Genomic DNA, 142,348 nt, shown 5'->3' with positions numbered 1-142,348 from the left:
GTCGTGGTCGCGGTCGCGGTGACGGAGCGTGGCCCTGAAAGCCTGCGCGCTTCTGCGAGCCCCCACCTTCTCGTACCGTAGGCCTCTTCTCCCGCGCGTGATGCGATTCCGCTGCTGACTTGTGGGTTTTGGGGACCCGGTGTTGTGAGCCCCGAGCGCTGGGGTGGTGGACGCTTGTCATTCGTCGACCATCTTCTCGGTTGCGCCTTCACAATTGGGTTTCGTGGTTCTGGCCTTGCTCGCTCGGCTGGGCAGGTTGCTGCTGTGTTTGGAAAGCTGGCAGGCGTCGGAGCATGCGCGCAGGCTACATGTTGCCAGGGTGAGAGGAAGCAGGTGATGGCGGAGCCCAAGGTGGTGGGCAAGGTGAGCGATGCGGCTGCCCCCGCGAGTGCAGTGCAGGCTGTGGAGCAGGTGAAGGTGCGGGAGGCGGAGGCGGAGGTGAAGGTGAAGGAGGAAGAGGAGGAGGGGGAATGTAGCGTGGACGAGCTTCTGGATCAACACCAGGAGCTGCTGGATGGCATGCTGTCGGAGGTAACAATGGTTGGGTGGACATGTTGCAGTTTGGTAGTTTCTAGTCGTGGGAGGTTTGGGGACGCGGGCGAGGCGCGTTCGCTGCGATGCGTCGCGATCCGAGGTGGTGGTGGTGGTGGGATGGTTTAGGGTTGAGTGGTGATGGAGGGATGGTGGTGTGGGGGGGTTGGTGAGATCGGAGCAGAGAGGCACCGTGGGGCGTGGTGGGATCGATGCGGGGCTGAGTGGGTGGGCGGTCGGGGACGCATTGGCATTCGAGGGCGAGGTTTGACGGTGTGGTGGTGGTGGCGTGTGTGTGTGTGTGTGGCGAGCAGGGATATTTGGACGATCAGTTCAGCCAGCTGCAGATGTTGCAAGACGAGAGCAGTCCAGACTTCGTGGAGGAGGTGGTGACGTTGTTCTTCGACGACACGGAGAAGCTTCTGGAGAATCTGACGGAATCGCTGTACGTGGGGTCCGACCTTGGGTGTGGTGGTGAGGGTATTGGATGGTGAAGTATTGTGTTGTGTAGGGGATGGGATGACGACGTGTAGGTGGGGGTGGTGATCGGGGCGGGGAGATGGGGCAGTGGATGGGAGATTAGGGTTGCAGTGGAAAGCAGGGGGGAAGGGAAGCGAAGGGAAGGGTGATGGATGTGGAGGATCGGTGGTTGGCAGTGGTCGGGGAGATGGCGGGGGTACTAACGGGGGGTTGGGGAATCGGGGTTGCAGGAAGACGGATCCGGTAGACTTCAAGGTGGTGGACGGGCACGTGCATCAATTCAAGGGCAGTAGCTCCAGGTACGCAGCAGGTCGGCGAAGTGGTGGGTGAGCAGAGGAGAGGAGAGGAGAGCAGAGCAGAGCAGAGCGGAGGGTATGAGTGCCGGGAGCAGTGTGCGGAGCAGGGTCGAGGTCGGGTGCATGGAGGACGAAGCGGTGGAGAAGTGCGGGAGGCAGGGGTAGTGGATGGTGCGAGAAGAGGGAAAGGAAGTCGGGGATGATGGGGATTGTTGAGCAGTGTGGCATTGAGGAAGGGAACGGGGTTTGTGCGGGGGATGGGTGGCGATTTGTGGTGAGGCACGGTGTGGTGGGCAAGGGTGCGAGTGGAGCGGTGGGTGCAGAGTGGGTGTGGGAGATGGGTGGTTGGGGCGAGGTCGAGGATGATGGCGAGGTTTGGGGAGCAGCAGGGGATGTCGGGGTTGAGCATTGGCGCATTGTGGGGCGTGTGGTTTGTCGGAGGGTCCTGCGAGTGCAGATGAGAGGAGAAGAGGTGTCGGGGGAGGCATGCGACGTGGGTGGATGTGGTGTTGTGGAGGGGGTGGGGAAAGGAGGGAGAGGTTTGGGGACGGAGGTAGGATTGTGGGTGGCTGTTGAGCTAACCCGTGGGCGTGGGTGTGAACATGGTGGGTGTCAGCATTGGTGCGCAAAGGGTGAAGAATGTGTGCGTCGCTTTTCGGCATTGTTGCGATGCGGAGGACAAGAAAGGGTGAGTGATGGGGGTGAGGGTGGAGCATGGGATGGGGATGTTTGGTGCGCGAGAAGGGGGGGAGAGTTGGGTGGGGGTGGATGTGAGCGCGTGAATGGCGCGAGGTGGAAGGTGGTGGGGCATGGTGGTAGAGATGGGTGACGGGAGAGGAGGAGTGTCGGCATGGTTATGTGGCGCGAGAATGAGAACGTGGGTTGGGCGGTGCAGGTGCGTGGATCACCTGGCGAAGGTGAAGGAGGAGTTCAACGACGTCCGGAGCAAACTGCGGAAAATGCTGGAGGTACAGAGCTCGGAAGAGAAAAGTGTGGAGCGTGAGGGGAGTGAGGGGGCGTGGTTGGTTAGGAAGTGGTGCGAGAGGGCGTGTGTGGGGTGTGCAGGTGAGGCGGGTGATTGGGAGAAATGGTTTGGTGTGGGTTCTGAGCGTGGGGTGGTGGGTGCAGCTGGAGAAGAGGATCATGGCTGCGGGGGGCGTTCTTCCTTTCGTGGAGTGCTGACGCAGGTGGTGAGATGGTAGGGTAGTCGTTGTGTGCACACAGCCCGTATAGAGGGCAGGAGCACCCTGGAGGCATGGGGGTGTAGATTTTTTCCGCGTGCTTGGTTGGCGAGGGAGCAGACGGGCAGGGCGAGGGGGTGTGCAGAAGGGATGTTGCGGTGGCAGTGGCGGCGGAGGAGCAGGCGTGGAGCAGCAATACGGAGAAGGAGCGTGGACGGGGAAAGGGAGGCGGTGGTGTGGTAGCGAAGGAGTGGTGCATAAAGTGGTTGCACGGTGGGGCGGAGGAGTAGGTGGGTGTGTGGACTTGGGATGTAGGGGCATGGGCACAGGGAGATGGGTGTTAGGGCAGGGAAGGGAGGGCAGGGTGGAGGGTAGAGGGGAAGGTTTTCGAAAGGCCGTGCAGAAGGTTTCCGTGATCCGTGTATCTGTATTGGCAGGTGGTTGTCGTCCGAGGTACGAGAGAGGCGGGGAGGGGATGATTGCACCAGCAGTTGTTGGTTGTTTTTGTAGTTGTTGTTGTGGTGATCAGATCTGATGAAAGGATCTTGATGACATTAGCTCATTGGTGGTAATTTGATAGTTACTGTTTAAGTCAGCTTAGATATTCGCTCTCCCAACATAGTCGTGTGTGTTTTGTTTTTATTGCATGGTATGTTTGGTTGAAATCTGTATTAAATTAATTGCTTTCTTTTTTCTAGTTAATCATGAAGAGTCATTGTAGCAGTGATGAAGTTTTATAAGCACGCGGCGGTTATGTATGCATCGTTCATGCGATGTTTTGCAATGATTCTTATTAGTGTTGAAAGTTTTTTCGTCGAGAAGTCAGTAGGAAATATCCATGGTGTGATTCGATACGATGGTTGTCGAGGATGTACGTTCTAAATGATGGTTTTGGTGCATTTGACTTGGTCATTACTAGTTGCGAATTGTTAAAGAGAATGTTGAGCAGTCTGCCTTATTTGCTTACAATTTTAGATGCTGATTTTAGAAAGATTCAATATTTCGACTATTGATCATTTTCTCTTACTTTTAACAGTGCCTGAATCTTGGCGTTGTTTAGGAATTTGGAATTTATGATCGACTTCCAGCATATCCTTTTATTCATCTTGGAAAAAGTGATTCCAAAGTTTTTTACTATTTCTCTATTTTCTTACACAACTCCCCCTCAGTGCAAAATTCTTGTATGCAGAAGCAGGTGATCTTGTATTTCATGTCTATGATTTGAATGTGCTTCTTCTTGCTCCAGCTCTTGCCTGTCCTGTTATTATTTCAATATGAACTCTGTTGCAAATATGGTTGGATGGTTGTGATTATCTGAGCAGTCGATTCATCTTGCTAACAACGTTGAGAGGCTGCTCACCTTGATAGCAGTGTTGAGAGGTTGCTTACCTTGATAGCAGAGTTGAAAGGCTACTCACCTTGGCATTGCTGAACCTTGAGACCTCCATGATCTTGGACCATGTTTGATGTAGCACTTAAATGCGTTTGCAAATACTTGCTCGACGATTCGAAAATCAGGCAAAACCGCTTCACAAAGGTTTAGCAAGTGATGGAATGAATGAAGAAGATGTCCAAAATTTACCACAAATATCCAAGGAATAGAGTGTTGCTTCATGAATTTTCCTACCTTTTCTTCTGGAAAGAACAACGCTGTGGAGCCCATATTTGGCTAGCCATTGAAAGGTCTTGACAGAAGCTCATTGAAAGATTAAAATGGAGGTCCCCAAGGTATTAAATTGTAACCAGCAGCCGCAGTGAACCATTGCGAGAGCAACTCACCAGGTAACCAATCAGAGCGTCCTACTGTTGGCTGGTTGATGATGTACACACTGTAGCCATGGGGTAGGAAATACAAAGTCTAGCCCGGTTGTTAGTTTGTTGTGTTGAGCCAAATTCTTGTTGGAAGTCGTACACAATCTTTCGACATTTCATGTTAAAAAAAAGATGAAGACGACACATGACTTATCAAAAGAGGACGCATAGGCAGTGTGCTGAGCAACATGAGCAAACGGTTGCCACGGCAGAATTTACCATGTTATCCAAATTATTGAGCAAAATAACTCATCCCAGCCCACTATTTGGTCAAATTGTCTCCATCCACAACTGTGTGGACATGATTTGATTGCGCAAGCGACACAAATCCAAACTCAGGCAACAATTAACACCACATCACCATCCTCCGCAAACATTCACTCACATTTTACAGACGGCAAGGTCAACACGGAGAGTCAAATTCATACAACAAAGACTATTGAAAGCATCTCATCGGTTAAGGTCTTGACAATCACAATCAAAATCAAGAATTGAACAATCATGCAAAAGGTGAATTTCAACCTTGATTAGCAGTAAGCCATGCTTAAGACATGCTATGTCTGTAACATTGTTGCATTCTTTCAAATGATTTAGGAATATACTTACAAATCCAAGGTGTTTAAGCCAAAGAATTTCTCTTCAATCTTGGACACTATTGTTCATAATAATTATTAGCTGTTCATAGTAGAGCGGTTAGTGCTTATGGGCGCCTAGAGAATGCTGATAATCTAAGCTCAAGTAACAAACAAAAAAGAAACTACACCAATGAGAGCATGATGTAATCTCACCATTGCACAAGATTGTGCTTTGAGATTGTGTTTCTTGCATAAACTTTTGATACAATCAATGCACTAATAAAGAATGAGTAAAAAAAAAGTTGCTCAAGGTTAGTAGAAAACTTTTGATAAAAACAATGATAATTAAGTCTAAAGCCAATATGATATCTTTTTTTGAGGTAGAAGTAAATTATATGTGCTATTAAGGCCCTATGCATTTGTAAACTTGGTTTTATTAAGACCATGTGAATTGTTGCATAACTCAAATTTTGTTTTGCTTTTCATAAAAATAATGAAAGATGTAGCCAATCAAAGATCAAATTTGTATCCTATGGCTTATCCTATTGGTTCATTGTTCCTTAGATATTTTATATAATAAACAAAAGCATGTCAACATTAAAATATGTAAATTTACAAACATCTTATAATTTCTTGATTACGTTGTTGGAGAATCTTAATGGATGTAAAAAAACAAAGTTGGTAGATAATCATACATCACTCAATTGTGATTTATTAACAAATAAAAAAATATAAAATATTATACTATTTATTTAACAAATAAATAGATATTACTATAGTTGTAAATAGAAAGGTTGATACCTTTAAAAGTCTTGAATTAAGAATAAAGAATGTATAAAATATTACTAAATATAATTTATTTAAGTGGTTATTTTGAGATTCTTCTAAAATTTATTCAAAACTATCACAAATATTATACTTTTTTGTAGAAATTATAATGTTGGTATAATTAATAATACATTTTTGCTTAAAAAATACAAGTATTATAAATGTCCATATTTACAAAAAAATTAAATTAAATTAAATTAAATGCAGTATTGAATTTTTTTAGTTGAACTAATATTCTTATATTAGTGCTAGAATAATTTAATCATACAAATTTATTGGTTATTTATAATGATTTAATGACACTACTAAAGTTGTTTGGATCAAGAATGTGAATAACAATAAGTTAGTTTTGTATGTCAATAATTTTATTTTTTTAATCTCATTAGGCAAACTTATTAAGACATTTGTAATCAAAATTTTTTATGTTTTGATATTATAATTCACTATATTAAAAAATGGTGTGCATATTAATTATGTATGTATTTTTATAAGTTATATAAAATAATTTTTATATATATTTTAAAAATAATATATTCATTATATTTATAGTATTTATAAATACACCTATAAACACATATTAGTAAGTAATATCTATATATTATACAAATATCTTTCAAAAGACCATAGTCCTAGAAATAAAATTTATATTTATAGGTATTGTCATAGATACATTATATAGGAGATCAAACAAGAAGTTAAATGGAAGAGTTTTAACAAGAAAACTAATAAAAACTTAATTAAATCAAATAAGTATAAGATCAATATCAAGGAAGGTGAGCTCAAGCTCTAAAAGATATGTTGTTAAGATTGACAATCCCTTCAGCCTTAACTCCAATATATATACTTAGCTATTAAAAAGCTTTTCAAGAAATTTCCATATAGCTTGAAGATGAAGCAATCTTAAAAAGCTCCTTAGACAACTTCTTTAATCCTCTTAGAACTTTTTAAAATCTGTTAGAATATTCTAAAACCATCTAAAAACTTTTAGAATGTTTTAAGAATTTTTTTGAATCTTATAGAATCTTATAAAATCTAATAAAATATTTTAAAATATTCCTAAAATATTCTTATTGGTTATCTATAATATTTCCTTCGAACTACAAGTTTTATAACAAGTATGAGTTTCATATTTATTTTCTTTGTTACATACAATATCCTAGCAGTAGTTTCATAAAATAGTCATCTTAAAATAGGTTTTGGTTTTTGAAGATAGTATCAATGAAATTCCTATATCTTTTATGTTGCATTAATTAGATTTTTTACTACTTTTCACATATACTCATTGATATTGTAGCTGCACCAATGAATAAAATATTCTAATTTGTTTCTTCTTTGCTAAGAATTAAGGATCTTTTCTACTTCATATTCCACATGATTACTTATTTCAATGCAAGGTAGTAATGGTTATATTCTTCTTAGAATAATTGATTTTTAATAAGTCCTTAAGAAAGGAACATGAAACATTGGATGTACCTTCGTAGATATAGGTAATTCGAACCAATAAGCCATTAGATTGATTTGCTTTTGAATACAAAACGGCCTCAATCTTTGGTAGTCCAATTTATTGCAAGGCCAATTAGTCTTGATATTTTGTCAAAGAGGCCATATTTTATCTCCAACTTGAAAAGCAAGGAATTCATTTCTAAATTCATTTGAAGATGCTTTGAAAGAATCTTGAGCTACTTATAAATGAATCTTCAAAGTTGTTTGGAGCTGTGCCAATTTTTTTGTAAGATCTTCAACTGCTAGATTTTCATCTTTTGATGTACCTAAAAAATCAAGCTTTGGATGGTAACCATAATTGGAATATAATGGTGGTTGTTGAATCAAAGCACAAAAGATATTATTATAAGTAAATTCTACTAAAGATAAATACGAGGTCCATTCATGTTAATGGTACAATTTAAAACTATTCCAAAACTTAATTGATATTTTCTATTTAACCATCTATTTAAAGGTGGAAGGTAGAAAAAAGTTTGATATCCACCTTCAATATCTTAAAAAATGATTTCAAAAACTTTAAAATAAATTGAAGTATTTAATAAAAAATAATGTCATCAAATAAGCGATGATATCAATATATATTATAAAAAAGAGCCTTGTTTTTTCTTTTCTAAAAATTATTTTTTTACATAGGAAAAAATATACCATCTTTATAAGTTAATTCATAAAAATTTAGATAGCATTAAATATAACTGATGGTGGTAGATCAATGAAAAAATCTATTGATACTAAAGACCATATTTGTTTTAGAATTAGTAGTGGGTATAGAAATCTTTAAGAATAATGTTAGAAATTCTTGGATCTTGAACATATGTCACACAAGAAGACAAAATCATTCATAGTCTTTGATATTTGAGGTCACTTGAAATCTCAAAAGATAAAGTCCAATATTTTATTAAATCTAAAAATTCCTGTAAGTAGATAATCATGATGAGATTGAAGAACATAAAATCACATTAGTATCACGGATATGCATACATATTCTAATAAATACCTATATGATTAGATAGAAGTAAATAAAAATAAATTAAAATAAATTAATTTCACAATACCTTGTAAAAAAACTTTTTAGAAGCTTCATAAATACCGCTTTGACTTTACATATGTTTGTAGTTGATTAGTAGGTTAGAAACTTAATCAACAAGTTAACCACGTGTTGATAGCTTACAAAATAAGCCAACTATGTGATGCAAATATAAAAAACTTGTGTTTCAAGTTAAAATAAATATCTTGTAAAGTCAACATGTTTTAAAAGTCTAATATGATATTGCCACATAGCTCCTAGTTAAGAGTATATATAGAGGCAATAGTAAAGCCTTTTTCATTCTTGTCAATGCCTTTCTAATCCTTATTCTTCTTATTTTTGGCAATAGCCATTCTAATTCAATATTATATCACCTTTCAATGATTATCTAATCTTTTCAAGTAACATAAGAGTGTCTTGATCTTTTAGTTTTTTAAGATCCATGTCCTTGATAATTTGATAAAAGTATTATTTTAATATTTTTGTCCTATTTTAGAATTGAGTGGATTTTTTTACTTCTATTGTTATATTTTGAAGGTTGCAAATTATCCAATTTTAAACAAACAATCTTATTTTCTAACATTGATTTTTTTCTAAAAGAGAGTGGATTAATTATTTTTGTAGAAATTTTTATTTGACATTAGAGGTTATAAATTAACTTTCTCTAATTTTATTTTTGAATTTATTTGAATTGTCTATAGAAGAAAAAATTATAGATGCTACTCTCAATGAAAGTGAGAATAGATTTACAACTATTGCAGATCTTCATGAGCTTGTCAATACTTCAAGAGTAGAAATCTCACATATTTTCAATGTGAATCATGAAGGTACTATTTCTATGCCTATAGAAGAAGTTCAGAGTCTGTAACAAGAAGTTAAGCACTTGAAGAAAGCAAATAGATCGACTTCATAACCAAATCCAAAGAGTTTTGCTTCTATAAGTATGATAAGCACAAGGATTAGTATGCTTAAGAATTTTGATGGAATAAGATCAAAATTTTAAAGATTTATGTAAATAGTCAAGATCTATCTAAGATTATATTTCTTTTAATATAAAAATAGATTTATTCAAGTTAGATTCATAAGCTTACTTCTATCAAAAAGTACTTTCTCTTGATTTGCACCTTTGATGGAAAAAGATTCACATCTCTTTTATGATTTGAATTCATTCCTAGAAGTATTTACTGTCACATTTGGAGAAAGAGATCGAGAAAGAAAAATAGACACCAAACTCTTAACATTATAGTAAGGATCACGATCAATTACCATATATGCTACTAAATTTTAAAATATTGCTTGTAACATAGATTGGAATGAAAAAGCCCTTATCAATAAATTTTGATATAAGTTGAAGGATAATGTCAAAGATTTGTTATTGACAATATCAAAAGAAAAATTTTTAGAATAATTTATTGCTCAAGCCATTGCATGCGAAAATCAATTATTTAAAAGATGTCAAGAACAAAGATTTGATTAGAGAGGAACAAGTCAAATAATGATGGTAGCTCTCAAGTTTTTTGAAAACTTATTTATCAAGACCAAAATCAATCTAAATTGATATAATACATTTTAAATCCTTTACACAGCAAGAAAAGACTTGATTACATTAAAAAGATTTATGTTTATATTATGGAAAAATTAAACATACTACTCAACATTATCCAAAGAAACAACACAACTATAAAATGAGAAGCATGGTTGCTAAAGAAGACAATGTGTCAAAAAATGAGTTTCTCCAACTACAATAGAGACCATGTAATAGGAATCTGATGTAACTCCTAGTAAAGGTCTTATTTTCTCCTAAGATCCCTCACCTTGTTTTACAATAGAAGTTTATTTATGACCAAAAAAATCACAAAGTCTTAGCTTTGTTAGATTCAAGAGCCTCAATCTATTTTATAGATAAAGATTTTTTTAAAAAATAAGAAATATCATTAGTCAAAAAAACTATAGATGTACATATAAAAGTCATAGATGAATGTTTGCTATCTTTTGGAGATATCACGCAAGAGATTGTGCTTTTAGATGTAGAAAAAAAGAGATCATAATAGTATAATAATATTTATTATAATAAGATCTTCATCTAATTTAATTATTTTAGAATTATCATGATTAAAAAAGTATAATCTTTAGATAGATTGGATTTCTTATAATCTTAATTTTTCTAATAGTTTAATCAGAAATCTTGTTTGTCAAGTAAAAATACATAAGTCTATTACATCAAAATCCTTACTAGTAGGTACAAGAGCTTCTATACGTGCTGTAAAACAAAATTTTTCTTTTATTTTATATGACATGCCCATTTTTAATGGCAAAAAAATATTAAGTGGTGTTTGTAGCTAATATTAAGATTTTCAAGATATTTTTGAAAAGAAGAACACATATATTCTTCCAAAGCATTGTCCTTATGATTGTTCCATTATTATTTATAAAGGAGCTCAACTACCATTTGTACCAATCTATAGCCTATCATAAAACGAATTAGTTGCACTTAAAGAATACATTGATGAAAACTTAGCTAAAAATTTTATATGTCATTCTAAATCTCCAACCAAGGCTCCTATCTTACTTATGAAGAAAAAAGATGGATCTTTTTTAGATGTATGTAGACTATTGAGGATTCAACAAGATCACCATCAAGAATAGGTATCCTCTATCTTTGATTTTATGACTTCTTGATCAATTGAATTAAGCAAAGATCCATACAAAAATAGATCTACAAAGAGCATATAATTTGATACATATTAAAGAAGGAGATGAATCGAAAAATATATTTCAAACCAGGTGTGGGCATTTTGATTATAATGTCATGCCTTTTAGACTCACAAATGCACCAGTTATTTTTTTACATCTAATGAACAATGTCTTTTGTTATTTTTTTTGATGATTTTTTTGTTTGTTATTGAGATGACATCTTAATCTATTTTAAGAATATAAAAGAGCATAAAATTCATATTTTTTGTGTATTATAAAAACTTAAAGATGTAGAATTATATATAAAGTTAGAAAGTATGTATTCTACACTATTCAAGTTGACTTCCTAGAATACATCATTTCTAACAAAAGGCTAATGATGGATCCAAAGAAGGTCCAGACTATCATAAATTGAAAGATTTTAAGAACAATAAGAGATATGGAATGTATTTTGAGTTTTATCGATTACTATTAAATCTTTATTAAGAATTTTTCTCAAGTTGTAACTCTACTTATACATTTGACTTTTAAAGATAAACTTGAGTGAAGCAAAGAAGTAAAAGAATTATTTGATGCTTTAAAAAAAGAGTTTATTTTTACACCAATTTTATATCGTGTTGACTATTGATTTAATGATTCAATTAAGTATGTCTTCTGATCTTCTTGTCCATGATATCAAGAATGATTCTTTTAAGTCTCATAATACTTGTAAGTTCAAGTTCAAGAACAATCTATTCTATTTTAAGAGACAATTATATATTATAAAGATAGTGCATGATTACGTGTTCTTCAAACTCGCCATGACTTTCTAACAACTGAATATTTTGGATACAATGAGATTTTGAAGCTAATATTGAAATGTTTTTGGTGGCTTCAAGTATAGAAGGCACTCAAAGTCTTTGTACAATCATGAGATATTTTTACAAGATTCAAAACTCCTCGCCATTGATCTTATGGACTTCTTTAGTTATTACCTATTTTAAAACAACTATGGTCTTCTATTTCTATGGATTTTATTATGGATCTTTCAGTTTCACGTTTGTATGATTTTATATTCATAGTAGTAGATTGTTTTACCAAGATGGCATATTTTATATGATGTACAAAATCTATCATAAGTCAAAAAATAGTTAAGCTTTTTCTTAACAACATCTATTACTATCACAAATTATCTAAAGTCATTATATTAAATAGGAAGATTTAATTTATATCAAGATTTTAGAGAATATTTTTTAAGATTTTAAAGATAGATATAAAGCTTTCTTTGGCTTTTCATCTTCAAACTCATAGGCAAAGAGAATGGGCGAATCAAGTTTTGGAGCATTATTTGAAGTGTACAATCAATTATTATTAAGATAATTAGACAATTCTTTTATCATTGGCAAAGTTTGCATACAATAATTTGGTACATTCTTCTACTCAACAAACATCTTTTTTTTGCCAATTATTGTTATCATCCATGACTTTATACTTTTGATTTTTCAAAAATTGATAATCCTGCAATAAAAGATTTTGCAAAACTTTTGTCAAAGCTACATGCAACAATGAAGGCACAATTATTGGGACTTCAAGAACAACAAAAAATTAATGCAGATGCTTATTACAAGAAACAATCACAATTCAATATAGATGATAAAGTATGGTTATTTCATTGCAATACTAGGAATGAATCATCAAATTAACTCACTACTTGTTTTAGGACATAAGAATGTATGTAGAGTGAAAAAATTACAATTTTTAGGTAAAAATGTGCTTAAAAGATGTTAAATAAAGGAGAATAGTATTAATGGAGAAGAAATGGAATCTTAATAAGTCTTAGAGGCAATTATCTTACTTGGTTTAGTATTTTTTATTTATTATTGAGTATTGAGGAATATTTACTAAGGTAAATATTTATATTGGCCTTCTATATATACATATCATTTATAAAAAATAAAAACTATAAATGTTAGTTAGTAGTTAAAAGAAGCATGAGAAAGAACCTCATATCTTTTTAATTATTTATATAAAAAGTAGGATTTATAGTAGATATAAATTGATTTTATTACTATAAAAATCATCAAGATATGAAATTATATTCTTAAATTGATATTAGTATTATAGAACCATTATAGGAATTTTTAAAATAATTTCCAAAACTTTGATAAAAATAAGTTTTACCACCTTGGGAGCCGTTATGAAGAAATGAAGTAAGATTCAAAGGTCATACAAGGTTCTTAGGCTAATAGGATATTTTTAAATACCATGGTAAAGTTGAAATGCAAAAAAAATGAGTTTTACTAGTAGAAAATAGGAGGACCAACAGCTAGTCTAGTCCTTATAGGAAGAAAGGTATACAAATTCCATATGGATTGTAGCACCTTGGATATAGATAGGAAGATAAGACTAAGGCCTTACAGCTTCTTTAGACAACCTATATACATTACTTGTGAGCCTTGGTGAGGCTTGAAGTCTTGATTTCTTGAGCAAATTACCCTTGAGGTAAAATTATTTACTTAACTTTTCATTCATTTACTTGTTACTCATAATAATTCGGATTTATATATTTTTTATACCATTGGAAAGATAAAAAAAAAAAAAAAAAAAAAAAAAAAAAAAACTTTTAAAAATATATTTTTTACTTTTATTTTTTACTTTTTATCAAATAAAAACTCAGTGAACATACTATGATTGGTTTTGTATTGTACAATTGCTTGATTGATTTTGGTTCACTCATTTTTATATTTTACTTTTTTTGTTTTTATTCTTGCTATTTTTATTTCACATCACCTATTATAAACAACTCTTAATTGAGGCTAGCTTGTAATTGGGTTAAGGAGTAAATTTTACACTTACATGAAGACTACTTGTTCTTGTGACAAGTTGGACTATCTGTCATGGATATACATATGTATCCTAATAATTATCTAGATAATAAAAATATATAGAAGTAAGTCAAAGTAAATAAATATGATAATAACTTATGTCAAGCTTCTTAGAAGCTTTATAGACACTACTTTGCTTTTATACATGTCTATAGGTGATTGATAGGTTGAAAACTTGGCCAACAAGGAAGCCACATGTTGACATGCTGACCACTTGTAGTACAAGTTGGACATATGGCATACACCTAGCAAACTTGCCTTGCAAATTAGACATTTGTCTTATAAGTTGGATGCATATTAGAGGTCTTATAGCATGTCGCTACATATGTTTTAGTTAAGTAGTATATATAGAGGCAAGAGTGACGCCTTCGTCACTGTTGTCAACTCTTTTTTTGATTTTAGTCTAATTTTAAGAGTCTTATGTTTTCTAGTCTTTGATAATAGCCATTCCAGTTCTTCCTTGAATATACATACTTTCTTCTATTTTGTCACTTTTTTTTTTAGATAGATTCTATGAATTTATGCATCTTCTTTTAGTTTGTATCCTTGACATGAGCTAGAGCTCCATAAATAACAAATTGCATTTCTTTCTTTATTGTCTTCATAAAAATTCTTTCTTCTAAAAATAAAAGTTTGGTTATTGATGACTTCTTCATAGGTTTTGCTTCAAGGAATTTTACAGGAAATTCAATCTTATGAAATCTCCAATCTATAGATGAATTATATTTCTCTAACCACAAAAGTTGTAGAATGATAGGATTAAACAAGATTCTAATAATATTATTTTGCTACAATGGCCCTTAAATGATATTTCTAGAAATATGGTCTCATGAGTAATATTGCCTAAATATAAAATTCAACCATCTATTACTTCTACATGTATAAGTTTTGACTTTTGTACTAAAGAAATTTTATGAAGTTTGGAAAATTCTTCATCTAAAAAACAAGTAAATGCTCTTAAATCTAATAAGGCATTTGTTTGAAGTCTTTGTAGGCCAAAAAATAAAGATATAATAAAATAAGAAGCAAGTTGGGCAAAGAGAGAAGGACCTTGATGAATTTGAGGTGTTACAATGTCTAATTGTACAATCCTTGTTATGGCTAGGCCTCGTCGTTTTTATCAATGATCACACTTCTAATCCTACTTATATATTGTTTCTTTGAGGAGTTCCTAGATTTGTGGCCTTCTTGACTATAATATAAGCATAAGCCTTATTCAAATCGATACTTCTTCTCTTCTATTGTAAGAGGTTTGAACTATATTGCATCAATTTGTATATCCTTAACTTTAGAGTATGGAAGTAATATATCTAATGAAGCAACAGAGTACAAATTTTCAATGCATTGATTTGTCAAAGTCCATCAGCACTAATCTTGACAACATTGAAATAATCAATTATCACATTTAAAAACTTGATTGATAACTTTATTGAGTGTTTTAAGATCAAGTAATGATAATAATAGGTCTTTCACATCATTTCTTAATCTCTAATAGAATTGACTCATCTCAATTGATATCAAAAGCCAATTGCCTAAAATCAAATGTATAAATTGATGCAAAACGTGACTCTTAAAGTAATGAATAAGTCTTTGTTGTCGTCCATTGAGCCTTGTCATGTTCTCCAAATACCTTTGTAAATGCTTCTAAAAAAGCTTCAAAATTGCTTAAGATTAGAGATTTGTTCTCAAATAAAAGAACAAACCTAGATAATACTTGTCATGTGACTAAGATTTCAACTAAACCAAGTCATGACTCATTTGTTGGATAGCACTCAAGTTGTAAAAAAATTATCAATCAAATTTGGTTAACCTTCAAAACTTTGAGCATGTGCCATCAAACTTTTTTAGAAGACTTATTCAAGGCTCCTTATATTGTTGAATAGTTAAATTTTCTTGTTCATGTACATGTATCATTGCCTCCTTGGATGTAGAAGCTTGAAAAAGTGCTTGCATCACAAGCTAACATGCTCTAGGTCTTGCATTACTACAAAATCTTATAAAAAATCCGTCAATTTCAACAATTCTATAAGCTAAAGCATTGAGTGTATTCATAATAATATCTAACTTGGACTCAAGAGATTCAACTATACTATCTTCACTTTTAGTCATCTTGAAAGAGAAAAAATGAGTTTTTGAACAATACGAATTTAGAGGAGGGTACTTTGCAACCTCTAAAGCACTTAAATGCCTTCAACAAGAAGGATAATCTACTCAGTATCAAGAAGGATCAAATTCTAATATTGATAAGAAGGAAGTCTCGACAAACTGTCACAAATGTACTATATAAGAGACCAAATAAGAAGTTGAATGGAAGAGTTTTAATAAGAAAGCTGATATAAACTTATTTGAACTAAATGAATATAAGATCAACACTAAAAAAGGTGAATTAGAACTTCAAGAGATATATTGTCAAGACTTACAATGTATACTAGATATTAAGAAGCTTCTTAAGAAGTTTCCATGTTGCTTAAATATGAAGCAACTTTAAGAAGCTTTTCAAAGAACTTCTTTAATTCTCTTAGAACTTTTTAAAATCTATTAGAATATTCTAAAAATAATCTAAAATATTTAGAATATTCTAAAATCTTTTTAGAATCTTTTAGAACCTTCTAGAATCTAATAGAATATTCTTAAAATCTTCTTAAAATCTTCTTATTCAATGTCCATTATAAGTGTATTCTAAAAGTTTATTGCATGTATGAATGTAAAAATATAATTTACAAAATATACCTCAAGAAATGTTTTTATATTTTTATTTAAATAAAGAGCCAAAGAAAATTAGAAATAAATTTATTGTGTGTACATATAGTTATAACAATAAAATTAAAGCCATTTATTTTATGTGTTTTGATTTGCATATTTATAATTATTATTATAATCTAATAATATTTTTTTTTGTCCATTGATTTATAGTTTTTGAAATTTAATAATTATTCTAATATGAATTTTGCACTTGTTTGTTTGTTTGAAATACAATTAGCCAATCGTCTATTTTTTCCAAAGTTTATAAAGTGCTTCAGAATTCAAAATTTCTTTAAGTTTTTGAAAGGATTCTAATCAACATTTTTTTTTTCTAAACACAAATGTATGAATTGAAGCTAAAATAATATTTGTAATCATTAGTGACAATATGGAGAATTGATAATTTTTATCAGCAAATATATATCCTTCATTGCACTCTGCATTGGTTGTGTGAGATTTTACTTGCTAAAAATAAATGATGATTTCATTTCGATTCTGGAAAGGAGAAAATCATTACAATTTTTTTGAACAGTATATTCATTCTATATACAATTAACATTAAGAATACAACCGCTTAGCACTACAGATGAGCCCGAGATCTGCAATAAATCCTATTTAGGCATGAATAGTGCTACTTTGAACAAGTTTGAGAGTTTTGTGGCCTGCCATTTTCCCCATTGTGTGACTTGTGTTGACTAGACCTGGACATTTTACACATCATCTTACTACATCAGTCTGGCTTGCTACTTCAGCTCTATTGTAGAGTGCTTATATTGAGTGTTTAATGTTGGGCAGCAGCGAGAACTTTTAAAATAAGACATACATATATAGACTCACTCACGGAGTACTGAAAACAGACAGAAGAGATATTACGAAGTAGTGCATGATTTCACCAAGCAGCAAAAATAGATAGGCTATATCAAACCACCTACCTTCCAGACATTGACCACCAAAATCAAATATCAAACCTTCAAACGTTCAATCGAACAATGACCCCAGCCCTCCAAGCTTGCCATTTTCCATGAGAGATTATGCATACAAGAAAGCACAAGAGAGACAGAAACAGCATCTATTGTTACCAGAAGACCGCAAATTCTGTAGACGGATGATTCCGTATGTCATCTGATTACATTTGAAAAAACTGTATACATATCCTTCATTCTGTAGTGAGGGATAACGATCAATATTGTAATGTGTCCATGTCAATGACGTCTGAGACTCAACTCTCTGTAGTCACATAAGAGTCGCCGAGCTGGCTGACCATAACCCCCCTAGTGCATAATGTGCACCGAATCTTTAAAACTGAGCCATGATGCTCATGTATATCAAGGTGTTTGATTAAGAACTGGTTCATGTACCGTCAAAAGAATGCTTTCTGAATCTAAATGAAGTCCCCACATGAATCAGTAGAATACAGGATCAGGACGAAAAAAAACCTTTTGTAAAGCCCTAGAAAAAAAATCTACTAAAAAAGGGGATGGAATGAAGGAAAAAAAAGGGAAAAAAAGGGTTCTTAGGTTACAAGGATATAGCCGAGACAAGCTTCTTATCGTGCTGAAGCTGACTTTGCAGGCTCTTAGTCCGTTTGAGCTCTCGGCGACGCCTGCGAGCTTCTGTGGCCTTGGCCGCTGCTTCCGACTGGAAGGCTCCCACACGAGGGCCAAGGAAGCCTTTAACACCATTTCCAATAGTGGGGAAAAATTTCAAATTACCTGGCTTCCTCATCTGTTCCGTTCGCCCCGGATGATGTAATTGATGAGAACCCAGACCCAAAGACAATGTTATTGATGTACTAACCGTGCCGTCTCCAGCAACATGATACTGTGTCATGCCCGAGCCTGTTCTTTGCAATGAATGCGATGCAGGAGTTCGCAACCTTGCCACCTGATACTTCCCTCTAGATTGGTGAGAGCTGGGCATGCTCGGCAATCCTACTGATATTTTCCTACTCGTTTGGGGCGAAGATCCAGACAACGCGACGACTGGATCCGCGTTTGCAACACCCTTCATAGGTGAAGCAGAGACGTAATTCTTGGTCATAGGTGACATTCCCAAACCTTGGGATCTGTCAGTGCCACCAGACATTGAAGCAGAAGGCTTCTGTGGTAATTCCGGAGTACCTGCGGGCCTGGCTGCAGAATGAGCCAAGGATGGTTGCTGATCAGGTGCTGCGACAATTCCTGGGGCTTGTCCCTTGGACATATTCGCCACCAGGTTCATCCACATGTTCGGGTTCATTGCAGCTCCATTGTTGAACGCTGCTACAGTGGCAGCAAAAACTGCGTTGAAATCAGGTGGCATCACTGCACCCCCGGGCATCTGAGGCGTTCCAGAGGACTGAGTGGCTCCGACAGATTGGGCTAATGCAAATGCCCACCAGTAAGGTAGCATAGGTATTCCTCCCACTGGACCAGTTGCAGGGGCTGGTGATGCCGTCGCACTCCCTTTGGAAGACGAAACTGGTGCATCTAAACTTTCTGCCTGTAAGGGAATCTGCACATCAAAGAGCGGATCAATATCCGTATCGAAATCCATATGAAGAACCACATCCACATCAAAAAAATGTAAAACTTGAGCGATCATGTAACTATATCTGATGAATGACTACGTGTAAAATGAACCATACCTGTTCTTTCAAATGCCTATTGATTTCTTGATGTCTTTTTAATTCTTTGACTTTTTGCTCCAGGGTCTGCACACCATAAGTTTTCTTTAGTATTCCATGTTCCAAGACCAAAACACGAATTGTTTTTCAAAAGAATCACAAGATGCAGCCATAAGCAAAGGATTACACGGAAAACATTCTCCTACATGTGCTACTTGACATCGCAAAAATAATTCTTAACAGATATTACAACTCGTACAGATGTATTCAACAATGAATCACAGAACAAAAATATATATGCAGTAACCCTTACGATGAAACATACCAGCTTTAAATTATCCTTTTCGGCCTGGAGCTCCCTAGCCTTGCGAGCTAAATCCTCGCACAGAACCTGCTTTCTCCGGATGGTTTGACGAGCAGACTCACGATTGGCTTGAACACGACGAAGTCTACGAGCCTCCTTCTCAGCCTACAGTAGATCATCAAAGTACTATTCACATCAATACAGAGCTCATACCTAACAAAACAAATCTTTAAAGGACAATTATCGACCATCCTCCAACTAAGGAAACATTTTCCCCTCAAAATGACATATGGTTGAAAACATACGGGAGAAAGATTCCTATATCTCACTAAGAGACATACCTCACTCAGAGCACTCCTAAGTCTGCCTTGCGTGGACGAGCCCGTCTGATAAAGCTCTCTGCCCCCCAATTTCGCTCTTCCGATTTCTTCCTTGACTGATTCAAACAGATTCAAGGTAACAGGAACTTGGAACTTGTTTTCTTCAATAAATTCTTTCAGAACAATTCCGGAAGAAGCTAGGGGCACATCCAAGACATCTCCTTGTAACATCGGTGACTGCCCTTTAACGTTCGGAGCTCGTGGCTTCCGACGCTGCGCTTGCTTTAGTGCAAGCTTCACATCCTTCGACTCATCCACCTCAACGATGCAATTCTCCTCACCCTTGAGCTTCCAAAATATTGATGGCTTGGTCACAGGCCGCAGTGGGGGGTTTCTCTGGAACCCGAACTGCAACATGAGCTCCTCTTCCACCTTCGGAATAAGATCAGCTTCTGGCCTTAGCACGCGGAGAGGGGAGCTAGGACTCTCGGCTCGTGAGTCGAGAAGAGTAGACTCTACACTCGACTGCGATAGCAAGCGATGGCCTCTGTCAAAACCAAGACCGCATGGGCTCATGTCCGTGCTTTTGGCATCTGCGTCAGCCTCAGAGTCTTCTTCATGGTTCACAGTTTGGGCACCAGTCTGGGAGGCATGGGGATGGGATGCAACTACATGGTGATTATGTGAAGCAGAGGAGTCCAACACTTCGGGGATGTCGGTCACGGTAGCACTTGTGGTGGAACTCGAACTCAACTTGAAGGAGTCGTCTGGTCTTTTGCTGCTTCTGCTAGATCTATTCTTCTTCCCTGCCCATTTCACACCATCGGCCTTACCTTCACCAGATTTGCTGTCGGTAGCATCATTTTTAAAAGTTCCGGCACCGGCAAAAAGGTCGAAGAGCGCTTGGGCTGCATTCATAACATGCTCGGAGTCCATTTCTGGGTCTTCCTCAACCGTGGTCGACCTCTTTCGTTTCCCAGCGATACTGTTGACAGCACCAGCATCTTTGATGCACTTGGATTTGGATGGCGTTCGAGAGCTAGAATTCACCCCGCTCGCACCATGAGAGCGCTTGTGGCCCTGTTCAGATTCAGAGACTGCCCTCTTCCTCTTGACCGAACGCCCGGGTTCCTTGCCGGAAGCCAGCCGCGAAGGTATAGGCTCTTTAATCACCTCTCCCGAAGACTCCATGATCCTGTGACGGAAGTTACAAGGTTAGACTAGGAAACAGAGCAGACAGCCTTGTTCTCCAATCTTGGTAGCACATATTCCAGATCAGCAACCAATCAACGACCAACAAGTCCTTCAGAACCTCACCAAGCAGGCAAAATGCACATTGCCTAAAAGAGGAATTCATAATATACTGCCTTTGAGACTACACACAACTACGAACATACAAGATGAAAGAGTGAAGTCACTGAAGTCAGAGGAAAGCAGAAAGCCTCAAATGCGGCGTCAAAACATGGGCGACACGTCTTGCTGTCCACATGACAACACTGACCTACAGGTTCTAACAACAAAAGCAACTACACGAAAATGTAGAGAGCAAGCAAAGAGAAATTCACAATCCAGCACCTCGAAAGTGTGATAAGTCGTAGAGGAAGAGTGACGGAATACGATAACGATTAAAACGATAAGTCGTAGTACAGTGGACGCCTGGGAACAAAAACAAAGGCATGGTTGGACCACCGCTGGAAGAAGCAAAGAGAATTCTCAACTACACCCCGAATCGATTTTAAAAAAAACAGTCACGAAAACAATAACAAACCCCAAGGACAAGATCCACATAATGCTTCTAACCAGCCTACTCTACAATACTTAAATTTCACTAGAACGCAGTCCACTAATATCAAATCAACTCCACTGACACAAGCGTGTCGACCTCGAAGACAACGGTAACTCCTCTCCAATTTCACTGAGACCAAAATGTGACACCTGGGATGCAGACAAGTGGGAGGCACGCGGCAAGATCTCTCAAGGCTGCATTAAAAGAAGTTTAAGAAATAGGAGTCTTGCAGCACCTACCTTGAATCACTGCAATATCTCAGCGCATGAGTCATCTACTAGAAGATACCGTCGAAGCCTTCGTTTCAGATATATGCATTACAGAGGCAAGTGGAAGCAATTACACGCAGTACTCCGGAACTGTGACGACAAAGGTCAAAGGCGGCGCACTATGCACAACGGAAGATTCACCGCTCGAAAAAGTCTCAAAAGCAACCGCTGCAACGCATCTAACAAGAAGCGACTTTCGTTCGATCTAAGCAGTACTGAACACCAAACCGAATCCTCTCCTCGACCAACTCCACCGCCAACAGAGGAAAATGCAGATTGTGTATGAGAAACTAAGTAAAAAATATATATAAACACCGCGCGGCCTAGTTCACCGGCGGATAATGCTCCTCTTTCTCCACCAAATGCCTCTCTCCAATCCTCGCGTCCGCGCTCAGAAACTCCGCCGCTCTGGGCACGCTTTCCACCCGCCAACAATCAAAACTACAACAAACCACCGCCTCCCGGCACAAAACTCATCCAACAATGCTCCTCTAGTCGAATAAACATTGAATCAATCAACACCGCCACAAGCCTAACTCGTCTCACTAAAACCGCCAAGGCAAGCGCTTTCAACCGCCGACTAACGTCCTCTTCTTCTTCCACCCCCTCCTTACACCGCCTCTCTATCACACCGTTGCTCACGACGCCAACAAGTGAGTCAACAAATGAGCCAGCCAAGTAGGCCAAGCCACCATATACTTCCGAGGTAAGTAACAATCCTAACAAATGTAGTCTCCCAGCACTCAACTAAGAGCCGGTAATAGGCAAAGTAAGAGGATGCGAAGCGTGATCAGATCCGAATGAGTGACTAGTTGGCGGAACAGGGAAGCAACGCTGCAATAGAAGGCAAGACGAAGGATGTGCGGGACAACGCAAGGCCAGGCCAGGCAAGGGCGGGCGGAGGGAGGGAGAGACAGGGCGGGGGGCAACGAAGGAAATCACCAAGTGGGAGGCAAGTGGAAGGATCATTCTTTCGGGCTGGGCTGGGCTGGGCTGCTCTCTCCCCCTCCTCCTTCAACACCCCGCGCTGGGCAGCCTCACACCCTGCCCAACCCTTGCCCGCCCTGCCCGAGCGCGTCTGCGAGGGGAGGGCGGGCAGAGGAGGCCGGCTGCCCGGAGATGGCTCGTGTGGCGGGGCTGGCCTGGCAGCCAACGTGGCCGCCTTGCTGCACAGACACCGATCTGGCTTGGGATTGCTGATGAGGTCGCCGATATTTCACGAGTCCGTCGCCTCCGCTCTTAGCCTTTCACTTTTTCGCCTTCCTTCGGGAAATTACTGCCGGTGCCCTTTTTTTCGCCACATTCGCTGCTGTTAAAAATCAAGGTTAGGTGTTAACCCTAAGGCTCTGATCATAATTCGGAGCTGGTTTTACGGGCAGTTGAAGAACCACCCAAATAAATGAATAAATAAATAAATGCAAACACCATAAATCAGTTGTGTGATGGATATGGTGAAATTTGCACGTTTTCTGTTGCTATAATTGCTGAAGAAATGTGGGTTTACTTTAGTTATTTGGAACTTATCTCAAGTAAATGAATGGCTCGCAAAGAGCTTGATTGACGTGGTAAGCTTTACTATTATTAATATTTTATTATCATAGCTTCTTTAATTAATGAAGGAAAGTGAAGATATATTCTCATTATAAAGGATTAAAAGGGAGTTGGAATCCATTCTTGGATAACGTTGTGAAAATAATGATACACTTGTGTGAATATTTAATGATATTTTTGGAAAAGTGTCATGTTATTTTGATTGAAGAAATCAAAGAGTATTTAAGACCCAATTTTGGAAAAAAGGGAAAGCAAGTGCATTGCGTTATTTACGGAGCCAAATTGTGAACTGAAATATCCACTACAAATAACTAAAGTAAACCCATATGCATATGCACTGAATACATACATGTAATATTTACTGATGTTTTTGTTACAAAGTATCCATTTACTATCAAAGCCATCCAATTTGAAGCACCACCCACATACAGAAACAATCATTCAATATAAAAAATTATCAATCTGAACAAAAACTATAAAAAGAAAAAGAAAAGAAAAGAAAAAAACAAACAGTTAATTGTTGTGATGATGGCCAAATTATATCCACTGATCGTTTTGTCTTGAAACATCATATTAACAACCACAAAATCATGATCCCAATTCTCATTAAATGAGAACATTCGGAAAAATCAATAAAAAATGTTTCATAAAAAATTCAAAACAATGTTTTACCTTAACCATTCCTACAAAACAATACTGAGACTTGTATGGGTTTCTCTTTAGGAAACTAACTCCAACAAAGTTTCAAAGATGTTTATTGGAAAGTATTTCCAAGTTCCAGCAAAAATTGTGAAAGTAACGAGAATTGTTATGTAGTACTAAATTAATTGAACATGACCTTTAAAATTACGTGGAAAAATACCCCTACATTTTTCAATAGTACTTTAAATGGACTAAGTGGTACCGTAGTCCAACTCATGCAGATGATGATATTAACAATAAGATGTGATTTAAATAACAAATTGTTAACGATCATTTAAATAATAATCAGTGAAAAACACTTTACTACGCATTCATATCCTTTCAAAACAAAATGAAATCAGTACATTGTACAAGATTTGCAAAGAATGTATCATCATTCTTTGAATTCCTTCAATAGTAACTTATGCTTTGAACAGACGAAGGTGAGTAAAAAAATAAGATTTCTTGTTTTATCCTGGCATGAAAAGAGTATGATTCGTGTAACAAAACACATGGCACACATTGAACTGGAAAACATGTGAAAGTTGAATTTCAACATGAATAAAAAAAAATGAAGAAGAGTTTAGAGATATGATCTAATCTAAAAAGTTGTTTCTATATATATATATATATATATATATATAATGAAACTCACACACATGAGTATAAAAATATTTGTACTTTAAATCAATAATTGTCTTTTTATTTTCTTCGTCACAATTTTCCTTATCATAACAAGTTGAAAATTCATCTCACTTCAAGTTATAACATCACAACATTCAGGTAATATCTGAGCAGGAATTCATATCATTGCAAACCATCAAACATTATCAGCATTAGGTTAGAATCCAATTTGAGAGTAGTAACATTAAGTCGGTCTCACTTTTTCCTTAATCTTCTAACTTTAACTGAGCCTAATGCCAGAACTAACACAGACAAATGTGTAAAAATCTAGACAGAGAGTTACGTTTCTGTGAACAATTGAAGCCGAACAAACTTGAGGCCTACAAGTGGCTTGAGCCCAATTGGGGTGGATTATTAACTAAAACACAACAATAATGTCTCACAAAGTTGGTGCAATCGCATCCCCCAACCCCAGACCCTCAAGTAAAGCTTTGCCCTGACACAAAAAGGATTGTACACACTCAGAATTTTCAATGCAAAAAAACTGTACGAAGCAACCTCGAGATAAAATCTTGGGCAAATAATGTCTATAATCACCGGCGATCCCCGACCCAAACTTACCGTTGTCGAGCTCCACGCTCGAAGCTCTCTCCCCGCAAGTTGCATTGCTTCTGCAGCAGATCCAGACTTTTTATGGCTATAGACCCTTGTCCTACCTCGTCTGCACCCAACGCCACCTTCGCTATCCAGTCACACCGCAACTTGGTGAGCCCTTGCGACGGCCTCGATGCGTGCACGTTTCTGCCACAAAGCAAAGGCTAAGATCTCCGAACCTGGATCTGACTGTATGAACTCGTGTGTCTGTATGTCTATGTGTGTGAGTGCGTTTTTTTTTTTTTTATGTTTGTTTGTTTGTGTTGTTCTTACCTTCAGTTTAATCAGAGTGAGTGTCTGTCGCCGGCAAGGGTGAGGAATAAAAACTTGGAAGAGCTTTTTGCGGTAAGAGTGAGTGGAGGCGGGCTAGGGAACCGAATCCTCAGCGGTGACGACAGGGTCGGTCCTACGTAATTCCATCTGGAGCGAATGGGGCCCACCTGCGTAACACTCACGATGGGAGCGCGTCTTCGGCTTCTTCCCGTCTCGCGTTCAGCGTTGTCAGCCTCCACCTTTATTCCTCTGCGCGGGCTGACTTGGCAGCCTACGCTGCCTCCCTGGAACTTGCTTCAGTTCAGTTGCCCTGTGTGGGTGGCCTGAATGATAGGAGAGCGGTAGGGTTTCAATTGGCCGTGGATTCCCGGAATGGGTGGGGTTACAATTGGTTGAATATCGAGGCCACCTCCGTTTGCTTGGTCGTCCAGTTGTAGCAGGAAAAGTGCTTTGCTTTTGGATGAACCCCGAAGGATTGGCACCCAACTTGACTGACACAAAAGATTGAGGATTTCATCCCGCGTTGATTGAAGTCGATCAAACCCCCTCTGCGCCTTGACCAACTGCGTGTTTCGACTGTTGCTTTTTCTCACTTTTGGCCAATCTTTGTTTACGTTCTCGAACTTTTGTTCCCTGCACAATCCAAGTTTAATTTATTTCTTCTTCTACTCTAATGGCACTGTATTAGAACTTGAAAAAATGAAGAAAGCATGATAAAATAAGAAAAGTAATCCCATATTGATGAGAGGTGGGGGATGTTGAGAGTGCTTGCATCAACCCTAACACTCCCAGATTTGCACAAGCATGAATGAAGTCCCTCCCATTTCATAGTTGAGATTGCAGACAGACCATTTTTTATTGTTTATTTTATTGTATATTATGTGAGAACGATTATGTGAGAGCTTCTTTAGTTGGCAAACTCAAGTTGACCCAAGCGGATGATTCCTCGCATCCCACAGAGAATTAAATCGAGACTGTAACAGGAGAGGGGGTTTGAACTCCGGGAAGAGGGAAAATACGTGAGATGAACAAGGGAAGGGGAATGGAAGATGGAGTGTGGGGAATCAATCAACAGATTTAAAAAAAAAAAAAAAAACAAAACAAAAAAACAAAAACAAAGAAACAAACTGAAGAAGATGCCCAATCTCTCATAGGGTGGGGTCCCCCTGTTTTTTTGGCCACAAAGGGGCCAGAAAGAAAGAGGGGAAAGTGGAGGGGACAGCCTGCATACACACACAATACAGTTGGTGCCGTAATAGCAGCCAGTACCGCACTTGTAGGCAAAGTTGACCCAGGATGATGAAATGGAAACGGAGATGGGGATGAGACGAGATGCCAATGGGCCATGAGTAAGCTCGCCAACTGGACTGCTAAACTGAGGGAGGTGGGCTCTGCCACGTGGCGACCCATGAGAGATCCCTTCACACAGAGCCCTTCACCAATCCCACGTCCAGTTGGGCATCATCGCCCTTTGCTTGCTTGCTTTGCTTGCTTTCTGCGACGCTTTCGGGGCCCTCCTCCTCGCCCTGGTTTGGTTGGTTGGAACTGGTGTGAACAGGGCGAAATGAGCTCCCCCTGCACTCTCCATTTCCTTACTTTCTTAAATCTCAATTTCTGATTGAGATGCCGATGTTCCAGAGTGCATGGGCCAATCAAAGGGATGGAGGGAAGGGAGTCGAGCCTTCCTTATTTCAGCTAAAAGCACCCTCCATCCCCTGCTGCTGCTGATCCACTACCCCCCCCCCCCCCCCCCTGTAAGGCCCGCCTTTGTAAGGAGGGCGACCAAGGGGTTGGACTCAGTACTAGGTGTCTCACACTTAGGGAGTTCAGGTGCAAAGAGGGTCGCAACACAACGAGGTTGGCATACAACGTAGTGAGTTAATAGAAGTGCAACTCAGCACACCTAGGTTACAAGGGTGTGGAAAAGTTGAATGAACATACTAGCATAGTTACTAATGGTGCAGGGCCTCTTAGGCGAGTCAAGTGAGTATTCCATGAGTGCTCTTGAGTGACTTAATGTAGTTTTTAACCAAGAGTGAGCTAGTACTAACATACAATTCTGCCTTGTGCAAGTAAGTGATTGGAGACCCTTGAGAGTAATAAGACGTAAGAGTTAAGATTATTACATGTGGTATCAAAGCCACTCCTTAGTCAAGTGGTCAAGTTGTTCGAGAGGTAAAATAAGTGAGCAATAAGCCTAATTAAGTTACAAGATAAAAAAAAAATGTAAGGATACCAAGGGAGCTGAAGAATCTATTAGACTTGGGAAAAAGAGGTCATAGGTTAAGAAGAAGGACAAACTATGGAAAGACCAACATTTGAAATTATGACAAAAAAGTCCAAGAAGGAAAAATAGGGTGACAAGAAGAAAAGATCCACCTCCATCTAAGAACTATTGCCACCACCACCTTAAGAAAAGAAGGTAGAAGAAGAGGCAAAAGAAAACTAAAGAGATTAAAGTGTGGAAAAAGATGAAGATCAAACTATTCCTTATTGTTGTGCAAGAATACCTAATCTAAGCCTTGCTATCTTCAAACTCTCATTAGTCAAAGAAATGGTGGCTCAAAATAAATGATTAAAGGAGTAGATTGAGAATCAAATAAAGTAAATGCTCAAAAGGAAGAATAATTTTATGAAGAATATTTTCAAATCACTAGGGTGGAACCAAAAAGACAAATAAAACATAACATTTTTTTTGATAGAATACAAAACATATGGTAAAGCAAAAAACTATCTTGAAGATGGAATTCAAATGAATGGATTTGTAACTTTCTTACAAGATAGAGCATTTATGATCTTTAGTAATTGGAAGGTTTATAAAGTAGATAAAGAAGTTATTTAGAAAATACTCATGAAATGGATAATGGATATGTGAAGGAAATTGCATCAACATCTTATGGACATTATTGTCTTTAGATTAATGAGGTAGAAGGAAGAGAACTTGTCATAATACATAGATGAGTATAAGTCTAATTACCTCTAAAGTTGGTGTTACAAAAATCCCAACCTAAATATGATAGGAGCGTTTTTAGCAAGCTTGGATAAACAAACTCGCATGAAGATTTAAAAGAAAGAAATTCTTTCAAAGATAATGATAGAATTTTTTGATTTAATAATCCATCTTAGAGGTGCTCAAAAGTAACTAACAATAGAACTCATAAAAAATCCAAATTTGAAAATACTAAGTATGATGGTGATTGAAAACATGGAAATTTCAAACAAAAGTTCTAAGGTGGAAACAATAAAAAAGATAAGCAAAGGAGCAAACCTCCCTTCAAATCAAAGGTGATCATTAAAAAGAAAGCAGTCTATGAAGAAGCCAAAGTAAAAAATGCATCCTTTGGATGGAATGAAGAGAGATATGTGAGTCAAAACTACCCAAAGAAGATCAAGAAAAAAGTAATAGCCATATAGGTGGTGGCACTAACTAAGGTGCAACCACAATCTAAAAAAGAAGTAGTAAGTGTTTTTATTACTTTTGAATTGTGTAGAGCCCTAATCAATCTAAACTTGAGAGCCATGATGAGAAAAAATGGCTTTCATCTTGCCCTCACTACTATCAATTCTAGTAGCAAATTGGCCTATTTAGAGGTATAAATCAAAAGCACTTATATGACCATGTTACTTGATATAAGTACTACAAACACTTTTGTGACTTTTATAATAGAAAGTCAATTGAAACTAAAGAGCAAGGCCATTGCAATACCAATCAATGTAAGCTTTGTATAAGATGTGTGCCACTTGGCAAGCACAATAAAAGAAGTGTATTTTAAATTTGATAAAGTGTAGTTCAAAAAAGACTTTATAATGTGTAAATTCAATGAATTAGGTTTTATGTTGGATAAGACATTTCTAAATTTTTATAGAATTGAAATTAAAAGGTGGCAAGAACTTAATGTAGTGATATTTGTAAATGATAGGAAATCAAAATTCCTACCTCAGACTAAATTATTAGGAATTATTTATATAGAGATATATTTTTATAGATATAGTCTATTTGAGTATAAGTGTATTAACAAAAAAAACTTAGGTCATGTCAAGCAATTGATCAAATGCTTCTATAAAAAAGAAGCTACAAGGATCAGAGAGGCCAAAGTTGTAAAGAAAGATAAGACTAAGATGGCACCTCCATTTTCGATGAACTTGAAGAAATTGAAGCTCAAGAATTCAAAGAAGACAATGAATAATTGTTGTTGCTCAAAATTTCCAAAGCATAGCCAAAGAGACATAAAATTCAACACATTCATAGAATACATGAAAGATGATAAAGATATTACATTCTTAAGTAAGAAAAGATCATTTGAATTTTTTTTAAAAGTCTAAGCACTATCCAAGTGTGTTGGTGATGGCAAGAGAAAGTGGAGATTTATGGAATTATAAAATGTGAAACTTTAGAGATAGATGTTGCTAAGAGAATTCACAAAAGAGGTTACTTCTTATGAACTTATTTGTAGCAAGGAGAAGATCTAAGTATCTTAGTAATAGAGATATTCCTTCACAAGAAACAACTTGGAGTGATTAATCAATCATGCATGTAATTATCAAGCATGTGCCAATGGATGGACAAATAAAAGGGTAGAATAGACTGAAAATAAATTTTATTAATCAGATTTTTTAAATGTATAAAATTTATCATTGATAGGATGAAGTTGTAAAAAAAGTAGGATTATAGAACTCGGGATGGAATCACTAGTGAAGGAAGAAAGTATTCCTTCACTAAGAAAGATGAAGAGTTAATGAGAGCTCATTATTCTCAAGAATGTAGATTTGATTCTTTACTTAATTTGATAAAGATATCAAGTTTTGTAAGTGAGAGATGATATAATGCTCTCTTGAATAAGGATGGCGACTAAGGAATTGGGCATATGACTAGGTGATATTATGTCTTAGTTGCAAGAATGGAATGAATTCGATTGAGTGTGCTACTAAGACAAAGATACTTAATAGTTGGTAGGGTGTCTTACACCTATTGAGTTTGAATGCAAAGAAGGTCATGATGCAATAAGATTGGGGCGTGATACACTGAATTAACAAAAATATAATTTAGAGCATACCCAGATTACAAGGGTATAGAAAAGCCGCACCAACATACTAAGATATGCCTTATAGACAAGTGAAGTGAGTACTCCACAAGTGCTCTTAAGTGACTTAGTGTAGTTGCTAACCAAGGAAGAACTAGTACTAACTTGTGATTCTGCCTTGTGCAAATAAGTAATTAGGAGCCACTGAGAATAGTAGAATGTAAGGATTAAGACCTTTATACCCCCTTCTTCTTTGTCTTCTTCTTTTGATGCTTATTCACTCCGTCTCCTCTTGCTTCAGTTATATTCACTGCAATCTCTTTCCAACCTCACACCCCCACCACTCTCTTCTTTTTTTTGTTTCTTTTGCTATTCTTGGTTTTGGATTAATAGACGGATGAGTGGATGGATGGATTATGATTTTGATTTATTCTATTCTAAGAAGAGGGGAAAAAAAGAAAAATATTAAAATTTTTAGATATGGAAATAGACACTTATTTCATGTAATTGTTGAGAATTGTGTTAGATGATTGAGTTCTGCTCTATAACTTTTTCCAAGTGTTGTTTTTGGCACGGTTTGGAGGTTGAATGAGGCTCTGGGAATAGAATAAATAGAATGTATTGGTTTGGGTAGTTTTGGAGACTAAACATGAATGGAAAATTATTTGAAATTATTTTACTTCCCTAAATTAAGTAGGTTGTAACACATAGTCAAGTAAATAATGAACCATGTGATAGTATTGAAAGATAGCTGAGTGTGGATGAGCTCTTGTTTTTGTGAAATGTAGATTGCCATGCACATCTACAAAGAATAACATTATTGCATAATTTTAGTTTTTCAACATCGAAAATCTCATGAAGTTTAAAATCAATGCAATGGATTGGGGGTATTTCAATCTAGGTTTGAGAGTTAGGCTCCTCTTATGTATTACTCAAATAAAAATAATAAAAAAAAAGAAGGAGAAGTTAAATTCTCACCTACTTTGGTGATGTGTGAGAGGGGAAAAAAGGAAAGAAAGAAAGCAAGATAGCCTCATTCCTTTCTTTTGGTTTCATTACATGAAAAACCAGGAAATTACATGAGAATAACATGCAATGGCTATAATATCAACCCCATTGCACTATTGAACTGGCAATTTTGTTGCCATTCTGCAACTCCCCAATAAGAGGCATATTGTGTTTTTTGGCAGTTGCAAATAAGGTCAGAGGTCAATTTACTGCTTGTTCCATCAACTCCCCCTCTTGCTCCCTCCCACAGCGCCGAGTGGCACCACCCCAAAACCAGGACCACCGAGTTGAGAAATTGACCCACAACCTTGATTTTGATTGCCCCCAATATATGGTGTAAAGGTTGATGTGAGAGCCTCCAAGTTTTGAACACATTGCAACACACTCCTAGGATAAAGTGTGCTCATTTCTTAAAATCTCTTAAGAAAAAATGAACTAATAATAATAATAATAATCATAGGAAAATGAAGACAAGGTTTTTGTTTCCCTGTTTGATTTTGTTAAAACCCTAAAAAAGAGATTGAAAATGACAACACAACAAGATTCATCTTCTCTCTCTCTCTCTATGCGATGACTTCTGGTTATAAGTTGAGCAACAATACACCCTTTGGGCTTATCGTCAACATGAGTCTCAGCTTATCTCTGCAAAGACTTTTTCTCAGCCCTCAACTTCATTCTTACTCCATCTAAAACCCCCTATTTCCAGTGTCTTTTTGTTTGCTGCACCTTTTTACTTTCTTCCCCATTAATTTTCATATCTCATTTTCCCATTAATTTCCAAATGAAACTTTTTCTACTCTTTTTCACTAATGTCTTCTAGTTTTTTCTGTTGCTGAACCTTTACTGCTTGAATTTTTCCACTGATACTAGTGTTCCATATGTTATTTTAATTTATTTGTTCATTGCAAATACAGAATAGCAAGTGTAAAAACCTGTCTCACTGAGGGTGGGATATGCTAGAAAATAATCGGCTCACTGTGGGGGACAGGGGACAGCCACCCCCATAACTGTGTCAGCTCAAGCGGCCAGCTGTGACTCACGCAGCTCAATTTCAACAGCGAAACCGTGGTGGACGCATTAGGTCCATTCCAGTTAGACGGATTGTTTTTTTAATTTTGGTTTTTTGGGGTTTTTCTTTTATTTAAAAATACTGATATTAATTTTCATGGCCCATTTGTTTAATTGGAGTTGTCCCATCCGATGCCCCGCATTGTTAATGGCGACGGGTGATAGGACCTCGAGGTTTCAACAGGATGCCAGCCAATGGGGAAGCCACCGAGGTGACCGGCGCGACATTCCATCCGACTGGGAAGAAGAAGATGCAACAACCGAAGCAGCAGCAGAAAAGAAGAAGAAGCAGAAGAGAAAGAAGAAGAAGGAGGAGGGCCACTGGAAAGTACTGCAAAAGAAGAGAGAAAGACGGGAAAAGTGAAACAGCAGAGCTAGAAGAAAGGGATTTTCCTCTTCCTGTTATCCCAATTTCATCCGGTGTCCAGCAACAACATCTGCGACAACCGAGAGATTTGATTCCGCGCAGGCACATGCGCGACAAAGTTTGCCCCATCAACCACCTCTCACTCCCTTCCCGACTACCTTGTCACCTCACGCGATGCATTGTTGTTGTTGTTCGTTGCAGTTGCGTTGTGAAGAATTTTGCCAGTCAGGGGCCAAAGAGTTTGGGTGGCGTAAGCTCTGGGAGTGGAGTCGCGAATGCGCGATTCCACGCGTAGAGAATGTTCGCAACGGAGAAGAAATCGACCTCAGCTGGGCCCACGGTGAGGGTTATTAGATTCCGGCGGAGGGGGACGACATAAAAAATCACCCTGGAAAAAAGCATAGTGGTGGTCTGGCGATTGAAGTATGCTTGAAGGGGTGTGATTAGCCGCTTGCGGTTGTTTCGCGTGAAGCTAATTTCATAAGAATTGAATCATGAAAAAGAAAAAAGGATTAAATGGATGAAACAATAAACAAAACAAAATAGATAAATAAATAAATAAAAAGAAACGATGAGGAGGAGGAGGGACTCTAGCTTTCCTTCTTCCAGCTTTTTGCCAGTCCGCATTGTCACAAGGTGTCCAACAGGGACTTGGACAATCAGCACTTCGCTACTGTTGATTTCCTTCCATTGCACTGCATCTGGGTGCCGGTTGCAGGTCCTCCTGGCGAGGGACACAACGCACAGAACTTATCACACGATTGATACCCCTTGTCTTGTTGTTTCAACAGCCCTACCGCCTTGAATGGCATTGGGTTCGTTTGCTGCCTCCCGAATGAGGAATTTTCCGTCGTCCGGAGGCTGAGGACAAACACGTTCCTGCAATCGTGGTCACTCTTCGATCACTCCATCTTCGTGGCTCCCCGGTTTGCTCCGAGGGGTTTTCCAACCCTCCCTTTAGCCCCCGGTAACTTAATTGCACCCCCTGCATGGTAGGTGCATGCGTCGCCGCCCTAGGATGACGGACGCCACCGATGGCAGCATTGGCCTTTGTACACCAAACCACGCCATTCTTCATGTTTTAATTTTCGCCCCTCATGAGGATTGGTAGCTAGGGGGGGAGGGGGAGCGTTACGGTTATTCATTTCGCCAGCTAATTCTTTATTTAACTCTCTGCGTCGACTTCCCGTTTGACCTCTTCCGATGCCGGAACACATATTTTTCCGCCAGTGGTGCATGAGAGCACCCGAAAATATGCGTTCGCGCATCAGCAGTGCACATGAGCGCCAGTACACGTAATTCCCCTCTTGGCGTGGCATGAGGCCAAAGCTTATCCATAAGAATATGACTGCCGCAGAGATTCCCCGAGCCGATCAATGCAACACAGACTTCTCTCCGATCACGGAGCTTGAACCATGAAATCTTCTCCATTCCGCAACCATCGTTTCATGAAAACTGTTCGAAGTTATTTGTATTTCTTTTTCTTTCTAGATGAGTTTGTTTGGTTTTGTTTTACACCACCCTCGGTGGATTTCACTATGTTGTGACGTATCCATCGGAGACTAAAAGTAGGCACATAAATGTGAGACCACACGGATAGCACGAGCCCCCTCTGCCAGAAGACTGACCTTTGGAGTGTGGCTCCCTCAGCTTTTGGATAAGCTTGCGAATCTTCGAAGGACCTCATCAATGAACCATATACTTTGTCATGTATAAATTATCCAAGTAGTGGCAGTAGCGCCTCTGCGATAAGATTCTGAAATCTGGTTGGAATGGCTTCGGCGCCTAGCTATGGTTAACGCCCACGGGAAAAAATTGGGTATCTGGTGGGAAATGAATCTTCTATTTTATTCGAAAGTGCTGGGCTGGGAGATTGTGGGGAATCAAGCTTTTGGGGCAGTGCTGCTCAAAGCGGCTCCTTTCGCTTGTCTCTCTGTTTACTCCAGGTAGCTTCTTGTGGGGTGATTTTTCCCTGGTGCTATTTTGGGGCACGGCGGGACAATCCCTTCATGTGGAATGGAATCATCGAGACATGGTTCCGTTTCAGCATGTCTCTTTTTTGTGGCGTTTGAATTTTTCATTGCACACGTATATATTTGTAAATATCTACGTATCTGTACACACACATGTGTGCTTTAACTCATTCAAGTTACGAATTTTCAGAACGAATCTCGGAATATTTGAAAGCTTGTGGTGGATTTAGAAGGCTTCTACGTTGTTAAAGATTTCTGGAGCAGAGGAGTAAGACATAGGGGAAAATGAAAAAGCCCCAAAAGCTATTCCATTCTTAAATGGAAAATAGATCGAAGAGTTATATTGCAAAAAGAAATACAAAAAATAAAATATCGAAGAAACGAAGAAACGAAGACGGGACGGAAAGAGTAAACGATATACACATGAGCTGTTCTTCAATACACCGATTTTTGAAGGTTTGGCTTTTTCGTTCGATGTTTTCAATGCCGGTTCTTCTGTGGTCAACAAACGAAGGCTGTAGCTGTGTCTGCAAAACCCCTCTACAGCTAAATCTCGCGCTTAGAACAGGCAAACGCGGAGGGCGCCGGAGCAGCGGTGGAAAACGAAATTGAAGAGCCCTGACTGGCGACGAAAATGTGTGTGCTGCGTGACGTGGCCAGCAAAACTTCAGTGATGGATGGAGCTCTGTTGACGCAATGGGTGACTTGGTGGGGGGTCAACACGGGCCGCTTGCTGCGATGATCGGCTGGCAGCAGGCCCGTGGGGTCATAGGGGAGTTCGCAAGAATCCCGACACTATGCCTAACTGCCGATTCTCGCAGTCCCATGGAGATTCTCAGTTGATTCTCGTTTGAGTTCAACAAACGATGTCGCCGTTAGGTCTTGTGGATTTTTGCATTATCAGCAGATTTGGCAGCCATGGGAGAAGTCGAACAGATTTCGACCGTCCTGAGGGTGTTGATATGAGGAGGGAACCGGTTCGGTGGGTGCATTCATGAGCTTCCCTGGGTTGGTTGGCACTCTTAACTGATTTGAATTGTTTTGTAGCTTGTCGAAGAATGGCTTAACTCGGTAAGTACAGTGATGTTCGAATCAATAGTTTGACCTACTTCCTTCTCCATTCTTTTTCTTGTATTGATTTTTTTTTGGGTGATTTGGTGGTGGCATCAAGATGTGATGCTTTTTGAGTTAAGTCATTGACGAGGAGAGGGTCGGAGCTGGGGGAGCTTATTGGTGCGAGTTTCATGAAATCAAAATTTCAATTCTGTTTTACCAACTTTGTCCTTCACCAATTATTGCAGTATCTATCTCGTGTTGCAAATCTGATACAAGATAATCTGGATGCATAGCTTCTTGAGACCCAACCCAAAATCGGTGGCACCAATCTCTGAAGCAGGTTTTTTGATCACCAAGGATTAAAATTAACTTCGAACGGCAAGAAGTACTGGATCGTGTGCGTTAACAAATTTTCAGATATCCGCAACAACATTGACAAAGGGTTTTTGATCACCCTTCATTATATTTGATAATGTGGAACAGTACAAACTGCCCAAGTGGCTGCTGAATTTTGAATATGCTTCACCACGGAATTGCATTATCAAAGCCTTTGCTTCCGTTTTGTGTTAGTATGACACCATTCAACATCATTACAGCACATCTGTGATCCTCTAAGCTGTTGAGGTCTTTAATGTGGAAACTATTAAGAGCTTCTACTGTGGGAGGATTCTGAAAAGCTGAACAAATGTGATCGCAAAGAGTAAAAGTATTCAGGAGACGTGTGCCATGGGTTGTCAGACATACTTGAGTAGAATTTTTATCAATTCCGGATTACCGGCAAGTAGAATTCATTGTGATCTCAAAACACGCTTATTGAAGGACCCAAAATTTACGTAGGAACTCTGGTAGGGTTAGTGGTTGTCACAACCAAAGTGACACCGCAAGGACCCATTGAATGTAAGCCACAGTCGGTTGCACGACCCAATTCAGGGAATCCAGCTCCAAATCTTCTCAGTACCCATCGCGTCAACATGTAAATCCGTAATCTTGCAGTGTTTAAGCTTCAATCGAGAGTTTTTAGACTCCACATTGTCGTGTTTAGTGAAACAACCATTTCTATAAAGCATCACTCATCCCTTCGACAATGACTAACACGAAATTGTGAGCCCTTCTCTTCTGAATGATTTGTTCGAATGCTGAACACATGCGCGCTTTGAGATTCTCCAGTTAGACCATATTAGCTCACTGTAAGTGACATACTTGTGCACATTTCAACCATCTCCTAGTTTCACATGCAGACAAGCAATCGGCAGAACTAGCTAAAATCGTCACCGATGACTTCTCCCAGATGTGAACCGCTCCCCAGAAACTGCAGAATGTCATGAAGAGACGTTGGTAAATCTCCACAAAACAATTTCCGAAGTCACGCACCTGCAAGGTGTAGCCCATATGCAGTGGGCTCTTTCCATGCAGGAGAGCGGCACTTGATTCAGTATATTCATGACTCCTCCTCCTATTCTGCTGCCATGAAATCCTGCGCAAAAATCTAATTCTTGCCGTGGCGACCAGCGCCTGATTCTCTGCGACAGGACTCAGCAACGAATTCGTTGCAGTGTGCAATTACAACACATGGGTTCGCGCCATAGCTGTGAAGCTTATGTGCCGGGCTGTTGCTTCTGCATTCGCATTGCTCGTCAACCAGCGAGAAGAAGATGAAGGTGCATGGCTTGCCATCCTCTGTACATTGTAAGAAGTAGGGTTTTGCTTCGATGATCTCTCACTCTTTCATTGTGACGTTGCTTCTTGCATGCACAAGATTGCGCTGGCGTGCAGTCTTGTGATGGCTGTGCAGAAAAGTTCAATAAGTAGGTTGAATTATGTCTTATTGAGCTACCAAAAAGATAGATAATTTACCAAATTACTTATTATAGTTAAGTAGCATAATGATATAATGTGATAAATTATTTAAGTATTTGATTGTTGTTTTGAGATTTTGATAGGTTTTGACTTTGATTCATAATGTACCATCTTTGGATATCAATCTAAGATTTATAGAAGTAGTTTTTGCTGAAAGCTTCTATTTACTTCTATCTAAAGATGTCTATACTACTATGTTTTCTAATCAACATTCTTTTGCCTTGCTTATGGACCTACAAAGTAAATAGAAGCCATTTTTATAAAAAAAACAACATTAACACTAAATTATTTTTATTACCTCCTTAATATTTATCTAAAATCTAAGAATAACTTGCTATTGTATTATTAATCAAACTCTTCTAGAATATAATACTTTCCTCTTTCTTTTACCCAATAGTTGTATTAGAACATAACAACGTCAAATAGATGTAGTCTACTTTAATTTAAAGGATTTTCATCCATTTAGTATTTTATGTTAATTAACATTTTTAGTAGCAATTAGAGTTTGAAGATTTTAGATGGAGAGAGCACCTTGACTTGACATTCTTGTCAATTCAAATCTTGTAAGTATTTTTTTTTTAAAAAAACTCTTTATTATAGGATTTTGCTCAAATATGGTAATTTAGCTATCAAGTAAAGTTTTGGATTTTTTCTATACACTTGCACTTTTGGATTCTTTCTTTGTGGGGTGAGAGATAGCTTAACCTTTGTTGTATAGATATTTTATCTTTTACTTAACAAGTACCTCTCTTCTTTAACTTTTTTGAATTATTGTATAAAGATTTTGTATGCTTCTTGGTTACTATTTTGTTGCTATAGTTTTGTACTCTTTTAAGTTAGTATTTTTCTTATGGAATCACAAGTTAGTGTGGCATTGGAGATTGGTGCAATGTTTTTATCAAGGTGGTAGAGAAAGTCTATAATGCAACAAGATCTTTAATAACATAGTTTAGGCATCCACTGTAATTTTTTTGTTGTCAATTAAGTGAAACAAAGGTATAGATGTTGTAAGTGGGTCTTTAAACCTAACTAAAATAATAGCAAGAAACTAAAGTTTTTTTATTTTTTTATTTTTTTATTTTTTTATTTTTTCAACCAACTTTAAAAGATTTTTTTTAAAGTCGACATAATAGTCTAAACGTGGTAGACAAAGTAGACCAACAATCTAGTATTTGTTCAAAGATATGTACAATATTGTGTAAGAGAAGGAGTACAATAATTATTTTTATCTTTGATGTCCGACTTTCACATGCCTTCTTGAATATACATTTGCAAGAAAAGAAAATAATGTTTGTTTATATATTCAAAGAATTCATGGAAATCAAAGATAGAAACATATAAAAGACTATTTTTATTAAGTACCCTTATTATTACGGACATCTAAGAAGAAGTTTTTGTAAATATTTGTAGAATATTTTTTAGATTCTAAAAGATTCTATAAGATTCTAGCAAGATTTATATAATAATTTAAAAGATTTTAGATGGTTCTTAAAATATTCTACTAGATTTTTAAAAATTCTAAAAAGATTAAGGATGCTGTTTGAGAAACTTCTTAATACTTAGTATATATTGGAGTTGAGGCTGAGGGAATCCTCACTCTTAATAACACATCTTTTAAAATTTTAGTTTACTTTTCTTGGTATTGATCTTATATTTATATGATTAAATCAAGTTTTTATTAGTTTTCTTATTAAAATTCTTCCATTCAACTTTTTGTTTGATCTCTTGTATACTATATCCATGACAAGTTGTCAAGATTGCTCTCATATCAATATTAGCAATCTCGACAACTTGTCATGGATATAGTATATCTCATATCAATATTAGCAATCTCGACAACTTGTCATGGATATAGTATATCTCATACCAATATTAGCTTGATCTTTTTTTTATAGTGAGTAGATTATTCCTCTTCTTGAACGCATCTAAGTGCTTTAGAGGTTGCGGAGTACCTTCCTTTAAATTGGTATTGTTTAGAAATTCATATTTTTTCTTTTAAGATGGTTGGAGATGAAGATTTTAATATGGTTGAGTCTCCCAAGTCCAAGTTCAATGTTATTATGAATACAATAAATACTTTAGCATATAGAATTATTTAAATTGAGCGATTTTTTGCAAGATTTTCTAGTGATGCAAGACTTAGAGATGGTCAACCTGTAATGCAATCACTTTCTTAAGCTTCTACAACTGAGGAGGTGGTGGCATTTCTACTTCAATAAGAAAATTCACCTATTCAACAATGTAAGGAGCTTTGGATTAGTCTTCTAGAAAAGTTTGATAGTACATACTCAAAATTCTGAGGATTTATGAACCAAATTCAATTGATAACTTTTCTACAATTTGAGTATTATCCAAAAAAAGAATAGTAAGTTATTTTAATTGGAACCTTACTTACATGATAAGTCTTATCTTCATTTGTTCTTTTATTCGAAAAGAAATCTCTAATCTTGAGTAATTTTGAAGTTTTTTTTAGAAGCATTTGTAGAAGCATTTAAAGAATATGAGAAGGCTCAATAAGCAATAACAAAGATTTATCCATTACATTAAAAGTCATGCTTTATATCAATTTATGTATTTAGTTTTAGGCAATTGGCTTGTGACATCAATTCACATGAACAAGCTTTTATGAGCCAATTCTATTGAAAATTAATAGATGATGTAAAAGATTTATTATTATCATTACTTAATCTTCAAACAGTCAATAAAGTTATCAATCAAGGTATGAAGTGTAATAATTGATTATTTCAATGTTATTAAGATCAATGTTCGTAGACTTTAATAAAGCAACTCATTAAAAATTTGTACACTGTTGCTTTAACAAATATATTATTTCTACATTTCAGAACTAAAGATATATAAATTGATGGAATTTGGTTCAAACGTCTTGCAATAGAAAAAAAAAATATTGATTTGAACAAGGCTTATGCTTATATTGTAATAAAGAAGGCTACAAACTTAGAAATTGTCTAAAGAAATAACATACTACTAGAATTATGAGTGCAATCATGAGGAGGCCCAACTACAATAAGAATCATGCAGCTAGACATTTCAATACCTCAAATTCATCAAGGTCCCTCTTTCTATGCCTAATCTACTTGTTGTTATATTATATTTTTATTTCTTAGTCTAGAAAGACTTCAAAAAAATGCCTTATTAGATTCAAGAGCATTTATTTATTTTTTAGATGAAGACTTTTTTAAACTTCACAAAATTCTTTTAGTATAGAAGTCAAAACCTATATATATAGAAGTAATAGATAGTCGATCTTTATCTTTAGGTAATATTACTCATGACACTATATTACTAAAAATATCATTTAAGGACCATAGCAGCAAAATAATATTTAATATTATTAGAACCACATCCAATCCTATCATTCTACAACTTTTATGGTTAAAAAAATATAATCCATATATAGATTGGAAGTTTCATAAGATTAAATTTCCTATAAAATTCCTTCAAGCAAAACCTATGAAGAAGTTATCAATAATAAAATCCTTATTTATGAGAGCAAATACTTTTATAAAGATGGCTAAGAAGGAAATGCCATTTTTTTTATTTATGCAATTCTAGCTCATAAAGAAGTAAGCTTACTAGTAGCTATCTTAGAGTAGTATAAAGAATTTTAAGATGTCTTTGAAAAGAATAATGCTAAAAAATTGTTGGAGCATCCATTATATGATTGTGCCATTTATCCTTAAGAAGGGATTTAACCATCATTAGTCCCAATCTAGAATCTATTACAAAAAAAGCTTTTGATATTAAAAGATTATATTGATAAAAATCTTGAAAGAACTTTATTTGGTATTCTAAATTTCTAACAAGTGCACCAATATTTTTTGTGGAGAAAAAAGCTAGATCATTGTGAATATATGTTAATTATTGTGGCCTCAACATAATAATGGTAAAGAATTGTTATTCATTATCATTAATATCAAGGCTTTTGGAGCAATTTGGTCAAGCCAAGATCTATATCAAAATAGATTTCTATGGATGATATAATTTGGTGTAGATTAAAGAAAGAAATGAATAGAACATAGCATTTCAGATAGGGTATGGACATTTTGAATATAATATCATGTCTTTTGGATTAAAAAATGTTCTAGCTTTTTTTTAGCATTTGATGAATGATATTTTTGAGAATTCTTAAACAAGTTTGTTATCTACTATCATGATGATATCTTAATCTACTCTAAGACTCCTAAAGAACAAAAAGAACATGTGAGATTAGTCTTACAAAAGTTATAAGATTCAATATTATATGCCAAATTAAAGAAATGTGTATTCTATCAGACAAAAATATAATTTCTTTGATATATTATATTCAATCAATGCCTATTGATAGATCTAAAGAAAGTTCAAGTTGTAACAAAGTGGACAACTCCAAAGACAATATGAGATGTATAATTTTTTCTTGAATTTGTTCATTTCTATCAAATATTTATCAAAAATTATTCCTAAATTGATACTCTTTTCACTTAGTTGACATCCAAAGATAAATTAAAATATGAACTTTAAGCACAAAGGGCTTTATAAGATTTGAAGGCAACTTTTATTATAGCTCCAAACTTATTACATCTAGATTTTATAAAGACCTTCCATGTAAAAATAGATGCTTTTGACTTTGTATTAGGAGCTATATTATCACATATAGAAAAGGATGGAAAGTTCTACCTTATTACATTCTATTTTAAAAAGTTTTAAGCTCCAAAAATTAATTAAGAATTTCTTAATAAAAAACTTATTGCAATTGTAGATTCTTTTCAAGAATGACATTACTTGTTGGAAGGCACTATACATCCTATGATTATATATATAAATCACAAAAATTTAGAATATTTCATGTCAGCTTGGATTTTAAATTATTGTTAAGTTATTATGGATATATATAGATACTCTAATAAATACCTATATGATTAAGTGGAAATAGATAAAAGTAGATAAAAGTAGATTAATTTCATAATACCTTCTAGAAAAGCTTCCTAGAAGCTTCATAGATGCTACTTTGACTTTATATGTATTTGTAATTGATTGGTATGATAGAAACTTAGTCAATAAGTTAACCATGTGTAGGTAGTTTGCGGAACAAGTTAACTATGTGGTGCACATATAGAAAACTTCCTTTACATGTTAAGATATGTATCGTGCAAAGTCAATATGTTTTGGAGGTCCAATAGGACATTGCTATGTAGCTTTTGCTTAAGGATATATATCGAGGTAATAGTAAAGCCTTCTTCACTCTTGTCAATGCCTTTCTAGTCCTTAGTCTTGTTTCAAGACTTTCTAGTCTTCTTATTTTTGGTAATAGCCATTCTAGTTTAATATTATATCATCTTTGAGTAACTTTTTAGTTTTTTTTCAATGACACAAGAGTGTATTAAGGATTTCTTTCTTTGATATTCATGTATTTGTTACAAGCTCATTGAAATATGTCATTATTTTATTTTGATTTTGTGATTATATATTAACCAAGAAAGCAATAAAGACTATTAGATGCTTTATCAAGGAGATCATATCTTGCTCCAAAGGTCAAAGAAGTAGTATTTGATCAATAATATACCACTCATTTGAAGCTATTTTTTTGTTTGTATGCAAATCTATATATTATGTAACATTGAACATATTAATACATATTTATACATATAATAGATTATTTTATTATTATCATTATAATATTTTTTAAAATTTTAGTAATTCTTTTTTAGATTGAAATATTTATTTATTTTTATAGTTTTTAGAGATCAAATATTTCTATAATTTTGATATTATATTATAAGCATTATATGTATTAATATGTTAAATATTATATAATCTATTACATATACAAGAGTGACACCAAGAGTCACAATTCTTGGTATAATATCAACACTTAGTAGATAGTATTTTATACATGATACTAATATATTATATGGAAAAATTCTTCTAATACATATTTTAGAAAGTTGGCTATATGTGCTAAGACCATTTGGTATATAGATTGTAAGAAAAATCTTATTGTGAATCAAGATCTTGTAAGTATCACGTATGTAAGCTCGATCAATTGATCAATCCTATAGCAACATCTTATAAATAGAATAATAATTGGAGATTCTTGCATCAATTTCTATACTAGTATTATTTGATAATATGACTATATGGTGAAAAATAAAAATATGAATGTTATTATAAAAAAACCTAGTTAAAAGATGTAGTAGAAAAATAATGATAAATTATAGAAAGGTAATAAAAAGTTTAATCTTAATGTTATTTTTTATAGAAGAAACTTTTATTTACTTTTTAGAGGTATAAATAAGCCAAATCAAAGTAAATAAAATATAAAATTAATAGAGACATATTTAAAAGAGAATTAACAATAGGTTAAAGTAAAATTTATCTCATATTATTAAAAATTATTATCCAAAAAGGATCGGTTGTCAACTTGGATTGAAATCAAATTCCGAGGTACAATATTGCGTACCTAAAATGACTCTAGGATTCTTTAGCAAATTGAAGAGTATAATTAAGAGGCAAACTTAAGAAGAAAGTTTTGAGAGTTTTTTTTATGTCATTTGGATGAATATTGAAGTTTTGAGGGATTTTCAAAATTAATAATATACCCAATGGATTTAGATTTTGAGAAATAAAAATATATTTATAAATTTGAAAATTTCTTAAATTTCATAGCATATGTACAAGTAAAAATTAGATAATTTATTTTTTTGCTTGTTTTAAATATGTATAAAAAATTTGAAGTCAATCATGCAATTAGATTAAAGCATATAAGGATTTTTGTGGATTATGGTCTCAAAAATTTGATATTTTGGATCAAATCTACAATCTAGCAATATTGATAGTTGAATTGAAGCAAAATTTGGTGAGAGCAATTAAGACTTAAATATCTACATATAATCCAATTTTTAGAGAAATTGAATGATTTAGTAAAGAGAAACTGGTGTTGAAAGATCAAAATTCAAGTCGAAGAAGAAAGGTGGCCAACAATCAAGAGGTTTTGGAAGCTTTGCTTGCTATTAGTACGTACAATCTTCTTCAATTTTTTTATACTTGTTTCTTATTTAATTTTTGCAAGGTATGCAAATTTTGAGTCAAAATCAATGGTTCAATTATTAGTTATTAAATTTTTAATCTATTATAGGATTGTTAAGATATATTTAAGATTTAAGGATTGATTAAAGATTAATTAGAATTGATTTAGGATTTAAGATTTGATTAAGATTTTGTTAAAGCTTCATTGGGATTTAAAATTTTTCTAAGATTTGATTAGGATTTGATTACAATTTGATTATGATTTGACTAAGATTTGATTAGAATTTGTCTAGAGTTTTATAAAGATTTTATTAGGATTATCTTAGGATTTAGGATTTTACTAGGATTTGACCTAAGATTTTATTAAGGTTTATTAGGATTTTAATTAGGATTTATTTAAGATTTATTTTATATTTTTGTATTTTATATTTTTTTAAAGTTTCTTTATTTTAAATTTTTTTTTTAAGATTTTTTTAATATTTTTATTATTTCTTTAAAATTTTATTTTTATATTTCTTTAAGATTTCTTTGATATCTTGTTTTAGAATTATCTTTGACTTCTTTGTATTTCTTTTGTAACTTCTTTTAAATTTATTTTAGATTAGTTAAAATTTGATTAGGATCATTAAAGATTACTTAAAGTTTATTTAATACTCTATTAGACTTTATAGGATTATTATTGCTTTTCTACTTACCTTCTATAGTTAAGTATCTAATGTATTCTGAAGCAAGAGCATATGTAATATGATAGCAAAGGACATGAACAGAAATGAATCATACAAAACTATGTGTATGTATGTGTGTCAATATGTAAGTTTTCTAAATGACCATTTGGTGATTCTTAGTCACTCAAAACTCGTGGAAATTGTCACTAGACCCTGACTCATTAGAAATGTATCATCTTTCAAATGTCCAAAATATTCTATAAATATACCATTATTTCTATTTAAACACATTTTTAATTACTCACAAGTACTCTTATACTTCAAACACTCAACATTATAATTTTTGATGATCTTTCAAGTCTATATGCCTTAATATCTTTAAAATATTCAAAATTATATATCTTGTATTTTTTTGCATTAAATTTGAAGCTCATACAATTTGGTATCATTGTACATGAAATATATTCAAAAAATATTATCTATGAAAAATATATATATATATATATATATATATATATATATCTTGTTATAAGCTTCTTGTAGAGTTATTGATGTGAGTATATTTATAAGGCACTTTCTTTTTGTATACACTACATTTACCACAACTTCCATTTAAAATTTTGATCAAGAAGTATATTCCTTATCATCTTTATAATAGTTTGATTTTTTATTTCAAAAATTCCATTTTATTATAGAATATAAGAAGTTGAGGTTTGTCTTGGAAAATCTTCAATCTTAAAGAATTCATAAAAAAAATTTGATAAGTATTTACTTCTATTGTTTGTGCTCAACATCTTAATCTTCTACTCTCATTGTGTTTTTATAAATGCCTTAAAATCTTGAAATTTTAATAAATACTCATTCTTATCTTTAAGAATGAAAATCTACATCGTTCTTGAAAAATCATCAATTAATGTGAAAAAATATATTATTCTTCTGATTGATAGCATCTTCATAAGTCCATAAATATCCAAATACACAATCTCCAATAATTTGCTTATATGTATTGGAACTCCACTCAGAAATGAAATCATTTATTATTTTTCTTGAATATAATCTTTACAAGTACAAATCATGGCATTTTTTTATGATTGACTAAGACGCAAATCACTTACTATAGATTGGAGCTTCTTCATGCTTTAGACATTCAAATGACTAAAATGTTGATGCCAAATGCCAATCTTGTCTTGATTTTGTGGAAATTCAACAAATAATACTATTTCAATTCTATTGACCTTCTTAAAATTAATAAAATACATGTTGTTATTTTTAAAGTTGTTGGCAACATCATTTCTATCTAATATCTTTATAAAACATCTATTTATATCAAATTACATATTATAACCATATAAAACAAGTTTGTTCATCAAAAAAAGATTCTTCTTTTTATCTTAGGCATTTTCATGAAGAATCAAATCAATAGGATAAAATCTTTATTTTGATATTATTTATTTATTTATTAGTCACTTCATTAACAAGTCTTACTATAATATAGTACAATGTAAGTTTCTTAATAGATCTCAATGCTACAATTAAATAATTGTAGGATTTAAGAAGGCGCACAAGTAAGGTCATGACAATATCATATTCAGCTATCAAATTATCAACAATTGTTAATTGATTTGCAAGACCTTTTATCTTATTGATATGAGCCATGAAATCATCACCTTCTACCATCCTTACTATCAAGAACTTTCTTCTTTTTTATAATATATGGAATAGATTCTTATACTCATAAATGTTAGGAATGCTCTTATTTTCATAAATTTTATAAAAAGTCTTCTATGCTTTAATGGTCTATTGTAAGAAATAATATGAAAAAAATTGGCTTTAATCAAATTAGTAGCAATCGTAACAAAAGACTTATTTTTCATGTTGTTTGAAGTCCTTCTTCATATGAAAAATTGGTACTTAGAAGGTCTTCACTTTCATCTATAATATTCCAAAGATTTAAAAAAGCCAATAAAAACTCTATTTTTTCTTTCAATGGTAGAAATTATCTCTTCCAAACTTTTCAATGACCCTCAAGTCTTTAATTTCACTTGAAGCTATATCTAAAAAAAAGAGATGTATTGAAGAATATCCAAAAAAAGAATCTTAGAACTCTCAAAATTAACAAAAATGTATTACTCCTATAGAATCTCAAAATACCCTCTTTGTGAATAAATTAGTGATTATATTCACAAATCACTTTTAACTTTACCTCTAAAACTTTTTATAAGTTTTCTAAATTATATATACATCACTTATCAAATTTTCCACCTTTAAATCACTTCTATACTCATAAATCACCTTTTAATACTATAAGAGGCTTTTTAAGCACCTTAAATTTTTTTTATTACATATAAGTACAAAATTAGTACACCAAAGATCTAATTCAATAAGAAAACATAACATTAGTGTTCTAAAATATTATTTTAAGATGTCAAATAAACTCTAAACTTAAAATGTATTTATCAATAAGTATGAATAATCTTACATTTAGAGCTAGATTTAAATGTAGAAGTTAGGAGATTATAAATTCTAATATTAGCAACAATAATATAATTTACTTCTTATAATAACAAAGATTTCATAAAACTCCAAAACTTATAAATTTAGATCAGTGGATCCATAATATATTGAAAAAATACAAATTAGAAATTCCAATACTTATCATTAAGAAGGTTGCACATAAAGAGAAGTATGGAATGAATTAACTCTCACTTCCACCACCTTTATTTATAGATGGTGGTTGTTGCCTAAATAGATAACTTTTATCTTTTGACTTTTACATTCAACAAAAGATATACTTAATAATTCTTTGGCATCTCATTTACTACAAAGATATTCTATGACATATATTTTATACTTTTACCCATCTTTAAATATTTCCTAATAAATTCTTTATCTAATTAACATTATCTTTTTGTTCTTAATCTTGTAGATTATTCTTAAATTTAATTCTTATACATCCTAAAAACCAATCTTTTGATCACTAAATGACAATTTATTCTACTTTTATTTTTACTTATTTAACATTCCCTACATAATGCATTTTTTGGTACTCGATTCAATTGTAACATGTGGACATCATTGGAATATTCTAACATTGCAACACATCTCCATGATGCACTTTCAAGACCAATGCCAAACGAAGCAACATCATAAATGTGATGTATATCCATTAATAGTGAACAAAAATCCAGGTTTCGGTAATTTGGTATATCCACCCAATTGCCTTTTGCCACTTCTTAAAACTACTCATCTGAAGAGTGTTTTTCTTTTGATCAAACATATGACTTGCAGTGTATCAACACTGAATAAAATGGACTTAGGTTAATCATGGATAAAAAACATTACCACCCAGACTGGAATATTAAGCCTGATTACAACAAGAGGCGGCACCAGATCAACACAAACCAAAGCCTACACGCAAAGCACAACTTCAAGTGCAGATATACAAACTGGTTGTTGCAGAACAGGCAACTTTATCAGCAGAGATAACCTCCTGTGTACATGATCAGGCCAGATGCTTCTTTTTATTCGCATAGAGTCTTCCAAACCATTAAAAAATAAGAAACATGTCTCATTTGAAGAAGACCATCTGGTCATGAACAATTAGAACTAACTATGTTGGCATCAATCAATCAACAGTTTATGCACAAACATGTAGCGTCGAAGCGTGCACACACACACACACACACACACACACACTAGCCAGAGATCCGCATAGCTTCCCGCTTGAGACGATATCGAGGATGACGAGGTATCATCTGTGTGTGCCCCAATCCATACTGCCCAATTCCACCCTCGGCATAAGGACCATCGTAGTAGATGTAACCCAGACGCTTTCCGCAAGCTGCGCAGGTCAGCTTGGTGCGGTGCCTTTGCAGGCCCCATGAATCTAGCGTCTCGAAGAATGGAAAGCATGAATTATCCTCCTTCTGGCGAAAATCGGTCTTATCCACTGCGGAGAACGAGAGGGTGCCTTTGTTGCCGGCGTCGAAGTATGCATTGGGCGGGAAGAGATACTCGTCGCTGAGGTTTAGACACCGGTTGCATCCCTTGCAGCTGTATAAACATGGTCAGTAAAATGTACATATGAGAATCGCTTGAGAGACATAGTGAAGCATGCTGTGGCAAGCTCTCTCATAACATGCTCGGGACCATGTTCACGGGTGGTGGTGGTGGATTGAGGTTCGCTTAACGTGAGAAGAAGCGAAGATAAACAAAGGAGAACACAGGCGAGTGGAGGAAATGCTCACTAGTAGATGGTCATCCTAGAACCAGCTCCCGCTAAAGAAACTGTAGGTTGAGCAGTTCCTGCACCAATGACCTGCACATTTACCAAAACATTGTACGGGGATGGTGAGACACTTCGTTACGGTAAGCCAGCAAGTAGAATCTAAGTGCCAAGCTGATTCAACACTGTGACCGGATTATGTGTTTCCACTTCGTGCTTGGCCTCGTGGTTGCTTTACGGCAGGGTGCTCTCAACGGCATTAAGAGCGAGTAAGCAACAGGTTGATACCATTTGGCGTTTGGTTGATTGAGTTTACGTCTGCCCTAAGGACTCCATTATGGTTTGAGTTGCTATGATTGGCCAATTCTTCATATGCATTTCCTGGTGACGTGAAAATCTGATTACAGTAGGGACTGCAAAAGTCGTAAATGTGGATTGAGGTACACAGCATGGGTGCAAAGTTAAGTCGGGATGGCGAAGTCGTCCCAAGCTCAACATGGCCCCCGAAGCCAGGTTTAGGGTTTGGGAGTTCAGTGGAAAAAAGAAAAACAAGCGATTGTTAGAACCACTCCGGGCATTTAGAGTGGAAATAATTCGCTGCAACGAATAGGGTTTGAATGTTCCTCAATTAGATTCCTAGCCTTAATGCATGTCGACTACAACGAGAGAGAACACTGGATCCACGACTTCATATGGCTAATGAAATTGTAATTTGTCTTGACCTTGACGCACAAAGCCCAATCCCTATTGTCTGCCATGATACGTCACGTCGCAATTGCTGGCTTGCACCGCGCAATATCTAAACATTTAAATCTGTCCGGCAAATCTAAATCAAATTAACAGCACAAGCTTTGGCCGACAGAATTCAAGTTTAAAAGACAAACGAATCGAAAGCTCGCCCAGCGTCAGTCGAGTGATTCATATGAAGATACTGAAAGACTTCTGCGGTCTCAGATAATCAAACTAACCACCATAATCTCCGGTGATCCTGACCTATGCCGTGACCTGTCTGAAAAAAATTGTTGGATTTGTGGTCAGGGTTGTTCGTTGTGTTGATGGGTTGATGTTGTTAGTTATGAAATTAACCCATCAACACAACTAACAACCCTGACCACAAATCCAGCAAAACCTGCAACTCAAGGAACCATTGCCGGCCAGCTACGATAAATATTCACCCAGAGTGCCTTCAATGTCACTCATTCCGAAGAGTGAGGAGTAGCGAAGTTGAAACGAGGCGATGGTGTACCAGACAAGCAAACGAATTAGGTCACAAGCAGCATAAGATGTTTCCGCACTCTAGTGAAAGAAAACAAAAAGTCCACTGCCTGCTGAGAGCGGGGAGGTTAAATGGGTGAAATTGATATCATCCATGGGATTTGTGAATACTGTACCTAGCCTTGATAGAAGCTCTTGTCAACACGTTTTTCAGAAGTCGACCACTCGTGAGATAGACAGAGCACAATCACATTCACTTCACGGCTGAATCAAGACGGAATGCACACAACCAACGCCACTGCTCAAGTCGAGTCGCGAAGGGCGGCTTTCCGTAGCAGAAACGGAAAATGACATACAAGCCAACAAAAACCGAACGTGATGGCAACAGTTGGCTACGAGAAGACTGAAGGCAATGGATGACGATGCACTGAGATTCTTCCGATTCTCGTTGCCCCATTCGAAGAAAAGTGAATTAGGACCTGAACTATCAGACACTCTGGAGACCCGGCAGGCTTGGTGTTACAGATCTCCACGCCTCCCTGGAAGATGTTGTTCGTCAGAACATTTGCTGTGCAAAATGTTGATTGGCTCGCGTACAGGAATGCGGGGTCCACAACAAGGCTGCGGACTCAATGAACTTTAATTATTAGTAGACAAACAATCAAACTTATATAACTCACTAACAACCATCTCTAAATGACCATGAATTTCCTATTCTGAAAAAAAGAAGAGCAACTGCACATTTGTTCCAATCTTACAGAACAACCAAAATTCACTTCCCTCGGTCCCAGATATTTCACTCTCCACTAACGGGAGACTGGTGCGAGCGAGAAAAAAATATTTTCCCACCACTGTAGTGGTCTGCAGCCGGTGCCTCTATTCGTTCATATCGTCAATAGGGACAGTCAGAGGTCGCAGCAAATTCACGCCCACACTCACCCACGCACTCGACTTTATTTGGGAAAATTATGAATAGAAAGAAACGTGCCCCATTTAGGAGGATGAGTGTTCACTTCGCGACAACCTTAAAATGAGCTCGTGTTGTCGAAGACTCGAACTAGTAAACAAACGTTTCCTGAAGTCAAATGACGAGAGCTCAAGAGACTTGCACTATCCACAGGGCTACGTTCATCCACAGCTGACCACAGGGAGTCAAATCTTCTCAGTCGCATCCTGTGCGGAGAATTCACCCTTGACAAGATTCAGCTACGGAAAGGTTCTCTTGCAAACATCCTCGCATCTTCCCTTACGAATAATCTCACTTCGTACACGGAATACACGGTTTGTGTGTGTGTGTGTGTGTGTGTGATCTTTCCCCCTTTTTATCTCATCTGTCGAAGGTAAGGACTGACGACCCTGACGACAAATGGTGCGCAAGTGGTCATGGATCATGGCTAGAGAAATGAATGGTTTAGGGTTTAGAAATTCACAGAGAGGAATCGCCACAAAAGCTCATAACGACTCGCGAAAACAGCCTCTAACTATCGGATCGCGCCAACCCATTTCTGCCATTCTTACTCACCCCAAAATGTTGCTCCCTTGACCTAAAAAATCAGCAAGTGGCCATAAGATTTTGAAGCGTAACGATTCACGTTGCTCGATCGCCACACAAAATACGATCAGCAGCATCTAAGGAGGGAGGAGGAGGCGGCGCGGGTTGGCCCCTCCTCCGAGACCCGGTCCCAGGGCCTATCGAACGGGGACCCGCGATTGAATAAAAAATCAACGACCCCATAGTGTCCAAATTTAGATTATCCTTCTTCGTCTCACATGATAAAGAAGAGTGCAAGGTGCATGCACACCGAGGTGTCATGGCTTTTAATAGTTGATGATATATACATGTGGCTATCTTTTCTCTCTAATAAGATTAATGTTTGTAACTTGTAACTATATTAGAATTCTTAAAATGAGAATAATTCCAAAAGCAACTAATAACTTTATTTAAAGAAATATTATTGTTATACAAGTTTAAATTCTTATCATTTAAAATTTGAAGAAGCTTTGAAATTACTCAAGAATATTTAAAATTTACATTAGAATTGTTAAAGTTTGTTGAAAAAATTCATAATAATTCAAAAAAATTAGAATGATAAACATTAAAAACATATTTTAAACAACAATTAAATTGTGTATATATATATATATATATATATATATATATATGAATTCTCTTAAATGCTTACCTTTATTTTTATTCTAAAATATCATATAAGTATATAGTATTTATATTATTTATATTATTTAATATTTTATAATTAAAATTTTCACATTTTTAAAAATTAAATCACTTTATAAGTTACAAAAAAATGATTTTTATGAATATATATATATATATATATATATACTTGTTTTATAATGTTTGTTTTATTTTTCATGAAAGATGTGCATACAAAAGCATACATCTTTCATGTAACATTATAGTTGATTTGATTCTCTCGTGTAACACTATAGAATAGATTAAGTTTGTTGTTATTTATTTTTTAAAAGGAAAGGAAAAAAAAAAAAAAAAACAAAAAAAAAACAAAAAAAACAAACAAAAACAAACAAAACAAAACAACAACAACAACAATAAACAATTCAATTTAGAAATATTTAAAGCAAAGACATTAACTAATATATATTGTGGTAGGATTTGAAGCCTTAATATGTAAAGATGCATCATACATAGGTTATTATTGTGCATTATTAGAAGCTATTGCCTATGTGTCTAAAAACTTAATGTAACTATTTACATACATTCAACAATAATCTATGTATTATATTTTTATTTTAATAATAATTTCCATTAATCAAATAAGTAATAAATAAAATATATGAAGGTTAATACATAATACTATAGAAAATATATATATATATATATATATAATATTTTATTTTTTAAAAAATAAAGAATAATTCATTTGTCTAAAATAACCATTGAAATTTAAGGTATGGCTTATGCCATCACAACTTTTGCTACAACCACCACTATCCATTTGACATATATTTTTAGTTTTTTATTCTAAATATATATATATATATAGAGAGAGAGAGAGAGAGAGAGAGAGAGAAATAAATTGAATCAGATGGTTTGGAAGGTATTGAATTCAGGTGGCCTTTGTTAGATGAAGGATTGCGGTGGTAGTAGCAAAAAATGTAGTGACATTAGAAAATTCCAAAAAAAAAATTAAAAGAAAATAATAAAAAAATTTATGCAATTTTGGTTCAGATTAAAATAATACATGTAACATTGAATGCTTATAATCAATAACATACTACAAAAAATGAATGACCATAATAACTATAAACTGATCATGAAAAAAAGGTTTTATTTAATTTCCTTCATTGTTATTGACATATGTAATCATTTTCAAAAACATAAATCCTATCTGTCAAAGAATATATACATATATTTTATTAAAGCCTCAATATATAATTACATTAACTTTTCCTATTTTTTATCATTAATTTTATGATTTTTTTTATATAAAGAATCAACATACCATATCCATTTAAAGTATGTTTCAAGATGTCTAGAATGCACAAAAATACAAAAAAGAATTCGCTACTTTTCTCATGTTTTTTGGAATATATCATTTCACTATGATTATCATTATTATGTTTGTTCATATTATAGGCATTGATCATAATCTGTTTTCTCTTAAACAAAATTTACATACAGATTTTTTTTTTTTGCCTATTTTGAATTATATATATAAATATATATATATATATATATATATATATATTTATACATACATGCATGTTTAAATATCGTGTTATCATGCATTAATTTTCAAAGTATCTTAAACATTATGGAATAACATCAATAGTATGATTGCATGAACTATTAAAAAGTTAAAACAACATAAGCTGAGAACTTAAAAAAAATCATGACATACAATTGATTGAAACATATCCGAACCTTCTACCAATTTTTTCTTGAACAAATATTAACATATCAAATCTTAATGTAACAATTTTTCTTGTTCTATTACTTGCATGCTAAATCACAACCCTTATCTTGCTACTAATTTAAACACAAGAATGCTTGCTATACAGAAGCACACAGCAACATTCACAACATTGTTTGTTTCATAATCCACAATAATTAAGGAAACTAAATAATTGGTGATGGTTGTTGTTGTCAATACTATTTAGAAATAAAGTCTCACAAAAATAAATCTCATGGTTTGACAAAGAAAACTTTTCTTAAAAAGGGTATTGATATCATCACCATATATATATATATATATATATATTATTTTTAAAGGCTTGAGTAGTGCCTTAAGAATTGGTGAAGAAAACCTCGAGGGGCGTGCGTGCATGTGGTGGGTATGACCGTCGGGGAGGCCTTTTTCGACGGAGCACGTGACACCTTTCACCGTGGCTTCGTTAATGCGGAGAATTACAGCGTCGAAGCGCGCGAAGGGGAGAGAGCGAGGGCTTCGGCCACAACCGGTGAAGAGGACGGGGGCAGATCTGAAGGGAGAGAGAAAGAAATAGCGCTGGATCTGTTTTATCCCCAAAGGATTCTTCACGCATCGCATCATCGGGTTTATCATCCCATACCTTTTGAATCAAGCCAAGGTCATAATCCTGACAACTTCAGCACCCACAAATTCCACAAAACACACACAGAGAGAGAAAGAGAGGTCCACGTTTGGCATCACATATTGCGCCAGAGAATTCCGCCCTGCGATGCGGCCACAGTAACTTATCCCCCAGGACCTGCCATTCGCCAAGTGGGTGCGGGGGTATACGCAAGACGGGTGTAGTAAAAGAGAGCTCGTGGTACATATTTGACCTTGTCCGCAGCGTCGTCATTCGCTTCTGTCGGAAATTTCTTCGCGTATATTTGGAAGGGTGGACTCAGCAGCTATTCTTTTAGGCTTGTGGCATTCGGGTTGAGAGCGGGTTGTTGGAGTGTTTGAGTGGATCTGTAGAGGAGGAGGGAGGGAGGGAGCGAGAGAGGAAGAGAGTCATGACGTCCATTACAAACGGCGCGGCGGTGGTGGAAGAATCAACCACAACAGTTGGGAATGCTGAGAAATCTTCTCTTGTATCGCAAGGGAGTGGATCTCAACCCGCCCGAGGGACGGCTTCCAAATATGATTTCGTCAAGGTTTGTTCCGTTTCGCCGTTTCTCTCAAGCTTATTCTCAAGGATGGTAGTGTGTCGGCAGCTGACAACTTGCGCGTCTAGATCCATGCCAAAATCTCTGCTCTGAATATCGGAAATTGTTGTGAGAACAATTCCATTCTCTGGAAATCTTAATTCTGTGTCGGGAGGAAGTGTGAGCTAGCCGTTCCTCGCACGTTGACCGCACAGAAAGCTGTTGTTGCAGTTAGGTGATTGGTTGTAGAGCATACATTAGGTTTGAGGGAGAATGAAAACATTGTTCGGATGGTTCTGCCCACCTGGGTTTTCAAGTGCACTGATCATTCTGAACACAGTACTGATTTGGCGCGAAATTGCCCCTTCAAACGTTTATAATTCCGTGGGTCTTGGGAAAGGCCGGTAGAAGGTATGCTATTGACGCATCTTGGTGAGAGTGGGATGCAGGTGAAGGTGTGGTTGGGGTCCAATGCAGATCATTATTATATTTTGTCGCGGTTTTTGATCAGTCGCATGCTGCTAGTTACGAAGGTATTGCACATTTCCACACCCCACCCTGCTCCCCCGGGTCATTCTTGCAAAAATTGATGAACAATCACGGAACGGGTTTCACATGTAGCCAGGGTAAACTTGCCTGCTTCTAGTTGTTCGCGAATCTGAAAGTCTCACGTACGCAAATTGGTCCGTTTCTTGTCAATTTTTTGTGATCACTTGTGGTGTATTGATAAAATCAGGATTAATTTCACTTCAGATTCCAAATCACGTCGCCATTAAGATCTCTCTGGAGCTCAAGAAATTACTCATTGACAACAGCTTGCTTGATGTGTAAGGCCCCTCATTCAGGCAAATTAAAAAAAAGTTGCATCTTGGGGCGATTTTGTATGTACTATGTCTTAGTGTCAACGCTTTCAAGAGCTGTACTAGAATGCGTCAGTCGTATGTTTTTGGACGAGGATCGGTAATGGAACTTGTTTTCTAACTTGGGAAATTGCTGGGTACTGATAGGTCGCAGTCAGACCTGGAGGCCAATTTATTTAAGGTATGGTGCACCTTTTCACATTTGCATTCTTTGGGAATGCAAGTTTGTACATGGGCGTCGTAGATTGGTTTTTCTCAACCAACACATCGGATTGTTTTACTTTTCAAAAACTCAAGCTTCTTGTTGTTTAACTGAAGGTTAGCTTCTCAATCTGTTTCTGAAGTGATATGTTGCTGTGTACAGCTGATGGAGCGACGTGGTTATGGCGCTGAATACATTGAGCGTTACAAAATGATGACGAGGTGGATACTACGCCTCCATCTTTCATGCTAATTACGGTCACGCAGATCTGATTTCCTCTCAAGTACTCTTTACCCTTATTTTCCTTCAGACAATACAGTGTCACGAATGAGAGCCATGGATTAGCTCGATCACTGTTTCGTTTTATTGGGGTGTGATTGCGTTTAAATTTCAATATTAATGTCAGCTGATATATATTATCCAACAATCTCTACTCCTTGTGAATCAGGTTTCATCACCAAAGGTTGCCACTCATTATTCTTGTGTGCGGCACTGCGTGTGTTGGCAAGTCCACTCTGGCCACTCAACTTGCCCAGCGCCTTAACTTACCGAACGTCTTGCAGGTTTGTTCGTCTCACTGAAAGCAGTAGGACCATCTTGGTGGGGACGCCACTTGTTTCTCTGTTTGACGTGAATTTTGTTCATAAATCTTCCTCTTACGCTGCGAATGGCTCTATATCCGCAGACTGATATGGTCTACGAATTACTTCGCACCTCCTCAGAGTAAGAAAACACTCTCCTATCTTCATTGCGAGCCATCGATCTTTCTTCCTTCGCCAAGTTTTCTGTCTGCATTTTTACATGTTAAAGATTTTACGGACATTGTGTTCTGATTTCTGAATCCATGCCTTGAGCAGTGCGTTGAACAGTGCTCCTCTTGCATCTAAGCCTGTTTGGTCTCGAGATTTTGCATCGTCTGAGGAGCTGGTCACAGAGTTTTGCCGCGAATGCCGTATCGTCCGCAAAGGTTTGCTGCCTTTCTCCTATAATTCTCCTTTGCGTGGCGTTTTTTTTCTTTTCTTGATGGCCTCCTTCCCATCTACATCGGTTGCAAAGCATGTATGTGGAGGAGGTGTTTGTGTACATTTATCCTGTACTTTTCAGATCTCAAGTATTTAGTTGTGAACTAAATAGTGTTGAGAGATATTGGACTTGCTCAGAGCATAGTCTGATTCTAATCTTGTGTTCACTAGGTCTTGACGGTGATCTAAAGAAGGCGATGAAAGATGGGAAGCCAGTGATTATTGAGGTAACCGTCTCCAACTTATACAATGCGTCATTGGATTATGAGTGGTGTACAAAATGAACAACACATTATTCAAATACCATGCAATACAAATGATAGAACGAACGGAAGTCTAAATCATATCTGGTATTAATTTTGAGCGGTGCATCAGCCCTAAATTACAATCACTTTCTGAAACTCAATTTAGTGGCAGGGCCTATCATGCTAATCTCACTGAGCTTCGATTGTGTCCTGTATTTATGATATATCTGTAGAGAAGTGAAAAGTCTCACGTAATCAGAAGCCTTGATTGGTTTGTCTCTGCACCTCTTAAACGAAATTGAGACTACTTCATTACAACAGCATAGTGTGGTCGCAGGGGCTTCATTTGGATCCATCGATCTATCTAATGAACGAGGAAAGTGGCGGGTTCGGGAGTGGTACGTTACAAATTAAGGCCGTACCTGCAGCAGCCAATTCGGTGGCAATCGCGGGAATCGACAAAGATGGTAAAAGTGAATCCATATTCCAATCTTACTCATCAAATGTCTCCAAATAGCTAATCAGTTTGTTGATGATAATATTTGATTTCAGTTAATTGTTTATGTTATCATAATTATTGTTATTTTAAAAAAATAATTCTGGTTCTAATCTTCGCGATAATCTACATCAGATGCTCATCAATGACCTCGGTATCTCCAAATTGTCTTACGAATGTTTGTTGAGCTTGCAGGAGCTACCGCTGAAGCTGCAGTGACCAAAGAAGAGGCAAAATCCCCAGCCAAATGGACGCCACCGAAGTGCATTATTGTGCCTGTCGTGCTTAAGATGGCTGATGTTGATCACCAGGCATGTGATTTGGCAACTACTTTGGAATTTTACCCTTTCCCTGAAACTAGTTTTTGTGCGCATTCGATGAGTTTTATTTGACTCGAACTTGGTTCTTGTAGCCATCGTAATATCAGTTGTGTTTGAAAATGATTTCTACCTAGATGTACATTTGATCTCAAAACATCTCTATTTTTCTGTATTAACCAGACTCTACTGGAAGAGTGGATCGCTGCACGTGCCGCCGAAACCGGAGAAAAACTCTCTGTTGCGGTAAGTTGCCCTTCAGATCATCGTGAAGAATACATTTACAACTGGTAAATTTGAGTGAACGGTCGAAATCCACATGTGAATTTGTTTTGTCAATTTTATAAACAGGTTTCACCAAAGATGATGGTATCTCTGGAAAGTGGACATTTGATTCTCGACGCTCTTGATTATGTGGATGTCGTGCAGGAAAAGGAAGCTTTGATCAAAAGACTTCAAACTATTCAGGACTATCTCACATCTTTTGAGTCACAAGTACCAACATCAAAACCTTCCAAATTTCTAATTGTCTAGCAGCTTCAACACACCGAAGATAGGTTTTAGTCAAATCTTTAGGCACTGATTCCGTCATGTGGGTCTAACTGGTCAGCTTCTGTACTGTAACAGGGAATGACGGTAGTGAACCTATCCGCCACAACGTTCCCACAGACATTGGACTGGATGCACAGCTATCTCTTGGAGGTAATTTCCCTTCATGTCGATCAATTGTTGCCACTTAGATCGAGTCCTTGATCCTTGAACTTCACGGATTGTAGACATCAATCAGATCAATGCCTGTCACACTAATATCACTCGTTTGATATGGTTAATCACACAGTCTTCTTTGTTCAGGTTACTCACATCCATTCCAGCTTCTCTGAGTGGTGAGGGTGTCTTATTGGGAATCCAATAAGTATGACAACAGTTATAAAGCTGTGCGTTGTGTTTTGTGTTGATGTGCAGTGCATCAAACAAGGGTCTACAGCGCCTCCTACTTGTGCTGGCTCTTAATTCATGTACCAGGGTATATTGTCCCACATTTTCCATATATGTACCATCCTGGGATTAGTTAGTCTCTATGTTTTGAGTTACCATCAACTGGGTTCATGGTGTATGAAGATATGCATATCCCAACACGCAAATTCTGATCAGAATTAGTGAAAGTGGTTCCTTAAGGGTTTTATATCCTTAGTGAAGTTGAAACGGGGACAATGCAAGATCTTGGGAAATATCTTATGAAATTGGAGCTTAACTACCTTGGCTTGAATACCACATTCATAATAGGCCCTTGGAATAAATATTTGATTGGATCAAGAGCACATTTTCCTAGCAATTAATGTACAGTTTTCAGTTAATTTACAAATATCTGGAAATCTCTTAGTTAACATTAGAAAATGAATGAGAAATAAAAAAATAAAATCCTAACGCTTAGGTAATTGCAGCGAAACAATGTAGCCTCCAATTTGGACGTTGTCATTGTGGTTTTCTAAGCAATGCAAAGCATCCTATCAAGGTTAATTGTAGAATCATCAATAATCTTAACCTTCCGAAACATTAATGCAAAATGTGTATTGCTTCAATGCTTCTATTTTGTTAATTGAATCTCTTTTTCTGTATTTAAGTATAGATCAATGTATTGTAATAAGTTATTAAAAACAGAGATGAAACTATATAATTAAAAAAAAAAAAAAATGGCAACTTGAAGTAAGAAAATTTGTTTTGTTTTTTTTTCTTAAGTTTTTGATATTTTTCCAACTACATGGAAAATCATACTTGAAAAAGAATTTTAAGCTTCAAAACGTTGATTAGCTTTTAAAATATGTAGGACACATCATTTCTGAGTTCTTTTAAAACAAATTTTAATTAAACAAATGACTACATATGTGTGTGTATATTTATTTGTATTTTGAACAAGATACAAGATTCTATTTATTTTTAGATTCTAAAAAAACGTGTTTCCACTTTGAAATACAACCCAATTTTCTAATCTCAATTTGCGAACAACCCCCAAGCAAAGAATCCAACTCAAAGCAGCGAACGACAAAGAGCGAAATGAAAAACGCTCGGATGAATGACGTCATCCACAGAGGATGAGCGAGCTGGACAAGTGACGCGGTGTGAACGGATACGCCGTGGTCACGCGGCATGAAAGGGGTCAGTTGCCACAGGAACCCCAAAGTTAACAACTTTATTTGTTCGTTTCCCAAAGACCGCACCAGTATCGCACTGCATCGCATCCTCGGAATTGTGGGCACAGCGGAATATGCCAACAATCCCCTCTTCTCTCCATTTTCTCACATGGGTTCGGGGAAATTTCGACGTCATGTGCACGGCGCGGGGAGATTTACAACTCACTCTGAGTCCCTGTTGTTCAGGGTACCGGCTCCGTGTCGATTCTCGTCACCTCGCTCATGCATTTGTGTGAGAGTGGCTACAGTCAAGCGAATCTGTGGTGTTTTGCACATGGGTCGGTTCAATGGCAGGGGAATATGCTGAAGGCTCGTCCTTCTGATCGACCGGCATTGCCTTCCTTGTCCAATTACGTCTCCGTATTCCTCTTCCACGAACATATTCGGAGCGATTAGCAACTGCTGACGAAAGGTCACAGAAAACGAGACTTCCCGGTTTTCGAAGCGCGCTTGATGAGACGCACAAGCATTGTAACATGGGTGATAAAGATGGCGGAATCCAGATCCCGTTTAGGTCTTGATTTCAGCAGAATGGTTGAGGAGAACCCGTGTGCGAAGATGGAGGTGATGAGGCAGATTAGATAGAACTGATAGGTCGTCGTTAGTACTCGGGAGTTATATTCAGTTCCACGAAGAGGCCCTCTGCCGAGTGGTTATGGGCTTTCCGATTCAGTACATTCATACGCATTCGTTGTGGTGGTTTTCTAAGCTCAAGGAATAATACGGCACAGCAAATCCAACAACAAATTGTGGTAAAGCGGATACTGGGTGATATCTATCTTCTCCAGTGGCATGCCACAGTTTGTCCGTGCGATTTTATACGAACATTTGCTACAGTGCGTTACGTTGGGGAGTATTAATTCTGAACTGGGTTCAGCCATTGACCACAGAGGAGGCCAAGACTATATTGCTCCAATGTGCATGGGTTCGATTATACTCCGGAACCGTGAGAGGTCTGTGAGAAGGTTCATAATTTTCATCTCAAGTGAGGAAACAACAATCATGAAGGCGAAGATGAAGATCCTTTCGGGCGGCAGGAAGCAAGCACTCCTCGTAGCAGAAACATTCCACATCACACCACCTCTTCGTCAAGTATAAAACCTGTTGGATTATTCTCGTGTGACTGTGGAGCATTCTGCAGTCATCGTCTTCCGAATTCTGCTTCTGGGGATACTTAAACCTCTTGCAGATTGTACCCTCCAATTGCCTGAGGTTGCCAGCACCCAAGCTCACCATATTAACTAGTCAGATGATCTCTATCCCAGAGAAGGGGGTTGAAGCAGCAGCAGCAGCAGCACCAACTTTACTCTGCAATCGGAGTTGCGAAATGTTTGTTAGTGCGTTAGAGCTAAATCAAAAGGCTTGTGCGCTTGACGTCTAAGAGAATAAAAAGATAGTGCGATCTTGCTGGATGGCATGAAAAGTTGTAATTCTGCCTTCTAATTGTAGAATCATTCTTGGCATGTCGCCACAATCGTGTATTGATTTGTTACTGCATTTGGGCCGTGATGCTTTGTATACCTCCGTACAAATTTCGCTCTTGTATGTACATTGAGCGTCAATCTAACTTCGCATGCATTGTTTTCGTGCTCAGCGAGTAACTACGAAGCCATGAGTGATCGTCAGTGAATTCGGGTACGATGTTTGATGTCAGGGTAATTTCTGTGTGGTATAATCAGTTTTTTGCGTGGTACATGTATATGCATATTATATCGAGAGAGAGAGAGAGTGAGAGTCTGGTCAAGCCCCTTGATAAGTTCTTTTCAATTGTTTGATCACAGTCCAAAATGAAAAGCTCCAGTAATCGTGCGATGAACGCCGAAATATTGGCGAAATCTCTGCAGCAGGAGAACGATATTCTTCGTTTTCAGCTCAATGACCTAATCAACCGGGAGCAAAATCAAGTGAGTTTACACAACCTTGATACGCACGCCGATTTTCAAAGTTTAAAGACTTTCTCACAGTTGGAAGCCTTAACGAGAGATTGTTCACTTTCCTTCGTTTTTCAAACCCGTAGAGACTTGAGCTCCAAAGACTGCGAGCGCATCGAGAAGTGGAAATGACTTCTCTGGTGAACGCATCTACAAATAAATTGAAATGCGAGGTAGAGCGCCTAAAGGCACAGTTAGAGCCTGCATCTGCAAGTAGAGCTGAAGCCGCCGCAGAAAAGGAGAGGATTCTCCGTGAGAAGGAGCAGTTGGTGACCGAGATAAAGGGATTGAGAAAGAAGATCGTGGATGAAGAACAGACTTGCGGTGGACGACTGCGTAGTCTAGGATCTGTTGTGGCAAAGTGCACTTGCATAGCAACAAGCATCGTGCAGTCTGTGGACGCGTTTCAAAGGCACGTGCTTCCGAATTTCAGGGTGGTTGAGGATCAGAAGAACCCTGAAGAAAAATCTCAGAGAATTAACTTTGACTCAGATGGATCACAAAAACTAATAGATGAGGTGCATATCCAAGTGCCCAAGAAGTGCTAAAGTGACATCACATCGCACGTCTACTCTGCATTTAAATCACAGGTGGTTGCGACAAAATGGAATGTTGTGCACTTCATCTGACCTGTTTTCACTGAACGTGTGAATCTCCAGATGCATAAATTGGAGGCGGGGGTTGCATTGCTGCGAGTAATTGTGGATGCCAAAAACGACACCCTTGTTCTCATTCGTGGCAAGGTTGGTGACCATATTCAAGTCGTATTTGCGTTGAGCCAATGTTGTCAGATTTGCTCTTGATGCTGCTTACTATAAGTGGGTCACGAGGTCACTTATGCTGATGGTATGCGTAATTTTACAGTTGATCCAAGAGAATGACGAGCTAAAAGCTGATTTGGCAGCCGCAAGAGAGAAGATGTCGGCGGTCCTTCTGCAGGCAGCCTCAGATCCTGAGAAGAAAACCGGCGCCATTGGGTCCAACCCTGAAAATGAAGTACTGAGGCAAGAGATTCACGCGTTACAGGTATAGAAAATGTTTCACACCTCTCTCTACCAAAATTTGTGTCGAGTATCGGTAGATGATATTTGTTCCCAGCGTTTAAAGGAAAACATCGGCGGAAACTGGTACAGGACCTCTACTCTGCAAAAATTGAGCAGATGCAGTCGACGTTGAAGCTGTATGAGCAGGCGGATACTGATCGCAGCATCAAACACGATCAATTGCGACAAGAAATCCAGTCATTGCATCACCATATTACCACCATTGAAGCCTCCCGGCATCGGCTTGAAGATGATCTCAAATATGAAACCTCAGCCCGTTCTCAGCTTGTCACAGAGATTTATCACATGAGAAAGGTTGCTATTTCAAGCACACTTCAACCTCATGCAATACGAGAGGGTTTGCTCCCAATCAAACTAAAACTATATTCTATGTGAAATCTTGACTTCAGGAAAATGAGGCATTGGGATCCGAAATAGAGATGCTGAAACTAAACCAAAAGGTGGTCTGATCTCAATCCCTATCACCACCCTTCGTTTCAGTTCTGCAACTTTATAGTATTTTCAACCAGCTTCATGCACGAAGGCTTACGGCTTTAACGAATAATCTGCACTCACAGTTCTTCAGAGGACATGCAAGAAAAGGCCGCCTCCCGATGGAAAAAATGGATATGGTCAACACTGTGAATCAACTGATGATTGATAACAGCAAATTGAGGAGTGACAAGGCCGCTGTTGAGGAGGAGCTGAAGACGCAGCGACGAACAAATGTGCTCGAGCGCGTGAAGAGTGTCGTCACGGCACGTGATGTGGCCTTGTGTGCGAACAACAAGGTACCATCCTTCATATGGTTTCAAAACCAAATTACTGTAAACCTGGACATAGGTGAATTGGAAACTGCAGTCCGACAGATAACATGGTGTCCCCCGCAGGTGGGTGATTCGGAATTGGCAAGCAAGCTGGCAAGAATCCGGCTGCAGCATCTGGGAATGTATTCGCCCACACAACTTCCACTCACAAATGGCAACCCTTGCTTAAGCACGGCCACCGCAAACCTTTTCCTACCAGCAGCCGACAACCCAGACGATTCCACACCGGCAGAAGATCCGTCCAGGTCGCCCCTTCTGCTTCTCAAGATAGACAGCTAGAAATCAGTGGTCGGCTGCACATATGTGTCACCTACAACCCATCTCACATCACAATCGGTCCTGTGCAGACGCCCATTTGTGCCACCAGCTACAAAACCCAAGAAGCTGTCGGACATGTTCGATGGGGGACTAAAGGGCTTTGCGCAACTGGCCGGCCTTAAAGACCGCGGAATCATTTGATACGAGTCGAAAACACAGCACCGAAAAGGAGCTTCACGCCCGGCTACAAAAACAATCACCGCTGTGACCCAAAAGTGCGAAACCATTTCATAGCTTCATTGAAATGTCTGACAGAATCTCCCGCACTCGATACACAGATCCTTCTCATTGCAAGGCACACAAAAACAACAGAAAACATGCTTCGGCAATCGAAAAACCTCATTTTGAGCCGTGCACCAAAACCTCTCCTCCACTTTTGCCAAATGAACACACATATACACTCACACACACACAAGACCATACTTAAGATGGAGTGCAACCAGCGTGCATGGAACCAGGAAAAGCACCTAAAGCTCATCAATGTAGCCCTCCTCTTCTTTTTCTTCTTCTTCTTCATCATCATCAACTGGGTTTGTGGCAACACATAATATGTTATCAGATGGCTTTCCTCGATTGCTGCACACAAGAAGAATGCTCAAGAATGGCTCCGAAACAACACCCACCATGAATCTATCTGTCCCCCACTCTCTCACTCACACAATTACTCACACACTTACTGATGTTGCACAATCCTGCTTACCCACCGTGGCACATCTTTTTCTCACATATATATATATATATATATATATATCTTTCTCTCTCTCATGGTGATATGTCATGTTTGATATATGTTTATATTTGCATTTCATCTCTTTGGAAGGACTGTGGCGGAAGCTGGAAATAATGGAATGAAAGGTCAAGTGCATTTTATAACTTGATCTTGATTGTTGATGGAGTGAGATGGATATTGGACAACAATTTTCTACATATGAAAAAATGATAGCCGTTAATTTATTTACTTTATATTTGCATTGTATGCTATTTGATGAAATTCATGTTGTTGTTGGGATTACAGAGAGCAAATAGAAATATTTATATTTGGTATTATATTGTGTGAATAAGTCCATTTCTATTCATGTTTTATTTGATATGCATTCATGAATATCATAGAGTTGTGGTATTTTATGATGTATTTTTTTTTTTTTAATTTTTATTTGTTAAATTCTTAAAAGGGAATCCACAAAGAATAAGTTGGATTAATTTTACATCAAAAATGTAAAAAAGAAAAAAGAAAAAAGAATAGATAATCAAGACATACATGATTGAAAGTAGTGGAGTAGGAATGAAGTTAAGAGTAATTATCTATTTTGAGTATAACATACTTCATTTTGTTTGTTTGTTAATGTATTTATTTTATAAAAATACTTTATTTCTATATATATATGTATTTTAAATTAAAATTTTATTTATCTTAAAATATGTTATAATAAATCTATTTATGGTCTAAAATAGTCAAATCTTTTAGTACCTCAAAGTTTTGGTATTAGAGTAGAATTGTACCCATTCATCTACAGAGACAATATGATTGCTAAAGAGGAAATAAGTTTTGTTATATAAACAAATTTAAACAAGATGCTATTATTTCTAATTTGTGTCATTACATTCAATAAAGATAGATAAGTAAAAATATATTTATATATTAAATAAAGGATTATTGATACACATATTATTCTTGAATACTTGATTTTTTAGTTGTAAGTTTAATGTCGGTATCTGCTTAAATATTACTACAAGTTAAAATTAAACTTTAAAGCTTTTAGTTTTATAATAGAACTTAATTGTTCTTAGATCCCAAATTTTTCTTTGAAGATGAAAAGATTTAGATAGTTATAATTGATGGAATTTTATCTCTTAGTTTAATTTTAATAATTTAATATAGATTTAAAATTGAAAATATTTTGGTGTAACTTTTTAAATGAAAAATCATAAATATTTAAAAATTAATCAAATAAAATACTATTAAAATATCATAAAAAATAAACATAACTTGATATCTATGCATATTTAGATATAATATGATCTTTATAATAGTTATATTAAATATTCTAATATTTTAGTATTTTTTAATAATAAAAAGTACTACAATATTAAATATCATATATATATATATATATATATATATATAAGCAAGAAAACGGTAAAATGATCCATCAATTTACTAAATTAATCCACCTTATTATGGAAAATAAGAGAGATCAAGATGAGAGTTGGAAACATGAGAGGGGAACAAAGGGGAGGGAGGTTGGAAATAGAGGCAATGGGGATTAGGAATGAGGGAGGTGGGGATGAGTTTCAATAAAGTGAGTTGATTTAGTAAATGGATATATTATTATTATTATTATTTAATATATATATCATATTCTATCTAAGTATATAATTCTTTAGTATTTTTATTTATTTATTGGTATTTAATCAAAAGATTGTTATCAACTTATAGGTATTTAATCAATTGTAGATTCTCATAGTTTTTAGTCTATATAATTGTAAACTCTTATTTTCTACAAAATTTATTAGTGAACCAATTGAATATTTGCTATCAAATTTCATAGACAGTAAAGTTTTTGACTAATTTTAATATGAATATGTTTGTATATATATATATTTATATTTATATGTGTTTTAAACCTATTTGTTTTCATCCATTCATATTGCAATTTTCTAGTTTCAATTGAAAGTTGTATTTATTTTAAATTTATAATAATATATTTTCAATTACATCAAAAAGCAACAATAATTTCAGTCTAAATTACAAAAATATGATATGGACTTTTAAGATATTTTTCGTGTCATATAGATTTTATAATATATTTTAACTTATCTTAGTTTTAAAATATATCAAAGTAATCTTGATTCAATGGATACATGCATCCAATATATGCTGTGTACGAGAAGAAGATTGAATACCTTTAAAAGCGGAAAAATGACAAATATTAATAATTGAATAAAATTTATTTATAAAATATTTTATATAATCTAGAAAAAAGTGCCTACATTAATTTTGATATAATATATAATACACAACACGTTCCAAGATAAAGAACCCATTGCACAATTGCACTTAAAATATGTATGTATGTATGCATGTATATATATATATATATATATATATATAATTTTTTCTTTGGAACACCATCATGTAAAGAACAACGCCTCTTTAAATTTTCTAACTCTAATATTTAGAAGTCCCCTACTATTACCACTATTACTACTACTATTACTACAACTACTACAATACTTCATTCTTTAAGAATTTGGTCCACAAGCACACCAACACAAGCTCCCAATGCAAACGCAAAATCCCAGCCTCAAGTCTCTCATCGGGAACAAGATAATGGAACACAAAAACCCCACGTTCCCAACAACCATCGGATACGCCACAGAACTACCTCATAATCGTATTGATACGACTACAATGTACACATACGATAGGATACGTATCCATCCTCCTCGGCAGTAAAGAGAGATACGACTCTAAGTGTTGCACACACCGGCACAATTTGTTTACTTGTTTGTTTGTTTGCTTGCTTGCTCTGATGCAGAAGCGGTAGGAAAGCCAAACAAACCCCCGGCGCAGGAAATATTATTCAAGTGGTGCCACATTCCTGCTTGTGAGCATTATCATCAACATCATCGTCGTCGTTTCATTGCTCTCGGATTCCCCTGCGTGCCCTTGGGAAGGGGGGAATTCCTGTGTGCGCAATTGAGGTTCTTCCAATGACCAATTGCGCTGCTTCCATGCTGCTGGAGTTTTCGTCTCTGAACATCGCGGCGTCGGCCTCCACGGGTCACAAGAGTGGCGGTGTTGTTGTTGCCCACAGCAATGGGGTGAGTGCGAGAGTGAGCTGGATTGGGCTCAGAGCGGGCGGGTTGCAAGCTGGAGGTGGTGTCAAGGCGTGCCAATGGCAGGATTTGGTGACGAAGGTCGGGGGCAGGTGCCGCTTGTGCGCTGTCGCGGGGGTTTTTGAGTCGGAGGTTTTAGATACCGGCGAGGACGCGTCAGTCGGAGAGGCGCAGGTGAATACGGTGAAGGCGGACAAGGTGAGTCTGTTTTTTTATTATTTTATTTTTTCTCTGTATTAGGGGTGCATTTTGGTGTCATGGTCTCTTTAGGGAATATTTTCTGCCTGTCGCATAGCTTGAGAGATAATACTTTTCTATAATTTCGCGAGAATCTCGACGTTTCGTCTCGTCTCAAGATTGTGAGTACCTTGAGCTTTCTATGCACTTAGAAGTTTTTTCGGTGGACCAGCAATTACCATAAGGAGTACTGCTAGTGCCGCTATCCTCTTGCCTCTTGGAGTACAGGAGTTCATGAAGTGTTCTGGCAGGTCGCGTTTGCGAGTTACAATGTGATACATTTCAAAGCACGTTCTGATTTGTGGTTGGCACTTTCGTGGATATTCAATGTTTTTTCAAGCAGAGAATTATTTCTGTTTCTATTATGTGGCTGACTCCTACTGTGATGTACTGTATCATCGCCGAGTGTTATCTACTTAGCTTATGATCACATTGTTAGATTGAGCGGCATTTGCTAGCGTAGTTGCTGGTAATTTTTTACCTTTCCTTCGTTCTTCGGAATTTCGAGGCTGTATTTGCCTAATTTCAACTGAATTTGTGGTTTTAGAAGTGATCAGTATCTCTCGCAACCGGTCTCTAAGTCATCGTGACCTTATGCTGTCGTCTGTCGTATTCATATTTGAGGATTTTGTCTAAGTCATTAGGCACGTATGACCGATTAGTTCTGGTTCTTCTTTGGAATCCGCAATGGGTGAATACTGCAGGGCATTGTCAGATACCCTTTACTGGTACATCAAAATCGAAGTGATTCTTAGGTCTTATTGTTAAAGCTATTGCCTATTAGACTTATCACTTATGGCAGCCATGTTCAAGGCATCTTCGTGCTTGTTGAGCATACTTCATGTCTTTTTTTTTCTTTTTTTTTTTTTTTTGGATTGAGAAAAACCGGAATTGGAACACTCTTTTCTCCTTATATGTTGTGACAATATACAGTGGAACATTGATCTTCATCCCAAAATCCGAACTTGGATAGGTAGTCCCCCCTACCAAAGGTCATTGACGTAAGAGGCCTGTAATTTGTGACATTCCAAGATGATTAATGAAGAGTTTTAACATTATGATTTAACAGAACGGGCCAGCAAAATCAGAAAAAAGAAAACGGGGTACTGTGGGACGGCCGGAGCTTGTGGAGGTCATTGCAGCATTGAAGGGAGGCGAAGACGTCGAGAGAACTCTAGCACCATGGACAGGGAAATTTACGCCAGAAGAATGGAACAAGCTCTTGGCGCAGATAGGGGATGTCGATTGGAAACTTGTCCTCAGCATTTTCAACATCGTAAAAACAAAGAGCGTCCTCTCAGCACAGCTAGTCCCCTCACACGACGTGGTTGACAAGTAAATAATAGCACCTTCAAACAACACTTCTGCGTGGTAGTGTATAAAATGCTTGTGAGGTGGATGGAACACGGCATTTTCTTTTCATGACAATGTCGTTTAAATTTCTCCGAGTTTCAGCCTTTCAACCAACCTACAATGTGAAAATTGGTTGCAGAGAGAGGAACTTAAAGCTCCTCAAGACATTTACGACAGTTGGAGGAGTGCTGGCTAAGCATGGGAGGGAAGCAGAAGTTGAGGCTCTCATTTTGGAGATGAGAAGCCTAGGAGTAGATCCAGACACTCTTTTCTTCAATTCTCTTGTAAGGGGTTATGGACGTATGGGATATGTCCACCCAGCTTCACAGGTGTTATTTCAAATGGAAAGATATGGAGCTAAACCTGATCCTACCACTTATGAAAGGGTATGCATCTGAACGCACTACATTATACTCCGGTACCCAAAATAACTGCTCTGTCGATATTTGATGTAGATCATGAAATTGACACTAGTTAGATTGATTATATCTGTTGATTTCTGGCGGCGAAGTCAGGGCATGGGCTCGTTATAAAAGACAGTCATCTTCAGTAGTTGGTGCAAACGTAAAACCTTCGCCCGTATTTAGCTGTTGGCATATGGTGCAGGTGATTACTGCCTACTTGGCTGGAAAGAAGCCCCAACTGGAGAAGGCAATGCAACTTTTGCAAGGAGTTCGTGGCGGCAATATCATAGTTTCATACAAAGTATTGTCGGAGCTGATGACAGCATGTTGGAATGCGAACGTAGCGGAAGATGCGGATCTTGTTTTTCAAGAGATGAAAGCAGCCAATTACCAGATTGACTCAAAGGTATTTTGATTTCCTTCGAGCTACACACTCCGCACCCTCATTTCTAGTGATTGTCCATTTATGAAAAATAGTTCGTTTTTGAGCATCCACAAGTGTAACAACAGATGTCTGTGATGCAACTGTTGGGAGCATGGAGTTGTTTCTGATAAGCGAAATCCTACATCTCCAAATTGGTGCATTATTGTCAAATGAACGCTCACCTAATTCTTACCATTAAGTTTTCAGTCGACATTTTCAATATTAGTCAACTGCAATCCACTCATGTGTTTGTCAAAGTTGTTGCAATGAGAATGGAGAAGAGAGTCGAATTTATCATCTGGTGATGACTCGCAGTACTGTTGTTGAAGTGTGTCGAAATCCAGTTGGTCGTTACGATCTCTTGCAATTATTAAGAGAATGAAAGCCAACCATAACCGTTACTAAGGCTTGATGAACATTTTAAATTCTTTCATTATTTTCATCGCAGGGTCCTCGTCAAAGTGCTGTCTCTGTGTGAATTGTAGACCCCCTTTTGTAATTATTATTTTCTGCTTGGTAATGATTAGGTTTGGGTAAAGCTGATGCACCTTCATGCAAAAAAAGGACACGCCGAGTTGGTGGAGGACATCTTTCAGCAAATGCGAGAAGCAGGCGTGGATGCCAAATGTGGTTCGTTCGATGCTTTGCTGCTTGCATACTGTCGGGCTGGCAAACCTGATCAAGCTCTTAGTGTTTTTCGCGAATACAAGCTGGTAAGGGCTGCACATTTTTGTGTTGGAATTTTGTCTTCTCTGAAGCGTCGTTATTTGCAATAGAGTTAGAAGTCTGAGGATGTTAGTCTGTTGTGATTTCAGCTGAAAAACGGACATTGCAGCACCCTCATTACCCTACAACAGGTAATGGGATCTCGTTTTGACATGGTTGTGGTGTTGGGCAGAGCATGAAGCCATCGTTAGTAGCATTTAATATGATTATCGATGCATGCGGGAAGGCAGGTCGAGATGAGGAAGCTGTGCAGTTGTATGTAGACCTCATCGAGTGTCGTTACCGCCCTGATACAGTTACATACACCTCCCTGATAAGCGCTGTTGTTCAAGCTGGTCGATATGAAAAAGCTGATGAGCTCTACCGAAGAATGTTGTCTGATGGAGTGGAGCCAAGTGGTCACACATATGCCACCATGATTCACGCATGTGCACGGCGTGGCTGGACAAGATATGGCCACGAGGTAGAAATCATGCTCCTCTTTCATTTTGAGACATTACTTCTCGCTTCCTTTTCTACTGCAATGTTTTGTTGTTTAAATTGAATTTAATTTAGTCCCTTTCCGGTTTCCATGGTCGAAACTGATGGTACAACAAGTTTTCTCTTGTTCTGAACCTGATGTCACCTGCACTATTTTTGGACTAATTTGTTCTTGTGTCCAGATATGCTTGGCAGCAGCAAAAGACACAACAGGCCCACTTAATACTGCTGTTTATGGAGCTATGCTTCATCTTTATACCAAAGGCCGATGGTACTCCCACGCAGCGCCAGTTCTAGACGAGATGGGGAGAAAAGGAATTGAACCCGACGTAGCAGGATACGGAACTTTGATTTCAGCATGTGGAGAACCGGACGATAAGTTATTCGCACCTTTGGCTAGGGCAATGGTGAACAGCCAGTTTGAACCACTACAAGTAGCCTACCGTCTGGTGTTTACGCCACCTGCCAATGATGCTGTCAGATCTGAGCTCCCTCCACCTCCAACACACCACATTGATGACTCTGTCTCCTCGATCACATTTCAATCTGATTCTGTTGTTGAAGAGGTTGTATCCTTCTTTAAAATTTATGCACTGACGAGAGGAGTGAAATCGAATTCATCGTTCTACAATGCGTTGATCGACGCTTTATGGGAACGACGTTTGCGTCTGCGAGCAAGACTAGTGTTTCTGGAAGCACGTGAAGTAGTCGAGGATTTTCCACGTCCGCAGTACAACGACGAAGCGTGGTCTTTGGACCTCCGAAGCCTCTCAAAGGGTGCCTCGCAAATAGCTTTCCTGCATTGGTTAGACGAGGTTGCTGAGCGGGCTGCAGCATGCTCAGTAATCGCACCAAGGTTATTACTTATCACTGGTGGTAGAAAGGAAATCGATACTGATTACAGGCCGTATACAGGGAAAGGTTCAGGACAGGGGGTAGTTAGGCAGACGATCGAGGAAGTTGTTAGGGCCTTTGGAATTCCCTTCACTCAAAGTAGTAGAGAGTACGGACCAGCACACTTACAAGCGGAAACTGAACAAGTTGTCAGGTGGGTCTCCTTGTACGGGGATCGCCTGCAATTGGGTAATTTGACCCCTTCATAAATTATTTCCAATGCCCAAGTTAGGCGAGTTCTCTTTTCAAATGTTCTCAATGTGCTGCATTCATGTAGTGGGTTCAGTTTGGTACATGTGCCTAGGCCGTGACTAGGATGCTCCAACTGCGTTCTGGTGGTATGATTCCGAGCGGATTGGTTTGTTCCAACACACTTCATAATTGATTTGTGTGGGTGGTAGCAAAGCTCCGTATATGCAGGCCTTTCTGGAGCTCTCCATGGAACACTGCCGCGGATAGCTTGTGAACCAAGAATTTAAGTATCTTGTAAGACTTGGCATGTATGTTACTCAAGTCCATATACGAACTTCTAACCTTCTCAGTGGTGACCGGCAATATATACTCGAATTAAAGAGAAGCACTTGACATCCAACTCTTTCAAAGACCTGCTTCTAATTTAGACCTCTCGAGGTTTTAGTTTCCTGCCAGCCAAAACAGCTACACAGTTGTCTTTCACATGCATATCTGTGTATTTGGAGGCGAAAGAAACCTAACTTTCGGACAGGCCGTTCAATTACAACATACAAGGTTCTAGCCATTAACAGCAGTTAAAGATATGATGCACGTAATACATACATATACTGTTAAAATCTTACTCGTGAGTTCCGTCTGCATCCTTCTCGGATTCCTGGTTCTGGAAGGTTCTAATATGCGCAGTAGTCAGGATTCTCAGCTGCGTAGTTGTGAAGAGTCTCAGTTATCTTCTCTGAGAGGCCCTTGAGATCCTCCGGAGGGGGTGCCCACACTCCAGGTGCTGGTGTGTATTTTGCAGTCCAGGTGCGGATGGTAGTGTTTCTGTAGGGCCCGCTTTCGTATTTGATGCTGGATGAGAAGCTGCTGTACCGGGGGTCACCTCCCTCTATGGTAGTGTGCTTGAGTTTGTGCCTATCGTCATCCCGCATGTCCACTCTCTCCCTCACAACTCTCCCCCTTCCCCCTGGCATTGCTGCGTTTTATCCGACCATGGAGATGTGTCAGCGGCTGTTATAGTACCTAGCCTTCTGTTCGTAGTGATTCATGAACTGGGAATCTCTAGATATTTGCAACTAGCAGCGGACAGAACAGACCATTAACAAAAGGGAACTTGCTGGGGTCTGGAAAGTGGTTTTTGTGCGTATACTTTGTTACATGGACAGTTCTTTACTTCCAACATAAACTTGTTTCAGGCAGATCATGAACCTCGAGAAGACCACAGAGGGAGGAATCATACCAGGCCCCATCGTAAGAACAAAAACGCTTCCAGGACCGCCATCACCTTCTTCCAGATCAATGCTTTCGAAGTATTCAGGCATCAGCTGTGGAAGGATCTCAAACGAATTCTTGCCTATCTTCCAAGCACGCTCCAGCGGCAAATCCAGAACACGCCTGTCTTCCATGGAAGGCATGATGCTCGAAATCTCGACAAACTCTACGTTGTTGCAGGTTAAACTTGATGCTAAGCAAATAGACGCCCTACAGATAACACAGAGGACTCACAATCTGAATGGTGGACAATTCGAGTGTGAGAAAAGCACTTGAACGATGAGAGGTCGTCGATTTTGCAGGAATTACTACCAACGAGCGTGAACGAGTCTTCCGATCGCGAATGAGAATACACAAACTGGGACAAGAAATGACTGACCAGGGATCACTTCACATTTCTTTCACCAACTAGGGGGGCAGCACTGTACTGGAGCAAGTGGCATCTATCACCAATTGATACTCTGAACACATCGTTTCATTATTTTATAGTTTTGTTTCAATATCACCAAGAAAATGCGGAGAAAATACATCCAGTAAAGTTATGTGGTGATTGTCACTGAAGATTTGTTTACTGCGTTACGAATCTATTGGGTGGGGAATGCTGCACGTCATTTTGATCACAGTTCAATAGTTGATCCGTCCCGATGCATGCCTCCACCATGTACCTGTGCAGCAATCGCATTCAGATAAATTATCTTTGAGCCCTTCTGGAACTCCCTGAGCTTCCTGTTCTCGCCCATCGGTGGACGTCGTAGGATTAACTTGATGAGCCCGAGGAAGAGCTTCCGTGATGCCGAAGAGACTCGACCTGCGTGATCGTGCCTAAAATATACTGCACATGCGGCACACATACCGAAACACGAGTATGGATAAGTACACTATCTACTCACACATCGACCGTAGGGGTTAAAATTGCTTTGGGTCCACCAAGCCACACTCTCCCCGTAGTGACCGACGCTCGCAAGATTCACCGGCTTTCGACGCAGCAATTGATCCAACACTGTGCAAACGTTACACAACATCGCCACTGTACCCATCGAACTCCGATCCCCTTCGGACGACATGGCACGAAGCGCAATGCAGCCTCTCAAAATTCATCCCCACATTAGAACGTGGCCATGAAAGAATGTTCCTGGCCCCTCTTTTTGACGCAACAGCATCTCAATAAAATTGTCCCAACTCGCCAGGAACTTCCTGCACCTTTCATCTTGTTCCCATGCAAGACCGAGAAAAACGTGAGGTCATCTTCCACATGCTACCCACAGATCCCCTTCGACTTCGACCTCGCCTTAAGCGCCACAACCCACTTCTGTGCAGATATCAACAATGTTATTCTCATCTGAAACGAAGACTTCGCAGCACAAGCAAGTGAGTGTAAGAGGAAAGGAAAGGACACACTTTAAGGGTTTCAGTGGGAATGTAGAGGAAGAACACTGGCGTGGTGCAAGTGCTTTGAAGTGCAGTGAGCATGGTGAAGTGAAGGGAGTGGAGTGCATATTACTGATGTTACTGTGCATGCCTTCTTACAGCTCCTTTAGGGCTGGATTTCACTCGCTGGGATTTAGGAGTTGGTGGCTGGTTAGCATATCTACAATAAGCTTGGAAACTCCCTTTGACTGAAGAGTTCGGTGGCTGGTTTACTGGGTTGGGGGAGCTGGAAATATTTGCTCATTCATGCTTGGCTGTGTTGATAATCAGAAGCTTTGGACAAGCACACAACAGCACATATATATATATATATATATATATATGTATGTATTTATATATCTATATATAATTTTCTTTTTCTTTTTCTCTGTGAATAAAATGTTCTAATCTTCTGTGATAAAGTCTAGAATAGAATTTTTATTGAAATCTAACAATGAATGAGATAAACAAAAGAAAAACTTATTTATTGCTTAACTTGTGAGATTTTATAAGCATCAGCTTTAAAGATAACCTTAAATTTCAAACCTACAAGTTCATTATACAATTGAGGATATATATATATATATATATATATATCATTATATTTAATTCAAAATAATAATTTACATGTGTACAATTCTCTTTAACACCATTTTAAAAGAAATATTATTCAAAAAATATATATTTAATACCAACTTTTCATGGTCAGGTAGAGGCATTACCACTTTGCATCTTAATTATTCTAAGTGTTATTACCTCTTCAATTCTATTAAGATATCATCACCATGTGTAAGTATTTTTTAAAATATTATTTTATTCTATATATATATATATATATATATATGTATTTTCAAAGTTATGAAAACATGTTTCAACACATCTTGTGACACTCTTCTTATTACCATTAAAAAAATTCTTTTCACATTGTAACAATTTTGCAAATGAATCCCCAAACTCTGCTTGCATATAAATGTTGTCTAATGGATTTTCATTGGCATAGAATTCAAGTTTTGATTGAGGATTTTGCTATTCACCTGCTATCTCTATTCTTAAAGAAACAAGCAAATAATAGATAGGAGTAGAACCTTACATCTAATAAATCTTCTCACATTGCATTAGAAGGGCTTTTGCATAATAAGAGTGGTTTTCAACAACCTAATGATGTACAATTCAAACCCAAGTGATAAAGGTGGCTTTAGTTCACTTCATGCACTAATTTTAATAATAAATAAAAGAAGAGATCAATTAAGAGGCTACAGATTTTCTTGAACGAGTACAAAATAAAAATGCAAAAAGGATTTTCTGCAATTATTTTGACAGCAACGTGCTACTATCCCAGTATATATCTTAGATACATAAATTTGCTGATAAGCTTGTACAGTTGGATACCAGTGAGTTCCCACTAAATATCATAAATATAATTTTCTTCTCTGCTCCCAAATTAACCACGCTAATTTATGTATAAAAAACGTTAATTGACCCAAACAATACTAAAAAGAATAATGAATTCACTAGTGTTCGTGTCTTTAAATCAGTTGTCAACTTAAACAGTTGTGATAGCAGGATCCAATTAATACCGAAACTTGGACTTTAGTATAATAGCGACTCCGTCATTTTGTACGAACATCAATTTGTAGTTTCTGTTGTCGACAACGAATCTTCTAATTTCTTTTGGCAGAATGATAAATTTACATGTTGGGTAGTCTTCAACAGCAACAACCAGCCAAGTAAAGCAATGTACTTCTACAACACACAAAAATTCCATAATGGTATCTTTTTCAATTTAGTTCAGTCTTAGGAGTTGGTACTCTTCTTATTATTTATTAAGAGATGTGAACTCCATTGGCATATCCACACGCACTTCTGAATCGTTACACATAAACGTGTCTACAAAAATGTAAATATATAGCTACACAAATCGAGTTATTAATACCAGTAGCACATAAGTGTCCCACCTACTCGCAAGATTCGGCTGAGACTTCGGTTTTAGAAGCATGGTAGCTAGGCCTTAGAGACTGCTAAGGCACAGTGCATCTCGAGGACCAGGAGTTATCAGGCACTTGATGAACTGGAAGGGTTAGGATTTTGTACTAAATAAGATAAGAAATATTATGCACTTCTTGGTTCACATCATCACCAAAAATAAATGTGCTATCGCTAACTCACTCAACTAAGCACCCAACAACTAACATACCTTCAGGACCAAAATACAAAGTTCAGTACTAATCATGAAAATGGTGTACCCAAATCGCTCAAAATGAACGTGGAAAAAATTGCACATCAAAGAGGTTGATTATAAATCACAAATATCAGTAATAATCCAACCCGGATTCCATGAACGCACCCTTGTAATGATCCTAGCAACTGATACCTAACCCGGCACAACTATCTCGAGACAGGTAATCCCTGCACATAACAAGTTTACTGCACATAAGGTTGTAGTTGTGAATTGACATACGATCACAGCCTTCACCTGGCTTTAAAGACCATTCATGTCAATGGAGTAGCTAAGAAGTGGCTACAAAAGATAATGTAAAAAGGTGTTTTGACGAAGTTCTGAAATTCCAGTAAAAACGAGGATAAACTGCTGGTTTTCATCAAATCATCAGGATGGAATGCTTCAAGTAAAGTTGGCAACTCCCATGTGATCTGAGTCAGTTGAAACTTGTCTAAAAACCCAGAACAGTTTTTGAAGAGAATTATGTAACCAGGATCTGTGCTGCTGAAGCACAAAATGAAGACAATTTCCTGCCATAAATGGCACTCACATCTGCACGACAAAACAGCTAAAATTCTCAAATCCCGCAAGGTAACCAAAAGGTAACCCAAACCAAGCTAAGCCAATATATCTTCAACCAGCGCCTGAGGCTAGATCCAAAACTAACTAGGTTTCAAATCACATAGAATAGAATAGAATGAAGCAGCTATTCCTAAAATACACAGAGAGCAAAATATCCACCTCTAACTTTTCCCTCCATCCCCTCCATCCTCTTCATCAGAGTCACCCTTTTCTCGAAATCTTGGATTCTTTTCCTGCAAAAAACCCGTGTTAAAACCAAGTAGACGCCTAAAAATGTGGCATGATGTTATAGATGATAATGATTACAATCTAAATGTAATTGACCCTTCACTTCAACGCGGTCTTTACTGTCTTGATTGAACAAGATAAGACAACTGCAGAGTGAGATGTTGAGGCCCCTTGAGATTTCAACCAACTTACAACTTTCAGTTCCCTATCTTGTCTCTTCACACCATCTGCAGGTGGAGCATCTTCATCTCTGTATCTCTTTCTCCCCTCTACACCCAACAAAGGTAAACTTTAGACCTTTTCAGCGAGATAGTAATCAAAAGTAATCATTCTCAAATGGATGCAACATGTAGTAATAATATGAAGTTGGTAAGCAGTGAACTAAAATTGAAAAAGAATCAGGAAGGGAAGACATCAAATGCGAAATTTCCGCTGATGGATTGCAAAAAGCCCAGACATGAAAGAGTAAAAGAGATGGAATGAACTCACGAAATAGCAAAACATTGTGTTAGATGTAATCAAACAACTCACCTCTATGTCGATTGCCTCCATTGCCATGTCGGTCTTTTCCACCTGTAAATATTTCCAAATTTTAAAGCTGGTACTATTATCAAATAAATTTTACATGAAAACGTTAATCCTCATTCCAAAAAGAAAAAAAAGAAAAGAAAAGAAACAAGCTGCCTCGTTTCCCAGATTGTAGGGTGATAGTAATACTGATTGCAGAAATATGTAATGATCCTTACGCCTGAATTCATTTCCACCACCTCCTTCTCCCAGATTAGGATATTGAACCCCTCCCATGCCCACAGGTTGGTCATATTCCACAAGCTGCCGCCGCACTTCCAACTCCTTCTGTACCAACTTTCCATAGCCTCCTCTCCGTGCAATTGTTTTAAATTAAGGGAAAAACACAATCAATAATATACAGAGAACCGGGTTTCCTATGGTATTTCATGAGCTCGCAGGAACATAAATCTATAGTACAAAGCTTCGAAAGGAACAATGAACGCAAATAGCACAGCAGTTAAGGATATCAGGATCATAATCTGTACGGTACTCATCTCGCACCTGTCATCACAAGCATTCCCCATCGATGCGCACCCAAGTATCAGTTGTCAGATACATTACAGGAAAAGAACTCGTGAATATAGTATAAAAGCACTACAAAAGTAAGGATAACAACCTGGCCTCCACTCCTTCCACGACCCCATTGCCGACCCTCTTGAAAACCCCAATCAAAGTCCACACGTATAGGTCGGTCGTCCAAAATGGTTCCACTAATGTATTTTACAGCGTCCTCAGTATCTTCTCTTGTATAGAATCTAGCCAATCAACTTTAACATCAGAACTAAAAAATCCAACCCTATCCAATTGAAAAAATATATTCCTCGTAAAGGCCGTGATCAGCAACTCCAAATTCAAATGCATCTGTAAAGGAAAGAAGCACCGTGGAAAATATGAAATTCCTATCTTGGTAAAATCACTACAATCACACTATTGAAACCTCTAACTCCCACACAACACGCAGAAGCTTGTCAATGCAAAGCCCTCAGAGACTGTCTGAAAGCCTGAGCTTGCATGCGTTTAAGTTTTTCCAATATGCCACAATTTACAATTTTAAATTTGTATAGGATTGAAGAAGGAGAAAGAAGAAGAAGAAGAAGAAGAAGAAGAAGAAGAAGAAGAGCAAACCAATCTGTTGGACTCCCTATGGCACATACGATTAGAAGTCATGCAGTAATATGTGATAATCTCGGGCGCGAGATGCTTGGGTCAAGGTTTTTAGGAACATACAGAACAAAGCAGAAACCACACGGGGTTTTACTGTTCTTATCGAGACCCATAATGATCTTCTTCAGCTCCCCAGTGCGAGAAAAAACCTCGTAGATCTGCTCCTCTGTGGTATAGAAAGAGAGGTTTCCCACATACACTGTGGTTGAGGTTCGAAGCGCATGCTCAAATTCATCCTGTGATCCCAGAAATCTACGATCTCTGTACGCCGACAGTTGATCCGGATTCTGCATTCAGCCAGAAAAAATCGTTCAGCACTTCGACATGCCACGTGTTTGTTACCTCAAGCTTTGCCACATCCCTGGTCCTCACTATCTCAGAATTGCAAGAATTAACCAAGTATATACTCACTGTAAAATGAGGATAAACTAAAGCTAACATAACGAACATTTTAAGACTGCCACACTAATTGATTCCTAAACGCGATATTAAATTCATCCCTCCTCAAACATACGTCTTCTCAATCTCGTCTTGTTTTCGCTTGAAGCGGACGCAGACTTTCTCTCACACGAATCCCGCATATTTCATCTCAAATACAATGTGCATTCAAATTCAAATTTCGTTAGCTAAAAAATTAATCATAGCTGCGAACTAACTTACACCTGCACAAATCACAATTCATTTCTATAACCTATTACAGCCCTAAGTAATGCTCTACACTAAAACACACATGCGCAAGCAGAACATAACCCAAAAACAAGGTCTCTCGTAAACACGTTGATAACTACCGCAAACAATTCTTCTGGAGCGACTTCCGATTAAGTCTACCAATACAAAAGGAAAACAGCGAAGAGTCAGTAACTGACAACAGAACAGCCAGCCCAACACACATCAGTCCTCTTTCATAAAACCCTCAACACCGAAACGCTGCTTCGACGCAAACAATAAGCAAATTTCAGAAAAAAAGAAGCAATGGACATAGACCGTCGCGAAACTCAATGCCACCAGAGGCTAACGACGATTCTTCCGTCCTGTGTTGAAATACGAAACCGTTACGATTCAAAGTCGACCGAGACCGCCTAAATCCACAGCAAAAACACGACAAAACTGAAGGATAAGAATTATGAAGAGGGTAGAGCATAATCCCGTCAACTGACCTTGAAAAGGCGAGCCATCTGGTCGTGTTTCCAACGCTAGACAGTACGCAACCGCTTCTTCGCACGATAGCTTGCGCGTTCACATCCTGTAACAAATTGGCCGAGAGTCCGCAGCTCCTCCTCTGCCCTTGTCTCTCGCAAGGTCACTCTCCTCCTCTCTCGGCGACCTCGATGCCCATGGCGAGTACCACCACACCCTCCTTCTACACTTGGCTCCCGAATTAGGGCTTCCTCCCCTAGACCCGTTCACACCGCAACGGTCTTGCTTTTTGAAAACCTTCCCACTGGAATCTTTTGTGAATATTCTTACAGCCATTTAAATGTTTCATGTACGTGTAACATTTACTCTTGAAGAGCCCCAGTTCGAAAATCAAAATCAAAAACTGATGTGTAGCTCAGATTGATTGTTAGCTCATGTATTCACTTGAATATTATACCTACTTCTTATACAATGGTACTTAATGAAAGTTTTCTCAGTCCTATGTTTTGTATTTTCTGAAGTTGAGTGTTTATTCAACGTATTGTAACACGATTCTTTACAGTTCATCAGGTGAGCTTTATCATTTTTGAAAGATTTGGAAGTGTATGTATTTAAGCATAGGTATATAAATATATATATATATGTATATATATGACTTTGAGTATTCTCTTATCCTCTCTCCTTTGTAGTGCTGCATTGATGCTCCTAATCTGACTTTGCATCCTCCATTCTGTTATTCTATGAGCATGCACCAGACCTGTTGGTGTAATCGCCTCTGCGGCATTGAGCTTTATCACATGTTGAAGACATCCAAGTCTGCCCATCAGCATGACGGTATCGTCACAATATGTGTGGACCATGCTCAATGTTGCAACTGTTCGATGATTCTTCAAGACTTGTCACATCCTCTGTAGCCCACATTTTACAAAGTCTTAAAACCGGTCCTCATTCTGGAAGTGTCAAGGTGAAACATCTACGTCTAAGTGTGCCAAGGCTCTTTCTTTCCACTTCGTACCCAGGAAGAATTCGGTCGTCAAACCATTATTTAAAACGACGGCGCATACGAGAAAAAATTGTAACGCCGCAAGCTTCCCAATCCCCACAAACTCCCACCAACCCTAATTAAGAGGCTCGATGTCCTCGACCCAGCGGTTCAGAAACTGGTTGAAAGGCTGCACTGCACCGATACGCTGGGGTTCAATGTCAAAAGAGAGAATTTGTAGGGAACCGACTATTTTTGAGCTCAATCTTTCTATTGCTGTGCCTGCTTTCGTTGCAGGTCTACAATTTGTGACCCGCCACCACCCTTGATCGTCATGTCAAATTTCAAAGCTAAATGATTATCCTAATAAAAAGAAACAAGAAGGGACGCACTATTTCATGTTGGGAGATCTTTACCAGGAAGTAAGGCAAAAACCAGAATTCCTCTAATAAATACGAAAATGAGTTGGCTTATCAAAAGCTTTCCGGTTGTACTTTCGTAGAGAAGTCCCGCAGAGGCCGATCAATAGCAGTAACGACCAGGAAAAATATGATGACTCAGGCAAGATAATTGTACTTCTAGACATGAAACCATACTTATTTCACGAATAAGATCTTAAGAATTTTATGCGATGATCCGAGTCACATGACGCTAGTCCCATCCAAAATATAGCTAAGGTTGATCTTGTAAGCCTTGCAGAGGCAGGGCTGAAAAGAGTGATGCTGCCATTCTTAAATTCCAAACCAGATATTACTTCAAACACATCGATAATTCAAACACATCCAACCAAAATTTGGCAACAATCAATAATACCACCAATTTCAAAATACTACATCCCGAAATGGGTCAAGGCGGATCTTTCCACGAGATGAATAGCTCTTTCACCTAATCGCTTGCTGCTTCAGTAATCTGTAGAAACTTGTGCATGTTTTCTTTCCCGTCAATACAACAATTTACTCAGCGACAATGTACTCTCCTTATAAGAATAGGAAAAAACCATCACCTCGCTAAAATGAAGTACTACCATTAAAATCGTGACCCAACAATCTAGGACCTGCGCTACTTCCATCAGAACATTGCAGCTCTTATCACAACCAAACCAGCTACTACTTTCACCTGATTGTGTCTGATGAAGGTGCTTTGAGAAGCCTGCGACGAAAGAGTGTCAATTGCCTTGCTATAGTAATTACAGCATGTCTAAAACAAAACCTCGACAAACTCCAAATGAGTGAAAAATTGCCTGGCTGTAGATTTTCAATTGTCCAGGAAGAGCGGTGCCATGACCAGTGTGATGGTAGCGAGCATCTTGATTAGCACATGGAGAGAAGGTCCAGCAGTATCTTTAAAAGGATCTCCAACTCTGCAATCCAAAAATGAATGTGATAAGTTCCTGTCTCCAGAAGAAACATTCAGCTCGAAACTTGTATCACTTCGTTTCGTGAAAGTTAAATACTAAATGAACAAACTACTACATTTTAGTCATTCCAAAAACCTGTAATGCTTACTGGGTATGCAAATGACGCACCACTGAAACATTATTCAAACAATCAGCACCCTACAGTTGCTTTCGAAAGTTGACTTACGTATCACCAGTAACCGCCGCTTTATGGGCGTCGCTGCCCTTCCCACCAAAAGCCCCGCTTTCAATATATTTTTTTGCGTTGTCCCAAGCCCCTCCAGAAGTGTTGAGGAAGAGGGCCATCAAGATACCTGAGACCGTTGCAAACATGAGCATGCCAGCCACAGCCTTGGCTCCCAGCAGCGGCTGATCTGTAGCTTGCCCAACAAGCCTAAAAACAAGACCTAAACAATCACAATTCAAGGTCCCCAGTCAGAGTAGCACTTGGAATAACGTCAACCAGCCATTCATTAGTGAAGGCGCAAAATCACACAGACGAGATACTGGAAGTGTCATTTCTAGAAGGAATATACCAAAAAACAGCGAAGACAGCACTAAAACACCAGTCAGAAACGCTGTTCTTGAATACCACAGACGAGAAAGCAGTATCCAAGGATTGTTCAACCACTTGAGAACTAGCTCAACAACATCGTAATAAAGTTGCATTACCAATTACAATTGGAGAGATGACTGCCAGAGCCCCTGGTTTGATCATCTCACGGAGAGACGCAGCCGCAACGATGGATACACACCGAGCATAGTCTGGCTTTTCTTGGTACGTCTACAAGTCGCACCAGATTTGCTATCAGTACAAAAAGATTGATACCGTTAATAGTACTACTACCAATGTTAATATTCAAAAGACCATTTTAAAGAAAATATCCAACCTTAAGTTCCTAAGCATTACAACTGAAGTGCACTGGAAGAGGCATTTGTAAACTCGTGAATCCTTACCATGATACCAGGCCGCTCAGAAAACTGCCTGCGGACTTCACTGACAACTTCTTGAGCTGTTCGGCCCACAGCAGCACATGCCCAGGCACTGAACAGATAAATAAGCATAGACCCCAACAAGCCTCCTACAAATACTTCTGGGATTGCAATATCCACCTGAATTCACAAACAATGAGGATTTCGATTACCACAGGCCCCCACCGGTTGCAATTCCTACATACTTATGCATAAATCCAATCTTGAAAACCTTTGCTTCCCAGCTAATGCAGTGATTGAACCCTGGTTGCAGGAGCATAAATTTGTCATACCGTAGTGAAGGCAACGCCAGAAAATGAAGACACTTCGTCCATGTAAGCACTGAAGAGAAGGAAGGAAGCTAAGGCAGCTGAGCCGATGGCAAAACCTTTAGTAGTTGCTTTAGTAGTGTTACCAACTGCATCCAGCAAATCAGTGATCTCCCGAACACTCTCTGGCTGCAGACAGCAAATCAGCAAATCAGCAATGCAAAACTCCAAATAGAAATATTAAGCATTACTACCCTTATACCAAAAGTGCAATCGCTCCTATACACTCATACCTGTTGACTCATTTCAACAATGCCTCCAGCGTTGTCTGCAATGGGTCCAAACATGTCCATCGTCAACACATAGCCCGCAGTACTGAGCATGCCCATAGTCGCTACAGCTGTTCCAAAGAGCCCTCCAGTTGGAATTCCTTGATTGTCCTGAAGTCCAGATGTCTTTCCAAGCCAGTACGCGGTGACAATAGATAGGCTGATGACAAGAACCGGCATTGCTGTTGACTCAAGGCCAAGACTCACACCTGCTCCAGAGAAATGACGGCTTAATTAAACCTCCTTTTCACTTCATGCTTCACTATTTTTGGTTACTCTAAAAAGCGACTGATAAGGATGCAAGTATTATCACCTTAAGGAGCTGTAAGTCAACTACTCCGAGACAGTAAAAAGTTCTCATATTGAATAAAAATTTCACGGTTACTAAAGCAATGTCGAAGTGAACCAGATGCCAGAACTAACTACATAAAAGATCTATATTCAGTCATTACATGATATGGCTCATTTGTGCACCCATCAGTATTAGGAAAAAGAAAAACGCCCTGCAAATAAAATCTAACAACTCAAATATTTTATGAACAAAAATAAATAAATAAATAAATAAATACAAAAAAAAAACCTGCAATGATGTTGGTTCCATGTCCCGTTGTGCTCGACAGGGCCACCTGACGAACTGGGTCATACTTGTAGTCGGTGTAGTACTGAGAGATCCAAACAAAAACGTATGCAGTAACAATACCAACCAGCCCACAAAGAGCAAAATGAAACCAAGCCGAAGGGGCCTGTTCAGTGTAGAGAAGCCATCTTGTTGACTGCATGAGCCATAAGAATTAAGTATCAGAACAGGTCAATATGCCATTTTCAGATGATACAATGCATGTGTGTAAAATTTAAAATCCTTCAGCCCGGCGCTTAGCATTCTGTATGCTACGAAATTTAAAAAGCAAAATAAGGTGCATAAGTTATCAAGACAAAGAAATCATCGTGCACAAATTTAGAAACTGCAGAGTACTCACTCCTCCAAAAGCTAACACCGCTAAGAAGAGCGTGACAGAGTATCCTTTCTGTAAAATGATCATAGGATCTTCAATGAGTGACTTTGAGCTGGGGTCTCGAGTGCCTTTGATTGAAGCAATCCCGATAGCAGATACAACCAAATCAAATGAATGTACAACCAGGGGAAAGAGGATAAACCCAGATGGATCTGCAAAAAAGCGAGTCAGTGAAAATTAGTGGTGTATGGATTGTAAGATGACAAGATCCTGCGCAGCAGAACAAAGAACACTATATCGGACTTCAAACACACAAACACAATAAGGAAACTTACCGTCTAGTTTGCAGCGCTTGGCCATGGTGCCACCAAGAATCATGGCACTGATAATTTCAGCTGCAATACTTTCAAATAAATCCGCACCACGGGCAGCACAATCTCCCACGTTGTCTCCGACCTGCTCCAATGTACAGGCTTCAATAACTGGACTGCCAATAGACGTACTAAATTTTTAATAAATTCTATTTGACATTGCAAGTATAGAGAGGACTAGAACCAACGCTGAAGTAAAACAGACACGACTAGACACTTACAGATACAGAAAAGAACGCATTTACACATACCAGATCAGCAATTACGGCAGGATTCCTTGCATCATCTTCAGGGATCCCTTGTTCCACTTTACCCACCAGATCTGCACCTACGTCTGCAGCTTTTGTATATATCCCCCCTCCTAGTTGTGCAAAGAGCGCAACAAACGAAGCACCAAAACCATAGCCAACCAGCAGCAAAGGCACTGCAACATGGAAAACATCATTAATGAACACATACAAATCCTCTGAATGTGATCATGAGAAGTTGTTCTAGGTCAATCCACCAAGCTCAAAACAAGTTTTAGGCGCACAAAATAGGAAAGAAAAGTAAGGCCCCTCACACTCAGTCATCTTCATGTTATGAATAGTATCAACACTAAGGAAGACATAGAAGGATGCGAATAGCACTGCAACTCCCATTACTGTCATTCCAACCACAATGAGAGCGGAGAAGCCTCCAGCACGCACAGCCACCTGCCATTATCACCACAAACACACATTATGAGACTATGTGCATCTTTAACATAACATACAACTAACACGTTTTTCTGAGAGCAAAAATAAAGTTAATATTGCCATGTCTAAGAGTCAAACCTATCCTTTTTCTCACTGTACCCTGAAGCAACAGCAATAACTAACGATCTTATCCAGCAATGATCTCATAATGGCTGCGGTTGAAGACCATCTCCGTCTAACGCGAAGGTCATGGTGGATTGATTTTCATGTAACTAAGAACTTCAGAGCAATTTCTATAGTCTATGCTACCTGCCGAGTAAACAACTAAATTTCTGGTTATAAATAACGTCACTACAGTATAAAAAGGAAGTTGAACTGCAAAAACGATATAGAGCAAAAGAAACACGAACCAGGAGCGCCTCTCGTGCAGAGCGCCGAGCAGCGCTAGACACACGCACATTGGCTCGGACCGACACCCACATGCCAATGTAGCCAGCAATACCCGAACAAACAGCTCCCAATAGAAAGGATAGAGAAGTAATGAAAGCCAACGTTGACCTGTAAGAATCATAATATCAGCTACAATCAGTAGTCACTCTAAAAAGGAACTACGAAAGAACGTCACCCATGTATACTGCAAACATGAAAATCACTTTCTCCAGTTCAACTGGCTTATCTTTAACAATACAAGGCTAAAACTTGATTGTGAAGAGAAAGATTACTTCTCAAGTCCAGCAGCCTCTTGTTCTGGTGTAGACTTGCGGAACATGTAGATTCCAAGAATGACGAACCCCAAAACTCCTGCCATTCTAGATATGGATCCATATTGTGTGCGGAAGAATCCTTCTGCTCCATCTCGGATTGCATCGGATATCTGCGTAGAGAAGCATTGAAAAATATAATTGCCTACCAAATAGTTGTTCAAAATTACTGTAAGAACAGCACAACTTGTGCAAATTAAACACTAAGAATGAACCAGGTCCAGCTTCTCTACCACTCCTCTCCGCGAGATCAGACGAAATTTCTTGTGAACCGAAATTTAATAGCCCTCTTCGACCACCTCATTGGACTGAACTACAGATAGAAGTACAAAGACTGAAGAACGGAAACAGTCACATGCATTATTAAGAAAGGCATCAGAGTTCATCACGGTACCTCACTCATCTCAGGCGGCCCCTCGTCCTTTGCAAGAACCCAACTTGCGAGGTAGATTGCATACACCAAGCTGCCTATGCATATTGTGAAGACAAACAAGATGATCGGAGAGCTTTGTGACCCAATGTAGAACAAGAAAAACACAGTAAACAGAGCAAGGAGGTAGTAGACGCGTCTGTCCAGTCTGAGAGCCGTCTGTACGAGCTGCAAAAAACAAGGGGGACGAGTTGGTATGTGCTCTGAATTGAGAAATCCTAATACGACAACATAGAGACAGAATGTTAATAAATCAAGGTGTTCTTACAAGGTTTGCACATTGAATATGTTGAATGGTTCAGTGAACATTGTAGGAAGGGGATCTAAGATTCAACTCGAATGAATCAAGGGATTAGGAGAAGGTGTACCCAGAAAGGCTTGTTTTTCAAAGACGAAAATGTCCTCGGTTTCTCCTGATAGGAACCCATCAATGGGTTTTCCACATCCATCCTATGATCATCATCCATGCCCATCATTGTGTTGGACGACGAAAACCTGCGAGAAATTAGAGGATTGGGGGCCTCTCCCCCCTGCAAGAGATCCAGGTCGTTCTCTCGATGCTGAGTTGCTCTTTCCACGCTAAAAAAATTAAATGAAGTTTAAAAAAACCAAGCGCGGACTCCACAAAGTATCTCGCACTCGTTTCGTTCGTTTGTCAACGATTCAAGTTGGTGAAATTAACGGATCGAATTTCTGTCCCATACAATGCTGCAACAAAAATCCTCCGGAACAAGGTTATAATTCGCACTGCATCCCGCCACTCAATGGAAGAAGAATACAGCACGTCTGCGTTTCCAGGAAGAACAAAGAATGTCATCTACACAAGAACACCGTTTCAAAACCGCTTGAAAATCAAAATGCACATCATTCATTAGCAATAAAAAGCACGATTCCACGCGATCCTACTTCAACACAACATCACTCCGAACGAGGAAGCTTGACTCATACCCCTACACTACTCAAAATACACCACGCTACCCCACACCGAAGTTCTCCAAAGACTCAGAAATCTCCTCAAGACCGCAAATAAAACCTAAGGAGTATCCTTCCACCCATACAATTTAAACATCTACAAATGCAACTCGGAGATCTACAGACCTCGCAGCTGAGGCGCATCAAAACATCCAGAAAACCCTGCACACTCCACCGATTTCCTCGATTCCACTTTCACTCGACTCCCACAGTCTCCACCTTCCTTCTCCCGGTGCAAGTACCACAACACGGCAAGCTTGCGCGCTCGATAATGTCAAATGCTTTGTCGGGAACTCGCTCAACTAAACCCTGGAGGCACACAGACCGTGACGAGGGGAGGAAGAAGACCGGTGATTCACCGGGTCACCCGGTAGCACGCCAACCAGTCGGCGGGGTCGAGGAACACTGGGAATCCGGAACTCGAAACGCTTCCCACCCGCCGTTTCATCAGGCGGAGCCCCTGGAACTTTGTTGTTCCCAAGTCGTTCTCCTTGCGGTTCCCTTGCGGGCATCAGTACGCACACGTTCCCAAGGTGTCCCCGAGCAGTTATTGGTTCCCCCTCTACGATGCACGTCATTATTGATTCAATTTTGGTTTAAAATTACAAGTTAATGCCGTAATTGGGGAATTTCAATCTCACTGAGTGCGAATTCCGATTTTTATCTGGAGAATTTGTAGATACACGTCGGTAGATCCACTGCACCCGAAGCTCCGGGACAATTGCCTCGATCGGGTCAGCCAGATTGCCTCCGTCTCCTCCTCCAGGATTGTGCAGCTCTCTCGGCACTTGTTGCTTTTGAAATTTGCTTGCCGAGTTCGATCAGGAAGAGTTGCGGCAGATGGAAGGAGCCTGAGGGGTGTTGTTGTGTACACGCTTCCCTTGCGGAGAATACTGATTCACCGTAGGATCGGCGGAAGATTTTCCTCTCTCACTTGTAAAAGGTTTGCATGGATTGTGTGAAGCGTACTTTGAGTAGTGTTGACGTCTTTTAGTCGGCGTTTTGTTGAGCGCGATTGTCGCTATGTTTTGGTCTGAGTTGCAAGGGTGTTGGGTTAGAGGACGAAATGGCATGATTTCGACGTGGGAGTTTTCAGTGGTCCAGTTTTGTGTTTAGGAGGTTTGGCAGCGATCGAGGGTGTTTTCACTCCTGGCGATTCGCGGCACTGCCGGCAAGTGTTTGTTGCGGTGTGCAGTGCAGGTGCGCCGCCAATTTCGCGTTACTTCGATTCGTTTTGTGGAGTTGAGAATCTGAGTGTCTTCGTTTCTAATCCCAATGTTTTCGCCATTTTAGAGTTTGAAAAGCGTGCTTGTGAGTATTTGATTCCTTGGTATACGTGGCCCGATTAAACGAGAAGCTCGCATCGAGTGCTATTTCTGGTCGTGTGGAGAATCACAACCTGCACCGTAGTATACGATTAAAGGAGCGATCATTGATACCTACTTTGGTTCGGAATTTCGTTCTCTTGGTGGGATTGGCCAAGATTGTAGAGGTTGCTCGATTGACTGGATTGACACAGTGAGTAGGGTTGTGTTCCTCTGCCGATGTAGTTAAATCGTTAAACATCTCGTTTGGAAACTTTAGTTCTTGCAAGGTCTTAGGGAGCTTACCAAAGCTATGAATAAATACAGAAGAAGTTACTGATTTCGTATATTCATTATTTATTTACTTTGTGTGCATTCTGGCATGCATAGGCCGTGACATGACATCTGAGTGATACTTCAATTTCTAAGGCCTTCCGCATCCAAAGTTTTTTTTCTCAAAGATTTGGTGCAGGATGCAGCATGTCTCTATTCTTCAAACTGTTCTGAATCGGATCCAGAAAGTTGTGATCGCACGTATTCTAATCTGAGATTTATTGCAGAGCTCGAAAACATAACAAGCCACAGAAAATATAAAAACTAAAATGACTTCCAGTCAAAGGGCAACATCAACGATTCCCTCGCCCTCAGACCTTGATCCGTTAAGTTCAGACCCTAGCGAGGGTGAAGTCTTGGGAGTGCCATCTGCAGATAGCGTAACCGAAGATGGGTTTGTACACATTCACACGAGTCCTGTACAAAGGGACGCAGCTATGAAAGCCCTTTCTTCAATCCTCAACTCGAAGGAAGATGACACGATCGTTGGTACCTCACATCAACCTTCTCACAATCTATTTGTGTTTTCCTATTATCCTGTACCATGTATTCATAACATGAAAGTCAGCGAGGATTTGTGCGATGAACGAAGGTTCCAAATAACCTTGAATTCCTAATTCCATCGAGTCGTTCCACTTGCAGACGGGAACTGGGTTGCATTGTCCTCTCCTGCAATGAAAGTGCGTGCTCTTGGTGAGACGGAGTCTCCTTCAAACTCTCCCAGAGTCACGTCTGTGAGTGCAGCATTTAAAGACGATACGTGCCCTAGGACTTTGACCTACGAGCAAATGAAGTCCTCCTCCACAGATGCTTCGGCAGACATCGACCCCACGAAGAGAGAGGTCAGAAACCCAGCCCCGTTTTTTTAGTCCAATTTTCTGCAAGATGATGAGCTCCTCTGACCGATTCTTTTGGCCACCTGCTTGCAGACTTATCTGTCCGAGGAAGAGTTTCTGTCCGTGTTTGGCATGAGCAAAGTACAATTCTACACCTTACCCAAGTGGAAGCAAGACCAACGAAAGCTGCACCTCGACCTCTTCTGATGCACACGTTAGTGCATTTGGCGAGCAAGCATCATCGTTGCAATGGATCCATCAAGCCTACCTCATCTACACATACACAAACAAACACAGATTCTTTGGTTGCGGCGCTTTCACCGACGTGGTGATGGAAGCCTGACAGGTGTGCCAACATTCCTCCATTCTTTTTTGTACCTATTCTTCCCGTTTGAAGGTCACAACGCAGCAGGCCATCAATCTTCCCCAGGAAATGAACTAGATTCTCACATTCGATTCTGGTTGCGGAGTAATTGTGGGATAAATCTCCAACGATCATGTAAAGGTTTGTCATTGTTGATTGCTTCCCTGGTGTGAGATTCTCCCATCACTACTGCATTTGTGTTTCGGCTTCATGTTTTGTACAGTTTTCGTTCTGTGTGATTTCAATGCTCCATTGTTTTTGTTTACAAAAGTTTGGAATTTGGATACTAGAGTCTTGGCTACTGGGTGCACAGCGGACAATGGCAGCATGCTTAGATGAAAACGAGTGAAATCTTTAAAAATTAAATAAAGTAATCTAACTATTTTCTACAAAGCAAACCTTGCATGGGTTGTTGTTCACGGATTAAAATATTTGTTGTCGAGTGGTTGCCAAGTGTATGTGTGTGTGTGTGTCTCTATATATATGACAATTAATCAATAGTAAATGTGTAAATAGATCATTATGTTTGTGATTATAAACTACCTTTCGATGTACAATGGTCATATGATTCGAGATCGATTTTACCAGTTATTTGAATAGCATTTTTGGTATTAATGTACTTGTAAGGACTTTTTGATTCCCATGAAACCATTTTCATGTAGTGAGATAAAATCAAATAAAGACTAAAAGCATACAATTGCTCGAAAAGAAAATTATTGCAAGGAACGATCATTGCAGTCTTCAACATTTATTCTCTTTTCTATTAGATTTGTTTAGGGATGCTATGTTCCATGTATTTTGGCAACATCTATTTGTTCATTACAAAGTGAAAGATTTCAAATCCGTAACCACTTTCTATATGTATTTGAATATTAAAATTATGATATGATTCACTTCTTTTTCTTTTTATTATTGTTTTTTAAACATAGAAGAAATTAAATATTTTTTTACAAAAAAGAACTCGTCTACCTTATATTAGATTTGTAAAATAATATTGCTACTTGTATGATTGTAACATAAATTTTGTTGTATTAGAAAAAAAAAGATCAAATTCATATATTTCATGTATTAATATATGGATATGTATATCATAATCTTATGGTATTATAATCAATTTCTAAATTGACAATACAATTAATGTATTATGTTTTTGATTTTCAAATAAGAGCCAATAAGGGTGCAGCTGATTTTTTGGATTGCCATTACAATAAATTTATTTGGAATCATTTTTGTAGCCCTTGAGGTATGATCTATATGCATTCTAAATGCAACATGATGTTGTAAATGCCTACTCTCAAAGAGCAAGAAAATGACTCAAATAAAGTTGGTTGTCAAAGACAAGATATCATGACTTTTAATAGCACTACAACAAAAATTGCTACATCTAAACCATACAACTTGTGCAAATACTATATACATTAACTTTCAGATAAGTAAGAATTGTGTTGGTTATTCAAGCATTGCAATGCATAAATATTAGTCACAAAAGTATATAGAACAATAAACATGCACCCAAAACAACTCATGGAGAATCAGTGATGGCATTTGTTTGCTATATGAGAACTTCCTACTTGGCAAGTTCTTCTTTGGTAGCATCTTCAAATGTCTCTCCTATTAGCTATGGTACATTATCATCTTCTTCTACTTTTCTTCCGAGATTATTCTTCCTCTAGAACATTTGTTGAAGCTTCTTTAAGTTTTCTAAGTTGTCAAATTTGAATTGATTGAAGATACTCGCCAAAAAGTCTTCAAGCTTTTTGATTTGAGAAGGTCCTCTCATCACCTATGTATTGGCTACAATACAAGCTTAAATTGCACACACCAATTAAGATGATTATTCTAAATCTCAAAGTTGTGCATAATAAAAGCTATTTGGAAATCATTTAGGTAGATAAATTTCAAACAAATGCTAACCTTTAGGATTTACAAAATGGATAACATTTTCAGCCAAGAAAATATTGATTTCTTTAATTTCTAGAATGGTATTGACTCTAAGTCTCTCTATTGTACTCTACAATCTCTTATTATTAGTCATAGTTGTCTTATATATGGCTTTCTTCTTTCCGTTGAATCCAACTAATACATGAGACTAGATAGTACAAGATCACAAATTAAACTCAAATAATAGAAGAATCATAACATTGAAGATTGAAAGAATTAGGACCCAGTTGGATTGACACAATGATTATATTTCAAGAAAAACACAAAATTAAGGTTTGAGGCACCCGATTATTCAAAAAAAATTAAAGACAAAGAAATGGTAGAACTAACCTCTTAATACAACTCTTTCCATTAATATAGATCATACTAATCATCTTTATTAATTAATTCCCTAATCATTTGTTTTCAATCCATATCATGTTATTAACTTGAACAAAAAATGTGTCACTAGTACATAAAGATTGTAGGAAGTCTTAATTGCAAGAAAATACTATTACAATGAAAGAACAAAGAAGAACATAATAATATTAATAAGATGTAGATGAGCCAATGAGATACCTAAATATTTTTTAATTCAACAAAATAGTAATATTATTTTATTTGAGTTTGAATTTTGAAAGAAAAAAAATAATTCACAATTGCTTTGATGATTTTTAGATATATATAGTATAAATAATAAGCTATATTTAAAAAATCAAAATATTAGCTCAAATTCAATTTGAGGCTAAGATGTAGAGAAAGAAAATTTAGACTTAATTATGATATGAAATTAATAAAAATCCATGCAAAATAATTTTTATTAGCAAAGTTGTCTCAATCTACTATTACATAAAGTAATTCAAATAGGTTCATATCTAGATATTATAAGAATATAATGAATACAACCAATGAACTGTCATGGACATATACATTTATCTCAATAGTTACTTATATGATTAAGTAGAAGTAGGTAAATATAGAATAATTTCACAAAGTCTTTTAGAGAAGCTTTCTAGAAGCTTTATAGACACGGTTTTGACTTTAGATGTGTTTGTAGGTTAGAAACTTGGCCAAAAAGCTAACCATGTATTAGTAGCTTGTGGAACATGTTATCTCCGTGTAGTAGCTTGTGGAACAGGTTATCTCTGTATAATAGCTTGTGGAACAAGCCAACTACATGGCGCATACATAGATAACTTGCCTTGCAAGATAAAACATGTAACTAGCAAAGTCAACATATGTTGGAGGTCCTATAGGACATCGCCACGTAGCTCTTAGTTACATAGTATATATAGAAGCAAGAATGAAGCATTCTTCACTCTTGTCAATGCCTTTCTAGTCTTAGTCTTGTTTCAAGACTTTCTATTCTTCTTGTTTTTGACAATAGCCATTCTAGTTAATATTACATCATCTTTTGAATGACTTTGTAGTTTTCTTTAGTAATAAAAGAGTGTATTGAGGATTCTCTTTCTTCAAGATTCATGTCCTTGACATAAACATACTACAATGCATCAACTTGCTAATGAAATTAAATTACAACAATAATCAACACATGAAGAGAGAAAGGTCTAAGAAATAGTTTTAAAATAAGCTATTTTTTATTTCCATAGTATAAAAATTTCCACCAACAAAATGAGGAGAAGATAACATGCACTCACTTGCTTCCAGCAATAAGAAATTCTACATAGATGTAGTATTTCATGAAACAACAATTCTAAATACAAGTATTAAATTGTAGACATAAATTCAAAGGCTATTTTTTGGATATCTAAAACTACAAAAAATATAAAGTAAACAATTGAATATGGATAAAGTTACTTGATCTAGATCAAATAGAAACATTGTAGTGCTAATGTATTGCATCCAAGCTTAACAACTGAATGAAGACTCCAAACCTTGTTGATAATAGGTTATAGATAATAGAATTGGCAAAATCCAAGAGTTGTATACATCTTTAAATCCTAAAAGATTGACTACCTCAAAAATCAAACCTTGAAGCTTTCTTCACATCAACAACAAACTTATTAGAAATACTAAAAAATAGTTAAAGAGAAGAACAAACACAAATATATTAAAAGAATGTTAAATCCCAATCCCAATATTATAAGAAAGTTGATCTCTACATTCTATTGGACATTCTAGTATCAAAAGATGATAGATGATGCTAGGATAAAACTTAATCTTATTGCAACTACATGCAAGCATCTAAGCTTGTGTTCCTAATTTCCTATGGCATAATAATTAAGCTAGATTCTTGCTTCATTTTTGTGATTTAGGCCCTCTAAATTCCTTTTGTACCTTACCTTTTGTTTTTATTGGGATGAAGATAGACCAAAAAGATATGGACTTACCAAATTTGTTTTCCAAAGATAGAAAAAATAAATGAATGAAATTTTTGGCACCAATTTGTTGATACTTTATGGAAGTAAAGTTTTTGTTTTATTACTTCATTTGCCAATAAGAAAAACAATCCATTAACAAGATTCAATGGCTCTCTCTTTCCATTCAATCTAAAGATGAAGGAGATGAAAATCTCATTAATGGAATTTTGAAGCAAGGAAGTTAAGCAATAAATGGGAAAGACATTAACTACAACTACTATTATTACATCTAATATATAATTTTCTTATTCTATAAAAGAATAGTTGGTAGTTCAATTGTAAAATATGAAGTTTTTGATGAATGCATGACATAGAGATGATGACTTTTTAATAATTTTTATTATTAATTTTAAATTTTAAAATAGATTTGATTAAAATATATTTTAAACAATATATGTATAAAAGAATGTTAAATCAACCTTGACTTCTATTAAATTAATCCACTTATCAAAACCATCTTTATATCCCCTATCTTTGTTCCTTGTTTTGAGTACCCATTTCTTGTCTTAATTCTTCATCTATTCCTATTGTTCCTATTTCAACCTCCTATTATTGTTTTTAGTACTTGTCTCTTCTTCCTATTCTTATTTTATAAAAAATGATATACAACTTTTGAAGCAATTCATATTTCTTACTTAATAAACCAATTCTAAACCTCAAAGCGTTTATGGATTTTACACATGATGTCTATTTCAAAAGACTTGCATATTTTAAATTTATATCAAATATTTTTTAGATTCTACAAGTATAGAAAATACAATCAAGTAATCCAACATTGTTTAAATTAAAATAAGATGTATTATCTTTTAATTACAATTAGAAGATTGCAATGTAACTTTATTAAAATTTTAGTTACAAAATAATTTTATAAAAAGAAACATGTATATTTAAGGTTATTGTTGCCATTCATAATGAGATGAAATAGAAAACAATGGATGGAAAATGGAGGTATAATGATGGTTTTGATAGGTGGATCAATTTAGTAAATGTGGGGGTTGATTTAACATTCTCCTCTTTAAATAAATAAATAAATAACTATATACTTATTTGAGTGGTGTTTCAGAAGTTATTAAATAAATAACTAAATAAATTCATTATAAATATCTCAATATACAATTCATGACTATATCAAATTCCAACTTAAAGTTAAAGTGGTATTATCGACTTTGTAGCTCACCAACAACAAACAAACAAAAGAAAGAAAGAAAAAAAAAAAGACAAAAAAAAAAAGAAAAAAACCAATGTTGACTTAATCCTTACATTCATATGCAAATGCATCCATCTTCCTATATATTACAACTCACTCACGTAGCTCATCGTCACCCTTCAGCATAATCACCCGCCACACGCAAAGGTTTCCATAGACCACCTCGTGCACAATCGCCAGATTTAACGTGAAAAGAAAAAAATCACGGGATATTTCTGTAAATCTGTCAAACGTTTTTTTGTGAGGCATTTCAGATACTTTTTCAAGACTTTCCGGAACAACGAAACGAGAAACAAGCTGCCAAGTGGGATTTGACTAGCAACACGTGTAACCTAATGGACCGCAATTAGCCCGCGCATTCACCGCGCGGAAGTAGGGCCACGGCCCGGTCACCGTGCCTTCTTGGTGCCCCCAAACCCAGCCCAGCCCCCGCCCAGTGCTGTTGCTGCTGCTGCCTGCAACAGGCACCTGCCCTTCGATCTCCACGGAGACTCGCAGAGGTTCGTGGTGGTGATTCCAGGATCTCGATGTGCGCCGCTTCTGCGTCTTCCAGTCTTGTTTGCAGCCACGCGAGCGTCAGAGAATTCTGCTGAATTGCTTGCTTCTTGTTGACGCGAGGTTTGTTGTTGCTGTGTCTCTGCGTCGCTTGCATTTTAATTTCGAGTTTCTATGGAGATTACAGTTCGTGTCCTCTCCCTCGCCTGACCGTGGTCGTTGTTAATTGCTGTTGGTGTTGTAATTCGTCCGTTTTTTTTTTTTTTTTTTTTTTTTTTTTTTGATAAATTTCACGCGTGGCGATTCATGAACGCTCTGGCTCCGATGTCAAGTTTCTTCAAGCTTCGTTCGCTCATGTGGCTTAATTCTTATAGAATTGTTGGAAAATTCTTACGTCAGTTAGTTATGGTCTGCTCCTGCTGATGAAGCTTGTGGTCTTGTCTTTGAACACAGGATCCAGTTTTCGCTCGAGAGCGTTTCCGAATTCTTGATTTTTTTAGGTTTGGAGTTATTTTCACAATGTTTTACGCTGGAATTACTTCAGGAAGGATTCATTTGCCAGGTGTACAGTAATCTATAGGCGTCACACATTTGTCATTCTTTCGTGCTGAGCGCTGTGATGACGATTTTCGAGAACGGAGCAGCTTCCAGCAGATGTTGACAACCTGATCGTGACAATAGCGTAGGCTCGATGGGGTTGCGAGTAAATTCCGGTGAGGTGGACGAAGCCCAGTTGCGTTCAGCGATGGCGAACGAAGTTCCAGAGTTGGGGCCATCTTCGGAGCCCCTGCCTCGCAAAGCCATCGTGTGTTATGGTACAGGTCACATGCTCAATGACCTCACAGCAGCTTGCTGGTTCACGTATCTTTTGATCTTCCTCACGGACATTGGGCTTTCGCCTCGGTAGTGTTCTTACTAAATTTACCCTCTGTTCTGTAATACCTCTTCCTTCTGATGTGATCATTTCTAGCTTTCTTCACAGGGTACTTGTGGTGTCAGAGGCATAGCCTAAATCCTGATTTTGATACTTTGCAGGGAAGCTGCGACGGTGATGCTTTCAGGTCAGATAGCTGACGCCATTGCTACCGTTGTTGTGGGCCAAATGGTGAGTGGAATTTGACGTATTGATTCCAACGGTTTTACAACGTGTTTGGGACATCTTCGTATTTAAAAAATTGCAACTTATTCCCAATTCCAGCTTCGTGGATTTTACTTGCTAGAGTTGACTTTTTAATGTCCTTGTGTGTCTGTTCATAGATCGACACCTTTGGTCACTTCAAGATCTGGCACGCTGGAGGGTCACTCCTCGTGGCCGTTTCCTTTTCTTCCGTGTTCGGGGGATGCATGGCGTGTGCCTTGCTCGGTAACAACTACGCCGTTGCTCACACTATTGGTTACAGCGCATTTGCAGCTATCTTCAACGTCGGATGGGCTGCCACACAAGTTTCTCATATGTAGGTCTTCTTCCTCGCGACCGTCGCTCGTCCCTAACGTGTATTGCGGCTGGTTTTTGTTACGAGGTTTGTTCTTGTTTCCAAGAATTATGTGAAGTTGGTTGAAGCAAGTTTGCGTGGTTTTTGACAGGTCCTTGGTGAACTGTATTACTTCAAACCAAAGCAGCCAAGTTTCCCTCAACAGCTGCAGAAATGCATTCACAATGGCTGCAAATCTCGGGTTGTACGTGATCGCGTATTTGGTGTTCCGAATCCTGCCATCTAAGCAAGTCTGTGATGTTGAGACTCAGTTCAAATGGATAGCAGGGTCCGCCATCGCTGTGGGAATATGCTTTGTGGTAGTGTTTCAAATTGGAGTGAAAGAACCAAGTCTTTCGCATCACAAGGAGGGTAGCCAGGAATGCAATTCCAGAACAAGCTTCAAAGTCTGGTTCGGAAAGTTGCTCTACTATCAAGTCGCGGCTGTCTACATGCTCACGCGGCTCACCACTAACGTCTCGCAGGTAAGTTCAATTTCTTAATGTGCTAGCATCACATGTTCATACGACTTTTTTTCGCTTAGCTTTAATATGCAAGAGGCACATTTGGGAAATTATCTTGACATTTTGAAGTTGTGTTGGAACTGCAGGCGCTTTTGCCTTTCTACCTCATTGATGATCTTCTCATGGAAGAATCGTCCAAGGCTGTGGTTAGCCCTCGTCTCCTTGCTACACAATGGCTAGCAAGAATTACAAAGTACAAATTACAAAATAAATTTACTTACATTCAAACTTGAAGTCTGTGGTTGTGCTAATTCGGAAGCTCGTGTTGACGTCCTGCATGTTTGCAATGCAGGTGCCTGCCTTGATATACGCGTGCAGCTTCTTAGCTTCTATTGTCTTACAGGTATTTCGTCCCCGTTGTACTGTAGTCTACATCTGTACCTCTAGTAAAATTCGGCGATGTTGGGGTTTAGCCAATGTTGAGCTCATATTGTAATTTTTATTAGGAGTTGCGATGGACAAGCTTTCAGCTCAAGTCTGTGTTCACGATGGGAGCTGCCCTGTGGGTGTTGTCCGGCGCCACTTTCCTACTTCTTCCGCAGTCTCTACACGGGCCGGTCTATGTTCTCGCAGTTCTTATCGGCGTAGGAAATGCTTTCATGCTGGTTAGCATCTTTCCACGAAGAATTAATCATGTCTTGACTTTGTTTTCCCTTTTCTGCAATCAGCTTTGGTTGGTGCATTCGTCGATCATGTTAAAATGCGCGAGCCCCTATGTTTATGTGATAGGTGACTGCGACGAGTATGGAAGGGGTCTTGGTGAGCACCAATCTCAGCGGCTGTGGATTTGTCTATGGCTCTCTCAGCTTCTTGGACAAATTCGCATGTGGCATTGCTCTCTACTTGATTGAAGGCATGAATGGTAATCGATTTCAGATTATGTCAAACCCTGTGTCAACTTCTCTGGACTATGAATGCTGTGCATTTCCTTGAACTCAAGATTTTCCTGGTCTCGTTTATTGACGAAGGTTTTGGTCCTTTATTTCACAGTTCAAACGCGGTTTTGTCCAACCGCGAATGTTATGGGACAGAGCTTGTTGAGCTTTCCTCCGATCTGCCACTACTCTCTGATCCGTGTGGCGCTGGCGCTCGTTCCAAGCGGATGTGCCTTCCTCGCATGGATCATCACCACTACCATGAAGTTTGATGACTCCACCCTAGAAAATTCTAGAACCACATTAGATGATTCTCTCGCCTCTTTACAGACACCGCTATTGCACGCTACCCCAGCTGCAGAAGAATCTGACGTCACCCACATGAAGAGGTTGCAGGGAGGCAACTCGTCGACTCCATGTTCAATTAGAGAACGAAGAAAGAGTGCTGACAGCCACGGAATAACCGATTTGGGGTCACCTGGTGACGACCTGGTAGATTCCGGAATTGAAAGTAAAGAAGTAACATCACGGATGCAAGACGAAGAGGCACCTTCTGTATGGAAAATGCTGGGGCACGCTATGGTTGGACGTTGGGGCTCCATCCGCCCTGCCCAGCTGCCTTTCTTACAGTAATCCACCCACACCAATCTCCTCCATCTCATCGAATTAGGTTCGTTGCACACCACAATTTTACAAATGAAGTTGTGGATCGGAAACCCGCTTCACTTCCGCAAGCGTGGTGACATACATCCGGTGGTCCAGAATCCAATTCTATACATTCTTTTCTAGCATTGATTATTATAACTAGACTTGCCCGTATGTAGACCAATTCCTCAACTGCTGAACACGCTTAGATGGCTTCATCGTTTTGAAGCTTGTGAGTAGTCGCTCTTGTATAGGATGCGGATATTCCTTCAGGGTACCATCTCGTTACCACTGTTTATGTATTCATAAAATCCACATCTTGTAGATTCATGTGAATATGAAATACTTGCAAAGCTTTCCAATTCTGAGGCTCGTATGCATTGTGACAATGAATTTTTTTGGCTCCTTTCTCACTCCCTCTCTCAGTTTGTTATATGGTCTCATGGCAGTTGTAAAAGAACCTCCTACTTTGAGGTCTGAACGATGTGGCCCATAATTTCAGTACTGATAGCGCTGCCGACATGGCACAGATATCAAAAAGTCAAATGTGGTATAGTGCCGGCAGTAAATAGTTCAAGGAATATGTATATATTTTGAATGATGAGATGTGTGCTTATGGTAACAAGAGGCTTTTCAGAGGTACTATATTTTGTGACTTCACTAAGTTTTCAATTACATTCATAATTTAATAATTTAATGGAAAATATATTCATCTTTGATTAGTTACTGATTTGAAAACTTTTTTTAATTTTTTAATTTTAATTTTTAACTTTTTTGTTGTATAAGATGTAATTAATCATATGTGTTTATTAATCATGTGGTTTATCCCAATCTTGATATGTTTGAAGATGTCAAGGACAAACTTTGATCCTTCTATACACATATAAAGACTATCATGAAACAATAATTGAACATGTTAAAATATAATGAAATGATCAAGCATCTACAATAATATATGTAAGATATGTAAGAGGACTAGAGTAAATATAAATATGAAAATGATTGATTGAATTACAATAAGTACCGAATAAAAACTCGTTGTCAATATAAGTTAAACATGCTGTTATGACGGCAAGTTTTATGATGTTTGAATCCTACATTTTTTTAGCAACCTTAACTCACTGATATGAAGAATCCTTGCTTTGCTTTTGGTGTCGATTAAATATTATTTAAAGTTAATAAATGACACCACTAAACTACTATTGAACTGCCTTAGTCTCTTCTTTTGACATGAAATTATCTTGTGATGAAGATCCCCGAACTTCGTTCAACATGAAATCATCTTGCGAACACATAGACACCTCTTACTCTAACAAAGAAGACGTAAAACTATTGACATGTATCATATGAGGATCCCATATGGAAAACTTTCAACTGTACAAAGTGGAAGCTGAATTATCTTCCACAACACTAGTTATGAAGTTATCATGTTGCCTCCTTCTGCAACTACGCAGAGCCCTTTAAGAAGCCCAACAGGCCTTTGCAGAAAGAGCGTCTTATCGTGTAGCCGAAGCATTAGTTTTGGAGGATGGAGTGTGGTTTAAGGCACGTTCTCCACAACCCTGCGTGTGAATAAACAAAGTTTTTCATGGTAGAGAGGATCATACTGAAAGTGTACGCTGAGTTTCGTCATGTCAAGTGGTTGACATGGAGTGGGTGTATGGTGAACCTCTGAAAGAGAAGTGACTAGGAGAAGCTTCTCCTTGGTTGTGGCTGCTTCATAGCTCTGACCATAAGGAGCTACACAGTGGATATCGTCACACACTCGTACACTGAAAGGTTCGTCTCTCGGAAGAGTCTAGGCAGGAGCGGAAATCGTGTTCAGTTGGATCAACTCTATATGCTATCAACCTTGAGGGCCTCAACTAGAAACTAACTGAACTTTGAAGTACACTCCAGAACTTGATAAGATGTTTGTACATGAATATTTGTACAGAAGGTGCTTCGATGTTCTCGGCCACCATCCATGAAGCAGATTTTGGAATTAGTAACTAATGATGAATTGGTTGGAAATGAATTGATTTTTGGAGAAAGATGCAACAAATCACGGGACCCACCTGAGAAGAATGCCATTTTTTGGGTTCTACAGAGACAACTTTCTTCATAGTCGAAGCGTCGACATGGTCGCTACGGTTGTTAACACCGCTTCGAGGACCTTGACAATAGGCTTCAAAAAACTGCGTTGAAAGCTGGATTTCCATATAAATCTGGAAGTCATTCGAGGGACATAATTTGTTGTCAGTGTTTTACCAACAGGATGCGAATAGTGTACAACATTTACGAACGTAATGCAGATCTAATCCTTCACCTCACCGAAAAAGTCATCGCTGATCACCTTCTTAGAAATGGAAGAAATCTGCACCAACAACGAAAAAAATGAGTGAGATGATTGGAAGACATCGGTCCATTGCTTTACGTCCGCCAGAACAGAACTGATACCTACTCTCCATCGCTTTTGAACGATGGCTGTGGAAATAATCGTTATCCTTCCAACACTCTTGTCTCGCAGAAATAATCGTTATCCTTTCAATTTGGCCAAATTCCAATTTCATCATCCTAAATGATCTGAGGCCACAAAAAATCTTCCTCTGCATCTTAGTTATGCTGAATCAATGCAACTGAAAATAGGCTTATTGATTCGGTTCTGAAATTTGGCCTCTGCGATTATATCAAGCAGCAAGAGATACAAGAGCCGTGATTACTCTTGGTTACAGCTTTAAGACACAATATAGATGAATTATTTCGAATAGCTGAACATTCACACACGACATCAGAATACTATCGGGCGACCCATTTTCGCACTGATACTTGGTGTTCGTTGTTGAGGGCTAAGTGTAAAAACACCCTTAGCACCTAATTCCAATGAATGCAGTCAGTTGTCACGCTTCACTAGAGTTCTTGTTCATCGTTAATAGTTTCACGTCGCCACATGACTTACTGCTAACTTGCGAAATTCACGTATTAATATCGTCAAACAGCAAACAACTCTGACTTTTGAGATTTTAAACAGTTCACTGGTAAGGAACTCCTTTCAGATTTGGCATTATGGCTTGTGGATTACATTGAAATGTCCTGGTAGATTGGTTGCTCTTACCCCGCTTTTATTTCTACAATGGTACATGTCATTTGAAATGTCGAAGGGAAGGCACATCAGCGGATAGTATACTCGGCTGAACTTTCCACCATAGCTCACAGCTTGGCTCCAGCTATGTTCTAAAACTTGTGTGTGAAAGCAAAGCACAATTGCTCCATCTACTCGCAAGCATGGTATGGTGCAGCACAGGATGACATAATTCGCTTCCACAAAACTGGGTTTCACACTGCACTAGCAAGAATTGAGCCTTCATGTCTTTTACTCTAAACATCATGTTTACACATACACTCTTCACACCTCGGATGTCTGTAAATACTGCGAGAGGTCGGCCGAACAGCAATCCTTTTGGTCTCTTTAACAAGCTTACGAACCCTCTCTTCAAAAAAACTCCATTCAATGGTGGCGTTGCTGTCAAACAGGATTGCCAACCGTTTCTTATTGGGACGTATTGTTGGAGCATGGCCTGAACTATGGTAGATTCGGTAACCAGAAACAAGAGATGAGAGCTGGCTGCCCGAATCAGTCATAGCAAATGCATCTGCCAATGCACAGCCTAAGAAGTCCAGTGCTGCCAACTGCATGAAACCAAATAATAGTATTAGGCCACAACCAAAGTTCAATTACAAAGTTGTAAGTGTTAAAGGTTTGAAATCATAACTCAGAAATGCTCTAAAAAGACGTGTCCTGCTGCCAAATGTATCAGGTTCAGAGTACACGCCTGGGAAGAATGATTGCGGAATGGCAGAAGCTCCTCCGCCGTCAGTAGATCCTCCTTGGTCACTATATTGGGGTACAGAGACTTCAGAATCGTCATCTTTGTTTCCGCGCCATACATGTGTGATCCTGCTAAATAGATTCTGGTTCCTCTTTTGAACCCCAGCGCAGCTAACATCAAAAAGCCCTCTTCTGGCATCAGAGGGCAATGACCAAGCTCCCTCTGGAGTTCAGCCGAACCCAACCTGCAAAGACCACGAATTCATGAGTAAATCGTTCTCATGGACTGTATGATTCCTAGCAGGTCCAAAGTATAACTAAAGATTTTTTCTTCACCTCTGAAGAAATCCTCCAACAAGGACAACACCACAACTTTTGTTCTGCTGCTCATGGCAACCCGGATTAAAGAAGGTTCTTAAGAATAAGAGTACTTAGATTGTTCCCTGAAATCACATTTGTAGAAATATCAGGAACCATACAAACAATGCCTAGTTCACTCTACAGTTTTTGTTGCAAACAAGACACCATCACTAGCTAGAAATAATGAGTTGTGTTATTAATACAAAGCTTCCTTTCTGAATACTTACTAAAGATTGACTTCAAAGATACTTGCTTTTGTTTCTTGCATGCTTCTCAAAGTAGTTCAAATTTGAACGCTAAATAAAAAACAAAAGCCTTACTGTCCATCCTTCTCCATCTGTGCAAGGATTGGGAAATGCTCAGCCCGGTAAGCTCGAAGCTCTTCTCTCTCAGCTTCACCTCCCCCAAAATCACACATAGAATAAGCTGCCATATCCATCTCAAATCGCAAGTGCACAGCCAGGTACTTGGCAACAGGTTTGGCAAATCGTATTTGAACTTTTTCTCCTGCAGCAGACCCACTTTGTATTTTAGTGCTTCCACATTGACTTGCCATCCAAAAGGAACAGCACCCAGATACATTCCATTTTTCATTTTTTTTCCAGCAAATCAATAGTAACTTTCATCTTGAATATCCTAAAGTACTGGCCCTACCACAAATCACCATATTCACCTGCCAAGTACTTGTTTACATCAACGTGAAACTCATCATCACTAGGGCCCCAGCGGGAGTGCTTGTCTCGCATCCTTTCTGCAATCACTTTCCCCAATTTTTGTAGCTCCGGAACAAATCTCAGCGCATGGAAGTTGCAGCGACATCTCAGCCTCTATAACACAATAAAGTTAATCAAATAGAAACATTTGATTGATTCAGCGCGGAAGGTTGACATGACATGTAAACTGAATAATCGAATATCAAAAAGTGCTTCTTGAACACAAGGGAGGTACAAATAGTTTCTTTAACAATAAAAGTAAAACAATCAAATAATATAATAATTAAAAAACGAAAAAGAAAAAGTACCTGTATATCAAAAGGTACAGGATCAAAACCCAAACGATTGCCAAAACCTTCAAAAAGCACCACCCGTGTCCGCAATAACAGAGGAAGAACCTGATTGAGGTAGAAACTGGGCTTGGCTTCCTTCGGAATATCAAATTCTGTCATCTATAATATTTGTGTCAGTAATGACGCATAATTTGTATTCATGAGAATTCAGCCCTAAAAAAACGTAAGAACAACGCATTAACATCTAATGCCCGATCCAGAGACCGCGCAATCGTGAAACACTTGACCATTTGTGAGTGAAAAGCTCTGACCCGACCGAGCTGATTTTGTATATAAATTGTTACGTCATCCTTTATTAAGTTCATGACCAAAATAGATCATTAATATTCTTGTGTTGAGTAGTAAAATGGTATTGCTCATTTCAATAACACATAAAGAGAGACTATCGGCTATGTTTCACTATAGGTCATGTAAGATAGAGTAGAGACCTAAAACCAGGAAGATGACAACTCAGAATAACTTCACGAGTCTGAAATCAATGGAAAACTTACCACAGCTTCAATAGCTTCAAGATCTAAAGCTTTAAGCTCAGGTGGCAGCTCTTTCACTATTCGTACGTCATCTTTAAGGTAGTCAATAAAATAATTTTCCTCGTATATATCTCCAAACTGGCTGCACCAACTCCCACGTAGACTTGGCGTGAACAGTGAAAAGTGTTGTAATCCAATACTATGGGCACAGGGTGACAAAAACAGTCATCCCTACCCGGATTCAAGCAACATCCTAGTTCTAGCTCCTAGCTTAACTATAATCACTCCTTCTCTATCATGTTAAGTCATCTAGAAGTCAGGGTATATAAGTTAAGAAATAGCACCTTGAGTCCCTCCAAACACTGTTGAATAAAAACGTAGGCAAAACTAGAGTGGCGTTCAGTAAGCGTGCCACCGCCACACCATTACAAATCTGAAAGTGAATTTCACAGGCATTGTCATAAAAAGAACGCAATAACCAGAGAAACGGCATTGTCGACCAGGTACTAGAAACTATGTTGAATTCCATAATCTAATAATACAAACCAAAGAAATCGGTAAAACATCCGACCGGGAGGTTAGAAGTGTACCGCAACACGCTGCTGGTTAAGGCCTCCATTAGCACTGATCATGATGTAGCCTGTGGAATTTTCAGGTGATGGAGGAGCTACAAACAAAGCGGCAGTCACGAACTGAATAATAGTGCAGTGGATTTGTCAAGGTGAAGACTTTTGGACATTTAAACTCTATCCAAGGTACTCATTGGTCAGTAAAACTAAATTGAAGTGGCGACCACACATTGTTGCTTCCAGATGAAATAGCAGTCGCTGCTCAAGATGAGGACATACAGTGACGTACAACATCTATTGTTGATCTAAAAATTAGATTCCAGATATTCCTATCAGCAAATTGCACCCAACAAACAAAATTTAAGTGTTACATAGAGGAACTGACGAATGTGGTCTTCGAGTCTTTGATGTGCACAAGGAAGCCATGTAGTATTTTGGGTTGGCTCCACCCATAAATCGTCAGGCTCAGGACTGAGTTCATTCTGCAAACATATGCAGATATAATGAGTAACAAAGCAACGTGCCATCACGAAAATCCACATAATTCTTTCATATATCAGCGTAACCTGGAAATCTAAAGTCTAGCCGGTTTGTGCCCACAAAAAACAACAACCTCCCCGTTTGGGTTATATGGTATACTATACTAAATTGGCACATATACGAATATACATACATACATACATACATATCGCAACAAGATGTCAGACGAGCCCTGACTAGAGATCTCATCACCTCAGCAAGTCCATGTGCTGCCAAAGCAATCAGCCGTTCATATACGACAATAGAAGATCGATTGTTGGTACCTTCCCCATGTACCTACAATTAATCACAACAAAAAATTCTAATGCCCGCATCAAATTATAAGAAGTTGCGCTTTTGCTGCAATAGGTATCAACAAACTTTCGAAGATATAAGTGAGCAGTTGATAGGATGATCGATTCCGAATAAGAAAAGGTGATTGAACTCACATTGTTTGCTTGTGAAGTCCTCAAATTCTTGCGAAATTGCGGAGCAGGCTGTTCGAAAGTGGAGAGATACCACCAATCAAGTGCAAACCACACAAATAGTACAACGAAAAACAATGTGCCACCTTTCTTGAGTAGGCGTCCGCGTCCTTTCTTTGAAAATGTACCACTTCTAGTAAACTGATGAAAGACCAACTGGCCGGATGTTGTGGATCGAAATCTCGGACTACCCCTTGATTCTACCAGCGCAGATTCAGGAGTCAAAGCCCGCGGAGATCGAGGATGTGGAGAGTGAGACCAGGAGAGTAGATCACTTCTAGGACTGGAAGGTGAACCTTGTAGTCGAAGGGAACCACTCTGTCGGCTGCGCGTGGTTGGAGAAGAGACGCCCGATTGTGGTGAACTTGACCATTGTGCTTTCTCTGTGTTCATGGAGTTCGAGCGCTGTAAAAGAGTGGGTGAAGTACGCCCTGAGCTCGAATATCCACCTTGCAGGACAGAATCTGCCCTTCGCAATGCAGCAAGCCTGCTTTCACGAACGGGTGACACCTGCTTCTCTCCATCTGCGACTCTGTTCTCTAAACTCAGCTCCCCATTACCCTCGTCCATCACGATTATCCGCTGCACCCCTCAAGAGTATATCAGATGCTCATTCTCGTCTCTTACCAGACAATTCTGACAAAGCCCATTCTGCTACATTCTCTCATTTACTGTCTGATTTTACTATTGGTATCGTTTCTGGGTAGACTAATCAATCGTCAATATTGCCCTTGAATACAACTAAAAGAGGAGGGGGAGGGGGGGGGGGGGGAGAACCTTTTGGATTGCTAAGGGCCGATTGCAGTAAACTGATCCAAAATCTACAGCTGTTTCTTTGTTGCATATAATAGAAATCGCCAGCCCTTAGAAGTCCTACACTTCAGACTCCTGTAACAAGACATGCAATCCAAGCAATCAACAGGGCTCTGCTTGTATAATCACGACTTTGAAGTGTTCTGCAATACCAAGAGAACACAAGTATTAAAAGTCAATCAATACATTAGTTCCAAATAAGATGAATCTTCATGAGTTTAACAAAGCGGCGGTTCTCAAGCATTGCATTGATACTCAAGTGGCCTAGTAATCAAACAACCCTCGAAACGTAAAATATACTTAGGAAAATCCAATTCCCCAACATATGCTGTAGGAAATCTCAAACTAGAAAGGGTTGACAACAATCATTTGTAGCGCGGATTTCCGTCATTTTCAGCTCCTATATAGAGCTTCTTCTGGCAATCATCCACTACCGTAACCTGAAGAAGAAACCCTAATATGCTGTCAAAGATATCCCTTGCGAAAAGACACACATGTACCGCAATACTTAGTAACAACTTCTTCTAACTTGACTGTGATCTACCCCATTCTTTCAATTCACAGTCCAGGAGTAGGACATTCGTGTGTAATTGTCTCTACAAGTGCCCTTCCTGTGAAATTAGTCGCTGCTAAACCTCTTGATCAGTAGAGTTCCCCTCGGGACAGTTTGATACTAAACTCCAGCATGTGAGAAAGCTGCCTAGAATGTTCAGAAATAGACCAAACGCATTGCATTAAGATTACTGTAGCTACATTTGTAAACTTTTCCCAAATCCAATGATGAAATCTCCATGCTACGAATCGTAAAATTAGCCAAATTATCTAAAATGCTTGAATTCAGTTCATACACTTAATGAGCATTGAGAAGAAAAATGATGATACTCATTTCACTAGTTACTAGAAGTTCCTGTCAAATTCAACGAGAATGCCGACGACGCTCGAATCCCCACAGATCAGGAAGCCCAAATCTACTCCAGCGGCACCTATAACATAAACCCTCATATTAAGTGGTCCTATATTATAACCTTAGTTGCGTGCGAATGCACAAAATCTGCCTGCCATAGTAAGAAATCTTCTCAAATCGCTAACAGAAGGAATAATCAATTCGACTAAAAGGAGTCATGAACTCTACACTATGGAGATGCTGTGAGTACACGATGAACCAGCGAAATGAGAGAAGTAAAACTCGTCGTCTTCCAAAAGATATGAGACGTGGATTTAAGATCAAAATGATAGCTCTCTGTCCAAGATAAAATAAAACAGGCGAAAAGTTCTCGCGCCACAAGTGGACTTTCAATCACTTAATTTGATCGCAATTTCTACCTAGAGTACAGTCGTCGAATTCCCACCATCCAAAGCTTTTAAGCATCTAAAATTAATACGTGCCATAGCAAGCAGCCTCATCATTTTGTAAATGCTCCAAACAGGAACAGAAGAATCCAGCTGGAAACCTCTAAAGCAGTGACGAGCACTTCTAGACTGTGCTATAACAACGAAATTGGAAGGGGGGGATTTGAGAGAATTTAGAGAAGAAAAACATGAGACGTGACGATCCTGAATCTCCACTCTTCTCTGCGCGCACAGCAACAAAATCGACACAACCGATCTAAGCAAAAATAAATCTCACGAATGGCTTCCAAATATCCCTCGCCCGCGAACGGCAAACACACACGGCTCTCAGTCACGAAATCTCTCTCGAGCAAACAGCCTGAAGACGTTTAGAATCATCGCAATCACGAGCAGAGCTGAGAAACATTGCACAACCATCCTCTAATCCATTAAAAAAATGAAAAGAAAGAAAAATAATTCGCTCCCAACCTACTGCTCGCCCACCTTCGCAAACAACCTTCACACACAAGTCCGTAATCGTAACGGTTGACAAATTCCAGCATCTTCCAACACCTGGAGATCTACACCAAGAGGAACTAATCCAAAAAGGAATCATGAGGAGAGAGACCCGACGTATTCAACCCTGTTCCTTCTTCCATCCTTTACTCCATCTCTCCGTATCCAAGACTCTGAGAGTGAGTGAGTGAGTGACTGACGGACTCTGTCTGAGGCAAGGCAAGGCAAGGCAAGCCCAACCCATCCACAATGCTACAGAATAAATCCCAGCCGCATCTGTGACTCACCCTCCCTTCCGGTGAGAGAGGTCCAGGAATAGAACACCCAGAGAGATCCGAGACCAGAGGCGGTCCACACCCAATTGCCAAGTGGGATGTAGGTGCGGCTAAATTACGACAAAGCCCCTGCTGCTTGCTGCTGCTTTTGGGCTGCGAAAGGGCGATGGGGATGGATCATCGACCAGGGGGATCAAGCAACGGAGTGCGCAGCAGCATATTGGCAAGAGATTCCTCGCGTGGTGCTGGTGGTGGGCGATGGATGGGTCCTCCTCCACCACCTCTTCTAATTCCTCTTCCTCCTCTTCTCTGTTCCACCACCGCATTCCGCGACGCTCCCCCTCGTTGCTCGCTGCTGGCGGACTCCATCGACCCTCGTCGCCGCCTCGCTCGCTCTCCACACCCCCCCCCCCCCCCCCCCCCCCATCGTCCCTCGTCCTCCTCCTCCATCGCTGCTGCTTCCTCCTGCTTCTCCCCCGCGTGCTTCGCTCGCTTCCTTCTCTGCGACTGGTGGGCGCCGTCCTCATCGTCATCGTCTCCATAGCGGGGAGAGGCACTGAGGACACTTTACATCCATCCGTCCGCGGCGATCGGAGGAGGTGCACGGTCTTGGGATTGGGATCATGGCTGGCATCTCGTGGTTCCCGTTTAACCTCTTTTTAGATTTTTCTTCTTCTTTTTGTATTTTCTACTGTTGTTTCTTAAAAAATATAATGTTGATATATTATTGATATATATATAAACAGAATTGTTAAATTGACCCAAACAATCACTAAATTCACCCACCCATCATTATTAGTTTAGGATCCAACCATTTTTTTCATTGGTTTTCGACCAATGCGGATCTAGCCATGGAGATTTTTTTGATGATGGTTAGAATGAGTGAGTTGATGTAATAAGATTTTTGATTTTAAACATAATTTTTTTTAATTTATGTTTTTAAAGATTATTTCCTTTTAAATTAAAAACATAAATTAAAAAAATTCAATTTTTATAAATATATATATAAAAAAATTAAATGAACTTACATAAATCTAAAATTGACTAACTATGTAATTTGGTAGTTTGAGATTATTCTTTTGATATTCCATGTTTATTTTACAATTACATATTATTTTAAAAATCTTTTGGTAGAAATAAAGAAATTTATTTATTAAATTATTATTTTTATTTTCTATTTATTTTGTAACTTTTAAATTTTATAAAATATTTAAATTATCAAAACAAAAATTTAAAAATTTATAGTATATATATAAATATAAATATAATCAAAATTAATAAATTAGAATATTATAAATCTTTATAATATATCTATTTTAGATCATTTTCTAAAAACATCTGTTTAGTTTTAAAATATAATTTAAAATTGGCATTTTTTAAATTCGAATTTTAATATTCTTTTTATTAATTATTTAATAAATATTAAAATATTGTAAAATATTTGACGAGTTTATAATTTTTTTATTAAATACATTAATAATAAATTTCTAATGTTTATTACAATATATCAATCATTTATGTAGTTAAACTTTAAATTAAATTAATTAATTTTTATGCATAATATATATATATATATATATATATATATATATATATATCTATATATATATATATATCTATAAATATATATAATTGAATCTTGAGTCTTTTTTTATTCAATTAGTATGTTTATTTTTAAATTTTTTATATATCAACACTTATTATTAAACTTTACAATTGCTATACTAAAATATTTAATTAATCTTTTTAAATGTGTATATATATTAGAAGTAAAATTATTGTGTTGATTTTAAATTGATTATCTTATCAATAGTTATGATTTTTTTCTTATTTCTATCTTCAGAAAGAATGACCATTCATTCAATTTCATAAATATATATCAATAAACTTAAATTGATGGTGCAGCAATTACAAAATTGATATTTAAAGATATTTCTATTTATATTTATTAAAAAATAGTATTTAAGTATCTTCTAATTTTATTTATTTATTATCAAACTTAATTCTATAGACACATGAATGCAATATCCAATATCATATTATATCTACGACAATTATTATTGTTCTTATAAATAATTTATGATACATAAACAAAAGAACTCAAATCTAAGCACAAAGCACTTTCATTATCAAATACTACAAAGAATAATTAAAACTATTAATATTAAAGTTATTTATTTTTTGTAGGATCAAGTAATATATTAAGGATATGAATCTCAAAGAAAGAAAATTCAATACATTCTTGTATTACTCAAAAAGATTAAAAAATCACTCAAAGATGGTAATATATTGAATTAGAATGGCTATTGCCAAAGACAAGAAGATTAAAAAGTCTTGAAATAAGATTAAAGACTAAAAAAGTGTTGGCAAGAGTAAAGGAGGTTTTATTCTTACTTCCATATATATTCTCTAACTAAGAGCAATAGAATGATGTTTTGTAGGACCTCCAATATATGATGACTTTACTAAACACATGTCTTATTTTCTAATGCCAATTTTCTATATGTGTACCACATAGTTAGCTTGTTCCACAAGCTATCAATACATTGTTATATTATGTGTTACTTCAATCTAATTGACAGATTGCTAAAGATCTTAGAAATACTTATTGACCTTCAAACTCCAATTTTTGAGACCTTAACCCACAAAAATCTTCACATACTTTGATCTAACTATTTGATTGATTTCAAAGTTTGTATACACATTTATAACAAGGACACCAATACACTATCCAAAATTCATTTATACATATATTACAACATTTAAGAAATCCTCAAATTTATAAACATATTTTTATTTCTAAAAATCTAAACCAACTAAGAATATTGTTAATTTTAAAAATCCCTCAAAAACTCAATATTAATTCAATTGATATAATAAAAATATCATTTTTTTTTCAAGTTCGCTCTCAAATTCCACTCTTTGATCTATTCCAAAATCCTTAAGTTGTCGTATGTACATGGTTTTATGCCTTGGGGTCTAATTTCAACCTAGGTTGACAATTAGTCATCATTGGGTATAAATTTTTGATAATTTGAGATAAGTTTTATTTTATTTTATTTTTAATTCTCTTTTAAATTTTTCTATATTGATTTTCTATCTCATTTATTTTGATTTGGCTCATTTATGCATCTATAAATTAAATAGAAGTTCCTTCTATAAAAAAACAACATTAAGACAAAATCTTTTATTACCTTTCTATCTTTTATCCTTATTTTTTTACTACATCATTTTGCTAGGTTCTTCTATAATAACATCTATATTTTTATTTTTCACTATATGGCCATATTATCACATGACAATGTATCATACATGGCTAACTTGTTGACTAAATTTCTAACTTGTTAATTAACTACAAACACTTGTAAAGTCAAAACAACGTCTATGAAGCTTTTAAATAGCTTTTTTTTAAAGATATTATGCAATTAATCTATTTTTATCTATTTTGACTTAATTATATAGGTAATTATTAGAATAAATATGTATTTCCATGATATTACCTTTCCTTGTAGGAATATATTTGACCAAGAACGATCATTATATGTTGAAAAAATCCAAGATGCAGCATATTCTATTTTCTATATATTCTACTCTTTATTATCTTTGAAGATAGTTGATAGGTTTTTTCAACCATCAATAGTGTTCCATACCAGGATAGAAAGACCACCTTATTATTTGATCATTATTATAGCTTTTATAACTTTTTTCAAATAAAATATTTAAAATATTATTAAAAGATATTCATATTTTTAATAAAATCACCAAATATCAAGAATCTCTTTTAATATCAAGGAGATGAATTTCAAAGAATTAAAATATAAATACATTCTTATGTCTCTTGAAAAGACCAAAAAAACATTCAAAGATGATATAATATTAAATTAAAATGGTTAAAATTAAAGACAAAAAGACTAGGAAGTCTAAAAACAAGTCTAAAGAATAAAAAGGTATTGACAAGAGTGAAGAAGGCTTCACTTTTGCCTCCATATATACTTTTAACTAGAAGCTATATGACAATGTCCTATAGGACCTCCAAAATATGTTGACTTTGCAAAATACGTATTTTAATTTACAAGGCAAGTTTTCTATAGGTATGCCATATAATTAACTCCTTTGACAAGTAACTAATACGTAATTAATTTTTTGATCAAGTTTCTAACCTATCAATCAATTACAAATACATATAAAATCAAAGCAATATCTATAAAGCTTCTAAGAAGCTTTTCTAAAAATTATCATAAAATAAATCTATTTTTATTTAATTCTACTTAATCATATAGATAAATATTAGAGTAAATACATGTATCTATGATATTATCCTTCTTTTTTAGAAATGACTTTCACAAGGAGCAGTCATCATATATTGAGAAAATCTAAAATGTAGCTAATTATATTTGCTAAATACTCTAATCTTTGTTTTTTTTGAAGATAGTTGATAGGTCTTCTTAGCCATGAATAGTATCTCATATCAAGGTAAAAAGATTTTCTTATTATTTGATTATTGTTGATGCATTCATAACTTCTTTCAAATAAAATATTTGAAATACTATCAAGAGTCATTCCTATTTCTAATAAAATTACTAAACATTGACAGTCTCTTCCAAAGTCATGATATCAAATATGTTGTATCTCGCCATTTATTTGAGGAAGGATATGTCATTCTTGAAGATCTTTCTTTCAATTACATTATCTTGAAGGTTGTGACAATTATAATGTCTTATCTAGTAAGTCATCAAGTGATAGTTCTTGAGTTAAATGTGTTGGTTGTTTGATTTCCACCTCGTTACTATCACAAATACATAAAAATTACAAATAAGAGTAGAGGGTAGAATGTTATATTTTTTGGATCTCATTTCTTTTATAGTAAAGATTTGTTATTCTTTATTTTAGTTTTCATGGATGTCATTGATGAAAAGCCTCAACCTTCTTTGTTATATTTGTAAGATTTTTTATTGACTTCTATGTATATTCACTAATATCATATTCACTCCAATGAATAAAATATTCTAATCTATTTTGGCACTGCCTTAAATCTAAGACTTCTTTTACATCAAACCCTTGATTATTATCTATTTTTATAGAAAGAAGTGGTATTTGTCTTTTTTTTAAGATATTTACTATCTTATATGGTTCAAGAAGAGACATATAAAACATGGAATAGATTTTTATAGACTTTGGTAAATATAATCAATAAGCAAAAAAATTAACTTGTTCACAAATAAGAAAAGATTTAAGCTTACAATAGTCCAATTAGTCACAAAACAAGTAGTCTTGATATTACAATGAAGTAGCCATTCCTTATCTTCTATGTTGAATTGTGGTTGTTTCTTGCAATAGACATCCTCATTTGTCTTTTGTCGTTCTTGATCTTCTTTTAATTGCACCTTTATTGTTATATATAGCTTTGACAAATGATTTATCAAATCTTCTTTCATAAAATCATTAACTTTTAAAAAATAAAAAATATCAAATCATGGATGATAACCATAATTGATAAAAAAAATTATTTATTTAATAGAAGAATATACTAAATTATTATATGCAAACTTTGATAGTAGCAAAAGAGTTGTTCAATCATCTTGATGATAGTTGATGATATATCTCAAATACTACTCCAAATTTTGATTCACTCCTCTTGTTTGTCCATCAATTTGAGGATGAAAAAAATAAAGAGAATTTTATTTTTAGTTTTAAAATTTTGAAAAGGGTTCTTCAAAATTTTGATACAAATTGAGTCTTTAAATCCAATATGATATCTTTAGGCAATCTAAGATAGCAATAGATGTTGTCAAGAAAAAACTTAACTATTTCTTCTATTGTAATAAATTTTGTATATGGTATAAAATGTACCATCTTAGTAAAATGTTCTATTATCACAAATATAGAATCATATGAATTTAAGTTTAAAAGATCTCTGATAAAATCTATAGAAATAAAAGCCCATGGTTATTCTGAAATAGGCAATGGCAGGAAAAGTCCATAAGATTGATGATGAAGAGTTTTTGATTGTAAAAAAATATCACATGATTGTATAAAGTTTTTAATTGCCTTCTACATTTTAGGTGAAAAAAAATCTTTTGATACTAGCTCCAAAGTCTTATTGTATGTAAAATATTCAATTATTAAAAAGTCATGACAAGCTTAAAAAATACATTATTGTGCTTTATTTTTTGGAATATATAATTTTATCTCAAAATGAAATAGATTATTATTGAACTTAAAATTGAAAGTATTATGAGACTTAGGAAAATTGTTCTTAATATCATGAACAAGAAGATTAAAAGATACACTTTATTAAATTTGCTTGACAAAAGTTGAATCAACAATCAATGTTGATGTTATTGCTTAAATATAAAAATGCTTTGGTTTCATGAAAATCATTCTTTTTTAATCAAAATTTGTATTTCTTTCTTTTGATACAACATAAAAATATTGTCGTATTATGGTTTGGCTACCATGTGAAAATAATATATTTATATATTTAATATACAATTTACTTAGCAACATGGTAAAAGCCATGTTATTGGATTTTAGTTAGTTGTAGAGTGTGGTTAAATTACTACTTCAAAAAGAGGTTGTTTAAAAAATTACTATTATAATTTGTATAACTTTATTTTTTTTGATAATGGTTTTTGAAGTTGATTTGTTGGTAGTAACTTTATACATTTAGAGTCACCTTTGTTAGACATTGGTGATCCTTAAATTTTTATTTTGGTTTTATAATTTGGTATTTAAGGCATATAATATATAAATCTTATATGAAAAGGAATTGAAGAGGAGTTTTGGTAGCAAAAAAAGGTAGTTAGGGCACTCATATGAATGAATGGAGATGGATGATATAAATTTCCATTCCTATTGGTCAAAAATCATGACCAATGAGCTTCAAGGAGGCTACTGAGGCCATATTAGGGATTATGGTTAATCTTTCGGGGGGATTTGAAAATTGAAGGCTATAGCCAATAAGTTCAGATTTTTGGCTATGGTTTTGGTACAAATTTTGAATCATTTAAAGTTTTTATGAAGGAGATATAGGCACTTAAAGTCAAGGTCTTGGTTTTGTACCTACTATCTTTCTTTTGTATATAATGCACGCATACAAAAAGTAATAGAGAATCAGTGACTAAAGTTGGAAAGTATAATTTTTTTTATTATAATTTACATATATTTTTTGATGAATCCTAAATTGAAATAAGAGAGATGTAAGAAATTAAAGCCAACACATAGAATCTAAGGAGTAGTAAGTGACCCAAATTACTAGTGGTTGTTTTTTGAGCTATATTTTATAGAATTTAACAAGATTTTGATTAAAACTATCTAAGAATGTATATTTTTATGTTCATAAATTTTAAACACAAGTTTTATAGTATTTGAGTTTTGAGTTTGTGAGATATGAAGAAAATAGTACTCAGGTGCTTGTGAATTAGGATTTGAAGTACCTTCTAGGATTTTTAAGATGCCAAACTATCGGTAGTAAATTTATAGTTGAATTTTTTTAGTAATAATGCTTAAGAATAAATTCTATATTATTTTTAAATTTTAAAAAATTTGAATAGCTGGATCAAAAGATATGAATTTCTAAAGTTTAGGAAGAAAAAAATCTTTGTGGAAAAAATATGTTTTGAAGGATTATATTAAAATTTGAATATTTTATACAAAATAAAGGGTTGTTTTGGAAGTTAAGACTTTATATATATATATATATATATATATATATATATTTATAGAGCTATGGTTAAATTTTAATATAAAGATGAATTTTTGAAAAGAGATTATGGATTTTTTTTGGAATTATTGAAAATCTAACTTACCAACAAATAATTAGTTATGATTTGATATAACTAAGAATATTAGGGAATTTTTAGATATTTTAGAAAGCCTATGTATAAACCTTCTTAAATATAAAAGGTTTTACTAGTATAATATCTTTTTGATATTGTAGCATTTATTTGTCTTCTATTTTAAAGATTAAATAACTTATTAGAGCTTGGCCAATAAATTAAAATGAAACTCTCTATGGCTAGGTACCTAATATATTCCCAGATAGAAAACCATACAATACAACAATGTCTAGAAAGGACGTCTGACAAACCTTGTTGTTTTTTTGAATTGATAAGTAATCTTAAAATCAAATCTCGATATAGACATTCTCCAATGGATTTGGCAATGATTTAAAATAGGTACTAATATAAATTATATAAGATTCTTATGATCCATATATATAGTGACTAGATTAGAAGTGACTTTCTAAATAATGATGCCATTATGGAAATAGATCCACGATTGTAAGCTCTTTGTTATGGATTTTATAGTTAATCTTAGTTCATGAAAAATTCTTGAAATGAAAAGCTATTAGGTGAAGCTTGTCATTTTCTCCTATTTGTGACAAAACGACATCTATAGCAAAGTCTTATGTATTTTTTTCTATGAAAAATACCTTCAAAAAGTTGATGCAATATAAGATTGATATAGAAATAAATGTTGTCTTAAAAGCTTCAAAAGATGCTTTAGGTTCTTTGCTCCACTTAAGTTTATTTTTACATATTAGGTATAAAAGAAGGGCTACAATTTGAAAAAAGTTCTTGATGAAGATCTAATAATAATTGACAAATCTCAAAAAATATTATACATATCTAATTATTTTTAGGATCTTCCAATCTATGATAATTTGGACCTTTTTAAGATCAATTATGAGACCATTTTTTGAAATGATGTATCTTAAGTTGTTAACTTGAGTAGTATGAAATATACTCTTTTCTATCTTGGTATATAATCTTGCATCTCTTAATTTTTGTAACACATGACAAACATGAAATTTATACTTTTTTGTATTCTTAGAATAGATCAAAATTTCATCTAAATAATAGATGATAAATTCATTGAGAAACTTATAAAAAATATTATTTATTAGATGTTGAAAAGTAGTTGGTATATTTGTAAGTCCAAAAGACATGATATTATATTCAAAATATTCATACTTGATTCAAAACATAATTTTTTATTTATTCATTCTTTAATATATATCAAATTATATGCTTCTTGTATATCTATTTTTGTCTTGATCTTTGCTTAATTCAATTAATAAAAAAGTTTTGAAATCAAACATAGAAATTAATTATTTTTGATGGTAATCTTATCGAGTCTTGGATAATCTAGACACATTTGGAAAGATTTATCTTTTTTCTTCACAAATAAGATACGAGTTTCAATTAGAAATTTAGAATGGCATATGAAATTTTTAGCTAAATTTTCATTAATATATATCTTGAGTGAAGCCAACTTGTTTTGTGATAGGTTATAGATTGGTCCAAATAGTGGTTGAGCTCCTTCTTGAAGATCAATAGAGAAATCATAAAGACAATGCTTTAGAAGAATATGTACATTCTTCTTTTCAAAGATGTTGATAATCTTGGCATTAGCTTAGAATGCTACTTGAAATCATTTCTTTATAAACAATAGGTGTATTATATATAACAAAAGCTGATCTTTTTTTTTATAGCCTGCATGAAAGTACTTACATCTATTAATAATAATTTAGATGTATCAATCTTATGGATTTTTACTTGCCTAGCAGAATCTTGAAGTAAATTATGAGAAAAATCAAGATTGTAAGAAATCTAGTCAATCTAAGGATTATATCTTTTGAAGCTCAATAATCCTAAAATAAATAGATGAAAAAGAGATCTAATCACATTAAATATTACTAAAGTATTATGACTATTAGTTGCTACATCTAAAAAAACTATTACATGCAAAATATTTCTAGAAGACAATAAATGACCATCTATTATTTCTACATGCATAAGTTTGATTTTCTTAATTAAAGATATATCTTATTTTTTGACAAAGTCTTTATCTATAAAATAGACTAAGGCTCATGAATCTAATAAGGCTAAGACTTTGTGATTTTTTGGTCTTAAATAAACTTCTATTATAAAATAAAATGAAAGATATAAAGAAAGAATAAGTCATTTATTAGGAGTTTTATAAGATTCCAATTACATAGTCCGTATTATAGCTAGAGAGATTCATTTTTTGACACATTGTCATCTTTGGCAATCATACTCTTTATTTTTTAATTGCATTAGTTCTTTAAATAATATTGAGCAATGTACTTGGATTCTTCACAATATAGACACAAATCTCATTGATGACAATGAATCTTTTTTTTTTATACAGTAAGAAATTTAAAATAAATCATATAAATTTGCATTGGTTTCAGCCTTAATAGATTAGTTTTTAAAAACTTAGGAATTATTGTCATTACTTGATTTGTTTTTTTCTAGTCAAATCTTTGTTCTTGACACCTTTCAAATAATTAATTATTGTATGTAATGGCTTAAAAAATAAATTATTTCAAAGATTTTGCTTTTGATATTATCAATAAGTATTCTTTGACGTTGTCATACTGTAATTGCTTATAATATGTAAAAATTAATTAAAAAATATAATATGTTTATAAGTCTTGATGTAGATTAGAGCGGTTAGTAAATAAATTTAAAGAGAATTGATATAAGAAAATTTATTTGGAGATTTATCTATTTTGATTATAGTATTTATATTATGTAGGATTTAGATATTTAGTATAAAGCTTAAGAGAAGGTTGGGGCCTAAAGAAGAAAATCTTAACTAATAGGAGGCTTATTGGAAGGGATGAAAGTAAGGTATGGTTGGATGAAGGCAAAGAATGGAAAACTTCATTCCTATTGGTCGAAGGCCATGCCCAATGGGCTTCAAGTAGGCTACTCGAGGTCTTATTAGGGATTAGGATTTCTCTTTCGAATTCATTCGAACTTTGGAGGCTAGGATCAAAAAGTTCAGGGTTTTGGATATAATTTGAGTGAAGAGTTTGTGTGATTTCGAGTTTTTTTAAAGGAGATATAGGTGTTCAAAGTTAAGGTGTTATATTTGTACCTACTGTCACTCTTTGAAATATAACATATGCATACGGAGAGCAATGAAAGATCGGCAACTAGAATTGGAGAAAGCACTTTCTTGATTATACTTTACATATACTGTTTGACAAATTCCAAGTCTAGATGAAGGAGTTATAGGACATTGAAGACAACACATGTAATTCAAAGGTAGTAAGTGAGTCATTTTATTGATAGTAATATTTGGAGCCATATCTTGAGTTCTTGAACGAATTTTTGGCTCAAAATTTTCAGAAGTGTGAGTTATTAAGTTAAAAAGCTATAGATCAAAGTTTCATAGTATTTAAGTACTTATTTTGTGAGATATAAAGAAATTAGCATGCAAGTATAAGTTAGCTAGGGTTTAAAGCTATTGTTAGGATTTTGGTAATATTTCAAGATCCGTAACGAATTTACAGTTGATTTTTTTGTAGAATTTTTTGAAAGTATATCAATACTATATGTAAAATTTAGGATTTTTTGGATGGTGTGATTGTGAGATATGAGCTATTGAAGTTCGAGAAGCATCTCTCATAAGGATATAAAAGGTTTTAAGATCTTTATCATTCATTTGGATGTTTTCTTAGTACTTGGACTTGTATTTTGAAGTAATTGCCCAAAACGAAAAAATATTATATGTATAAACTTAGTTTTTTATATCTTAGACTTGATTGAGTATTTAGTGGCAACCAGAAGCTCAGAGTTTTCTTGAGGCAAACTCTTTCTACCCGGACATATTGGTTCTTCCACTGAGAGAGCCTTAATGCTCTAAATATCTCAACAAGTTAAGATGGGAGACCAAATCTCTGGGTTCACATTACCAGGTGGGGTGGATGCCCATGATTTATTTAGGGCATTTGTCTAATTTATAGAAGAAAGACAACAGGTGTATGGAGAAGATAGGAATACCACCAAAGCTTTACAAGTAGTGGTGGATAAAATTGGAAGGTTTGATGGGAGGAACATTACTAAGTTTCTCAACATTTATACATGTGAAATGGAGGTGCATCAGGTTTCAGAAATGAAGATGATTACCACCTTTGATTTGGCAGTGGTATCAAAAATCAGAGAAAAGGTACAAGAATTACATATTGAAACTATGTGCAGGAAGAAATTTGAAGAACTCTTAAAAGATGAATTTTTTGAAGAAGATTCAAAAAGAATGACAAAATAGACTTTTTTGAAGTGGATTGAGCAAAGGCGAGGGAATCAATTGGCTCCAAATGAATTAATCAGGGAATTTGAGATCAAGTTTGGGTAATTACCATGGCAAGAAAGGAAGCTTTTTGATACGAGAAAAACTAGATTATTTTTACAAGCAGCTCATGAATATTTGGAAGACAAGCTTCTCTTTTATCTAGTAGATAAGACATCTAAGAGTGGTTTTACAAATAATTGGAAGCTAGTAAAAGAGACAATGGGACTTTTGGCTAAATAATAGAAAAAATTAAGACTCGTGGTTTAATATCAAGATTGGAACTAGTGCCTACATCTCAGAATCAAGGACCACCTCAAAAGATGATGAAGACTGTTAAGGATGGTACTCTTGAAGAATTGATCAAAGACATAAAAGATTTGAAGGTGGAAATGACTGAGTTGAAGAAATCCTAAATAGCAAATTCATCAAAGACAATTGAAGGCTCAAACGGATTTGTAAAGAGATGTATGTGGTGAGACAATCCAAACCATAAGCATGGTAAATGTGACAACTACAAAGGTAAAATCAAGGATGGTATTGTATATTTCAAAGAAGGCAGGATAAGACTTACAAGGTCAGATGTGCCTTTAAAGAAAATTTTTAGAAAAGGTGGCATGAAAAAAATTAGTAGAAGAGCAAATATCAAGGAATAATGCCATACAAGGAGAATGAGCTGAGTCTTACTCTGTTACAGTTGAACAAAAAGTACTTAAGGCTAGTTTCCTACCAACAACAGAAGTCATGATCAAAGGAGTTGAAGCTATCAAAAAAATGACTGAGTGGAATGATCTATTTGATGCTATTAGTATTAAAACATATTTATGTGGAGTCAAATATGATGATGATTTACATGATGCCATGGTTGAAAAAAAAAGAGATAGAGCTATTCATGAAGAGGATGTTATTGAGCTTGAAAATAAGAGGAGGTCTCTAAGAAACAAAGAAGCTTTTAAAGAGCAAAAATTGGATAAACTACCTTCTTCCACTCATCCTGGTGGTGCACTATTACCAAAAGAATGGTGGGAGAAGAGCAAAGAGAAGGAGAAAGATAATGCAAGCAAACTTAAAGATAAAAATCCTACTTATAAACTTCAATCTGACATTGAAACATCTATAGATATGAAGAGTATTTTAGAGGAGAAGATCTTAGATGCAAAAATTGAATTCACTCTAAGAGAGGCTCTTGGTATAGCTAAAAAGGATTTTCATGAGTTGATCATCAATGTGATAAAGAGGAAGAGACAAATGACAGTTGAAGCTATTATGATAGAAACATTAGATATTTAAGTAATTATGGATGAGGAAGAAGAGATAAGACAGGTATTTACACAATTTACAATATCAAAAGCTGGAATTAAGGTTGATATGAAGAATGAGGCTTTAAATAAATATGAAGAAGGTATAGAAGAATATCAAATGAAATATGCATCTATGAGAATTATTGAGATAAAAAAAAATGCAGAAGAAGCATGTATGAATACTTGTTCTAAATGTGATAATGATGGAATGGGAAGTAGTAGCTATTCAGTTTCTTATTGGATTAGAGCTACTATAGAGACATATGTAAGATTGGAGGACTCAAGATCCAATTTTGGCCTTAGTTGATCATAGATCAGAAATCAATATCATGTCAAGGTAAATATATGAGAAAAATAAGTAGCCAATTGATACCAATCATGGTTGGATAATTAGAGCTGCAAACAACCAAAAAGGTAATTTATACGGAGCTTGCCCAGTTGTAAGGTTTAAAATTGGAGATGTAGAAGTGGAGCAAAATTTCTTCGTGCAAAACTTGGCTACATATCCTATAATATTTGGTCAACCTTATATTATAGCTGCTAGAATGGAGACTAGAGTCTTGGATGATGGTTCACATTATGCCAGGATTCATAGTTGGGATAGAAGAAAAGCTGTGAAATTTATTACTATGAAATCTATTCATGAGAGGCATAAAGAACAATTAAGAAGGATGCCTTTGGAGCTAGGAAAAAACTTTGTGGATTTCTAGAAAGCACCCTTGTAGAATGGGGACACATGGATACAAATAAGTCATATGTAAATCCCATTGTAGATAATATGAGTTTTGGATTTTTAAACTTGACTAATAATGGATTTGTAAGTATTCAAAAGATTAAAGATTTAGATTCTGTACATAGAAGAAGGATGAAGAAACAAGAAAAAAACTTAAAAAGAGTGGGTTTAGTTTCAAGTGATGAAGCCATAATTGGAGTAATAGAAAAAATAGGTTTGGAAGATGATTTGATAAAGGTTCTAGAGAATTTAGCTATAAACATAGATGGAAATGCTATAGTAGAAATATATTCAAAAGAGACTTATAAAGAATTAGAAAAGATAGTAGTAATTGGTAGAATTGATACAAGCTATGGATTGAAATATGAAGCTAGAGTACAAACTAAATATAAAGCTATAGCAAGAAAGGTAAAATCTATACCTACCCAATTACCAGTTGATACTATAGAATATATCAATCAAGCAATTAAAGAGCCAAGTCTAAGTAAAGGACATAGAATTGGATATCAATTTACTCAAGAATCATTGGCTAAATTGAAGATTGGAGGGGGGTGATTTCTTGACATCAACGGAAAAAATTATATTTCAAGAAATGCTTATTAGGCATGGTAAGGCATTTGCCTTAACTCCTAATGAAATTAGATGTATGGATCCTAATGTTGTAGTACCTATGGTAATTTTTAGTATGCCACATGTTCTATGGAATTTAAAGCCTATACCTATGCCCAGAGCTTTACTTCAAAAGTTGATAAAACTACTAAAAGAGCAACCTACAAATAGAGTAACTATTTGGAATATGGGATCAAGTCCTGTAGTAGATAAAGTGGCTGAACAATTTACAAGTCATGCCATCTATTCTATTGGAGACTTATATTTTGGATATGACTAATTTCAATTGACTAAAAAAAGTAGGGACTTAACTACTATGAAGACTTCTTTGGATTTAATGAGGATGTATACCTTACCTCAAGGTGCAACCAACTCAGTGGCTCATATGTAAAATGTTATGAACCAAATATTGAAAGAATTTATTTTTGAAAAAACCATACCATTTTTAGATGATATACCTATAAAGAGAGATAAAGAAGAAGACAAGAATGAGACTATGGAGGTTGAAGATTGTAAGAAGTTTGTTAAGAAGCATATTGAAGATGTAGCTCGAATATTGGAGAAATTGGAATCAGTTAATTTCACATTATCTTTGGAGAAATCAAGCTTTGGAATTGATGAGATTCTAGTGGTGGAACACATGTATGGCAGGTATGGTAGGAAACCAAACCCTAATAAAATTGATGCTATATCTAGAATGAAGGCTTATAAAAATGTTACAAAAGTCAGAAGGTTTTTAAGAGCATGTGTATTCTATGACATTTAGGTGACTCTCTTTGTCTATATCTCAGAGCCACTATATAAGTTAGTAAGGAAAGGTAAGAATTTTTTTTGGGAAGAAAAACAAAAAATAGCTATAGAAAACCTAAAAAAGATGTTGAGTTCACCATCTATGCTTAGACAAGTGGATTATCAATGTGGAAGACCAGTGGTTGTAATAATGGATACAAGCCCTATAGCAATTGGATGGACTATTGGACAAGATGATGTAAAAGAGAGAAGATTTGCTATAAGGTTTGGAGCTAGGATTCTTACAAAGAGGCAAAGGATTTATCCACAAGTTAAAAGAGAGTTTTGGAGAGTATTCACCACTTTAAAGGTTGAGAGAAATTATTTGATTGGACCAAGTATGGTTTTGAAAACAGATTGTTTGCGATTACTTGAAATGATAATTAACTGTACTACTCTAGACATTGCTAAATCAAAATGGATAGCCTACATAAGAACATTAAATCTTGTTTTAATACATGTAACTGGCAAAGAAAACTTAGTGGCAGATATGTTGTCTAGAATCAAATATACCTTTGAAGAAGAAATGATGGCACATGAAAGAGGTGAAGATCAAGAAGAGAAGACTTATGGAAATTCATTTGCTACTGGTAGAATGGATTTTGGTGATAAGGTTCAAAAGTTCTATGAAGGTTTGTATAAAGGCAAGTTGAAGGATATTAGAATTTATTTAAGCACAATGAAGAAACTAGAAGGGTGGATGGATAAAACCTTCAAAGATATTAGACATCAATCCTATGGTTATTTGCTTAGAGATGGATTCTTATGGAAGAGGCCAAAATGAGGTGATAAAATACTATTGAGGATAGTAAGAGATCTTGAAACTAAGTTTAAGATTTTAAGAGAATATCATGATACAATTTGGATAAGGCATAGAGGAATTTGGGCTACATATACCAAGATCAAGGAAAGGTATTGGTGGAAGAGTTTATATAAGGTTGTAGAAGACTTTGTGAGCTCCTGTATAGAATATCAACTACAATCTAAAGTTAGGTACAGAGATGGATTACATCCTACTTATCCACCTTCAATATATTTTCAATGGGTGATTGATTTGGTAGCTATGCCATTAAGACTTTGGAGTATGAAATATTTGATTTTGGCAAGAGAAGAGCTGTCAAATTATATTGAAGGGAGGGCTTTGAGAACCAAGATTACAAAGGTAATATGAAAATTTATATTGGAAGACATCTTTAGCAAATATGGTAGCACTGGAAAAATGAGAGCTGATAGAGGAGAATTGGATGTCATTGAAGGAAGAGAATTTTTTAACAGGTACGGAGTTCAATTGAAGCTGACTACTTCTTATAATTCTAAAGCTAATGGAAAGAGTGAGAGGGGTCATCCTCCTATCATTTATGCATTGGTTAAGGGATGTAAGGGTAAGTCAATTCAATGGCCAAAACTGCTTTCATTTGCTTTATGGGTTGATAGAACTACTCAGAGTACTGTCATTGGTTATATGCCTATAGAGTTAATATTAGGACAAAAACCTATGATGCCAACTGAAGAAACCTATCCTACATGGATGTTTTTATCTTGAGAAGATGATATAAACAGAGAAAGATTATTAGAGCTTTGAATCCAATAATTGGGTAGATTATGTGAAGACCTACAAATTACAGTTGAGAGATTACAAAAAGCAAGATTAAAAAATAAAGAAAGATTTGATAAGACTCATAGGTTGAGGCCTAAGCCTATAGAGATTGGAGACTGGGTTCTAATTTATGATAGCAGCCTTGAGCATCAGTAAAGTACTATAAAGAAATTTGTAAAAAAATGGTTTCAACCATATGTGGTGGTTATATTCTATGATAATGCTACATATACTTTACGTGAATTAGATGGAGCTATCATAAAGATTCTAATAGCAGAGAAGAGGGTGAAGACTTTCAAAAAAAGAGATGGATTATTTCAAATAGAAGACCTTCAAGAATTCTTACCTCAATATTTGGACTAAGAAGATAAAAAAGAAGAGCCTATGAGTAATTCAAAGAAATCTCAAGAGGATGAAGAGGAGTAATACGTGGCACATACCGGAGGATGTGTAGGTTTGGAGGGGGTGGATATCATACTATAATTGCTTATAGTATGTAAAAATTAATTAAAAAATATAATATATTTATAAGTCTTGATATAGATTAGAGCGGTTAGTAAATAAATTTAAAGAGAATTGATATAAGAAAATTTATTTGGAGATTTATCTATTTTGATTATAGTATTTATATTATGTAGGATTTAGATATTTAGTATAAAGCTTAAGAGAAGGTTGGGACCTAAAGAAGAAAATCTTAACTAATAGGAGGCTTATTGGAAGGGATGAAAGTAAGGTATGGTTGGATGAAGGCAAAGAATGGAAAACTTCATTCCTATTGGTCGAAGGCCATGCCCAATGGGCTTCAAGTAGGCTACCCGAGGTCTTATTAGGGATTAGGATTTCTCTTTCGAATTCATTCGAACTTTGGAGGCTAGGATCAAAAAGTTCAGGGTTTTGGATATAATTTGGGTGAAGAGTTTGTGTGATTTCGAGTTTTTTTAAAGGAGATATAGGTGTTCAAAGTTAAGGTGTTATATTTTTATCTACTGTCACTCTTTAAAATATAACATATGCATACAGAGAGCAATGAAAGATCGGCAACTAGAATTGGAGAAAGCACTTTCTTGATTATACTTTACATATACTGTTTGACAAATTCCAAGTCTAGATCAAGGAGTTATAGGACATTGAAGACAGCACATGTAATTCAAAGGCAGTAAGTGAGTCATTTTATTGATAGTAATATTTGGAGCCATATCTTGAGTTCTTGAACGAATTTTTGGCTCAAAATTTTCAGAAGTGTAAGTTATTAAGTTAAAAAGCTATAGATCAAAGTTTCATAGTATTTAAGTACTTATTTTGTGAGATATAAAGAAATTAGCATGCAAGTATAAGTTAGCTAGGGTTTAAAGCTATTGTTAGGATTTTGGCAATATTTCAAGATCCGTAACGAATTTACAATTGATTTTTTTGTAGAAGTTTTTGAAAGTATATCAATACTATATGTAAAATTTAGGATTTTTTGGATGGTGTGATTGTGAGATATGAGCTATTGAAGTTCGAGAAGCATCTCTCATAAGGATATAAAAGGTTTTAAGATCTTTATCATTCATTTGGATGTTTTCTTGGTACTTGGGCTTGTATTTTGAAGTAATTGCCCAAAAAAAAAAAAATATTATATGTATTAACTTGGTTTTTTATATCTTAGACTTGGTTGAGTATTTAGTGGTAGCATGAAGCCCAACGTTTTCTTGAGGCAAACTCTCTCTACCCTGGCAATGTTGTCTTTTGATTCATATCAAAATTGATTAATAAGGGCTTTGTCATTTCAATCCACATTACAAACAAGGTTTTAGAATTTAACTATATAGAAAGTGGATAATTGTGATTTTTGTTGTAAAAATAAGAGCTTAGTCTCTACTTTTTTTTTTTATTACTTTTTTCAAATGTGTCCAGAAATACTTGTAAGAATAAATTTAAATTATAGAAGACTCATTAATCTTTTTCCATCAAAGGTACAAACTAAGAAAGAACACTTGTAAATAAAAGTGGACTTGTAAATCCAATTTGAATAAATTCTTGTAGGTATTATTGAAGAAAGATAATAAGCAAGACACAAGTAAGTAGAAATCAGCAAGGTTAGACATAAGAGAAGTGTAAAATGAGATACCTCTCTTTTCCAACACCTTTTACTTATATGTAGAATTTACATCCATTGTGGCTCAACTTCATTCTCATTCATCCTTATTTCATCTAATTGAACCCTAGATTCTACTTAAGCTAGCTGTCACTTCAAATCCTAACTGCCACTTAACCTAGTTGCCACTATAAATCCTAGTCGCTTCTTTGATAACTTTCCTATTATCTTTTGATGCCCTTTAATCATTAGTAACTTAGGTTAGGTAATATCTTTTATTTTTCCAATATTTATTTTTATCACTCCCACTTTACTATTATTTAAAGGCTTCTAAACCTAATACCTTTATCAATTTGTAATGTCTATCCTTCACCAATGTTTTTGTAAGCAAATCAAGAAGTATGTCTTCCATTTAAAAATACTTTATATCGATCACTCCCATTTCAATTTTTTTCCATATGAAGTGATGTTGAATGTCAATGTGTTTTGTTCTAAAATGATGCTTTGGATTCTTTGCAAAGATAATGCATCTTTGATTGTCACAGTTCATTAGATTTGCTTCCAATTGCACAAGTCCAATGTCTTCTAAAACTTGTCTTTGTCATATTGCCTCCATTGTACCATGACTTGCACCTATGTACTTTAGCTCTATTTTAGATCTTGCAATTGCTGGTCGTCTCTTACAATTCCATAAAATTGCTCCCACTCCAATAAAGAATACATATTCCATTGTTGACCTTCTATCATTCGCATTTCCAATCCAATCCGCATGAGAATAACTATGCAATGCAATATTATTATCTCCAAAGCACAATTTGAAGTTTAAATTACCTTTTAAGTACCTCAAAATCTTCTTAATGGTTGTCCAATGGACTTGTCCAACCTTTGACATGTGTTGACTCACAACACTCATCGCATATGCAAGATCCATCCTTATGCCAATGATTGCATGCATAAGTGAACCTATTGCTGCTTAATATAGAATATCTTTTATTTTATCTTCAATTTCAGCAAATTCCTCATTCATGAGCTTTATCAACTTCATATTGGCTTCCAATGGTATTCCAATAGGTTTGCACACCTCCATATTAAAATGTTTCAAAACTTCTTCAATATATTTCTTTTAACTCAATGTAATGATTTTCTTAGCTCAATCTCTCATAAATTCCACTGCTAAGTAATAGTGGAGCTCTTCCAAATCATTCATTTCAAATTCTTTTACTAGCTTTGTTTTCAACTAATCCATCTTTTTTAAGATATTGGTCAAGATGATTAAATCATTAACATAAAGAATAACAATCAACAAGAAGAGTTTTGATTGCATCATATACATGGAATGATCAGCTTTGCTTTTCATAAATCCTTCATTTACAAAGAATGTATCAATGCGTTGGTATCATGTCTTTGATGATTGCTTGAGTCTATATAAAGATTTCTTCAAATTACAAACAAGGTGTTACTTACCTTTTTTAACAAATCCTTGAGGTTAATCCATGTAGATGTCTTCTTCCAACTCTCCATTTAAAGAAGCCATCTTCACATCTATTTGATGCATCTTCAAGTCCATTGCTAGACCAATTGCCACAATACTTCTAATCATGGTGAATTTGGCCATAGGAGCAAATATTTTATTGAAATCAACACCAGTAACTTATGAGTAGACTTTGGCAACCAATCTTGTCTTATATCTTACAACATTGTCCATTGCATCCCTCTTTGTTCTAAACACCCACTTACAACAAATTGAAGCTCAATTTGGTGGAAGTTGAGTCAATTTCCATGTTCTATTGTCTACGAGTGATTGATAATCTTCTTCTATGCTTTTTTTCTATTTCAAGGCATCTGTAGACTTCATTGCAATACACAAATTCAACGGATCAACAAGAAGTACAACATTGGCATGTTCTTGACTTACTTGAGGAAAGATATGATTCTTCTACTATTTGCCATATTGTTTTCTATCTTTAAAAAGATATCTCTTTTCATTTAAAGAAGATTCAACTTGTTACATTCTATGGTCTCTTCTAACCTTCTTTTCTTTTGTAGATAGTCTTTTTACACTCAAAGGTTGATAATCCTCATCACCATCATTATTAACATCTTCATGCTCTTCAATGCTAGTCTTAGCATTTTTAAAGGCCATGTTCTCCACCTTCTTTGCTTCTTCATCTTCATTTCCACCTTTACAACCATCAATGTCTTCATCTTCTTCTTTCTTTGTTGAATTTAAAGATGTGTCCATGAACACACTATTACTGTCACTTGGACACATCTCAAAGTACTTACAAGGACTCTTGTGCTCCAAAAATTCAACATCACGACTTTTGATGATCTTTTTGGTCTCAAAATACATGAGCTTATAAGCCTTTGTACCTTCATAATATCCAACAAACATACATTTTGTACCTTTTGTATTAAATTTTGATCTCATACAATCTGATGTCTTTGCATATGCTATGCATCCAAAGGTCTTTATGTGAAAAACACAAGGTTTTCTCCTACTCCAAGCTTCTTCTGGAGTCATTGATATAAGTGCACTTGTAGGACACCTATTTCTTATGTACACTGCATTTACCACTGCTTCTGTCTAAATCTCATATCTAAGGTGTTGACTATGAAGCATACTTACCATTTCCACAATAGTTTGATTTATTCTTTCAACAAATCCATTTTGTTGTAGAGTATAAGAAGTAGAGGTTTGTCTTGCCATACCATGTATCTTCAAGAAATCATTGAATTGCTTTGACATATACTCATATCCATTGTCCATATGTAATATCTTGATTTTGTACTCACATTGCTTCTCCACTAGTGCCTTAAAATCATAAAACCTTGTAAAACACTCATTCTTTGCTTTGAAGATAAAAATCTACACCTTCCTTGAAAAATCATCAATGAATGTGACAAAGTACCTTACACCTCCTATTTATGGTGTCCTTAGAGGTCCACAAACATCAAAATGGACTATCTTCAATAATTTGGTTGCACGTGTTGCAATTCCACTTAGAAATATAGCCCTTTGTTGTTTGCCTTGAATACAACCTTTACAAGTAAGTGGTATAGCATTGTGGCTTATATGACCAAGTTCTAAGCCACTTAATATAGATTGGAGCTCTTTCATGTCCTTGGCATTCAAATGACCAAGGCATCCATGCCAAATGCCAAACTTGTCTTGATCTTGAAGAAATTTAGTAAATATCGCCACTTCAATTCCATTCACCTTCTTACACTTGATGAAGTAGAGGTTGATACTTCATCCAATTGAACCTTAGATTCTACTTAAACTAGTTGCCACTCCAAACTCTAGCTGCCACTTAATCTAGCCACCACTATAAACCCTAGCCACCACCTTGGTAACTTTCTTATTACATTTTGCTGCCCTTTAATTATTAGCAACTTACATTAGATAATACCTTTATTTGTCCAATATTTACTTTATCAAGTATTGGAAGGGATGCAATCTTAATTAGAGCTTCATTTGTTATAAAAATCTTCAAAATTTTGATCTTATTCTATCAAACTTCTAGGATATACTAATCCTTATCTCTATTGTATTTGTAAAAGTAAAAATTCTTGGATTTGGTTGTAAAATCAATCTAATTGCTTCTTTCAATTGCACAACTTTTTGATGTAGAGTTTGAACTTCTTCTATAGGCATAGGATTAGTGTTTTCTTGATTGACATTGGTGATGCGTGAAATTTCCATCTTAAGAGTATTGACAAGTTTGTGAAGATCTGCAATAATTGCAAATCTATTCTGATTTCAATTGTGAGTAGCATCCATTATTTATTTTTTTATAAATAATTCAAATGAATTCAAAAAATTAAATTAAAAGAAGGTAATCTGAAATTTAATGTGAAATAAAAATTTCCACAAAGAAAGATAATTCACTCTCTTTAAGAAAACAAATAGTATAAAAAACTTAAATAGTTTGTTTGAAGGTAGATAATTTGCAATCTTCAAAATACAACAACAAAAGTAGGATAATCCACTCACTTCTAAAACAAGATAAGAACAATGAGTTAGGATTCTTATTAAACTATAAAAGCTATAAACTTCAAAAAACTAAAATATCAATACAATCTTGTATCACTCAAAAAGACTAAAAAATTACTCAAAGATGATATAGTATTAAATTAGAATGACTATTGCCAAAGACAAGAAGACTAAGAAGTCCAAAAATAAGACTAAGAACTAAAAAGGCATTGACAAGAGTGAAGCAAGATTCACACTTACTTCCATATATATTCTTAATTAAGAACTATGTGTCGATGTCCTGTAGGACCTTCAAAACATGTTGACTTTGCAAAACACATATCTTAACTTGCAAGGAAAATTTTCTATATGTGCACCACATAATTAACTTATTTCATAAGTTATCAATATGTGGTTAACTTGTTGACTAAGTTTATAACCTACCAATCAATTACAAATACATGTAAAGTCAAAACAACATCTATGAAACTTCTAAGAAACTTTTCTAAAAAATATTATGAAATAAATCTATTTTTACTTAATTCTACTTTATTATATAGGTAAATATTAGAATAAATATGTATATTTATAACATCTAAGGACGTGATATCAAATACATTGTATCTTGCCATTTATCCAATAAAAGACTTATCATTCTTCAGGATCTTCATCTTGATTATATCATCTAAATGGTTGTGACAATCATAATATTTTGTTTGGTAAGTTAGCAAATGATAAGTCTTGAGTTGAATTTACTCATTATTGATTCTCCATGTCCTTAGTGCCATAAATACACAAAAGCTATAAATAAAGATAGAAAGTAGAATGCTATCTTCCATAGATCTTCTTTCTTTTATAGCAAAAATTTGCTATTCTTTATCTTGATTTTAATGGATGTTGTCAATGAAAATCCTCAATCTTCTTTATTATATTGACAAGATTCTTTGCTAGCTCTCATGTGTATTCACTAATATTATATTTGTGCTAATGAATAATATAGTCCAACTTATTTTTGCATTGCTTAGAATCTTAGATTTCTTCTATCTAATTTTTTTGATTATTATCTATTTCTATAAAAAGAAGTGGTATTTGTCTTTTTTTAGAATATTTACTATCTCATATGGCTCAAGAAGAGATATAAAGAACATAAGATGGTTCTTTATAGATTCTAGTAGATGTAATAAATAAGCAATATGATTGACTTGTTCACAAATGGTCCAACCCTATAATAGTCCAACTTGTGACAAGAGTAGACTTAAGAGTAGTCTTGATGTTGCAATGAAGTAATTATATCTTATCATCCATATTAAATTGTAATAATACCTTAGAATAGACATCCACATTGATCTTTTATCATTTTTGAGCTTCTTTTTACTGCACCTTCATTATTATATGTAGCTCTTACAAATGATTTGCTAAATCTTTTGCCGCATGATTATCAACTTTTAAAAAGTTAAAATTATTATTTTTTAGATTATAACTATAATTAATAAAATAAGTTATTTATTAAATAGAATAATATATTAAATTATTATACACAAAAATTTTCAATGGTAAAAAAATTGACTAATCATCTTGATGATAATTGATGGTACACCTCAAATATTGCTCCAAAACTTGATTTACTTGTTTCATTTGTCCATTAATTCAAAGATGAAAGATTAAAAATATTTTTATATCCACCTTCAATATCTTAAAAAGAATTTTAAAAAATCTTGATATAAATTTTGTCTTTCTATTTTATATAATATCCTTTTATAATCCATGATAACAATAGATATTCTCAAGAAAAAGCTTAGCTATTTCTTTATCTAAAATAAATTTTGTACATGGTACAAAATAAGTTATTTTGGTAAAGCAATCTATAATCATAAATATAAAATCATATGAAATTGAACTTAGAAGATCCATAATATAATCTGTAGAAATAAAAGATCATGATTGTTTTGATATAGGCAATAGTTGGAAAAGTCTATAGTATGGATGACAAGGAGTTTTTGATCTTGGACAAACATAACATGACTATACAAAGTCTTTTACAATCTTTTGTATTTATAGCCACTAAAAACCTCTAGATATAAACTTCAAATTCTTATTATATCTAAAATATTATGCATGGGAAAGTTCTAATATACTTAAAGAATATGTAAATATATTTTTCTTTCTAGAATATATAAGTATCCTTCAAAATAGAATAGGTTGTTCTAGAACTTGAAATTTGAAATATTATAAGACTTAGAAGAAGTATTCTTATTATCATGAATAAGAAGATCAGATGACATGCTTGATTGAATTTGTTTGATAAAGATTGAATCAAAAATCATTGTTGATTTTATTATTCAAAGATAAAATTGCTTAGGCTTCAAGACAACCATTCTTTTTTTATCAAAAATAACATCTTCTTCTTTTGGTATAAGATAAGAATGTCTAAAAAGTGTGTTTGACAAACCTTATTTTTTTCTAAATTAATATGTAATTTTAAAATCAAATCTTAATAATAATATGCTACAATGAGCCTAATGATGATTCAATATCCATATTAATATGAAATACTTGAGATTCTTATGATGTATATATATAATAAGTAGATTAGAAGTACCTTCTAGATAATGGTACTATTTCTAAATAGAATCTATAATTGCAAAGTTCTTTATTGTGGATTTTGTAGTTCATCTTTGTTTTTAAAAATTTCCTAAGATAAAAATCTTTTAAATGGAGTTTATCGTCTATTCTTATTTTTTACAATATCACATCCAAGATGAAATTTGATGTATTTTTTTCATAAAAAATGCCTCATAGAATGTAATATAATATAAGATTGCTACAAAAATAAATTCTTTCTTCAAAACATCAAAAAATATTTTGGCTTCTTTAATCTACTCAAGTTTGTCTTTACAAGTCAAATATGTAAGTGACACTGTAACTTGAGAAAAGTTCTTGATGAAGGTCTAGTAGTAATTGGCAATGCCAAAAAAAAATTGTACATTTCTTATTATTTTTGGAATCTTCTAATTTATGATAGTTTAGACTTTATTTGGATCTTTTATTAACTCTTTGTTGAAAATGATGTATTTTAAGAAGTCAACTTAGATAGAATAGAATATATATTTTTTTACCTTGGCATATAATCTTGCATCCTTAAGTTTTTATAACACATGATGAATATAAAGTTCATATTCTTCTATGTTTCTTAGAATAGATTAGAATGTCATTTAAATAGCAAAGAAGAAAATTATCAAGAAACTCATAAAAAACATCATTTATGAGTTATTAAAAAGCTGCTAATATATTAATGAGTCTAAAAGGTATGACATTATATTCAAAATGTATGTACCTAGTTCAAAAAGTAAACTTCTATTTAGTTTTATTTTTTTATGTAGACCAAATTATATAATCCTTGTAGATCTATTTTTATATAGATCTTTTTTTGTTTGAGTTGATAAAAAAATCCTAAAATTAAAGATATAAAATATTTATTTTTTATAATGATTTTATTAAGTCTTTAATAGTCTATTTATATTTGCAAAGATCTATTCTTTTTCTTTACAAATAAGATAGGAGCTCCTACCAGAAATTTTAAAAAGCATATGAAATTCTTACTTAAGTTCTTATCCATATATTTTTTAAGTATAGCCAACTCATTTTGCAATAAGCTATAGATTGGTCCAAATAGTGGTTGAGTTCCTTCTTATAAATTATTTGGATAATTAAAAAATTAATACTATGAAAGAATATTTACATTTTTCTTTTCAAAAATGGCCTAAAAATCTTAATATTGACTAAAAATACTATTTAATATCTTTCTACCATCAAAAATGAGCATAGTATATATAACAAAAGATGATCTTTCTTTTGTAACATACATAAAAGCTCTTGCATCTACTAGTAAGAATTTGTATGTATTAAACTTATGTATTTTTACTTGACTAATGAAATTTTGATTTAAACTACTAAAAAATTTAAGATTATGAAAAATTTAATCTATCTAAAGATTATACTTTTTTAATTATGATAATCTTAAAAGAATTAAGTTGAAGGGAGATCTTATCACATTAAATATTATAATGCAATTATGAACTTAATTACTATATTTAAAGAAATAATTTCATAGATAACATCTCTAAAAGGTAATAAATGACCATCTATAATTTCTACTTATATAGATTTAGTTTTTTTTACTAACAGTGTTGTGTTGTAATTTAGCTACTATGTGAAAATAATACACATATATTTAATATACAATTTATTATATAATTTAGTGAGAGCCACATTATTAGATTTTAATTAGTTACAAAATATGATTAGATTATTATTTTAAAATAATTAGTTTACAAGGACTATTATTGAAGTTGATTTTATATGATAATAATTTTTATATATTTAGAACTACTCTTTGTAGACAATACTAATTCTTAAATTCTTGTTTATTTCTTTTATTTAGTATTTAGGATACATACTATATAAAACTTATTAAAAGAAGGATTAAAGAAGGATTTTTGTGTAAAAAATGATAATTAAGCTAATCATATGAATGAATGGAGATGGATGATAAAAATCTCCACTCTTATTGGCCAAAATTCATACACAATGGACTTTAATGAAGCTACTTGAGGCCTTATTAGGAATTAGGATTACTCTTTTGAAAATATTTGAACATCAAAGATTAGGATTATTAATTTTAGAGTTTTTAATATACTTTTGGTAAATTTTTTATGTACTTTGGAATTTTCAAGAAGGAGATATATGTGCTCCAAGTCAAGGTGTTGATTTTTTACCTATTGTCACTCTTTGAAGCATAGTACTTACATATGAAAGACTTTTCAAGATAAAATTGTGAAATTAGAAAGTTAGTTTAAAGAGCTAAATTTTGCATAAAAAAAATAAAATATTTGAAGTTGATTTAAAGGAGAAAAAACTACTTGAAAACAATGCTTCTAAATTGAAGTTTGTCAATAAACCAATTTCATGAGGGATTTAGATCTAGCCATATCTTAGGCATTTGGATAAATCTTTGGCTAAAAGTTCCTACAAATATATATTTCTATATTATATATATATATATATATATATATATATATATATATATATATATATATATATATATATATATATATATATATATATATATATATATATATATATATATATATATATATATATATATCAAATTTTTTAGTATTTGAATTTTGGATTTTTGAGATATGAAGAAAATAGTACTAAGGTACTTGTAAATTGAGATTTAGAGTACTTGCTAGGGTTTCTAAAATGTTAGCTGATCTTTAGTAAAATTATGGTTCATTTTTTGTAGTAAAGCTTTAGGATAAATTCTATATTATCTAAAAATTTGAAAAAAATTTAACAATTATATTAAGAAATGTGAAATTCTAAAGCTTAATGAGAAAAAAATTTGCAAGAGAAAAATATTTTGAAAAGATTTTGCTATAATTTAGATATTTTATGTAAAGTAAAGAGATTTTTAAAAGCCAAGATTTTATATATATACTAAATATGGAAATATAGAGCTATGATGAAATTATGAGATAAAGATAGATTTTTGAAAAGAAATTATGGATTTTCTTTGGAATTATTAAAAATCTAACTTACTTACAAATGATTAGTTATCATTTGGTATAGAAAAGAATGTTATGAAATTTTTAGATGTTTTAAAAAGCCTTATTTATAAACCTTATTAAATATAAAAGGTTTTATTGGTAAAATAAATTTTAATATTATTGTAT

The 142,348-nt window shown here is 35.9% G+C and overlaps 12 protein-coding genes and 2 long non-coding RNA genes across 28 annotated transcripts; 8 read left to right on the top strand and 6 right to left on the bottom strand.

Annotated features, from left to right (window-relative positions):
* Window positions 1–81: 81 nt before the first annotated feature.
* On the top strand, window positions 82–2,684 carry LOC112294096 (histidine-containing phosphotransfer protein 1). The gene is made up of 6 exons (XM_024544249.3): window positions 82–531; window positions 846–976; window positions 1,242–1,310; window positions 1,924–1,995; window positions 2,203–2,275; window positions 2,436–2,684. Exons 1-6 carry the CDS (start codon window positions 337–339, stop codon window positions 2,487–2,489), a joined length of 594 nt encoding a protein of 197 aa, XP_024400017.1. The 5' UTR covers window positions 82–336; the 3' UTR covers window positions 2,490–2,684.
* A 14,939-nt stretch (window positions 2,685–17,623) lies between these two features.
* LOC112294527 (uncharacterized) lies at window positions 17,624–22,789 on the bottom strand. 2 transcript variants are annotated; one of them, XM_024545066.3, is made up of 6 exons: window positions 21,785–22,534; window positions 21,335–21,415; window positions 19,781–20,954; window positions 19,461–19,604; window positions 19,157–19,222; window positions 17,624–19,023 (listed from the first exon to the last, which is right to left on the bottom strand). In XM_024545066.3, the coding sequence occupies exons 3-6, from the start codon at window positions 20,948–20,950 to the stop codon at window positions 18,049–18,051; spliced, it is 2,355 nt and encodes a 784-aa protein (XP_024400834.1). In that variant the 5' UTR covers window positions 20,951–20,954; window positions 21,335–21,415; window positions 21,785–22,534; the 3' UTR covers window positions 17,624–18,048. The 2 variants fall into 2 exon arrangements, with proteins under 2 accessions (XP_024400834.1, XP_024400833.1); XM_024545065.3 differs by lacking the exon at window positions 21,335–21,415 and having other exon boundaries at window positions 21,785–22,789.
* Window positions 22,790–34,600: 11,811 nt separating this feature from the next.
* On the top strand, window positions 34,601–37,047 carry LOC149987538 (uncharacterized). Its single transcript, XR_016497903.1, has 2 exons — window positions 34,601–36,105; window positions 36,336–37,047. It is a non-coding gene; the product is annotated as an uncharacterized LOC149987538 (long non-coding RNA).
* A 12,028-nt stretch (window positions 37,048–49,075) lies between these two features.
* LOC112294100 (uncharacterized protein At4g08330, chloroplastic) lies at window positions 49,076–51,412 on the bottom strand. Of its 2 annotated transcripts, none has more exons than XM_073539997.2 (3): window positions 51,252–51,412; window positions 49,883–49,953; window positions 49,076–49,688 (listed from the first exon to the last, which is right to left on the bottom strand). In XM_073539997.2, exons 2-3 carry the CDS (start codon window positions 49,894–49,896, stop codon window positions 49,331–49,333), a joined length of 372 nt encoding a protein of 123 aa, XP_073396098.1. In that variant the 5' UTR covers window positions 49,897–49,953; window positions 51,252–51,412; the 3' UTR covers window positions 49,076–49,330. The 2 variants fall into 2 exon arrangements, with proteins under 2 accessions (XP_073396098.1, XP_090099817.1); XM_090243691.1 differs by lacking the exon at window positions 51,252–51,412 and adding an exon at window positions 50,149–50,875.
* A 3,979-nt stretch (window positions 51,413–55,391) lies between these two features.
* Window positions 55,392–60,626, top strand: LOC112294886 (uncharacterized). Its single transcript, XM_090243891.1, has 16 exons — window positions 55,392–55,811; window positions 55,946–56,179; window positions 56,620–56,703; window positions 56,924–56,997; window positions 57,178–57,211; window positions 57,395–57,453; window positions 57,681–57,795; window positions 57,918–57,955; window positions 58,090–58,199; window positions 58,426–58,481; window positions 58,837–58,966; window positions 59,191–59,306; window positions 59,496–59,558; window positions 59,742–59,807; window positions 59,940–60,014; window positions 60,276–60,626. Exons 1-16 carry the CDS (start codon window positions 55,392–55,394, stop codon window positions 60,321–60,323), a joined length of 1,722 nt encoding a protein of 573 aa, XP_090100017.1. The 3' UTR covers window positions 60,324–60,626.
* Window positions 60,627–61,501: 875 nt separating this feature from the next.
* On the top strand, window positions 61,502–66,181 carry LOC112294197 (uncharacterized). Of its 2 annotated transcripts, none has more exons than XM_073540087.1 (11): window positions 61,502–62,713; window positions 63,096–63,136; window positions 63,283–63,405; window positions 63,519–63,950; window positions 64,092–64,175; window positions 64,297–64,458; window positions 64,566–64,790; window positions 64,886–64,936; window positions 65,054–65,266; window positions 65,366–65,547; window positions 65,650–66,181. In XM_073540087.1, exons 3-11 carry the CDS (start codon window positions 63,289–63,291, stop codon window positions 65,759–65,761), a joined length of 1,578 nt encoding a protein of 525 aa, XP_073396188.1. In that variant the 5' UTR covers window positions 61,502–62,713; window positions 63,096–63,136; window positions 63,283–63,288; the 3' UTR covers window positions 65,762–66,181. The 2 variants fall into 2 exon arrangements, with proteins under 2 accessions (XP_073396188.1, XP_024400205.2); XM_024544437.2 differs by having other exon boundaries at window positions 61,502–62,924.
* Window positions 66,182–69,114: 2,933 nt separating this feature from the next.
* On the top strand, window positions 69,115–74,228 carry LOC112294217 (uncharacterized). The gene is made up of 7 exons (XM_024544474.3): window positions 69,115–69,658; window positions 70,767–71,032; window positions 71,190–71,436; window positions 71,657–71,860; window positions 72,406–72,591; window positions 72,777–73,067; window positions 73,267–74,228. Exons 1-7 carry the CDS (start codon window positions 69,335–69,337, stop codon window positions 74,185–74,187), a joined length of 2,439 nt encoding a protein of 812 aa, XP_024400242.1. The 5' UTR covers window positions 69,115–69,334; the 3' UTR covers window positions 74,188–74,228.
* A 295-nt stretch (window positions 74,229–74,523) lies between these two features.
* Window positions 74,524–75,801, bottom strand: LOC112294218 (pathogenesis-related protein 2). Its single transcript, XM_024544476.3, has 2 exons — window positions 75,408–75,801; window positions 74,524–75,143 (listed from the first exon to the last, which is right to left on the bottom strand). Exons 1-2 carry the CDS (start codon window positions 75,580–75,582, stop codon window positions 74,842–74,844), a joined length of 477 nt encoding a protein of 158 aa, XP_024400244.1. The 5' UTR covers window positions 75,583–75,801; the 3' UTR covers window positions 74,524–74,841.
* A 3,285-nt stretch (window positions 75,802–79,086) lies between these two features.
* Window positions 79,087–82,935, bottom strand: LOC112294454 (uncharacterized). Its single transcript, XM_024544879.3, has 9 exons — window positions 82,766–82,935; window positions 81,672–81,895; window positions 81,061–81,199; window positions 80,912–80,945; window positions 80,621–80,758; window positions 80,406–80,447; window positions 80,067–80,143; window positions 79,806–79,879; window positions 79,087–79,616 (listed from the first exon to the last, which is right to left on the bottom strand). The coding sequence occupies exons 1-8, from the start codon at window positions 82,781–82,783 to the stop codon at window positions 79,808–79,810; spliced, it is 744 nt and encodes a 247-aa protein (XP_024400647.1). The 5' UTR covers window positions 82,784–82,935; the 3' UTR covers window positions 79,087–79,616; window positions 79,806–79,807.
* Window positions 82,936–84,519: 1,584 nt separating this feature from the next.
* LOC112294453 (pyrophosphate-energized membrane proton pump 2) lies at window positions 84,520–91,199 on the bottom strand. 4 transcript variants are annotated; one of them, XM_024544877.3, is made up of 16 exons: window positions 90,984–91,199; window positions 90,254–90,671; window positions 89,850–90,053; window positions 89,417–89,568; window positions 89,105–89,252; window positions 88,580–88,712; window positions 88,269–88,441; window positions 87,982–88,102; window positions 87,671–87,858; window positions 87,274–87,466; window positions 86,658–86,902; window positions 86,389–86,553; window positions 86,081–86,236; window positions 85,796–85,907; window positions 85,311–85,530; window positions 84,520–85,087 (listed from the first exon to the last, which is right to left on the bottom strand). In XM_024544877.3, the coding sequence occupies exons 2-16, from the start codon at window positions 90,359–90,361 to the stop codon at window positions 84,982–84,984; spliced, it is 2,424 nt and encodes an 807-aa protein (XP_024400645.1). In that variant the 5' UTR covers window positions 90,362–90,671; window positions 90,984–91,199; the 3' UTR covers window positions 84,520–84,981. The 4 variants fall into 4 exon arrangements, with proteins under 4 accessions (XP_024400645.1, XP_024400646.1, XP_090099815.1 ...); XM_024544878.3 differs by having other exon boundaries at window positions 90,254–90,593; window positions 90,984–91,155; XM_090243689.1 differs by lacking the exon at window positions 90,984–91,199 and adding an exon at window positions 90,834–90,898.
* A 359-nt stretch (window positions 91,200–91,558) lies between these two features.
* On the top strand, window positions 91,559–94,092 carry LOC112293981 (villin-3). Of its 2 annotated transcripts, XM_024544010.3 has the most exons (5): window positions 91,660–91,800; window positions 91,974–92,057; window positions 92,722–92,983; window positions 93,137–93,336; window positions 93,424–94,092. In XM_024544010.3, exons 3-5 carry the CDS (start codon window positions 92,764–92,766, stop codon window positions 93,535–93,537), a joined length of 534 nt encoding a protein of 177 aa, XP_024399778.1. In that variant the 5' UTR covers window positions 91,660–91,800; window positions 91,974–92,057; window positions 92,722–92,763; the 3' UTR covers window positions 93,538–94,092. The 2 variants fall into 2 exon arrangements, with proteins under 2 accessions (XP_024399776.1, XP_024399778.1); XM_024544008.3 differs by lacking the exon at window positions 91,974–92,057 and having other exon boundaries at window positions 91,559–91,800.
* A 5,549-nt stretch (window positions 94,093–99,641) lies between these two features.
* Window positions 99,642–103,575, top strand: LOC112294868 (uncharacterized). 5 transcript variants are annotated; one of them, XM_024545811.3, is made up of 11 exons: window positions 99,642–99,820; window positions 100,151–100,197; window positions 100,384–100,600; window positions 100,733–100,802; window positions 100,955–101,151; window positions 101,282–101,654; window positions 101,780–101,839; window positions 101,986–102,036; window positions 102,140–102,298; window positions 102,423–102,555; window positions 102,684–103,575. In XM_024545811.3, the coding sequence occupies exons 3-11, from the start codon at window positions 100,389–100,391 to the stop codon at window positions 103,199–103,201; spliced, it is 1,773 nt and encodes a 590-aa protein (XP_024401579.1). In that variant the 5' UTR covers window positions 99,642–99,820; window positions 100,151–100,197; window positions 100,384–100,388; the 3' UTR covers window positions 103,202–103,575. The 5 variants fall into 5 exon arrangements, with proteins under 5 accessions (XP_024401579.1, XP_024401580.1, XP_024401583.1 ...); XM_024545812.3 differs by having other exon boundaries at window positions 100,379–100,600; XM_024545815.3 differs by having other exon boundaries at window positions 100,151–100,512.
* A 93-nt stretch (window positions 103,576–103,668) lies between these two features.
* LOC141046461 (uncharacterized) lies at window positions 103,669–105,256 on the top strand. Its single transcript, XR_012219463.2, has 3 exons — window positions 103,669–103,852; window positions 104,062–104,170; window positions 104,466–105,256. It is a non-coding gene; the product is annotated as an uncharacterized LOC141046461 (long non-coding RNA).
* Window positions 105,257–106,205: 949 nt separating this feature from the next.
* LOC112294567 (O-fucosyltransferase 8) lies at window positions 106,206–113,811 on the bottom strand. Of its 4 annotated transcripts, none has more exons than XM_024545168.3 (13): window positions 113,137–113,811; window positions 111,268–111,446; window positions 110,455–111,072; window positions 110,219–110,302; window positions 109,872–109,968; window positions 109,508–109,584; window positions 109,262–109,350; window positions 108,939–109,059; window positions 108,403–108,546; window positions 108,055–108,208; window positions 107,702–107,888; window positions 107,026–107,266; window positions 106,206–106,882 (listed from the first exon to the last, which is right to left on the bottom strand). In XM_024545168.3, the coding sequence occupies exons 3-13, from the start codon at window positions 111,058–111,060 to the stop codon at window positions 106,571–106,573; spliced, it is 2,112 nt and encodes a 703-aa protein (XP_024400936.1). In that variant the 5' UTR covers window positions 111,061–111,072; window positions 111,268–111,446; window positions 113,137–113,811; the 3' UTR covers window positions 106,206–106,570. The 4 variants fall into 4 exon arrangements, with proteins under 4 accessions (XP_024400936.1, XP_090099814.1, XP_090099813.1 ...); XM_090243688.1 differs by having other exon boundaries at window positions 113,436–113,777; XM_090243687.1 differs by having other exon boundaries at window positions 113,122–113,578.
* Window positions 113,812–142,348: the final 28,537 nt, after the last annotated feature.

This window comes from Physcomitrium patens, chromosome 17 (assembly GCF_059467195.1).
Source record: "Physcomitrium patens ecotype Gransden chromosome 17, ASM5946719v1, whole genome shotgun sequence".
NCBI lineage: Eukaryota > Viridiplantae > Streptophyta > Bryopsida > Funariales > Funariaceae > Physcomitrium > Physcomitrium patens.
The sequence above is the reverse complement of the archived record's forward strand: the minus strand, read 5'-3'. Positions and strand labels throughout refer to the sequence as shown.

Coding starts and splice junctions, on each gene's coding strand:
- LOC112294197 (XM_073540087.1), top strand. CDS start 63,289: ATGAAAAGCTCCAGTAATCGTGCGATGAACGCCGAAATATTGGCGAAA. Junction 63,951..64,091: donor CACAAAAACTAATAGATGAG/GTGCATATCCAA, acceptor GTGAATCTCCAG/ATGCATAAATTGGAGGCGGG. Junction 64,176..64,296: donor TTGTTCTCATTCGTGGCAAG/GTTGGTGACCAT, acceptor GTAATTTTACAG/TTGATCCAAGAGAATGACGA.
- LOC112294567 (XM_024545168.3), bottom strand. CDS start 111,060: ATGGACGAGGGTAATGGGGAGCTGAGTTTAGAGAACAGAGTCGCAGAT. Junction 110,303..110,454: donor GGACTTCACAAGCAAACAAT/GTGAGTTCAATC, acceptor GATTAATTGTAG/GTACATGGGGAAGGTACCAA. Junction 109,351..109,507: donor TTAACCAGCAGCGTGTTGCG/GTACACTTCTAA, acceptor ATTCACTTTCAG/ATTTGTAATGGTGTGGCGGT.
- LOC112294527 (XM_024545065.3), bottom strand. CDS start 21,819: ATGACTCATGCGCTGAGATATTGCAGTGATTCAAG. Junction 19,223..19,460: donor AAAAGGATAATTTAAAGCTG/GTATGTTTCATC, acceptor TATGGTGTGCAG/ACCCTGGAGCAAAAAGTCAA. Junction 19,024..19,156: donor ATAGGCATTTGAAAGAACAG/GTATGGTTCATT, acceptor TTTGATGTGCAG/ATTCCCTTACAGGCAGAAAG.
- LOC112294218 (XM_024544476.3), bottom strand. CDS start 75,582: ATGCCTTCCATGGAAGACAGGCGTGTTCTGGATTTGCCGCTGGAGCGT. Junction 75,144..75,407: donor TGTTCTTACGATGGGGCCTG/GTATGATTCCTC, acceptor GATAAAACGCAG/CAATGCCAGGGGGAAGGGGG.
- LOC112294453 (XM_024544877.3), bottom strand. CDS start 90,361: ATGATGGGCATGGATGATGATCATAGGATGGATGTGGAAAACCCATTG. Junction 89,569..89,849: donor GGCCGCCTGAGATGAGTGAG/GTACCGTGATGA, acceptor TTCTCTACGCAG/ATATCCGATGCAATCCGAGA. Junction 85,908..86,080: donor CTGAGCGGCCTGGTATCATG/GTAAGGATTCAC, acceptor TGCGACTTGTAG/ACGTACCAAGAAAAGCCAGA.
- LOC112294886 (XM_090243891.1), top strand. CDS start 55,392: ATGACCGTCGGGGAGGCCTTTTTCGACGGAGCACGTGACACCTTTCAC. Junction 57,796..57,917: donor ACTTACCGAACGTCTTGCAG/GTTTGTTCGTCT, acceptor CTATATCCGCAG/ACTGATATGGTCTACGAATT. Junction 59,559..59,741: donor GAGAAAAACTCTCTGTTGCG/GTAAGTTGCCCT, acceptor GATGTCGTGCAG/GAAAAGGAAGCTTTGATCAA.
- LOC112293981 (XM_024544008.3), top strand. CDS start 92,764: ATGACTTCCAGTCAAAGGGCAACATCAACGATTCCCTCGCCCTCAGAC. Junction 92,984..93,136: donor GGAAGATGACACGATCGTTG/GTACCTCACATC, acceptor TTCCACTTGCAG/ACGGGAACTGGGTTGCATTG. Junction 93,337..93,423: donor TCGACCCCACGAAGAGAGAG/GTCAGAAACCCA, acceptor ACCTGCTTGCAG/ACTTATCTGTCCGAGGAAGA.
- LOC112294217 (XM_024544474.3), top strand. CDS start 69,335: ATGACCAATTGCGCTGCTTCCATGCTGCTGGAGTTTTCGTCTCTGAAC. Junction 71,033..71,189: donor TCACACGACGTGGTTGACAA/GTAAATAATAGC, acceptor AATTGGTTGCAG/AGAGAGGAACTTAAAGCTCC. Junction 71,861..72,405: donor ATTACCAGATTGACTCAAAG/GTATTTTGATTT, acceptor GGTAATGATTAG/GTTTGGGTAAAGCTGATGCA.
- LOC112294868 (XM_024545811.3), top strand. CDS start 100,389: ATGGGGTTGCGAGTAAATTCCGGTGAGGTGGACGAAGCCCAGTTGCGT. Junction 101,840..101,985: donor AAGAATCGTCCAAGGCTGTG/GTTAGCCCTCGT, acceptor TTTGCAATGCAG/GTGCCTGCCTTGATATACGC. Junction 102,556..102,683: donor CTTGATTGAAGGCATGAATG/GTAATCGATTTC, acceptor TTTATTTCACAG/TTCAAACGCGGTTTTGTCCA.
- LOC112294100 (XM_090243691.1), bottom strand. Junction 49,689..49,882: donor TCTAGGATGACCATCTACTA/GTGAGCATTTCC, acceptor ATGTTTATACAG/CTGCAAGGGATGCAACCGGT.
- LOC112294096 (XM_024544249.3), top strand. CDS start 337: ATGGCGGAGCCCAAGGTGGTGGGCAAGGTGAGCGATGCGGCTGCCCCC. Junction 1,311..1,923: donor TTCAAGGGCAGTAGCTCCAG/GTACGCAGCAGG, acceptor GGTGGGTGTCAG/CATTGGTGCGCAAAGGGTGA. Junction 1,996..2,202: donor GATGCGGAGGACAAGAAAGG/GTGAGTGATGGG, acceptor TGGGCGGTGCAG/GTGCGTGGATCACCTGGCGA.
- LOC112294454 (XM_024544879.3), bottom strand. Junction 81,200..81,671: donor TGTGGTTTCTGCTTTGTTCT/GTATGTTCCTAA, acceptor TTGATTGGCTAG/ATTCTATACAAGAGAAGATA. Junction 80,759..80,911: donor CCGTACAGATTATGATCCTG/ATATCCTTAACT, acceptor AAACAATTGCAC/GGAGAGGAGGCTATGGAAAG.